The sequence below is a fragment of the Trachurus japonicus genome, chromosome 17 (genome assembly GCF_045865225.1).
Source record: "Trachurus japonicus isolate A0001 chromosome 17, Traja_1.0".
Classification (NCBI taxonomy): domain Eukaryota; kingdom Metazoa; phylum Chordata; class Actinopteri; order Carangiformes; family Carangidae; genus Trachurus; species Trachurus japonicus.
This window is the reverse complement of record NC_140923.1, coordinates 19,108,472-19,243,791: the sequence shown is the minus strand read 5'-3', so window position 1 is coordinate 19,243,791 and position 135,320 is coordinate 19,108,472. Positions and strand designations below refer to the sequence as shown.

General features: G+C 41.7%; 2 protein-coding genes across 2 annotated transcripts; both read left to right on the top strand.

Annotated features, from left to right (window-relative positions):
- Positions 1–55,680: 55,680 nt before the first annotated feature.
- On the top strand, positions 55,681–92,521 carry eif2b3 (eukaryotic translation initiation factor 2B, subunit 3 gamma). The gene is made up of 12 exons (XM_085803686.1): positions 55,681–56,010; positions 58,527–58,692; positions 61,610–61,770; positions 69,638–69,797; positions 69,978–70,089; positions 75,754–75,843; positions 79,069–79,205; positions 79,411–79,601; positions 84,729–84,791; positions 84,992–85,140; positions 89,068–89,171; positions 92,311–92,521. Exons 2-12 carry the CDS (start codon positions 58,545–58,547, stop codon positions 92,361–92,363), a joined length of 1,368 nt encoding a protein of 455 aa, XP_085659812.1. The 5' UTR covers positions 55,681–56,010; positions 58,527–58,544; the 3' UTR covers positions 92,364–92,521.
- A 10,012-nt stretch (positions 92,522–102,533) lies between these two features.
- Positions 102,534–132,873, top strand: ptch2 (patched 2). The gene is made up of 23 exons (XM_085803782.1): positions 102,534–103,230; positions 104,914–105,106; positions 114,445–114,634; positions 114,733–114,802; positions 114,903–114,994; positions 117,374–117,482; positions 117,599–117,685; positions 117,834–117,955; positions 118,913–119,060; positions 120,182–120,313; positions 120,403–120,558; positions 120,673–120,765; positions 120,919–121,044; positions 121,925–122,312; positions 122,421–122,945; positions 123,542–123,684; positions 123,854–124,034; positions 124,121–124,401; positions 125,937–126,074; positions 126,600–126,742; positions 129,958–130,354; positions 130,470–131,034; positions 131,191–132,873. The coding sequence occupies exons 1-23, from the start codon at positions 103,084–103,086 to the stop codon at positions 131,223–131,225; spliced, it is 4,461 nt and encodes a 1,486-aa protein (XP_085659908.1). The 5' UTR covers positions 102,534–103,083; the 3' UTR covers positions 131,226–132,873.
- The last annotated feature ends 2,447 nt before the right edge of the window (positions 132,874–135,320 follow it).

The following is a 135,320-nucleotide window of genomic DNA, read 5'->3' as shown; positions in this document are numbered from 1 at the left end:
CATGGGGGGAAAACGAGTGTTGGCTTTGTGAGTGAGCGCTAGAGTTTGTGTGTTTGCTGTGGGGAAGTGTGCGTAAGAGTGTGTGGCTCACATTTCCACACTACTTTGTCCTGTAATAGAGTTACAGTGAGCAGTTGTTTAAAGAATGCTCGAAGTGATTATGTTCCCTCTAAGGATGGCTTACTTTGTGGCCTTGTTTTTCCCCCTCATATTTACGGGAAAGAAAACATCATTACTGTGGTGATACTTTAAAATCTTTGAAGGAGGAAATGTGAGGCAAGGCAAAGTGGGTGGCATGGAAATGGAAAAGGGGACTCGGAGGAGGGGATGTCCATCCCTTCCCTTCCTCCAGTTACTGTTTCGCTGACCCCTGGCCACATCTTTTTCTGGCTCTCATGTGTGTTTGTGTTGGCTGTGGCCAGTCATTTATAAGGGATCCTGCCGCTGATGTCACATTCCTGCCTGCTAAGACTACAAGGAGTGCATCACACACACACTTATGTACGTCACAGAGCAGCCTTACAGGAAATGTGTGTTTCCTTTTACGATTCTCCCTCTGTTTCCCATTAAAAGCACAAAGGAAAATGTCATCCACCCCGGTGCTGCCAGACTGAGATTTTCTCTCCGCGTTTCAGAGGCAAAGGGACATTCAATTACAGATCGACATAACCGTGTTTTACTTTGAGAGACAAATTATGCAATACAGTATGTATATATATACATATATATATATATATATATATATATATATATATATATATATATATATATATACATACATACATATAGTAATATCCCAAAACATAAATACAACCAAACAGAAACCCCTGCTACATGTGACAAATGTGACAAACTGTACAATAATCAAGTATTGTCTTGAAGCTACACAGACACAGACAACAACAGCCACACACACAGACACACTCACCATATGTCTCAGAGAATAGGTACGGTAAACTCTGAATTGGCTTTTGAATATGGAAATGATTGTTCCAGAGATCAGGAGCACAGTAACGGGAAGTAGCCTACTCTCACCAGACCAGGCCCGATGATGTCAGGCCTGATCGCATTATGATCATTGTGTAAGTCAGAGATATAATTAGGAACCAAACTAGTGAGTGTTTTAAGGATTATTACAGGAATTTTGAAGGTGATGTTTTACCGTTGATTGAGATCAAATTATACTGATAAACTTGAAAGCTTAATATTCACATGATAGCTCATATATCATGAGATTTTCTCACTTGCTTATTCCTGGGCTTTGGTCTCTTGTTGATTACAACATTAATAGGCAATGTTGATGTGGGACTCAGTGTGTCACAAGGTGAGGGATTAGCAGGATCGTTGTGCGAATGAATCACACAACACATCAGGGATTCGGAAAAGAAAGTGAAGTTGGTTCTCACCTTATTTTGGGGTCATTTAAACTGATGATTTGATCTAAAGGAAGCGAGTGTACCCAATATTACTGAGATTTGAATACAGCCAGTCACACGTTAAAATGAAAATAGTGTTAAAGAAAAAGAATGACCTGACAGGTTTGGTCAGGCTACATGTCTCACTGTGAACCATGCTTCGGTGGTGAGATTGTTTTGTGAGCTGCCTGCCATCAGTCCTGTTTAATATCATCTTTTCCCTGAAGAATATTCAGTCAGGAGAGTTTTTAAAGGAGAAAAGCCTGGCCGGCCCTTTAGTTACAGCTGCAACGCCTGTCAAGCTTTCCATTATATCGTGGCACATGATGCAGTTTGCATTTGTAACAGTGGAAGAATTACCAATTCTAATTTGCAGTAGTTTCTGAAGTAACTTGCCGATTTCATCAGCCACAGGGAGATAACATAAGGTAACACTAAAACTAAAACTAAAACTAAAACTAGAAAAACCCTTGAGTTGGCCAAAAGCTGTGTCTCTGGTGGACAATTTTCCATGATTATCCTGTTGGTTGTAAAATGAGAACCAGTAAAAAGATCTCAAATATGCACCGTAGATGATAGAAAGTAAAGACTGATACTTCCCAGGACAAAGACAGCGTTGTCACCACAGTCATTCATAGAAAAGTAAAACAAAGTAAGTTCAGATGGATTTGGATATGTTGTGTAGAAAAATACTCAGGCAACCAACAGTTTGAAAACTTGACTTTGATACTATATGCAGTAACAGTAGAATGATTTGAGAGTGAGGAATAATTGATGAGTCCTGCAAATACAATATAATGTCAACAAATGGAAATTGTCTTGGGGCTGGGGAAGTACAAACTTCCTTATAGTCAACAAATAGTGGGTCAGATCCCTCACAGCTGATACTGAACAGGCACAAATGCTACCTGTAACTACACAGTAATGAAGCTACAGTAGCTCAACTAACCAACTTAGATTTAGGCTCACATTTAAATCAGTTTGTCTGGGACTGGGGTGTTTATTCCTCTCAAGACAGTTTTGTTGAAAAGAGCATACAGTGAAATTAAATATCCAATTGGGGTCTCCTATAGACAGTTATTTCCGATTGCTGGTCTATAGGCAGCCTTTATCTCTCTTTTTGTAGCGTCTTTCTTCTCTGTCTTTGGTGTTTCAGCTGGGCTCATTATTCATCCTCACTAATGATCAGGCACGATATCTCCTGCTGTGAGAACAGAGCATGAAACAGCACTAAAACCAAAGTCAATGCATCAGGAAGTTAAACATCTGGAGGGAGACAGATGAGAGAAGAGAGGAAGGGAGAGGAAGAATTTAGCCAGACATCTACTGCTGTGGGACAATTTTACCTAATTAGTAACTTCTGTTTTCTCAAGAGCTTTCTCTCTCCCCAGCCCCCCTTCAGTGTGTGGTGTGTGTGTGTGTGAGAGAGAGTTTGTGAGGGGGACCATTGTAATGCTCTTTCCTTGCATGAATTTCAGCCTAGGCCGCAAGCCAAGGTCTGTGTTGAGTGTGTGTGGGTAGGTTTTTGCTTTTGAAGGGTTTCTTAGCTAACACACGTTTCCTCTCAGGAACAAGCATCCCTGAGTCATTTGCATCAGTTTGATCAGGCCCTTTCCCTTCCCACGACTCAGTGTTCGGACCTGGTGCATCCTAATGCATTGTTCAAATGCGCACATTCATTTCCCAGTCCGGTTTCTGATGTTTATGGCTTTCCCATCCACCACCTTAGCAAATTATGTCTCCCTCAGGAGGCAACATCTGTTCACACAAAAATAATTCCAGTTCATTCACAGCATCTCAGGTGTCATCCACAACCTGTTTCCTAGTTTCCTTCTGTTTTACCCATTTTCTTTTCCAGAAACTTTTCGTGAACTCACTTTTCTTATTAAAAATACTTTCTTAAATTAACTATGCCATATACAGTATATAATAGGTGATGCAAGTCCTAATGTGGGTATAGCAGCTGATAGTTGGTGGCGTAGGCGTTAAAAACCATTACGTCAAAGCCTAGTATACAGCCGGACTTACATGTCAAAGTGTGAAATGAAGGGCGAAAGTGTTGTTAAACCACTGTAAACAACAGAAAGCCTAATGTTGTGTTTGTATGCTGCTATCTGCTGGTTTCAGCTTGTTATCTTATTATCTCCTACTCTCTGCTCACATATTAAATATTTTATTGCAGCCTTGTTTCCAATAAAGCTGTTGCTATTTTGTTTTGTTTTGTGTTTAGTCTAGCCAGATAGTGGAACACATTTAAAATAGTGATGTGGCCCATTAATCTAGTGACAAACTGACTAATTTGGCAATAGGCTACTTACATGACCCCTTAATAGTAACTATCCGCACCAATTCATATTGAAAGTTGAGTTACATGGACTTCATTTGACCAATGGTGGAGGTCTGACCACTTCACTCATTTGCCTACCCAAAAAGGACGACACTTACACATTAAGACTTTATGATATCCACAAAAATCATCTAGCAAATACAATTAACTAGATTTTGATTACTCTACTTTTTTCCATCAATAAAAGAGTTTAATCTGTGGTGTTTTGAGTCAAAGTTGCGTTTACAAAACAGGAGGTAGTGAGCAGCACTATTTCTTCAGAACAGCCTCGAAGTTACAGTTACGTTCCTTTCCATCAGAGACAACTCTTGGTGAGTAAACAATGCTAAATTCATAAAGTGAAACAACTGTTTAATTACAGCCAACGTTTGAAGAACAATCGAATGTAACTTTGTATTTATGATGCAAGTGCAGCATTTTAAACTTTCATATATCTTGTGTCCTTCTTACTGCAGTCATAAGTCCACTGTATCAGTAGCCATGTTTAAAAACACTGCTTGCTGTCTAGCAGTAGCAAAATTGTAAACAGTGAGCCTTCACCAGGAAGCTCTTCAGTCCTTTGATATCTGATACAAGTGTGCTACTAATGACAACATAACTGTGCAGATGGCTTTCAGCCCTTTGAGCACAGAGCCAAGTCAAAACTGTGACCGTCCTTCAGTTGTCTCAGCTTACGTGTGTGCATGCGTGCACTTGCTGGAGATAGACACACAAAAACCTCATGTGAAATACAAAGAGGAACTATTAATAGATTTGAAAGTCAGGCGACATTTGGTACTTAATGGAAAGATTAACTATGAGTAACATGTAACATCCTGCTGTACACAAATATATGCATACACACATCTGTATATAAATAGTCACACCTCTCTGTTTGTCAGGTGCAGAGGAAGTCTGATACAGTGCCCACACAACAACAAACTGGTGACACAGAAAAACAAAACAACAATTACGTGGTGTGGTGTGATTCTTTCCATCAGTTATAAACATGAAAGATGCAGATGGAGTATTTCAGTTGAGTTTGTTTGAAACATCGCTATCACACAGGTGTGACTGTATAACCACCATATGGCTTATATTGTTAAGTTAACAAATCTACTTGTTTTAGACTGTGACTCTAGCGAGCCACACATTTAATCCACACGTATGTAAACCTAAGTGGATTTAATCTCAAAGTGTCTTAACATCTCCACCGTGCTTTCAGTGAGTTGAGTCAGAGCTGCATCTTACATTATGGTGACACATTGTTTTTTTCAAACCTTGCAGCTGCACCACATGAAGAGAGATGTGCAAGATGTAAATGCTGAATGTCAGTCTTCTATGTAAATGTCTTCTGGGAATAAGGCTGCTTGGGTTTGAGCCTGCTTCTTTTTTTTTTGCCTTTATTTCTACTTTTTTTCTTCTTCTTTTTCTTTTTATCCAGCAGCTTGCAAACAGCGTTCTTGTCACAGGACTATTGTTATTATTTCTTTAAGAGATTATTTTCTTTATCTGCTTCCCATGAGATCCTTTTGGAAAACTCCATGTCCACACCCTTGAATTATGTGGGGACACCTTGTGTGAGAGACTGTTAATCCACTAATGTCTTTGGTAGGAAGAGACTCTGCTGACAAGACAGAAACACACACAGCCTGAAAACAGATGGCCTGGAGACAGTGATACAGAGGACGCACAGAGGCTCCAGATTAAGCTTTCTAAGGGGATTTTAGGGGTATTACTGCAAACTAATGATTAATTAGTTAATATCAGTATAGGGAGTTAAAATTGATTATATAGAGTATAGAGTATAGAAAGAGCTATTATCTCAGAGAGACAGCCTGTGGATCCTGTATGTGGTTCATCCAAATAACAGCCTTGTTATTTCCAGTCCATTTGCTGGGTCATCAATCATCAGCAATGACCTCATCAGTGAATTCATGTACTGAAAGTGAGATTTAGCAATGAAGAAGCACCAAGACCATACTGTGGTAAACAACACTCGTGACAGGGGCCATAATGGGATGGACAAGTCATCCCTCAATGAATGAGATCATTGAGAAATGGACAGATCAGCAGCTCCTCCACTCATATGATATCAGATCAAGGTCACTCAGCATCCAGGTCAGCTGCATGCTCATATGACTGACATCAAAACAGAACAGTGAATAAGCACCAGAAGCTGAGATTAACTTCAATCATCATCAGCGTAATTATGTTTCAGATCAAAACCTAATGTGTCAATTAATTAATGACACATTTGACCTAAGACAGGGATGTGTGCTGTGAAAACAAACCACAGAGACCTAACCAAAAGAAGCTGTATAGAGTCCATAGTGTCTACATGGCAGTAAAGCCTACAGCAAACCTTATTTACAGCTCTCTATAGATGATTCAATCTGATGTTTGCCAACAAGCAAATATAAAATATACACATAAGCTGTAATGATATTAGTTTGGCTTTTATGTCAACTGATCTAACTCTTTGTGGAGCTTTCAGGCACATCACACAGTTTTCTTTAGCTGATAGCTTTCATGAGTTGTCATAGATGTAGATCTGTTGATATATGAGTTCAGTAGCTGTTCTGATCTTTATCCACAGAACTTTTAGAACTTCTGTACTGAGTTTAATTTATTTTTAGCTTTGTATGGAAAATCCCATGTGACCGCTCCCGGGTGAAAAGCTCTCCATGATCATCACGATCATGTGGTATGTAGCCTACAAGCACATGTGTAATGTATGTTTGAAACCTGTACAGTATACGCTTTACAACATTTTCACGTGATAACAAGAGAAACTGTGGTAAAAGTGTGATACACATAAAATCCCATGATAATTTTGTGCCTGGAATTACCTAAAAAGTCTCACTGTACTGACATACAGTAAGTACTCTTTTGATCCAGCCACTCACAAGATCACAAAGTAAGATTTAGGCCCAGCCTCTTTAAACTACATGGTTCCCTTTTTCACTGGGAAGTGTTGTTGTAAGCCTCAAGACAAGCTTTTTTTTCTTTTTTAAATTCCCTTTCACCAAATCATTTCTGAAGGCTACTTTCTTTGCTTCACAATCAAGACACTGACAAACCTCCTACTACAAGTATGTTAAGCCTCAGTTCGTCTGTTGTAGAATAAGGGCTTGTTGTTGGACAAGGCACCCTGGGCCCTCACACATCTCAATGGGACACTTTGTGCTGTGTCCATTTCAGTGTGGGGGCTGTTTGAAAAGCCCCAAGAGGCTTTATTAGCCACTAATTCAAAGTCAGGACTCAATAGAAAAATACAACTCGCAAGAGAGGAGCAGATCTCAAAGTTGTGAAATAACTCTGTTAATTGAAATGATTTGGATGAAGAGATTAGGGAGACAGATCACAGATGAAAGATGAAGGCATGCATGTGATATTTTAATTTCACATGCTTTCTTTTTTAGTCTCTGTTTCTCTTCCCCTTCTTCTTTTCCTCCATTTCCCTTTCTGATCTCCCGAAACCCAAACAAACATTAGTGCTAAAGAGAGATTCCAGACCAGACCGACTGATAAGAGGGGAATTCCCACACTGTGGATCATTTGACACACATATGCTCTCTCTCACACACACACAGAGCCACAGAAAGAGCTGCAATTCATCATGACACAAAGTTCAGCGAAGATGAAAAGCTCATGTTAAAACAGCCCATCAGACTTTAAGATGAAGTTCAAGTTAAGTCAGGATTTATATTCTACTTAAGCTTTTATTTTTGGGGGAAGGTGAGGTTAGACCGTTTGATTTACAACACGGGAAGACCCTGCAGTGTGATTCCCCTTCATTCATACGTTCTTAGAGAAAAGAGAGACCAGTTGTTTATGAGACGGAATTCTGCCAATGAAATCCCCATTTTTCTGTCAATTTACATAGAAAGATGAACAAGTCTTCTTTTAGTTAGAAGTCAACCAACATGACTCAGGTTTATTTATAAGGCTCAGCAACCTGTGCCACTGTGCACCATTCTTAGGAAGCACATTTCAAAACCTTTCGACATAATTATATAAAGGCGAAATTGGCCTTCAGCCTACCACACTATCATTTACTGTCTATGAATAAAACCCTGGGGCAAGCTGACAATACATATACAGAGATAAGAAGAATTTAATCTAATCCTGGAGGAATGAGGGGAATACCCACAACCTGACTGACTGGAAGCAAACTCAACTCAACATAATGGGATTATTGTGCTATATTTCAAGCTGTCCTCCTGTGCCAACAGGTAGAATAGTTGTATGACTTTGTTTACTACAGTCGAGGTCTTGGAACCTTTGAGCCCCCAGAGCTGAAACCAAGATGAATGATTTTTCTTTGCACCCTCCCATTTTGGATCCCATCCTGAGCTTAGTCTGGGAAATAGGATACTGAGATGATCACAGTGAACCACATGGTTCCCACCCATATATTATATAGAGATTAATTTGTTTATCTTTTAGTCAGGGTGCAAGCAATTTCTCATTTGCAATGAAACAGTTAGCCTTTAGTTTACATTAAAGTGTCAAAGATCTGTATCTTGTACCTTGAAATGATCCCATTCCATGAATGAGAGATGACTGAGGAGGCTCAGACTGTAGAAGCAGTTTCGCCCTGGCCAATGTCACTGTTTGTAGAGGCGGGAGTCTTACATGATGGTGATGGTGAAGGAAGATTTGGTTATTCTGTGTCCTGGAACAAAATGGCTGCTGTTCTGTAGCTAAGACCCATTTAAGAGGAAAGAGTAAAACCAATCCTGAGAGGTATCCTGATAGGGATCAATGTTTAATTCAATTCCATTTCAACAAGCAGCATTAGTCTACATTACTGTGAGTGGCCTGTGAATATGGTTATTTTTTCATTAGGCTGCAGCAGAGTGAATCAAAATATTCCCATGAGAAGTTTGATTGGATACTTACAGTAATATTGATTTGGTCTCTGTCTTGCCAGAAAGAACTTCAAGTAGCCTAACCCCAGAGTTGTCTAAATTGTGAGTTGATGGCTGGATTTCTAATGTTACCTACTGAAAGCCTCCAAACAGGAATCAGTGGCTTTTGCTGCATGGCCCCTTTGAAATTCCTGAAAGTCAACTTCATGGAACTGGGCTTGACAACAAAATGGTTTTAACTCAGCAAAGTGACTTTATAAATGTATTAATTCAGATTATTTTTCAATAAGAAAAGGATTAGGTTTTGCTCAGTAGGCTATAGCCTATAGAAGCACCATGAAGTCAGCAAGCTGTAGCAGTATCAATAACATCATTCATCGTTATCATTATCATTATCATTATCATTATCAATTGTTTTATTACAACTTACATTAGCCCCTATAAGCTATTGGTCATAGAAAGCTAAACTGACTTGTTTTGGTGGCACAAGAACCTTTAAATCCCATAAACAGTTGCGTCTTTCTCAAAAGCATTAGTTTTAAGAAATGATCAGAACATTGATCTAGCTACCGTATATGATCCAATGTGATTGTTTACTCAATATCTTTTCCCCCCCTTTATATGGCATGTCCGTGAATTGGTCAGGAGAATGCTATAGCGACATTACAAGCTAGCTAGCTAACAAGCAATATGTTGAAAACCAACATTAGAGAAAAGGCTTTCAGTTTTTTTGTCTTAGAATATGGAGACTGTTTATTCTTTTTTTATTCAAAAAGAGAGATAAAAGAGATGCTAAACGAGAGATTACACTGAGATAGGCTACTGAAGCTAGAGGAACTAAGGCTAACATGAACACGACCACATGACTTCAGCTCCCTGCAGTCCAATTGCAGTAGGCTACTAATGATCAAACTTCTGGACACTGTTTTCAACAGCTCCTTTGGAGGCAAACAAAACAAAAATCGGAGTTACTTGTATGTTATTAGATACTCATTTGTTGAAATGCATATTTAGTTTAGGTAATTTATTTTTCTATATTTCAAACAGCACTTACGCCATTGATTCAGGGAAATTCCACAAGGAAGAACAAGATAAGTCATTAAATAACATGGTAAAGTGTTGTCAATTAAAAAGGTGAGTGTGGGCGACGGACAACAATAGTTCTTTTAGTCAGCAAAACACCCATCTTTGGATCTCCCCACCACATCATCTACTGCTTTTCATAATGTCTTTTAATGTGTTTCAATAAACTGTGGGGCTGTCCCACGGCTGCCGCCTTCATTAGAACAACCCACTGTGTGTACAAGTACTCTTTCAATAAGGGGATCCCAGAAAATGATGCCTCACATCTGTGTGTGTGTGTGTTTGTGTGTGTGTGTGTGTGTGTGTGTGTGTGTGTCGGTGTAGGCGAAACCAGAGTGAGAAGCTATCTCGAAAGAGCCAAAGGTTTCTTTACATGATGTTTTATGGGTTTCACCTCAGTTCCTGTAATCTTTTCAAGGTTTACCGGTTTGCATTTTCATCTTGAAGCCAAACAGCATGCCAGAAAAATAAATACAGCAAGATCATGGTAGGAATTCATGTGAAAGACAATAGGCTATCTAATCACTAAAGCTGAAAAACAAGTCAAAAGGCAATCGAAACACCTCATATCAAATTGCTTATCTGAAAGTCTAACTATATTCAGCTGACTGTAAATGGCTGAAGTTGGTCTTGCTGTATTTTATGGCGGTGACAGATAAGTCTGGTATTTTTATTGCTATAAATGTCTGCTGAGGTTGTTTTCTCATGAAATGTTATGAGTCTGTTTTCATCTATGCCGGCTTCTTATGTTTTTTTTTTGTTTTTTTTTTTGTTAAAGCTCAGATTCCTGTAGAAGGATGAAAACTAATGTTTTGTGTGAGTTTTAAAAGTTTGGTAGAGCTTTTATCAGATTATCTGTTCTTTACACTTTAGTTTATGTGCACACACTTGTATGAGACTACTGAGATTCTAGGGAATGCAAAGAAGGAAGTGAAAGGGCAGTAACTGTGTAAGGGAAAGCCGAGGTGTGAAGTAAAACTATGAAAATTTCAAGGGAAGTCTGAATGTCATCAGATCAAACTCAGCAACCTAGAACAAAAAGCTGTCAGTGGTTTGTTAAATGAGCTAATCTGAACAATGAAATCACATTAATGTTAACAGATTTTGCCACCACAAACACATTTAGTCTGTGCACTTTCTTTTACTTTTAGTCAGTCAGAGGAACCTTATTTGAACTCTGTGAGACTGTTGACATAAGGAGAGAAAGATCATGTGGACTGCTGTCAGACTATCAGACAATCTGACAATGACTATATTTTGCTTCATGTATTCATTAAGATAGAGTTATGTTTTCCCCAGAAAAGTACCCCATACCCTTGTATCGTGGCTTCACAGGGTTTTCTCAAAAATAATCACTTCACATGAATTGAGGGAAGAAGTGTTATTAGCTGTGTGAAATAACGGTGCTCAAAGGCTGCATGAAAGGACAGTTATCGTAGAGGGGGACAAGAAATGATGGTCATTAAATTAACTGGACAGTCTATCCTGGGAGACACTGGTGCATTTCTACATACTAACAGTGGCAGGAAAACAGTACCAGCCCTGTCCAGTGTAAATTAGGTATGTCATACCTAATTTACACTGGACAAGGTTGGCTAGTAGGTTGAATCAAAGTCAAAGTCAAATAGTCAGTCTCAGACGACAGCATCACCATATTTTCATTTTAAAACCGTGATTTGAAACAAAAACAATGTCTTGATCAATCACATAGCCTCTAGTCTCCACCAACCGTCCATGTGCGGACTGGTTTGAACAGGAAACAGATAGGAAACACAATGTCCATGCCACAGTTGGTTAGTTGCAAAACTACTAAAGACTGTCCTCCAATAAGAAGCAACATTATTTTTTCAGTAGATTATTACGACCTGGCCCATACGATTTTTTAAAGGTGAGATCTAGTAGCTGTAGTAATCACAGAAGCAGGGGAGTGATGCAGTGATGTGGTACAAAAGGTCAGACTGGTTGGATGGGTCAATCAAACTGACTTAAGGGCCTTTCACACCGAACGCGGTATGCGCTGCGCCCACCGCGAGGTACAGCGCAGACAGGCGCAGAGCAGGGCGGCAGCGCGTACACATATGGCGCGAGTTGCTGAGCAACCGAACAAACAAGACAGGATTTGGGGGGGTATATGCAAAGATATGTTCGCCAGGAGCTACAAAACGACCGCTTCCAGGTGAACTTTAGCGTCAGGCTGAGCAGGGAGCAGTTTAACAGCCTGGTAGAGAGAGTTGGTCTGATCCTCAGGAGGATGACAACTCACTTCCTGCATCCCGTCACTTTAACTGAACGTCTGGTCGTTTGTTTTCTCTCTGCAAGCGGCTGATTTTTTTTCAGACTCCACTACATCCTCTCCTATTGGACGCGCCGAGATGTCGTCACAGCGCGCTGCGCCCGGATTAAACATTTTTTAATTCGGGCGCAGCGCGCCGCCGCGGCATGCGCCCACCTCGCGTGCCGCTCAGCTCGGCGCAGAGCCGTTCGCCGGTGCGCCGCGGTAGCACATACACAATGAATGGGTTTGCTGCCGCCTTCCGCCGCCTGCCGCGTTCGGTGTGAAAGGCCCTTTAGATGCAGCAGAGTCTGGTTTAAGTCAGTGTAACCAAAATTATAATCTTTTCAAACCCTAACCAAGTCTACTTTTAGTACCCTAAAAGGTTTTTGTGAAGCCTTGACATTTAAAATAAATTAATAAACTTGTGGTGACAATGAGTATTCCATCCAAGGGGGCAGTTGTCGGTCTGAGAAGTGAAGCTCACTTCCGCGTTCAAAAAACTGCAATCCCCTCGAATTCCTCTGGGGGCTGGTGTCAGAAGGGAGCATTCCCCATAGAACCCCATGTTGAAATCGCCGACTTTACATCCTCAGTAAACATGTTAAAAGCCTGGTGTCAGAACGTTTTTTCGTCTCAATCGATAGTTTCTACCCCCGCACACACTCTGAGGGGGGTGAATTTTTTTTTAACTCTACCGTTTTACTGTTATTAGGTTAAAACTCTGGCCAATTAGGGCGCGGAAACGTTGAGTGACAGGTCCGAGCAGCTCCGTGGACAGCTGCTTCGAGGCCAGTGGGCGGGTTCTCGGCCGGCCAATCCAACATGGCGCTGTTCAGGCCGCCATATTTGAGTCACAAAAACGACTCCCCAAAACCAATGGGTGACGTCACGGATGCTACGTCCATTCTTTTTACAGTCTATGATTCCATCACAACAATTTGGTGTAGGTATTTATTATGGTAACCATGACAACTGAGGCCCATTACACACAGTGCTTTAGCCTGTAGGTGTAGGACACGCTTATGGGTTGTATGCAGGAGAGAAACCACAACGTATATAGCCTATGAATGTTGAAAAAGAAAAAGAAAAAAAAAGACACCTCTTCGATTGTTAATTTTGGAGGACTTGTTGGAATGAAGAAGAGCAAAGACAGCTGCAAGTGTTAAAATAAAGAATTTATCTCCTCAACAGCTGTTAGACAACAAGGTCTCGTAATTCCTTATTCATGGCGCTTTCACTACAGGTACTTGAGACGGATAGGACCAAATCAGGGAAGAGACCGTTGATGTCTTCGTTGTAGTAGTTTTCACCCATCCTAACTACAACACAACTCTAGAGTTTTCAAACTATAGGCTCATATACAAAAGTCTCCATTTAGTGTAAATTGGAGGTCAACACACGGCAAAAGATCCATCCAACAAATAATTTTGCACAGGGCTCCCTCAAGCAAATATCTACTTAATCCTGGAAAGAAACTTCAAAAATAGAAAATAAACTCATTTGTTTACAGCCTATTATGTGTGGGGGTTTTTAATAGATGATTAAGTGAGTTCTGACTCCAATGTGCTGTTACCCCTCTATTGTGTTCATGTTGATTTTCCCTCCTCCAACCCCCGTGTTATGTGGATGTGTACACAGCTATTATAACCTGATCATCAATGACAGCACACACACACAGCCACACATGGGAGATTACATAATTATTATCACATTGTTGTCCACACACCACTGATAGACAGCGTCACGGTAACCCTTTTGTGGGAAAAAAGAAAGCATTAACAGCTCTATAATGATCAGCACTCCCACTCTGAGGGGCTGCAGAAACTCCAGGCACATCTCCGCTGGGACTCAAGTAAGTCCTACACAAAATACCGTGTTCAACTCTGCTGTGAATATTTTGTTATGTCATGAATATTCTTATCTGCGTTGAATATTCATCCACGGCTGTTAAGTGTGTGTGAGTCTGTGTGTGTCTGCTCTCAGTAGAGGTTGTCATTAATTAATCTGTTCCCACCAGTGCGGCAGTTAAAAGTGACTGCTGTGGAATTTATTGCTCCATATAGTGTCAGTGCAGCCTGATCTTAATCACACCTCACATGTGTATAAATCACACATGCCTTCAATCATACAGTGTGATGACACACACACACACACTCACACAAACACACACAGAGACACACTGTATCTGTATTTACAACATCCGCGTTGCTCTGAGTGTGAGACCGAGAACGAGACAGAGATAGCAGACTGATACAGACGATGACACACACTTAAAAACACGCTTATGCAAAAATAAACACAAAACGCCTGAGATTGCTCATATCAGTGCATAGGCTCTGTATGCACACACCTACACATGTAAATACTGACATATTATCATATAACACAAAGAAGTGCATAGTATCACACAAGCCATTTTCACACTCACTCTCACACTGACACAGACATTCACCCAGGCTGTATTTATAAGTATCGTCAGCCTGGGTTCCATGATGCTGAGCCACTGGCCTTTAAAGACAGCCACATGATAGAAGTCTTGAAGCAAGCTCTAAAATCTAGCGTAAAATCCCTATACTTTGTACGCCCACCATCAACCACGACCACCACCCTGTGGCTACAGCAGGGTGCATAAATGTGGCACTTCAGTCAGTCACACTGAATAATCCAGCCAGCGATTTAAGTTTGACAGCACAGCGTAATTGTTGAAAACATGTATTAACTGTTATGAATAGGAAACAGGATTGGATATATATTATTATTTCAATGTTTTCTTATGGTTAGGTGAAGTTAGTAGGCTGCTTTAAAATGGGGGTCAGGCCATCTTTCCATATAGATATCTAACATCCAAGGAAAACAGCAATAGCGAAATGGTGACGCACACCACAGCTTCTGTGGTTTCTGTGTCAAACGTGGAAGACACAGAAGCTGTATGTTACTGACTGATGACGGAAAAACGAAAACACAATGTCAAGCAGAATGGATAAGGAAAAACAAGTTAGCAGTGTGTTATTTATGCAAGTGTGTGAGAGCGGGAGAATTCTTTGAAAGTGAGAATTAACTAGAAATGTAGCACCTCGCCAAAAAATACGTCCAGTCATTTTCATAGCAGCTATTTCTTCAGAATGAATCTCTCACTGTGCAGCCCCCATGTCACCCTGAAAATATCTGTGCTCTGTGACTCGGTGCAATTAAGGGCAAGTGTGACATTATTGCCACCTTCCACCCACTAACACACAAACAAACGCACGCACACACACGCACACACACACACACACACACACACGCACACACACACACACACACACACACACAGAAACGAGGCATTAGCACAACACAGGATGTGTTTCCATGGTAACGCGACAACCCATAATCACACTGCAAGCGCGTGTGTCTTGGTGAGTCACCCAGTGGTAATCCATATTCATTGCTTATTTCTCCTACATATGCTTTCTTGTGTGTGTGTGTCTGTGTGTGTGTGTGTGTGTGTGTGTGTTAACCTGAGGGAGATGAGTTAGTTACTTTGTTGAGAACTGTCCCTAATGTTTTCTCCAGCCACCACCTGCCTCATTGTTGTTGTGCCCCCCCCCCTCTCTCTACTCTCTTCTCTCTCTGATGTATTCTCCAGAAACTAGTCCCCTGCTATGTCACCCACTCTGTAGATCCAGGTGCAAAACTAAAAACAGTGGGAAAATCCTGTTTGTGGTGACGCAGGCCAAGCAAAAAAAAGAAAAAAGAAATACTCCCTCAGACATGCACCTCATACATAAATACACTTTCAACCCTCCGTCATTATGTATAAATAACCTGGTGTACACAAGCTCAGTCCTCCTTGTTTATTTTCGATACAGCTAAAATCTGAATTCAACAACATCTAGTTCATTAAACGTTATAGCAGCATGAGGTTAATAATCGACAAATATATTAAATCTGCAGTTTATTCTAGTGTATGATAGTTGTGTAAAATTGTGTTTTCATTCACGTTTTCCCCTGGTGTGAAGCTAGCATTCCCTTTCCCACATTAGGTGATGAATATGGCAACAGTATTGCAGTCCTGTCTGGTCATGTTTGAATGACCAGTTATGTCTCCAGACACAGTTTGTACTGTATGAATGCCAAAAAAACAAATCACTTTTGCAGATAAATTAAGTTACCAACATCCGAAAATGTTTTCCACATCTCTACACTTGCATGCTAATTGGTTAATCTGATCTTCTTCACTTCTGTCTGCTTTATATGGATTGTTTAATTATTCAAAATAATGATTATTGGTGTTTTTCCTTGAGACCGGACCTCCTGCAGCCTCCACAGTGGACCTCACCCCACACTGTGTTATTACTGCAGGAGGGGGGGCCGTGTGGGTGTGTGTTGCAGGGGTTTGTGTGAGCTGTGTGTTTGTATTTAACACTTCCTGGGTGAATCATGGCTCTGGCCTCACGCAGGGCTGCTGATCTATAGTGTACTGGTGTGAACTTCTCACAGTCTGAGACATGTGATGCTGCTGGTCTGAGGCAGAAATCACATTTTATGGTTTTAAAAGGGCATAACTGGCTCAGCCCCACTTTTCAGATGCAGTCACAGGCAACGCAGCAGCACAGCGAGGAAAACAGAGACAGACACCAGCAAATGGCTACACAGGATTCTTCAGACAGGTTTGGGAATGGGAATTTCAAGCTCCAGCTGTGATAGCTGCTCCAGTTGTCTTGTGAATGAATGGCTGTGGAATTAGGGGCCTGTTTTTTTTCTACAGCGTTTCAGTGTGGGGAACAAAGCAGTAGAAGCCTGATATGCACAATTTTTTTTTTTAAACTTTCCTTATAATATACAAAAAAATCCCCATTTAGATTGTTTTCCAGAGAAAACAGCATACAGTTCTTCTTGCTACTAAACTATAAACAATATTTCAAAGCATCATACTGATGCACAAAATACAAACGCCTTTAATTTATGCAGCTTTAGGAAACAATGCACTTAGGTTTGCACTTTAATGTGAAAGAAATTATTCTAATTTAGAAAGACTTTTTTCAGAGAGTGGCAGATGCTCAATATCCCCAAATCTCATTACACACTGAATTTTGCCACGTAATTGAAAGCACGTCTGCATTGCACAATCAAAGAATAAAGCTCAACCTAAGCATGCAAATTGGTGATTGCTACTATTTCAGAGTGTCTAACAGGCTTTGGAAACACCATCAAAGTAAAGTAAATCTATTTATCATTTTGAATCTCTTATCTGAGCAAACATCTTCACGGGCATAGTGTTCTCTCCCAGCATGCAATTGGAGCGAGGCGGCATAGTGTCTGTCACAAGGCAAATAAAAACAAAGCATTCAAGAATATGGCATAATGTACCATTTCTCGTATGTGTAGCTACATTTCTGCCCATAAACATAATAAGATATGAACTTCAATTACTGTAGATGTGGGTGCTTCAGGGGAACATAGGAGGATATTAAATCTATGTTAGTGTTGAAAAGAGACTGTTTTCAATTCATGTTTGCACAATCTGTGTTTTCCTTTTAGGATAATGACGTGTAAATTGTTCAAGGCCGGGGTAAATCTCAAGTAAATCTCTCTTATGATCTCATATTCTAACCAGCAGTAACATAGGACTGTGATAGAGGTGAGTCACATAAAAATACCCGGTAGAGAATGAGACTTGGAAGGATGGAAGGATGAACACCCACGATGTGCAGAAGTAATCGAGGTCTGATGCATTTTGCCAAACATGCACAGTTGCACACAGAAGGTACAGGCCAATATGAAATAGCGCATTTGTCACTTATTTGTGCAGACAGTGACTTCATCATTTGCAGAAAAATATACCGGTGCTTCCGCTCCTGTTCTTATACTGCAGCTGCTCGTATGACGAAGTTACTTCAACATTAAACTTGGAGCCAACTTGTGCTCATCATGTGACTCGCCAAGAAAAATAAATTAACTGTCTGAGTTGAGGGAATTTCTTTAACAAATAGAATTATCCAGACCACAAAATCTAACTGGACCTAATGTGGTGAATTTCTGTGTAAATGAGTTTTACATTTATTGAGAGATTGGTTCTTAGAAAACATAAACAGGGATGGGGAAACTAGCCCAGGAACTGAGAAAATTGAATCAGATCAACAGAGAACAGTACAAAAACACAGCAAAGAAAACACTGCACTGCAGAAACTCAATGGAATTAAAATTAGGAAAATGTATCTGAACATCTGCTCTTTCTGTTCTCCACACCCACGGCTTATGCACAGAAAAAGACAAAAGGAAAACAGGATTATGATCTAGTTGCCATAGCAGCTGTAACTTGGTCAGTGAGATGCGGGTGAGTGTGCAGCATGACTCTACATAATGCATAGAGAACTGACGTAGGCACTGAAGGTAAACGTTGCCATGCACTGATGCAGGATGATGAGTTTAACATCACTGCTGACGACTGTTTTTATGAAACAGAATGATAATGTACTTGTCACATTGATCTATCTATACTTTTGTTATTTAAGCATCCAATGATGTCAAAATGCTTGATGCACATTCAGTAGTGGCTACGTTGTGCAACAGGAGTATCAGATGCAATCATTAATATGCTGGCTGTAACATTATTTGCAAAGGTCACATGTTGGCATGTTCATTCCTCTCTACAGAAGCCCAAGGTGAGGTTTGACTCCAACAAACAGTATGACCGACCCTCTGGCCTCTGCAGTAATGACTCACGTATGAGACAACTATCCCCGTGCTGTCCAAACAAAAAGCTGAGAGAAAATACAAGAACAGAGCACGTATGTTTAAAAAGTCAAAGAGCAAATATTTTTTAGATTTAGAGAACACAGACTGCAGCCACAGCAAGGTGCAGCATTTCAAGAATGTTTAATTAATCTCAAACGCGGCATTGGCACGAGTAAACTTTAATTCGTTATGAATCACCTCTTGTTTTATGTTCTTTAACTTTGTTAGCTGTGCTTGACTGATCAAACCATTCCTCACATCATGACTCTTATGTAGAACAAAGCTTAACTTTTTAATCCTTAAATTTCACTTTCTGTGACTGCAAGAAATTCATTTTAAAGCTTAAAGTCAGAAGGAACAGAGGAACTGAAGTCCTCTGTCTTTGCTTGTGTCCCACATTCAACTATAGACTTGCTGCATGTCATCCATAGTGTTTCACTGTATGAGCTGGTGGCAACAGGTTTTGGACACAAAGCCCACTTATTACATTACATTATATTACGTCTTGTGAAGAAGCAATGGAGATTAGTGTTCATTCTGAGTCATGTTTCCATGTTCATTTGAGCTCTGTTTTTGGTCTCCACCATCTTCTGAATAAACACAAGGTTATAAATTCAACTGTCTGCTGTCAGTCTGCCATCTGGTGCTGCCCAGACAACATGTGGTGAGTTGAAAACAGTTTTGAGAACTGCTTTAAGTATATTGCATTCCATATTAAATGAGATAAATGGGAATTAATTCCTAAAATTCATTAATTTAGCAAAGCCACGAGGCTCTCCACCAGAATCAATTGTCTGGGAGAGCATCAGACACGTAATCAATGCAAGCTCCGGATGAAGTGAGTCATGCATCTGTTGTCAGAGCAGATCTACGCAGGTCAAAAATGAGGTTACAATGAATCATGGCTGCCAATATGCATTCCCTTACATGAGGGGGACAGTACATCAGTGTGTCTCTTAAATTAATAGCTGTAAGAGTGTTGTTACATTTCTATGTGAGCAGATTGAGACAGAGTGGCTTCTCATTACTGAATGAATAGTTATTTGCAACAGACCATCGTTGTATTTGTGAGTGTGCACATTTTACATCCCTGAGGGTGCAGTAAAGAATTATTCAATGCACAGGCACTGAGATCAGCACAACTTCCCACTGAGGTCACTGAAATATAATTTGTGTATTTGTGGAGGTCATACAGTATTTGAGCTACGGCGATGAAAACTGTAAGCACACTTGTTTGGAGGGGGGGGGGGCAGCAAGAAAGAATGCATGAATGATGGAGTAAGACAAGATGACAGTGTGCATCATGCCTCTTTCAGCACAGAGGATGCGCTGTGCCAATGAGAGAGGGATACAGAGAGAGAGGGAGACAGAGGGACATATAATAGCTTCCTTTACAAGCAGCCAGCAGACCATCCATGCATTCAGACACAGACAGGCGGTTCCCAGAGGTACTCCTTTGGTGAATAAAAATCGGAGGCCACTGTGCACAATTTTCTCTCTCTCCTCTGCTGCCTGTCTCTTCTCTCCTTTGCCCGTCTCTGTCTGCCTGTCATCTTCATCCCCAACCCCTTTTTCCTGTCTCGCTTTGTCCTCTTCCCCACCCCTAAATTTCACTTTCATTCATCCACTTCCACTCTCTCAGTCACTCACTCACTCACTCACTCCCTCCTCCCCCTTACTTCAAACCCAGTCTGGGAATAGAGCAGAGTGTCTCTTCGAGTAGAAGCCACAGCTGAATACCAAATAGAGAGCAAGACATAGAGACAGAAAAAGGAGGAGAGGGAGAGAGGAAGAGCAGTGCAGTGATGTCACAGCTCAGACGTGATCCCCCTACATAACGGGGTTACCACACACCTGTCTAGCTCGCTGTCGTCATCCTCTGGTTAATGGTTTAGTGATTTCTTAATGCGCTTATTTCATTCATGCTTGCATCATTCATAAGATAAGATAAGTAACGCCCCTTTTAAAAATAAGCATAGAAAAATAAGATGATGAGACATGATATCATAAGAAGCACAAACAAATTACAATGTACTGTATGTCATCCTGCAGTCTGTCGATTTACACTCTGAGCCTTAAGGCCGTAATGTAGTTATGTTATAGTTTTACATGTCAGGTGATGTTTGATATAGAATAAACTTGACTTCTGACACAGTCATTCTCAAAAGCTTCTGCACTTTCTGCTTATAATCTTTTATGTCCTGTGCATTATGGAGAATGACTGACTCCAGAGAATGACTACAGTACTTGACTCCAGTCAAGGAGTTTTCTTTGTTCTCCATATACTAACCAGAATGCACTGCTTTTCTGCAGTGCACCTCTCTCCTGAGCTCTGACACAATCACATTTACAGGGAGTCTAAATATTTCATATTGTTAATAAAGCAAACTCTGCTACATTTCCAGCTGGTTTGTTTCTTTGCTTTTAGTCACTCCTTTCAAGAACAGTGACTCATCTAAACCCGTCAGAGATGCTGTGAAATTATATTTAAAAATGTGTTTTTTAGGGAGTTGGCTTGGCACATAATGGTTGATGAGATGGCCTTATGTATGTGTGAAAGTGGCTGTGATAGATTACATAATTGCAAGTATCTCACATTCCCCCGTGTCTCACATTCACAGTAGGTTTTCTTTCCCTCATGATTCATCTTTCTATTGTTGCAATGACATTTCATGAAATACCTAAAACTAAATACATGGGGCATTTCAACATGAAAAAAGAAACTTCTTATCATCGGCTTCCAGTAGAAATTTTGTGGCATAAAATCAGGGTCAGATAATGAAAACTCACATTTGTACAAAGCTGATAGACACAACAACCAAGTCACAATATATGGAGAAACAGATTCTATATACAAAAGATCTATCTTGGAGTTGGCACTGTAGAGATGGTTGGCAACTTCAGCTCATTTACCATTCTTTCAGAAAGCACTGGCCACCACTGGGGCGGGAGTGATTTCAATACATTGACCTTTTCACTAGATAGATGGCTTTTCTTCAAGCTGCGAAGGACGTGGAAAAGCCACACTAAGCTTTGTAAGTGGGGATGCATCGGAGCGACTCAAGCAGCAGCAGTTGCGTGTGCCGTGCATTAATATGCATATGACCCCTAGCAGACTGGGTTTTAGAGATCCTTTTAGAGGAGTGTTTATTATGGTCACAGCAGATAGGCTGAAAAAAGAAGAAGAAGAAAAAAAAAAACGAGCCTTGAAAGGAGCAGACTGCAAGGCAGCAGCAGGAGCAGCAGCTTTGGGGCATTGTATAGCAAGTTGACACTGCAAAGCTTTGTTATGGTACTCAGCAGGTGGAGCCACCCCACTCCACCCACCCAGCCTGCACACAGACACAAATGCAGACACACACATATACATTTATATTTGCGTGGATGCAAGCACAGGCTCATGTACATAAGGGGATCCTTGGCAGAAAGACACAATAATAAGTTTAGAAAATTTAGAGGCAGTCAAAAACTCAGTCAAAGCAGTGAGCTCTGACTTGCCACATGACCTTAAGCCTCGACGGCTGCCACCATTTCAGCCTCAGAGGCCGTAACCGCCACTGCCCCTCCTCCCCCTCCTCCTCCTCCTCCTCCTCCTCCTCCTCCTGTCTTCACTAAGTGACTACAGGCTCCGGTGACTGCCACTGCTAAAACCCCCAGAAACCCACCAACCGTCTCCTCCTCCTCTGTGCTGAGTGATCCAGGGCCCCTCGGTCGAGCACAAAGACACGGCTGCTCGTCTGTCAACCAGAGGCGCAGGACAGAGCGGGGCCCCTACTGACTCCTATTCAGCTACCCTGAATGACATTATTGAAATCTCAGTCCTGGCTGTGTGCATGTGTGGAGGCAATAGGCCCACACCTGTCCTCTTTAGCATGCCTGCCTGAGAAGACAAGATAGAGGGGAGGGGGGGGGCAGAGGAATGTGTCGATGCACGACCAAACCAGCTGTTTTCACTGAGCCGTGGTGCTTTTACTTCTACTGCATTGCTATTTTTAATTCTTGGTGAGAAACACTCACGCCAAATTACATATTGTCCTTCAACAAGCTGCAGAAAAAAAGAATTTAAATACCAGGTCAATCTAAAAGAACTCCAACAACATGGAGGAATACAACAAAAAATGTGGCGAGATACCAAAAAATTTGCTTGAAAGCTGAACCAGAGGAGCAATAAAAGCAGTTATCTTTGCCAGACCAGAAAATTGAAAATATAAAAGCCCTGTCTTTTACTCTGCCTTTAAGGTTTGGAGGTCAGAGATGAGTCAACATTTTAAGTGCAAGCTGGCTAAAACGCCACCTGTTCCTCGGCTGGAATGCTGCTCGCAAGGTGAAAAATGTGGAAAACTGTCTTGTGCTATTGGTCCAATAAATAGTTTAAAAGGTTTGTGTGTACACTGCGTCTACGTCTGTGTCTTAGTGCATGTAGTTGTGAAAAGAAATTTTTGTATTCTGCAGGAGCAGCAGAGTAGTTGTTGAGTGAACGCGTGCCTGTGTGTGGAGGACATATCAATTGTCACTTTCATCTGTGCCCCGAGAGAGATGTCTGTAGCTTCCCGTCTGTTGCTCTGCTCCTCCATGCCCAGAGATTTGTGCGTGATCATCGTCTCTCTCCGCTGTGAGTTTGTGAGAATCCCTGTTGTACCAGACAGCCTTTAAAAAGTTGGTTTGCTCAACGCTACAGATAAGAAACCACCTGTTTAAATAATAAAAAAAACATTCCAGGGGGAAACTTTTTTTTTTCTCCTTTGTGTTTTTAATATTAACAGATTCTTCAAAGGACACGCTAATCACGAAACTTGTACCCTTTATCTCTGTGTGCCAACTGTTGGTACACATGGGGCTAACGTGGAGTTCCGGGATGAGATGAGCCTTGAGGTGTTCACACACACACACACACACACACACACACACAGGATCAAGGCCAATCAATAAACTGTGCCTGTTTGATAGACATCAGTAAAACACATCAGACAAAAGGAATGACAACAACATGTCAGCTTCCCACGCTCATGTGATTGAGCAACAAGAAGAATAATGGCTGACATGTTCCACTCATGGTTTGTCTTTAATCAAAGACTGGCAACAGTTTACAGGTTTATAGTCAGTATTAAAAAGTTACATGTTATTCGTTAGTAATTATGTCCAAACCAAATTTCTCCCACGGGAAAAAAAGTTGACTTTGACTTTGACTATTAAAAAGCAGAAGCTTAACAAACCAGAATCGGAGGTTCTATACAGACGGAGATATTGCAACAGTTTCTTTAAATTTTCTCCAGCCTGTCAGTCGGAGCTGCACCTTAGTCTGGCTGTGAATTATCTTCAGCGTAGCCTACTTTCTTAAGATACTTGGTACACACAAGGACTCACAGATACAGCCAATGTCAACAGTGAGAAATACAAACCGATACTAACTGAATGGAAAGTGTTTTGTTGTTCTGTGTGTTCCTGTTGGCCTTTGTTAAAGTTTTATCTGAAGTCATTTCGGATGTGGACACTGTTGCTTTTCACAGAGGGAACACTGATACACTGCTGCTGTCCCCATCTCTCTCTCTTTTTTATCTTAAAGCTTTTATAAACCTCACCTTGTCCTTGTTCCTGTATGAACCCCGTGTTAAAAGAATTTCAGTTCAGTTCTTTCTCAATACTTATCATTCATTCAATAGTGCATAACATTAATGTTTTTTTTTAATCTTCTAGAGAATTAAAATGCAGCCCTGTGGCCAAACAGACTCATTCTCACACACCCACAAAACACATACACACCTACCACGGACAAGCACATACTGTACACATATTAATACAACAAATACAACTGAAACCACCTCAGGTGATCTCGAGTAAAAGTCCCAGAGTGTTGATCATATAAGTGAAGGTACTCTAATTAAAGTAGGGCACCCTATGCAATGGACCCTAGCTTACCTTTTATTTTATTTTAAGACCGATTGAAGGGCAACCTGGCCAGCATCAACACATGCCAAGATAAATTATTACAGTACAAAAGACAAATTATAAACAATAAATTAGAATAAACAATGGGTTACAAAAGAATCAGTCATTATAAGTGCGGTGGTTAAACACAGGCACTTAAATTGTTGCTAATGGAAAAATTGTTGCACTGTGATAATAACTAAATGTGCTACACTGGTGTGAGCGTGTTACAACAGGTACCAATGACGAGATAAAGTATGAGTCCAGGAAATTTGGTTAATACATCCAAAAGTTTTTTAGGCTCTTCAGATGCCCGAGCACTTCCCTGTGGTTAAAGCAACTACAGCATGAATCATCGTTCAACAACTGCAAAGTTATGAGAATGACAGCCCCTTTGTCTTTTACCTTGTGTGCGCATGTGTTTGATTGGCCAATGCAGAGTGATGATGACCAATGATGACGTACGGTATTTCAGAACAAGTTGAACTAAGTTTACCTTAGTTCACGTGGCTTTTTTTTCCGAAGACCTCTCGAGACTCATCATCATGCATCATTGTGATGACAATGAAATGGAGCAATAATATAGATAACATCAGCTGCTGTGGATACACTGACTTCACTGCTACCATTGTGTGTCTGCTCTTCGGAGCTGGAAGGTCAGTGCACAGTCTGTCTGCTGCTGCCAAAACCAAGGCAGAGGAGAACAACGTTTTAGGCATAAAACCAAGAAAATTGCTAAAGGTGGCAAAAAAAAGAAAGAAGACACAGCACTGTAGAGCTTCAAGAATGAGTAACAATTAACCAGGCTACAACACTACTAGCAAAACATTTCTTATCATCGGTGTAAAAACACTGGTTAAGTGTTATGGCAATATAAAAAATTGAAAAATAAGACATGCACCTAGCACATATTTGTAAGCCTTTTCCTGTCTGAGAGTTGTTTGCACAGCAACACCAGATGGAAACTTCAACACTGACCCACTTTGCTTTGCTTTGGTGTATTTGAATTAGATAGAATGCAAAAACAGAAACAGGAAGTGGTGTGGTCTGATCAGTAGTTCGGAAAGTGAAAACAAAAAGCAGGGCGCAGAATATACATTAAAAAAAAGAACATGTTTGAATTAAGGGTGTTTTAGTTTCATTCTTGAGAAGCAGCGTTGAAAACAAACTGTACTTTTAAGCCTGCGGGTTTACCAGAAGCACCAAGTGTGTAGCTGCAGTTCAGCAAATTTCATTTGTGTGGCTTTCCATTAGCTACTGGCAGAAGCTTTTTTCTCCACAAAGAACTTCCTGGAAATAACTACAAGTAGAAAAAGGGCTGAAGGAACTAAATAAAGTGGAACTTGGAGTTAAGCTTGACTGACATTCAGCTACAGATTTTATACATTTGTTTTACTAATTGTCATAGCAACACCTGGAACCTATACAGTAAACCAGTACCAATATTTAAAAAAATGTAATTTCCTAACTTGGATCTACAGTATATCACGCCTCTCACCTTACTTTCCCAGTCAACACATAAATATAAATACTTTTTGTTGAAACTTATGTTGCCACTATAAAGAACTACAATATAAACAGCTGCCTTCTTTAAAAACTAAACAGCAACTCAATGTGATCATTAAAGCAGAAGTAAGCGATCCGGTCGTTTTGGCTAACTTCCTGCCAGCCGATGGAGTTAGCAGTCCCCGCCCTCGTCCCTACATCACCACATTCACGCGCATCCCTTGGCTGCACACACAGAGGACCGCCCCTTTATGCCGTTCTCTCTCCTCATTGGATAAAGGTTGTAGGATACAAGGAAAGTTTTCTCCTCGGCTTACAGCAGAGCAGAGTGACTGACAGACCTGTGTTTCAGACCAAACACTCTATATAAGAGATTGCCGTCGGAAGATATAACTATTTAAGACTTATATTAACACAAATATTCCGCTTACTTCTGCTTTAAGTTTTAATAGATTTAACCTCAAAGCTCAGCTCCATTTGTCAACAGAGCAAAGTGGGATCAGTTGTTTAAGTTTTTTAAAGTTACTACAGCAACAAGGTAGAAGTCGTGCGGTAGATGAAATACAACACTATACTCTTGAACTAGAAGAAATGTAAATAAATAAATAAATAAATTATATCCCCCTGCTGTGAGATTTTTAGTGTCGTTTTTGCTTTGCCTGTCGCAACTCTGTGTATATTTGTGTGTCAAATATCCCAAAAAATCCAAGACTGAACAGACTTTTCCTACAAAGCTAAACTTTATTCATAAAAATTACAAATCCCCAGTGGAAAGTGTGAAAACTGGTTCCGACAGCAGAAGGGCTAGAAACAAGTTCACTATAATATCTGCAGTTTGGATGCGGTTTGATGCCAAAAAGGGTTACATTCTTCCATCGTTGAGCTCCCTCTTCCTCCTCCTCCTCCTCCTCCTCCTCTCTCTCTCTTTCTCTCTCTGTCTCTCATACATGCACAGACATGTCCAGAAGGGAAGGGAAACCCCTGCACATGTTGGGGAAGCAGCTAGCATCCTGAATTACAAGACCGGCTGGTATTCCGGGGTTTAAAATAAACAGCGGTGCTTCATTATCTGAAATCATAATATATCCTGGTCTGGCTAAGCAGCAAGAGTTTTTTTTTTTTCATGTGATGAAGAAGAAGGAGGTCGGGTGGGCATTGGGACAAAACAATGGCTTGATTAGAGATAGAGAGAGATGATGATAGGTCAAGGAGGCAGGCAGATGGACAGACCAACAGAGAGCAGCAGACAGAAACATTTATGAATATGTATGCGTCTACATGAATGTGAGATGAGAGGCGAACCCGCGCCTGCCTGCACGTGTGTGCTTTGTACGTGTCCATATAAATTTGCGTGTGCTTCAATTCTTCCTTCCAGGGAAGGTTTGACCCTTGACCGTCTCCCTGCACCCCCATCTCTAACAGATACACCACAACACAGAAACACACACACACACACCCCACCTCTCCTCCCTATATCCTGGACAGCTGTCAGCAGGGACCTGGCCAAAGAAAAAGACCCATCTGTCGCCTTCCTTCAAAGGTCAGGGCTCAGGGCTGTGTGTGTGTGTGTGTGTGTGTGTGTGGAGAGAGGGAGGGGGGAAGCTTCTTTTCACTCAGTTAATCTCTGCTGTTGTTCTCTCTCGCGCTCCCTGGCACACTTCTGAGGGTTACGGATGTTTTAAATGCAGACACCCCTCGCGTCCATGTCTGGCTGCATGTGTGTAGTGTGTGTGTCTGTGGCCTCACTTGTTTGAAGGTTGAGAGTTCGCCTTGTGCATGCGTTCATCATGTAACCGATACAGCGCTCCTTCATAAATTACATTAAGAACAATGCAGTGCTTGTGCATAATTTGCACTTTGCCTACTTGTCATTCTAGTGGCTTTGTGTATCTCTCACACAGAGGGCTGCATGACGGGAACTTATCCAGGTGCTTGAAGCTTTCTCTGATGAGCTGTAAATGTTTGTTGTGCAAACAGTGTCTTTGATCACACTGAGATGCATCACTTTGAAAACCACACCATTTTTTAATGTTTTTTTATTTTGCTGTAGTATATCAATCAGTTATTATGGTAAGACATCTAAACACATCATGGAAGAATGAATCTTCTGAGAACCTGGTTTCACTTGTGTAAGGTCATCTTTCAGTTTCATTGTAACGTGAGCAAATCAGTGGCTATGACAAATATTTTCATCATTTTTAGGTGGTAATTTATCAAAAGCTCCAAGCAGACATTTTCACAGAGAATCAAAGGCCCCAAATGTCCCATTTTACACTAAAAGTACCAGAGGCCTGACTGTGTTCAGTGTCCCTGCACTTAAGTTCTTGTCTTGACTCCCTCTGTTGGTTCACATTGAAAGTGAACATTTAATCTCAGTGTGTATTGTTTTCACTTCGGCTGAGTTTAACAAAATAGCAAATTTAACTTAGCCCAGCTGTATAAACCAAATGAGCTAACTCAGGTTCAGAAATCATTTGATATAATTAAGTTTCATTAATGTTTTGAGATGAAATCTTACTGTGAATTAGGAGCTAAAACCTCCTCTATGGATAATAAATATGCTAAAAATGTGTTCATTGAAGGCTTGCACTGTATACTTACTTTTCATCTAAAGTGGGATCCTGTATTTTTGCCTCTGGAAGCAAAGACTCCAATTTCTCTCTACTTTGTAACAAGAATAATCCTGGGACTTTGTCAAACACAAGATAAACACACACTCTGCAGAATAATCTCACTCAGACTTTATTTTGAGATTAAATCTGCATGAAACGTCACGTATCATTGTTCTCCAGCAAAAATAAACAAAATCTCAAAACTTCAGTTTTATATCTAACTTTTCTGCAAGTCACAGTTTCCGCAGTTTTACTTTTTTTTTGTACTGTATATCCGATTCCCTCATGAGAGTATATTGAGTTGGAAATCCCCTCATCCCCTTGTTCAGGCTGTTTTACTACATACATGTCCAAACATTCCTCTAGAATTACAATATGTGCGATGATATAAGGTTACTGCGGCTGATTTGTAGAGTTCAGATAGTATCAAGGCAGAAGATTACACTTTGAATTTGTTCCAAGCACAGCCAACAAGCCAATAAAACCTTTTGACAGGTAGAAACAAGTTTACAGAACGATAACAGGGAGAGAGAGAGAGAGAGAGAGAGAAAGAAAGATTTGGACCAATGCATTAATGTTATATAAAGGGATTTAGGGAGAAAACAAAGGCGTGCTCTGTGTGATTACCGAGGATATGCACATACATAATCTACTGTGTCTAGCCCTGTTACACTGCTGGAAATAAGACAATAGATTAAAGCCATGGGGTAACGGGTAACAAGTGAGCACTAGTACAGTAGGTCAGCAGGCAACTCATATTGTTTACTCTGAGTCTAATCTTCCCTAAAGGGAAGAAAGATGACTGCTCTGTCTAGTCACCATCTGTTTGACTGTAGGACTAAAGATGAAGACTATGAAGTGAATTAGAAATAAGACAGTTTACCCCAGTAAATATTACAGCCAAACAAAATATAAGACCAAACCTGGTAAATAACTTCATTTTTTGAATCATATTCTAGGAATCAATATGTTTTTTGGTTTTTTGGTTTTTTTTTGGGGGGGGGGTAATTTTTTTGTCTGTTTAATGAACATTACCGTACTCAGTTTAAGAGAACCTGATAGATAGATGCTCTTCCTGTACAGAAAACCAAAGCTACTATCAGATTGAATAAAAAGGTGATTTCCCTGCTTGATATTGCAGGGAAATATATTACCAACAAATTTCCTTTTTTTTTATACACCTGTAGTTTTGTTAAGACAAAAAAATCCCCATGTATAGTAATGTATATTTTGTATAATGTATATTCAAAATTATACCAAACCTTTACAAAAATTGAGACACTTTCATCTAGAGGCTCTATATTCACATATGCATATATTATATGTATTATTTGAAGGTAATGTCTTTTAGTGAACATTGGAAGTCAGCGTTCACAATGAGGAGCTTTCCATCACATGTCATTTCATCTACACAGCTGGGAGACAGTGAACGTTATGAGCTATAGCTGGAGGTTCAAAACCCATTCAACCACGACGTCCCCAAAACAGCAACAAGGCAAGCTGTGTGGTTACACAACATTACAGATGCACACTAATGAGAAGCCTCTATTGCATCTTTGCCATTAGAAAGCCACAGCGTGAGAAGAACCTCACTGTACAAGAAGAGAGGCTGCCTGTAGTCTGCCACCACCACTGTCACCTCAAAATGTTCCACCTATCGAGCACAGATGCTTATGTTTTTCCATATCTCTGTGTGACAAAGTAATCTTAACTGACATCCGCCGACTCACACAGCACAGATAAGTCTGCCTACACAAGCCAGCCCCAACCCTGTATGTCAACATCCATTTGTGGAAATACTTTACCTGGTAAGAATTAAAGTGTCATAGCTCTGGCTGTGAGTTAGTTTGTTTTCTTTTCCCCTTGTGTTTCTCTGTATTCTCCCTGTGTGTAATATGTTGTGGACATGGCGTACATCACCTGATTGAAGAGTCAGACACTTTCTCAGGCTCTCAAATATTCACAGCTATTTCTACTCCCACTCCTTGTACTTAAAAGAAACCAACCCTCTCCTGTGTCTTATGACTACAACGCTAGACTAACCTCCCCTTTCCTTTTTTTTTTCTTTTTACATCACAGTACCGCAGAAGCCAACACTGACATTTTTAAATGGCAGGTCAACATGGTGAGACGTCCTGGAAATACGTAGGCTGGAAATCACCAGAGAGCAGTGATCAACAGACAGTTCGGTGGTTCAGTGGGTTCACTGCCCATAGGTCAGATACTATGTGGTGTTCAAGAATCCAATCCAAAGCCATGTTAGCAAACCTGCCCTATTAAGAGTTAGAGGTGTTTGCTCATCTGCAAAAAAGACTTTATCTTTCAGTCTTTCAGTTCAGATCAAAAGGGACCTGGATAATAAGTACCACACACACACACACACACACACACACACACACACACACACACACACACACACACCATTTGCCGGAAGTGGTTTTACAGCAGGCTGAGCTGATAAAAAATAAATGAACACAGTGATGGAGGGAAAGAAAAGGAGGGAATAAAAGGAGCAATGGATTGAGAGAGAGAATGAAAGAAGGAAAGATAAAAAAAGGAAACAGAGGGAAAGAAAGGACCGAGGGAATGACAGATATAAAGCGAGTGAGACAGGAGAGAAAGAGAGAGAGGGGGCCCAGAGAGAAGGAGAAAGCAGAGGAGAGAGTGATGCAGTCGAGCAGCCGTGGGCGGTTTGCGAAATCATGGGTGATGGTTTGGGGCACTTGCTCTGCACTGTGCATGTTGTGTTTGTGTGTCTGAGTGGTTGCGTATATGCACATGTGTGTGGTATCATCTCCTGTGTCTGCGTCATTGCCTTGATTAGACTGCAGAAGAGAGAGGCAAGGAAACCCCAGCCCTTTCTTTCCCCTCCCTCTCTTCCTCTCCCTCCTCCACCTTATCTCTCTCTCCTTTTTCTCTCTCTCTCAACCCAAATCTCTGTGTTACACTCACGCAATTCACGTCAAAGTAACTCATTCTTGTAAATACGTGCGTCGTTCTGCCCCGAGTGCCACATTTTTTTGTTTTGCTCACTCTCTTTATCTGTCATTCTGTTATCTCTTATCATTCTCACTTTCTCTTTCATAAAATACACTCATGTCATACTGTAAGCGCTCAGTCAAATATGCAAAAAAAGAAAAAAAAAACACCCCCGAGAGTATGTGTAAAAACACGAGCACCTTTATTTACAGCAGCCTGTGTGCTAATTGCATTGCAGAGGAAGTCAGAAGTCAGACTTTGGCCCGAGTGACGCTCCTGTGGTCGGATTTGTTTCAACTATTGTGTGTGTTTGTCAGTGAGTGTGTTTGTTATCTCAAACCTGTCACTATAAAACACCACTCATTCAAATATTGCTGTGTAAAAACTCCCCTGAAGTCTGACCTTTGGAAGCATCTCTAGCAATTATCACCAGATGAAATACTCAGACTACTTGTCATTCAGGTGTCACCGATAAACTGATCTTTGTTACTGTCTGGAAATGGATAAAAAACTTTGGCAAGTAACTGAATGATGTCACTAAAAATGTGGGTGTGATATGAGCTATTTTTTTATTATTCCGGACTTTATATGTTTAATAGTTTTCTATAAAATAACATGTACATTTCAAAGTGATGTTCAAGCTCACAGCTGGTTGTAACTGCAAAGGGGTAAAGCCCTATTGTTTTTGCACAAGTTTATCATTAATTGTTGTCTGCTGTCCCAGTGAGCTGGAATGGGCCAGAAACATAAAATTTGGCCCAATCACTGGAAATGATGCATCAACTTTCCAAGAAATATGAGCCACATTGGCCAAATGGTGGCGCTGTAACTAAGGTGCAATTTTGGGAAGGCCATGAAATTTTGGAAAGGCCACGCCCCTCACACCATGAGTCCGATAGACTTGAAATTTTACACACAAGTCCAGCTCAGTGTGCTCTACAAAAAAAGCCTCTTGGAACATAAAAGTCCGCCATGATGGATATTTTTGTCTAAATTAGCATAATGTGAAAATCTGTAAAATGAATGTTGAGATTTTGACTCTTTCAACACTATATTTGGTATATATCTTCGCAATGGGCGGGGCTTTGTGAATATTGGCCATAAATCATCAAATGTTTGTCCAATAACCATAGATATCTTCAGAGCAGGACAAGGAATATGCGTATCAAAGCACTTTGAGCTCAACTCAAAGGCAGCGCCACAAATGCCATAAATGTGTGTCTGAAAACCCGGTTTGGAGAAATATTGAGTTTAGAATGGGTGTGTATTGCATGGACATTTCAGGGCAGGTGACATCATCAGATGGTCTTTTTTTTTTTTTTGGTTAACTGGCCAAGGGGATGTTATCATGTGTGGACGTGTTGTTATGGCAAACCTGTTAGCATACTGCTTTATTGATGCATTACAGCAACAGAGCAACATTAGCTTGCATAACACCTGACCACCTAATGAATCATATTACACATAAAACCAATATTGACTCAGGTTTTAGGTATGTATTGGTGGTCGATTGGTTTAAAACCCTGCTAGTTGCTTGTAGGAAAATGTTCTAACTTCTACCATATTCATTAGCCAGTTGGTGACATTGTAGATCTGCTGTTCGGGGCTGGACAGGTTGTAGACGGAGGATTTCTCAGAGCTTTTCAACTAAATCCAGCTGAGAGTAACGTTCAGGGCCAAAACAATGGGCTGCAAGACCCTAAAAGGCTTTAATAGGATGCAAACTGCAGAGTTAAGATTATTTTTGATCATTTTTGTGGGCTCCATCCCTAACACAAGCCCCTCTCACATTACATTAAGTCATTGACATTTGCCAATTCAGATATACTGATTGAAGTAAAGAATCATCAAATCTGTTCCTGTATCTTTAACTTCATTTTAGCATTTTCAAAAATGTACAAAGAACTGCAAAGCTGGATGATACATCTTGGGACGACTATGAATGATCCATTTCACATTACATACACTTAGTCATCTGATCATGTCTTAATATACTTTTGTTCCAGATCTCTGGATCTACCCCCACATTTCACAATTTTAGCATTCAAATGTAAATGACAGACTGAAAAGAAAATTGTTTTTGTTTTTCATGCTACTTAAGATCTAAAAGACTAAAACTCAATATTGTTTTCTCATTTAAGAAATAAGACCAACTCTACCCAAACAGTTGAGAAAGTGCTCCAACAGTTTTCACACATGGGGAAAAATTTTGATGATGTAAAAGAATGTGACAAAAACTTTAAAGCAGTTGGGGGAGAGATCGTTGAGATGATAGAACCACGGTGTGACCTTCTAACATCCTGTCTTTGCCACATCATTGCCTTTCACCTTTAACCAACCTGGGAGGAAAGCAACATAACCTTTCTCTATGGAAAATGTCTGACATCACGCTAGCATTTCATTGCTCATCACTCCTTTGTTGTAGTGTTCATTTGTGTAGTAGTGACCCATTAAAAGTGATATCCACCTATTTGTTGTCCCCTCCACCCACCGACTCTCACTTTCAGATTAATATCGTGCTTGAGAAAACTTTTTTTTCTCTTCATGCCCATGACACTATGTATCGCAATGGTTCAAACAAATTCTCTAGAGTGACATGTCATTGTGCTCACCACATGAGTGTTCATCACTTTCTGTGGTGATGCCACCGCACGTAACGGAATGTGTTGATTAAAGTTTCTCTTCAGGAGAACTATTACGCCGATGTTGAAAGGAGGATTAAATAAGAATCATTTCCCTTCTGACTGAGGAGACAGAGGCAGACAGGGGGAATAAAAGCTGGGGCCGCTCGCAGTCTGTTCAGTTTAGTGCTGCTGGGGTGCTGCCAGCTAAATGAGAGACCAGCAGATGGCTGGAATGTCGAAAATGCCAAAGATCAGAGGGCAGCACTGACACAATGAGATTAGAAGGGAAACAGAGCAACCCGCCCAAATCTGAGCTGTAAACATCCTTGTGGACTTTGAGGTGTGTTTGTATATGTTAGGAAAAAAAAAGATTTAAAGAGATGTTGCATGCCTACAGATTTTTTGTTTGCTTTTATGTTACTGATGCTGCCTTGGTTGACCCAATGTGGACATTTTGTTGAGGCACAAAGCTGTGATTTCAAGTCAAAGTTAAGTCTAATCTGGACATTTTGAATTACTGTTTTTTAAAACATAAAGTTATGAGTATACATTTGATTAAAGTTTTCTGCAGTGATGTGATAAGTCCTTAAAACGGCATATCAGTCAAGGCAAAAAGCTGTGTTATGAGTTTTTGCTGTTTAACCGTTTTTTTTATCAAAGGTGTGATGTCTGTAACCACCCACAGTGTCTAGTTTCATCTGAGGGTTGATGTTTTTACCTTTATTTTTTTCAAAGCAGAGATACAGTAGATAACCTCAAAGGTACCTGGTGATCAAAATGAAAAAAGAAGAGTGAAGAGAAGAGTTTTCTTTCTGGAAAACATACAATTTCAGTCTCAAAGGCCTCATTCAAAGCAAAAAGTCCTGCACAGCCTATAAATCCACTCCAGCTTTATTTCAGTGAATTGCTATGATTACTCTCACAGATGCACTGAAGAATTACAGAAACATAAGGCCTGAATCTGTAATCAGCAAACAGCAACAAGCTAGTTTGTGAAATAAAGTTGCAAAGATTTTATTTCTCGTCAGGAAACCCTGCATTTCCAGAAACTGTATACAGGACACATTCTACATTATATAAACAAACAAACCATAATTGTTGCATCTTAACAATATAGGAAAATGATATCCTGCAGTTAAGTGTGTTTTTGTGTGTGTGTGTGTGTGTGTGTGTGTGTGTGTGTGTGTGTGTGTGTGTGTGTGTGTGTGTGTGTATATACAAAGGCCAGTAATGAAGCTGCTCCTTTGAGTGTCTCTCTGTCTCTGCTCTCAGTGTGGTCCTTTGTTTTATTGTTGGGACAATGGTTGCAGCAAGAGGATCGAAAAATGAATGGAGTTGTGCATAAAATCAGGACAACAAATTATCCATTATATGGCCCGGCAGCCGGGGCTCAAACATCTCTGCAACTGAATGTGTCTCATCACTTATCTCGCTGACAGGAGGTTTTATGATAGGTTGCTGAGTATGTATGCATGTCTGTATGGGTGGACACATGATCTGCATCAGCAAACTGGAGTGAGCGTATAGTGTTGAAGCTGTGATGCAAGTACACAACACTCCACTTTCATTACAGGACTAATAGAGAGGCTTTCACAGTTCCCATTATTTCACCTTGTATAGCCTCGGATGAATTACCTGTCAACTGGGAACAACAGAGACATTCACTTCTTACATAACATGCGCAAGGAACATTGAGTCATCATCATTAAGTGTCTTTGTATAATGCAGTGCTTTCTAATCATAATGCTTCATGGCAAAATAAAGAAAAACACACACCTTGAATATTCAAGTGTGAAACAACAAATGAGCTTTCCGGATGTGCAATATTTGATCATTTATCAAGGAAAAGCACCAGTGATTTTTAGTTTAAAAACCAAGAGAAACAACACAGTCACTTAATTTCTACATAACAAAGTACAAAAAACTTGGGATTCATATTCCCCAGCCATCTTTTCAAACAGGAGCTTCTACTCTCACCAGTCTCCCAGAGGGAAAACTACTTTCTATAGTCCATATGGCCAGTTTTCCCCAAATTGAGTTCAGGAAGAGTTGTTGTGAGGATTAGTTTCCTCATACACCATCTCAGTGTTCACTGCAATGACATTTTCAAGCACAAAAGCATAGAGCCAGTTTTTTCCAAACTACGACATCCGCTTTGCCAACCATTGTGACCAAAGCTGAAGGGAAAAGCAAACACTGGTGGTACTGTATCTTCAGATTTGTTGGCCCAGAGTCAGTCCTACAGTAAGTATTAAACTGGGTGGGAGGCACCTGTAACATCTCAGAGTTGGCAACAGCCACTTCTGACCACCTACACCTGGATGTTTTTATTTCTGTAACCACGATACTAGATGTGCTACAGCAACTTCAACTGTTAACCGACATGTAAATGTCATGCAAAAGATGAACAGAATACATGTATCCAAACAGAAAATGAAAACAGATGGTGCATTGTGAAAGCAGGATTTTTTTTTCCTTTTGACCAACAATATTCAGTCACATTAGCAGACTTAACTATCTCCAGAGCATTGTTAAGACAGTTTCTGATACAATTGTATAAAGACGTCTGATGAATAAAAATAAATCACTGCTTGCTGTTGCTATTGCAGATTTAACTGTAGGAGAAATGAGTCAACATGAACTGGATGTGAGCTAAGATAAGCCTGAGTGGACACTGCCTCTTTCTACTTCCTCTACCATTGTCACAATTTTCCAGAAATCTAAACCCAGTACAGGATTTGGCAGTAATATATTCAAGCACCAGATTTTGAGGTGTTGTAACTGTATAAGAAGAAAATAACAAGCAACAGCTCTTACGTAGCCAGAACAAATCTGCAGCTTTTGTAAAGCACTAATTCACTGTGGAAGTGAAGGGGGTGGGGGGAGTAGTGGTGTTGCAACATTGCATTGTTCTATATAATAGCACATAAGCTCATAGTCATGCACACATATGGACAGTACACAGGAAGAAACATATAGACACTATGTTCCCATCACAGTGCTGCAGTCGCTGGATAATAATAAAGAGAGCATGCTGGAGCACAGCCGGTTGATAGAGAGATCAATCTAAGACAACTGTGGCTTGATTGTGTATGTGTTTGTGTGTGCATGTGGGTGTGTTTGTTACAGAGAGGGCAAGTGAGTGTTTTTGTGTGAAGACATTTAATATAGCAGGGCTGACCTTGACCACAGAAAAGCACTGTATATGAAATGCAGGGCAGGTTGGAAGATGTACTGCACGGTACAGCTCCAAGTAGATAAGCATCAATAAATGCAATGCAAGTCCAAAGCAGCAATAATAATCACAACATAACATATATATATATATATATATATATATATATATATATATATATATACACAGTATATATATAAAATACCATGTAAATACTAAGTAATTTGAACCAACTGATTATCACTGACTATCAGTGATAATCAGTGAAATTAAATTCCTGGTGAGGAAATGATGAGGAACATACATACATGCAAATTAGGGCTCATCTAAGTGACAGAAGACAAACATGGTGAAAACCATAAAGCTGTGAAATTCTCTGAAATTTCCAGACAACACAGCACTGACTTCCTGTTTGCTTCTGTACTCGTCACTGTACCAGCATCTCCTGCATCCTGTTGAGGCAGACTAAACAGTGACTGATACTGGGTCAGTGTTATGTAAATCAGAAATTGTCCATTTTTATTGATATTCGTTATTTAACTGTTCTTATTTCTTAGATCTAAGAGATGATTATGTTGTACAGAATTGAGACCACAGGGTGAAAAAAAAAAACAAGGTGGAGAATAATCCCTTAAAGAAGTGAGCTGCTTTATGAAAGAAGTTAGATAACCAAGCTTCAGATGTGGATGAAATCTAAAATTAGATCTACAAAGCGTTATTGTTGTTAAGCACAATGCTTTCTGGTAAGATCACAGAACTAAACATGCAAATGTTTGGATGCTGAATGATCTGCTCACACTGGAAGACACAACTCTACATGTTTGTCTCTTTATGTGCTTGGATTAATGTGCCCAACTAAATGTTCAGTGGTATCTTCAGGTCCTTCATTGATTAGAAATGAGAAATCCAAGCAACAATAAGAGTGAATAGTGGATAAAAGCAACCAGAATATATGAACCTGTGTTATAGACTTAACATAAATTATGCTCTTTTATAAATGTTCAACACTCAACCAAAATCACGTGAAAATATTCACATCATGGAAGTCCTGTCATTCATAATAGTCTCACTCTAATTTCTTATCTGAAATCATATGACTTTACTTCTTAATGCATTACATGCTTTTGCTGGAGGACTAATGAGCTTTAGATTACAGTGTTTTTCCTTTGTTTTTGAACTAGTTTCCTTGAAAACAGGCCTTGGGTCTAAACTGATGATTTGTGATGATTGTGTGACTGGTAACATATGATATAAAGCAAATTAGATAAATGTATAACCTATAACCTAAACATGTTCCTCTACTCTCCTCCACTGTCACTTATATTTCTCTCATCACGCTGTCCTTAGACTCCATCTCTGTCAGACTCTGTCCTGCACATGACATTGCAAACAGGTAAACAAGAAAAGAAAAAGGACAACAGCCATCTCACAGTTCTATCTTGGTCACCAGAAAACAAACTGTCCAGAGCTCGGCACAAGAACACCTGTGAAGAAAATACTTTTCAGGAATGAACAAAAACATGTTTGTCTCTCCCCGTTTTTCTATTTTTTGACACAGACATCTGCAGCACTTAGACTGTGCAAGTAGTGAGACAGATCTACGGGTGTGTTTTATAGCTTGCCTGCATGAGGATCCCTTGCCTGCTGTGTATGTTACCAGAATAGAACAATGCATAACTAAAAGTAGGACATTGACGCAGAATATGAATAGATTAAAGAGCAAAGAGGAAACGGCAAATTTGACATACAAAAGTCCATATTAAGAAGGATCAGAAAACAGAGTACTACATCACTCGATTACATCACAGCACGGCACAGTAAGTCTGCACATGAACCTGCAGGTGTAAACGCATCTGGACTTTACCAAACTGCCATTTACCATAAACAGAGCTGCTGCCGTTCCTAACTTCAGGCACGTTCAATCTTCCAACAAACAAAAATCCAGTTAGAGGTTCATGCTTTGTTTATGTTAAAAAAGAACAGGTTGACATGTTTTCAAAAGAACTAAGCACATGCTTATGTGGCACATTCACTCCTTTTGCATAAACTATATCAGCTGAGACAGAAAGACAAGTGTGTGCGTGCGTGTGTGTGTGTGTCAGTGTGCACACTTCTGCCGTGTCCTGCAGGGCAACAGCCAGATAATCTCCAGAGTGGGTGACTGACTGAATGCTGCTATTTTAGCTTTGCACTGTCTGCGTCTATGAATCACTCTGCAGGGTCAGAGCAGAGGAAGGAGACGGGTTATTACAGTAATGACACAAGTAAAACGGCTCTGCACTTGCTCTGCTCGGGTCCAAATGCACACTGGCGGTGTATGTGTGTGTGTGTGTGTGTGTGTGTGTGTAACTCTTCAAAGCAAAACGGGGAGAGAACATGCAGCTGACATAAGTGGATCTTATGTCATGATGAAAGCACAAGAGCAGACTTTGATATCACTGTGGTAATCTCCTTTTCTAACATCCATGAACATTACGTACATATGCATAAAACCTGCACTTAGTATCTGTTCGGTATATCCCTTTGCACCTGCTTTACATCATGCAGTGTTATTAGGATTTTTTATCATCAATATGAGAGATAAAGCTCCTTCATTGTGCCGATATTGATTTTCAATTACAAAAAGAATATCAATATCGGCACAATGAAGGAGCTTTATCTCTGTTTGGAAGCTTCATTGTTTGTCAGGTCTGTCAGCGAAAAAAACAAAACAAACTTTTGAATATTAGTTTCCTGCAAGTGATTAAGCAAGTGAGGCGAACTGTGTATGTAGGCCAGTTACACCAGCAACATTCATTAGAGTCTCATTAAAATACAAGGAGAGGAAACACAGGGAGCATGGTGAGATAATAACTATTGATGTGAGCATGTACATGTTCCAGTGCTGGTTGCTCAGCAGGCCAATGAACAACATCTTACAGTAGATTGTCTCAGCTGGTCACAGCTGTCACTGTCTGGTCCCTTTAGGTTCTGGATCACTGGAGCGAATAAAAACATATTTTTGGAGCAAGAGCTGCAGAGGAGCCCGGGATGTAAACCAGTCAAAAGAGTCAAGGTCTGCACATAAATGCATCACTATTATGTCCCTGGATGAAGACCCAGATCAGAATCTCCTCTCTGTGTTCTGCCACATCACTGTGCTCATTTGGAAAGCTAATAAACAGTTCAATAGAGGGAGAAGTGAGGCAGAGAGGAGGAGATGGATGATGGGGGTCAAGCTAGCACAGCTGCACTCACAAAGGATACTTGAACACACAGGGAGATGGCTTGCACAATGCCTCCCCCTAATGGATAAAAACACCATGTTGTTCTAAAGAGCCTGGGTAGTAAACATTTACATGATGAAGAGAAAAAGCCCGAAGCAGTTCCTTTGAAAATAGATCAGACACAAAATGTGTGTGTTGGTTTCCCCCTGCAATTTCCTGCTGTGCAGCATTTTACAGAGTGGGATTTACATGAGAGAACATAATAACCAACATCATCTCGGGGCTGGAATATATAGTACGCATATAGCTCCGACTTTAATGATGTCTCCCATCAGTCATCATTAGATGAATGTTTTGAAGGGAAAAGCAGCTTGACCTGAATTCTGCGTTGTCACAGTGGAAATGACTTCTTAATTTGATTAAAGGGAAATTTCCACACACTGTAAATGACATGTCACAACATGTTTTTGAATGTACTGAAGCCGCTAGAATATGGTTATAGGAAGTGTATGTGCTAAGACGGCACAATTTAAAATTTACATGTAGCCTACAGATTCATAACAACTTAGATGTTGGGTATTTTTGCTTTATACTTTCTGTCACTCAAAAGATAAAATCTTCATCAAGCTGAAGAAAGAATGAACGCAAAGCTTCCATGATGTACATGATGGTAGCATGGATGTATTGACTTAAATAATGACTTTTAGGGAAAAGCAATATGTTAGCATTGATTTCCATCTGCTGTGCGGCACAGGGCTACAGTAAGTCAGTGCAGGGAGAGATTTCTACTTTGTTACTTTACTGATATCTACCGGAAATAATTGAAATCTCAACTGATTCAAAGTTTAAAAGATTATTTAATGTTAGGCCATTTAAAAATCAGATGTAGCCTCTATATCACTGGCCATTTCCAGTCATGCTGAGTGTTTAGTTACTCTGGCGACGGTAACTATGACCTGTGGAGTGGAAGAGGCATGCCAGATCTAATAAAAGCATATGCTGTGATGATATCAGTGACAAGCCTCTCACAGATTATTAAGGGAAGTGACAGCTCAACTGATTTGTGACACATGACTGTTGCTTGCGCACCCTGTCAACAAACTGACCTCCTAGCAACAGGATGCAAAAGAGAGTTACAGAAATTATGGAAGTGATATTGCGATGACTACTAGCCTAGACGTTATCTTCACAGAACTTTTTCATATATTGTGCAAACATTCACCAGAGGACTCTAGGATGAACTGACATTTTTGGGGTCAAGGGTGTGGTGACGGCACAAAACATTGTTTTGGCCTTGTGGACCAAATATCTCTGTTTCTTTAGATTTTTCATTAATCTCCATTTGGACTCAAAGACAAATGCAGTAGACTTTCAGAGGTCAGAGGTCACAGGGACATCAGAAAATACTTTTTAGCCATAACTCAAATCTTCACAAAACAACTGTCACACAAATTGTTAATAATTTACACATTATCAAATAAGCACAGCACCTGAAACTAGTGGCGTACGCATATGACCCTGAGGCAGGAATTCTAGTAATGTGTATACTATACGCTCTAGTTTCAGAAATTTGTTTTAAAAACTATATGTTGGTAAAGTTATCATTACAGCAAAAGCTGAATTGTGTCAAAGGACAAGCCTGTGTCATCCCTGCTGGGGGAACTATTGGCTCATGTTTCACATGTCTTCTTCCCCTCGTGTCACAGTGAAGGTAACTAGATGCTAAACTTAGAGCGTGACACATTAGGATTTCCCTGACAGCTGAGAAACTTCCTGCAGGTCAGCTGATGTGTGTTTTCACAACCAAGATGTAAACCTGACAAATGTCACATCTGGACGTTGTCATAATTTGTCACTTAAAATATTTCATCATCTTCGAAATACATTCATTTTTGGGAAAGCTTCATACACAGTTGCCCATGAAGTTGGAATAATTCTTTTTTTTTTTACCTCTTCTTATGAAATGTGATTTATTCTTGATAGATAATGTGTATTCTTTATTTTCTTCTCAAAACTTTATTGATCAACCTGTTCCAAACATATCACTAAAATTAAACCCCAATTAACAGGAATAAAAAAAGAGGAACGTGTCTGAAAACAAAATTATTCCAACTTTATGGGCAACTGTGTATTGAAAAAGATCTGAATTAGGCCTCATGGACTCAATGACATTGAGAGGAAGTGATTGAATGAAGGTGGGGAAATTATTTGTCAATGGGGATTTGAGCCGCCTCATTGACAATATCAGTCTATGGCGACTCCCAGTGGTCATTTTAAAAAAGGCACATTGTGCAAACAGAAAACATGGACCCTGAGTGTAAATGAGGTAAAAGCAGTGCAGAGACTTTTTACTGGGATTAACTCACTTTTTTCTACAAACAAGAATATACAGCCTGAAAAAAAGCAGCTCTCTGAGGGTGAGACAATTAAGTAAACAGTGCCCATATACAGTATATGACTGTATTGTATTAAATACCACATATGACAATTATTAAATGCCATATGGCAACATTTACAGTACGAGTAAATAAATGACGAACAACCATGTGATCAAGATCTACGGTGTAAAGTTCACTAAGTATCAGTAGGTAAAAATGTCAGATGTCCACTTAGTTTCACTTATACAGATGTTCAGTAATCATTTTTGCATTATTTTATAATGGATTATCAAAATAGAAATACAATTTAGCAACTGGAAACTTAAGTCATCTTTCATATTGAAACCTTTTATATTAAATAACCGATTTCAAATCATCTTCATCTTCTATATATCACAAACACACATACACACACACTCCCACAAACGCATGCACGCACACACACACCAACACACACGTCGAAGTCGAATACAACAGCCGTTAGGGTCTTTTGCAGCTGAATGGCACGTCCTTTATAGAAGGTAAGTGCTTTACAAGTTACCTCAAAAAGTTTTGTGCCACCAACAAAACCAATTGTATGGTCTATTCAAACAAGAGCTCCCACACACACATGCACAAACACACAACTTTATGCGCAGACACACATGTACAGACACACACATACACCTCCCTCTAACTGAAAGAGCATGGCTTCTCTCCTTAGCAGGGCAATAAATACTTTGTAGCTGTGCCAACAGACAGCCCCTCTTTCAGAGTGTCAGCCAAGCTCTGAATGAGACCAGTAAACAATGACTTAGCTTATCAAGTAGAGATGGAAAAGCCTTCAGCAAAACAACATCTATATATCTTATTTAGTGATTATGCACTGCATGCCAAAATTCAGGCTACAGTATCATATCAAGTGGCAGTGCTGGAATATATCCATGTCTAGATGAAGATGTTGCACTCAACATGTTGCAACAATAACATGGACTCAAGGTTGTACAATAGGTTGTACCATAACATACATCTGTTCCACTGATGAATGGCTGTTTCTTCACACTGCACATGATTACACCCAGTAGGGGTGTGTGAGTTGGAACAATGCAAGGAAACACGGTCATTAACAAACAAAAGTAAACTTTAAGAAACATAATTCAGTCATGGGAAAAGTCTGTTTTAGGTCAAACACAAATATAGAAATTGGAAAAAATAATGCTCTGCTTATTTGTGACCAAGCATTACAATGCATATACACACACACAGAAGCACACACAGAAACACAGACAAAGCCCCAAACAAAGAGGGAAGTGAACCCTTGCTGAAAGATAAATTGAAACATCTTGCAGTCATGATGCCATGACCCGCTATTGTTTCCGGCCCCTAAGAGTTGTAGCAGGAGAAAAGGAGAAGGGAGAGGAGACGGAGGAATATGTGGAGAGAGAAGAACCTCACCACTCATTAGCAGGAGTGAGCGAGAGGAGAGTGATATTAGGCGGTCTGTTTTGAAAACTGGTGGACACCCCTTTGCATGTCCTCTCTCTCTCTCTTTCTGCCTTGTTCTCTCTTACTTGCCCCCCCCCCTCCTCCCTCCTCCTTCCTCCTGCATCCCCCCTCCCTGGGAAAACAGGGACAACAAATTAGCCTTCTTTTCTCGGCAGGGCCCGGGGAGGAGGACACTTGGACAGCCCTCAGAGTGTCCGCCTGGAGTTCCCATGGACCCCTCTTGCCCCTTCCCCTTTCAGCCAGTGAGGAAGCAGTCATTGTGCCAGCACCTGTCTCTGAGGAAATTGGTAAAAGTGATGGCTTTGTTAGCCATCTCCATGACAACCAGGAGAAAAGAGCGGGGCCAACTTGCAGGGACTGGGGTAGAGACTTGGGGGGAGAAGAAGGGAGGGAGGGAGTTAAGGGGCTCGACAATGGAGTAGCAGTTGCATCGCTTTGGCTTTGCCAGGGATCTACGTGAGGATGCTGTGACTTGGTGTATGTGTGCGTTTTCTTTTTTTTTTTTTTGGGGGGGGGGGTTATTGTGTGTGTGTATAAACGCAGAACTTGTAAGTAGCATCGAGTGGGGGATTGTCTACCGAGCATCTCTCTCTCTCTCCCTCATCCCTGTGGGTGACACTGTGACATCCACCAGTGAAGCAAGGCAGGAGTGTGAATAGGGTTGAAAGCAACAAGGTCAGTCACATCATGTCCAGAGAAGATCCCCCTCAGAGCAGACAGCATGCACTTTCAATAATTAAGCGACACGTTTCTTTCGCTGCAGCCCAGCTCAAACACCAATACTACAAGTAATAGAGAGATTTTGTGAATTCAAGTTTCAGCTACAGGAATTATGGTACAATAAAAACTGCTACACAACTGGAAAACTGTGTTTTTGTGTTCAAAAGAAAATCACTTGCATGCCATCAAAAAAAAGAAAAAAAAAATCTGCACTGTAAAACTTACAAAGCAGCTGAAATGTCCTAATAGAAACTGATTTTATGTAATAGTCTGACAGAAGCCTACAGCAGATATATCATGAAAGTCACTAAAATGTATTTTGACCATTCCAGTTATGTAACTATGTTGTTTCAATGTCACTTTGCCCTCATTCTACTCACATCCACTGCAAACAGAGTGCAAGTCATCTATCTTGTGTTTTTTTCTTGTAACGCATCATAGTTAACAGCAGTACCTCCAGCTGACCAGCAGATGGTGCTCTTTCACTGGCTCTAGTGGAAGGAGAAAGTCTTCAGAGGCCAACGGCAACAGCAGAGTTTCATGTCCACATTTCTAACAGAAAGACCAAATGACTTGTCTATTACCTAATTCCTTCAGTGGTCTAATATGATTAAAGGCCTCCGAAACAATTTGTGGGTTGGAAAGAGAAAGAGACAGCAGTCAACCTTCAGTCCAGACAATCCAATCTGGTCAAGTCACATGGAGGCAAAAACATTAAAGTAATTTTTGATTTGTTGAGTTTAGCAGCAGTGAGCTATAGAGATAAATCTTTAAAGCTTAAATCCGATTTACTACTTAAATCTTTTATGAATTATTATAGCAGATTCCTTTAAAACATTGGAAACAATAACATTTGTTTTCATCCTTAGATTCTATCCTACTTTGTAAACTAGACATAGAAGGTTTGTGCATCAATGTGCGTGTGTGTGTGAATTTGAAGGCATGATTGATGACGCCCATCTGCGCACAAAAAGGCTCCATATAAAGATGAGAGGAAGAACAACTATATTAGTGGTCAAGACCAGGAAACTGCTGTCATTCACAAAACCACAATGGTGATTTTGCATCCCCCACATGAATGAAGGTCTGACTATTCTCCTGTGGTGTCTCAAAGAGGCTACAACTCACGGAGGGGGTAATATTTTAGCTCTCCATGTATCACCTGTGATGTTGGATGGCCCAATGTGGATTAAGAAACACAGCCAGAAGACTCCACTTTGCCAAAGTGGTCTCAGACTTTTGGACCACACTGTGTGTCTGATAATGCCACGATCTTTTAGAAACAGCCCAAGCATCTTTTATTTTATGTAGTGCAACATTTCCGTTTTATACTCTCCTCCAGAGAAGAATATAAAATTTGATGAGTTGCTTTGAAATTAATTGGCCCTGTGTACTCATCCTGTCTTACTATCCTCTGTATATGAATGTCATCCCAAAGAGCATCTGTGAATATTGCCATGTGGGAACAAAGTGAATGCGGTGGGTTTATGAAGGCCTCTAAAAGTGTCTTCACTGCTGTCCAGGGGTTGTGATTTATTATCTCTCCGATCTGAGGCTGCACTACCTTCCCTGAAACAAAATACTCTCAACATCTGGAGCAGACACATTCATCTGTCTGTGAGTGGATGCGTATTTGTATCCATCTTCTTTTAGAAACAGAAACCCTTGAAATAACAGTAAGCGACTTTCGCAAAATGACACTACTTCTCACGAGAAACCAGAACTCCAGCTGTTGTTGTTCCTTCTCAATGTCTCTCAACCCCTTTAAAATAAACACACTGACCAATATACAGTACAGTGTGCATTCATACACATGGATGTGAACATCAGCATTGTGACATTCTCACAGTGACATGTATATTTACCATGTTTTACAAACTGCAAATGAGGCTGAAGATAATGTCCTCATAATGGATGAAGTGTCATTTAAACATGATGATGATAGAGAAAAAGTCAGAGGTCATCTTCTAACTAGCCGTTGAGATATCTCAGTCTAAACCAAAGTGGAGGAGAAACCAACCAACAGACCAATGGTTCATCCATAGGGCCATGTAAGGTTAAAAACAGGAGAGACTTGGAGACATGAGTCTTTTGGACTTGAGATGAATATTAGGTAGTGGTGGGCACTTAAGAATACATTTCTCTATGGGTATAGACAGTGGACAGTACTGAAGCACTGTAAATGAACAGTCTTATATTAGCCAAAGTAAATTAAATAAAAAATCCAAACACATATAGCATAAAACAACAAACGCTGGGTTGGATGCTACTTTCATTCAACCAACACACAAGACCAATCCTCTCTCATTGCCTCATTAGGGCAAAATGAACATCATTACAATAATCGTGGAAAGACAGTCTCTGCCTTCATAATGGCTACGTGGTCTAACCTGCACTTCGTGTATGTCTCGAAGGACATTTTCCAGCAATACAATTAGAAACATATCACACCAAGCACATAGAAGCCGCCTGAGTTGTAACCCATAATTATCGTCTGTTGCATTTTATTTAACGAGTAACTGAGTGACAGGGTGGGCAGAGGACAGTGAGGAAATCTGACAGGACAAGGACTGAAGGAAAAGGTAAAGGTTGGAAATGAATCTAGACTGCCTTACCTGAATTATATTCCTAATTCAATTACTTTATTTTGTTTTACTGGCGTATATATGTACAGTATATTCTTCTATGGCTCAATAATAAAAAATACTTGGAAAAAACAAACAAACTAGAAAATCAGGTGGTGAGAGGTACTAGTGATATCATTTGTATCATCATGTGTGTCTCCTGTGTGAATGTAAATACCAACGTGTCTGTGTGTGTGTGTGTGTGTTGTGCTATTTACTTGGATAATGGTCTCTGTAAACAACAGTTTCCACGCATTTTATAGAGCTTGGCATTACAGTCCTTTAGGGAAATAACGCAGAGATTTGTAAAACACTGAAAAGGGCACGGTGTGCTATTTGTTAATGAATGTCTTTACTGTTATTGAGGCTGGGTTATTATTGTTTTACAGCACGAGTCTGTGTTCTACGCGAAAAAAAAAAAGAAAAAAAAAAGACTCTCACTGCCCCATTCTTCAGGTTCAGGCATGTTATAAATGTGTTTAACATATTTATTGCTCCAATCTTAGTGTGTTGGATAATAATTTATGGAAATGGAATACACCATCATACAACATACACCCAGAGGGGCCCATGACATCATGGACGTGCTGTTAGTCTAAACACATTCACCTGCGCTTCACACTGTACGCCTGCCACACTTCTCAAAATGTGCTGCCAAAGCCCAGAGGACAGGAATGAGGAGCTGATAAATATTTTGATGTGTTCATTGGTTACTCTCATGTGATCAACTTTACGAGGAACAGAGATTGATTTACTGCCTTTTTTATCTCTTTGCCTCACAGGCTTTGTGTTTGGTGGAGAATGTATCCGACGCCTGAGAGGAAGATCTACTCTAATCTAAAATACTGCAAATACTGCTGCCCCATTTCCAAGTCAACAATATTATTTAAACCATTTTATTATTTATAGTCAGTCTTGTCCTAAATTACCAAACATCAGGCAAAGACAGACAAGATAACTAAAGGATAGATATAAATACAATATCTATCTCTCATAAGTTGTCAGGTAAGGACAATTTGAAGTGGTGTAAGTGTTTTAATAACAACACAAGTTTACACGCATTTCTGTTAGACTACTAAATTCATGCTAAGAATTAAATAATAGGCTTTATATCCACAGAACAGCCAGGTGTTGTAGTCTTCAGCAATATTATTCATTATTGGAGTTAACAGTGTATTTCTTGGAGATTGTTTTCAGTGACGTTTTAATGTGTATTTGCTGTGCTAGTGACTATTCATTGTACATGTGTTAACCTCAGAATGAACCACAATGTTCACACTGTGATGAAAAACATTAAAAAGGGTTGACTTACTTTGGTATTCCCAAAGCGTTTGGCTGTAGCCATGATCATCCTCAGCTGGTTCCAAGCGACTCTTTGATCCCGTCCTCATCTGGCAGGTCGGCCATTACTAAAAGACACATACAAATACAGTTGCTGAGGAACAGAATATTTTACAACATGGCACCTGAATACTTCAACATCACAATCGTTGCGATGTTAAAGCACCATGAATCATTAACGCAATACATTTCACAGATACTGTAACTCTCTTTGTGTTTCTTACAAACTCCAACAACTTTCCATCATCATATGATTTTCCCTTTTTTCTTTACATTTGATTTCACCAATTGTTTCATACCCGGCTGCTTGGCCACACCCTCAGCATTTGTACCTGTGCTAAGCACTGTGTCGTTCAAAAACAGTCTGAATCCAATAAGCGACCCCACGCGTGATATGTTTTTAAAATTCTTTATCTCGCTTTCTTTAAAAAGACACAAACATTTTATAAGCAAGCATGGGTGTCCTTCTCTTCTCTCTCTCTCACACACTCTCTCTCTCATGCACACCCGCCCTCACACACAGACATCACTGACATGCACACACACACACACACACACACACACACGGCTGTGCACACACACCAGCAGACAAACACCTTAACCTCAAACCTCAAGCTAGGTGCAGACAGGACCACACATACTGTCTCACACACAAAATGTTTGGAATGCTATAAACATTTATTTCGGTTGAAAAGAGGATTTTTGTGTGTGCGTGTACGTGCCTACATTCATGTGTGCGCGTGTGCACTCACGCTGTTTTTGCTGAAAGAGAAGGAAAGTTTAACTACACATGTAGGCCACCAGATAGAAAGAGATCAAACATGACCAAATATTTTGGGTGTGTTGTCCATAAAACGGGACAGGTTTATATATAAAAAGAGCTAAAACCATTGCTGAGTCATTACTTACCCATGAAACATTTGAAAAGATGAGGGGGGTGATTTAAAGTATCTTCAATTTGTGCTTTCAGGCCTTTTAGGACTTTGGTATTAGAGAGGAGGAGGTATTAATGTTTGAATTTATGATCATGTTCCTTTTTGTTGCATGTTTCAGCTATTACACATTTGGTCACAGTGTTTTAGATGACCAAATAAAATTTTATTTGTTTAAACTAACAAACTCCTTCCCCTGCAGGCATCAATCAAAAGTAGAAGCTCTTGGTGAAAATGAATTGGAAAATTAGCAATTCAGCAGGTAAAAATGTATTTATCAATATATACATATAAAGCCTGTGTGTGTGTGTGTGTGTGTGTGTGTGTGTGTGTGTATGTGTGTGTGCTATGTGGCTATGTGTGTCTGTGCATGTTTGCCCTGTGTGGTTGAGAGACCTCCCAGACACTGGACAGTCCATCAGACATAATGTGGCCACAGAAAGACACACACACACACATACACAGACAGGGAAGCTGCTGTTGAAGCTGTGTGGTCAAGCTAAGCTGGGATTCCTTACTCTCACTTTTATCTTCCTTTTCTTTCATCCTTGCCTTTTCCTGCTCTTCCTGATCCATCCTTCTGTTCTTTCTTGTGTTATTCCCTTATTTGTCCATCTTATATCTCATCAGATCTCCGAAGTAATGCCCATTGTCCAGTAACTCTAACGTATCATCAGTCGCCTCTTTATCCCACACTATTGAGAGGCAACCCTCTTTAAAAAACAAAACAAACAAAAAAATCACAACATCTTTGTTTAAATAAAACAACTGCAAATATGCCATGACAAACACCTAACCTACCTTTGCTGCTCACAAGAGCCAGTCCTCGTTCCATTCATAAAACCTGCAGTTGAAAACAGAAAAAGGAGATCCTAAAACATGAGCTGAACCCATTTATTTCCAATAATAAAATAGTCTTTCAGGCCCAAACGACACACAGTCACATCACGTGACATAAAATGCAATGCCAGGATTGGACAGACAGACAGGTGAATGGACAACACAAACAGTTAGAAGTGTTAAACAGACCCTCAGTCAGAGACACAAGCAGCTTACAGAGAAAAGTGCCAGCGCCTTGCGGCAGGGTGTTGCCCAGCTTTTCCCCCCAACTCTGGCTCTTCAGTTCAGAACCCAGCCCGGATATTACCTGGTTCTGACACCAACTTGGCTCCCACATCCGTCCTGCGTGTGGAGAGAAGCGAGAGAAGAAATACTTTAACTGTGTTCAAGTGAAAAGGGAATAAAATTTTCATGTCCTGTGATGCAGACTGCAAAACTTTAGAGAGCAAAGAAATGCATTTATTTGTGAAAGTTCCTGGAAAACATGCTTCACAGCAGTTGTCTGGGTCGATGACACTTAACGTTTTGCAGCTGTTTTCGAGAAGTGCTGGTGAACAAATACACTCTGTTTTGAGGTTTTGCTGCAATGAAGACAATGATCCGTATCTAATGTAAAATCTTACATAAGAAAGGCTTTAGTTTGAATCTCAGTGAACAACAAACCTGAGCATATTCAGTAAAGTTGAAAACATATCAATCAGCCAATCAGCTGATCATTTAATGAATGAATGGGGCGTCTGAAAAGGAATGTGTTTGTACAGTAAATGAATATCAGCAGCATTGTTGAGCAGCAGTGCAGTGAGACATCTTTATCTGTGGCTTGTGTGCGTATGCGTGTGTGTTCATCTCGGATGGGCTTGTTTTGGGTTTCCACAGCAGCGGTGAGGGCCCCACAATGCACTGGCCCTGGAAGTGGCGCAAACTCAAAACCACAGAATAAGTGTATACGTGTATGTGTGTATGAGTGTGTGAATGTGCTGCAGTGCCCACCTCGAAACTCAAAGGGAGGCTTCACGCATACATACACACCCATGCAGGCATGCACACACACACACACACAGACACAGACACACACACGCCTTGGCTCTGCTCTCTCCCTGGGTGGTCTGCGCTCCAAATGTTTATGATCTAAACCGAGCTAATCCAACTGGCTTGTTTCAGTGAATTGAGAATGATTTACAAGATGCAGCAATAAGGCCAAGGAGGGAGGAGGAAATCACAGGAAATCTTATGGCTCCGTTTCAAGTCATTCTGTGACTGGACCTGCACACTTGTCTCCGCGTCTGTTCGCATGTCTATCGCCATCTGGTTCTGTTAGTATTCTGTGTTTGTGTCTTTTTTTTTTTCCATGTGCCCCGGCCACCACCCCCACCCAAATATCCCTTTGACAAAATGTCTTTATTTGACAAATTAGCCAGGCTTTGACGATATGCAAAATACAAGGGATCAGTGGATTTTCAATTGCCTGTGAAGTCTCTCGCCCTCATTCTCGGCTCTTTTTTTTCCTGCTCTCCTAATTTCCCACAGAAGAGGAAGAGGGAAAATCTTGATAACAATCTGTCCCTGTCTGTCACGCACACACACACCACTTACTCTCTCCCACTTCTAATGACTGCGCCATATGAAGGACACGATGATGTAATATCATTGTCTATCAGCCTCTGACACCATGTGCTAATGCTCTTTCTTATGAAGAGGGGAGAAAAGACACAGTCATCCACAGTACACTGCCTTTTGTGGCACTCACAGACAGGTTTGCACCTTGTCATGTGAGCTTTCAGTGACACCAGAAAACTGCATGCCCAGTTCTCCCAGCTCAGTTATGTTGAATGTCTCAGACACATCCGTGCTCTGTCGTTAACCAGCTACGCAGTAATCTCTGTGAGTGTCAGTGGTTTAGGTTGACTTTTATTGCAGCTTCGCTTTTTTTTTTTTTTTTTTTGCCAGAACCCCCCTTTTTTTATGAAGAGAGAGGGATGCCACCGTCACACTGACAGCACCTTATAAACTGGGTGGAGGTGGAAGACAGAAAAACATAAAGGACCTTTTGTAGCATGACCATATTGGAAGTGCAAACCTGTTAAATGGAAATAATCTCATTAACTGTGAGCCCATTCATTTACAAATATATCATTTGTCAGTTACAGTGAATGATATCATCTAGTTTTTGTGACTGCACAATTTCCAGCGTCCAAAATGCCAAAAGTAGTAACTCTCCAAGTCGGCTGATGATGCACAAGTCAATGGAGACGGAGAAACTTCCTGCGGGACAACCAATTCTAAGTGTCATGTCTGGTTTCCTCCTCTTCCAAACTTCTTCCATTTAAGATTTATGGCGACCACTGTTTCTCTCGGGAACTTTCAATGCAGCAGTTTTTTAGTTTTTTTTTTGGTAGCCCTGTACCTCAAAACACAATCCTGTCTCTGAGCTCTGCAGGCACTTCCTTCCACCTCATGATTCAGTCTTTGCTCTGATGTACATTGTCAGTTATGAGACCTCATACATACAGACAGATGGGTGTCTTTCCAACTCATGTCCATTTTATTGAAATTACCTCAGTGACTTGTTGCTAAATTTCCAGTGTCATAATCATAATGATAATAAAGGGTCTGGTGGATACTAGAGGTCAATGTGATGTTTACTCACTTTGCAAAAGAATATAGAAAGAAGGAAAATGTAAAAAAAAATTAGGACGAGAGAGTTAATGAAGCTGTCATTCATGTCCCCTTAAGTAATCTGATGATTTACCCCAAAAAGAACAGAGGTAAGGTGTGTGTATATATATGACTGAGCCGTCCTTCAGAGAAACAGCATCAGCTTTCACACAAATTGGACTCAAAAGTGAAGGAGGCAAGCATGAAGCTTATCCACCGTTTCATTTAACAAGTCATCACTCTCGTTCTCTGTCTGTATGTAAGAGGATCCGTCTCTGTGCATGTCTCTTTCATACACGCATGTTTTTCCCTTCGTTCTTTTTCACTGCTCGATCACTCATCTACAGCCGTCTCACCCCCTCACTCTTCTTTCTCACCTCTGTTCCTTTCTCCCCATTTCTTAATGACTTTTTTTCTTCCAGGAACCTGTCCGTCTAACATATTTCCACTTCCTCCCTCTTCCTCCTTCAACATTTCAACCTGCCAGGGTCCCCTCCCCTCTTGCATTATCATTTTATTTCATTATTCTGGCAGTCAGAACAGGCAACAACAGACAGACAGGCTTGTTTGTCTCTTTCTCTCTTTTTTCCCTCTCCTCCTCCTCCTCCTTCACTCCCTTTTCTCGCTCTTTTAGTTTCGAGCAAGCAGCAACGAGCAGTCAAGCTCATCTCCTGGCCAGAGCAAACAAAACCAAAGCCACATTCCCCGAGCTCAATTTGCTGTTACGTCTCAGCTCTGTGAATTGGGAGTTTTCAAGCTTGAAGTCTGGAGGAGTAGCTGGGTGGCTTCTGGCCGCTAATCTGTTCACACCACTTTTTGTGTGTGTGAACCCTTGGAATTACTTCTACTATGGGCAAAAGGAAAATGTCTGTGTATGTAACGCTCCTATGTTTCTCATTTGGTTGCAGAATGAACTGACAAAAACAAAAAAAACAACCAAAAACTGGTCTGAGGTTGAGAAAAAAAACATTGACATGACAAAACATTGATCAACAATAAACACTTGTGAAATTCTAGGCTATATCTTTCCCATCTATTATAGTAATCATTATAATGCAGTTTAGTATTGTATTGTTGTATTATATCTAGTATTTGTGTGTCAGACAGCCACACAAATGGTTAAATACCTGATTTGTTGCATATTTTTCACTCTTAAAAGTCTATAGTGTCCTTTACAGTATATCCTCTAAGCAAAGAGTTTGAGCTTTGTCTAACAGGGGGAATTATTTTTAATCTCTAACATCATCAGCCTCTCAAATGCTCATGTTTCATCTGATGGTGAGTCTTCCATATAATAACTGGTGTATGGTAATGATGACAATGATAGCCATAATTATTATAATTATAGCCAGCACCAGCCCAGTTGTCACTGGGTTGGTGGATTTATGAGGTTTGTTTAATGCATTAGTGTCAGCAAGGTACTTGAATACAACATACTGTAACACATTTATTAAACTTTTTGTCAGCTGGAATGACGAGTAAAGTGGAGTTTTCTGTTTTGTTTCTTTTTCTTCCCTGGTCAACATGAAAATAAATACATTAAGGCTAGGCTATTACCTCATTTTAGGGACTCCTGAGTAAGTGCTTCAAGATGGCTCTGACAAAACAGAATTTTTACAAAACGTAGGCCTATTTCAAACACTCAAAAATAAAGCTGTATTTTTATTTTCTATTGGGTTTTTCTTTTTCCATATAGTCCCCATTTCAACTACATTTCACCATGGAGCACTTTGTGGACTTGCTAGCTAGGCCTACATAAACACTTGCAACAACTTTAAGTCGTCTTTGTTGTGTGTGTGTTTCTTCTCTTTTTTCTGTTGTGTACATTACTATTACGGTGGATTACTTCGTATTAAACTTCAAAAATGCAAGTAATCATGTTGATATTTCCATTCACTGACCTGTAGCTCTCCTCTCTCCTCCCTCCTCCCCTCGCTTCTCCGCCGTAGGAACCATGTTGCGGAGGAAGTAGTTGAGTTTCCCGCACGGACCTATTTCACTGAAAGCACACAGGTGTCATCATACGATGCTAGCTGTTAGCATCTTGCACACAAGCTTCTGTCAAACAGTTCGGAAAGTAATATAACTCCTGTCACGACCGCTTCTCTCAGTGGGTGTTTGCTTTCCAAAGGGACGTGTCCGGCTGCTGTCGAGCTGTTTCTGACGCCGCGGTTTCATTCACCGACTCCGCTTTTCTCGTTAGCAAAGTGCTAACAACAGTGACAGCAACTAAAGTTACATGCGTCGACCTGACTCGACCACCGCTGTCGTCTCCAGTGGCAGCACTTCAACAGGGACCAGGGAGACTCTGACAGGTACAATCACACTGCCTTTTACCACCATTCATTAATTCAACGTGATCTGTTCATGTCAGTATCGATGCCATGTTTTGGGGGCTGATCTGTTAGCAGTGAGTGAGTGACTGAGCCTCCTCGACCATATGCTGCTGCTGCTAGTCGTTACTGAGTGCATGACATGCCAAAACTTCAGCATAGAGAGAAATGCTCACAGACTCGTGCTTCGTGTGCAAAAATGAGCTCGTTTTCCCGTTTTCCCTTTGAGACTTGCTCAGTGTCAGAGAGCACAACATGCAGCAAGCAACACCGTGTTACTTTACAGCAGCTCTGTGTGTCCAAAGCACATGCTGTGTTGACACTGTAGACCGCATCAGTGAAACGCACATGAGGTTCATATACTTTTAAAGGTGTATCACTCGTACAAGTGTATTTAGTATAATTAACTCCCATTAGACGGTTAAGGGGAAACAACGGTGCTACATTTGAGATGTCAATAGCAACAGTCAGTGGGATATTTATTGATATAATATTGCATGTATAACCAAATCAATCAAAATACTTCAAATGTTTACACTTTTGAGATAGGTTCACTATTTAAAGTAAGTTTAGTCAGGAGCTAATATAAACATCACTGTCTTACAAATCTTCTGTTTAAATTGGCCATTGAATGATTCAGTCCCTGTGTGTGCTGTCAATAAAAATTAAAGGGGACAGAAGCTGCACTTAATTCAAAGTTTATCTGATGGTTAGCTAAGTGATGGTTAGGTTGTCACAAGCAAAGTGAGTGGTTGTCCTCTAGTGTCTGTTTATGGGACAAAAGAGACTTCAAGAAAGATGGAAGATTGGAAGGTTGGGCTAAAAAGGGACTGATAAAATATTCACAGTTAATTACAAACTACACAATAAATTCATATGATATTATATCTAGCAAATATGAATTAGAATCGAAACACTTCTTTAAGTACCTGCAGGTCAGAAGCTACGCGAGTAGATTTCTAGATGAGGGGACATCAGAGCATGAACTGATTAAATATATGACGCAAAATAGGAATACAAATAAAGGAAATTTGTCAAAAATTTATAAGATTTTGCAAAAGTATAACGAGGTAGAGAGTAACATAAAAGAGAAGTGGGAAAAGGATTTAAAAATTAACATAACAACAGAAGAGTGGAGAAGAATATTAGGTGAAAATTTCAGAATCTCACAATCCAAATACTGGAGGGAGTTTTCATGGAAAGTGAGTATGAGATTCTTTATCACACCTGCAAATCTCAAGAAATGTTTCCCCGGATTAGATAATGGATGTTGGCGAAGATGTGGAGAACAGGAGGTGAATTATATGCATATGTTTTTTACATGCCCAGTATTAACAACATACTGGGAAGGAGTTAAGGAAAGCCTGAAGTATATTTTTGAGCTTAAAGAGCCTTTGCAGGTACATCATTGGTTAGGTATTTATTTAAAAGGAAAGATAAGACCAAAGGACATTTATTTTTCAATATATTAAGAGTAACTGCCATGAAGCAGGTGACCAAAGCATGGAAACAATCAAATACACCAAAATTAAGAGCATGGGTAGCAACAACGGAACAATGTCTAGAGATGGAAAGATTAACTTTTATAAATAGGGAACAAATACATATTTGGAATAAGTTATACTGTAAAGAAAGGCTGATAAAAACAGTGGAAATATTCAATCAAATTAAGGAGATGAACTAAATGGTCCCCACCCCAACACTGATGCTCACATGCATGCACACACACAGACACATGAACACGCACACATGCACCACCGCTTATTTTCTCATTGGTTGATGTTAGTTTATTCTACTATATTATTATTAACTTACTGATTTATCTTTTTTTGTTTGTTTGTTTGTTTGTTTTCTATTTTTGTGATCCTCATTTGGGAAGCATCAGTTTGCATATATGTTTGTTTATCTTATTGTTTGTTTATTTTATTGTTTGTTATTTACTTTGGAATATATACTTGAAAAAAAAAATGCAAGGTACAATTAAGAAAATGAAATGATTATGGCTATGTTTGTGAAGGTGAGAAACCTTGCAATAAAGTATTAAAAAAAAAAAAAAAAGAAAGATGGAAGATGGCCACCTGATTAGTCTAAATTGTATAGCAGAGCCTTACAAAAGCAGACATTGTCAGCAGTCATTTACTGAAAGCAAATGACAAAAGGATCTTTAAATGGCCAGAATGAACAGAGAGAATGAGCAGGACATGTTTCATTGTTCATCTCAGCACCAGGCTAGAATTTTTTTAATTCTGTTTTCAGCACAGGATAGTAAAATGCACACACATTTTATAATTGAGCGTCACTAAAACTGAGGGTTTTCCAAGTTATTTATATCCAGTAATGTTTACCTCTGTTGTCCTTAGAGCTTCCACGCTACAGATCTTTCAGGTCCACTCAATGTCAGATAATTATGCACTACATATACAGTTAATGTAACCTCATGTTTCTTTACAGGTCCTGTCCTCACTCCTGAATATAACTAGTTTGTCCTGCTCTCTCAGCCGTTCCCAGCAGATATCATGGAGCTCCAGGCGGTGCTGATGGCGGCTGGTGGGGGTTCTCGTATGACTGATCTGACATACAACACCCCCAAACCTATGCTGCCTGTCGGTAACAAGCCCCTCATGTGGTATCCACTGAACCTGCTGGAGAGAGTTGGTTTTGAAGGTGAGAGCTGGATTTGATCTGGTTTCACGTGATGTCTAACAGTGACTTTATGAAACATTGCGCTCAGCAAAAGAGTGTAATTACTGTATATATGAAAAAGACAGCACACTGGAGTTACACATCTACATTGGACGTTTTGATTTGATTTATGCTGCCCAATTGAACTTCCTCTCTGAACAGTACACACATTTGCGCTGTTGTCTTGATTAGCATCAACCTCACTCTCCCATTATCCTTTTGTACTCTTCAGGATGAGACATTTTAAACAACCTCATGCAATTACTTTTACTAAATACTACCGGTAATTCCATCCACTGTCCATGAAAGGAGAGGTATAATTCCCTATAGGATCCGATGTAAAAATAATGGGGTGCTGTATAGCTCAGTGGGTTGAGCATGCGCCCCATATGAAGAGGCTACAGCTCTCATTGCAGGACTGTAGCCGGCCCCGGTTTGAATCCAGAGATCTGGTGGCCCTTTGCTGCATGTCATTCCCCCTCTCTCTGCGTCCCCATTTCCTGTCTCTCTCAACTATTTCCTATCAATTAAAGGCAAAAAGCCCCCAAAATATACTTCAAAAAAAGAGATGTCAAAATAAGACCCTGAAGTCACTGTCTTACAAATGACTAGTCGTGTCAAGAGACAATAAAATTAAGACTAAAATAATATCTTTGGAAATCAATTTCATCTATCTGCAATGATTACTCCCAATTTTCCATGAAAGACGTTTTAAAGGGACAACGAGGAGTTTTGGAAAGCAAAGTGTTTTCATACTATATTTACCATGAGCCTCCACGTGCACGGTGAAATTCTTGGACCGGCGCAAGACGGACGTCTTGCCAAGAATGTTTTCATTCATCAACAATGACAGTCAGAAGTTGGAAGACGATCAGATACCGTCGTAGTTCCGACCATAAACGGCGATTCGGCGGCGTTATTCTCATGACCCGCCGGGCAGCGTCCGCGAAACCGAAAGTAAGGAAACGCTGGTCGGCTCGCCAAGCATTTCCACCATTAATAATAATAACAAAATAACGATAGAGACAAAACGATATTTTTATCGAAAATGGAGCCATTAAGTGTTAATGATTCATCCACATTAATGTGAGGCTTTTTTATAACCAAATACAAACCCCTCGTTGTCCCTTTTAGGAAATTTTAAAAAAGACATTCACCAGTCCCCATTTACATGAACACGTGTTGCAAATTATCTGAAGGGTTTCTTGGATGTTCAATACAAATTTCAACCAAGTCCAGTGAAAAATCAGCAACAGGTGAGGCTTTGAATACACAAAAATGATGAAATTTAGTTGTGAGGGGGAAACTTCAAATATGCGCAAAAGGTATTTGGATACAACTGTACGATTTTGCAAGGTCTCCTGAATTTCATAGAAGTTTTTACAAGATTTTTTTCTTTTCCTTTTTTTTTTTCAAGAAAATCATGATGTGAAATGTGAACTGTTGTGAATTCTTGGTGAGTTTGCATGAAATGACCTGTGTTTAAGTGGCAGGGGTGGAAAGTGTGAGAGAAGTACACTGGCATTCTTGGTTAGTTTCCACATAAAATGTAAAGAAGTAAAAACACAGCCAGTACTTTGTGTGTGAGTTTATGTGGCCCACGTGGAAAACCTGGAACAAAGAGTGTGCAAACTTTGTTTTCTCATTGTTGTGGAAAGAGGAGAAGAAGAGATCATCTCCACTCAAACATACTTTTTTTTTTTTTTCGAATGTTAGTGATATAGACAACATGGACAACCATACTGCAGATAACATCTCTTCTCATGGATGCGTCACAGTTCAGTTCCTCAACTTGCCTGTGCACGTTTGAAACAAGCAGTTGCTGCTCAGCTCCTCCTGTTGTACTAAAAAGATACAACAAAATGCAGACTTAAAATTATGGGATTTAACATATGTTAAGTGCATCAATTGTTATGAATAGACGGATATAAAAAGGAAGCAGTTAGTGTAGTACACATATTACCAAAACTGTTAATTATGAATTAGACCAACTTTATCTTATTCTTATTTCAACATTTACTTATTTTAGTCTCAATTTAGCCTGTATCCTAGTGATTGCATAGTCAGCACGCTGGCAGATTGCCTCCAGCAACATTAAGTTGCTCCTTTTCACTGTGTTAAAACCTATTAAATTTACAACTGTGCTGCTTTTTCTAGCTGTACTTTCACCAGCTTGTCAGCAGATCATCAGCCATTGTCAGGTGTGCATTTCCTGTCTAGATTTACAGTCCAGATTTTTGCCTCTTGCACTGCAGACAGCAGTGGGTCCAGAAACTCCAGGCTTATAAAGGGATTTGTTGTAGTATGCTGTTCTTGCCAGTAAACAGGGCTGTTCATTATAAAAATCCTGTAGGTCCACACTAGCCTAAATAAAACTCGCTTTCTATACATAATCATCCTGTGTGGCCAGTCGTTTACTGTGTGCAGCCAGCTAGCCAGAGCCCTGCAATTTGGTTTTACTGGGCTGACACAGCTAGAGTGAATAAATGCCTGGTAGAAAACATTTTATGCAGACAAGGCTAATTAAACCAGACGGACTTTGCAATGTTTCAAATTCATAAAGTGGTCTAGTAATGTTATGGTCAACTTTATTAAAAAGCAGAACAGTGTTGTGAGCTAGATTAAGATCGTCAAATATCTAATGAGGACAAAGTCTCTCTTCTGTTGGGCACCTTTGTATACGGTGTTAACAGCCTTATGAAGGGAAGAGTCTAGATTTGGGTTCATCAAGCAGGTCCAGATTATCCTTTTCATTACTAAATGATACAGGGCAAAGTGTTTAGATGAAATATGAATTTCCCTAGATGATTTTTTACTATATCAAATTTGAAAACCATTGTAACAATGTGTGTTTGTTATCTGTTTCACATTGCTTTACACTATTGACCTTTGTTTACAGAGGTGATAGTGATCACCACCAAAGAAGTCCATAAAATGATGAGCACAGACCCTAAAATGAAGCTGGAACCTATTAAGATGAAATTGGACGTGGTTTGCATCCAGGAAGATGGAGACATGGGCACCGCAGACGCTCTCAGACACATCCAGCAGAAGATCAAGGTGTGTGGCGTTCTTGAATTTTACACATTATGTAGTTTCAGATGCTGTAAACCTGCTATGCATGCAATTTAAAAAGGCAGTTAAACAGTTAGGTGTTAGTGTTTTCTTAAAGGATAAATAGAGGATAGATATATGTTAATTACATAAAAGAAATTGTTTAATTCTCTGTGTCCCACTGCACAAACAAAAAGCTGGGGGTAAATAGGTCTTTTGGACAGTGAAATCCCACACTGGTTTTCCTTAAAATAACTCATATGAGTCCATATGAAGGAAATACTGTGTGACATAACTGATCTGTGACTGCAGCCCACTTGTGGGGGAGATGGAGGTGGGCGTCGTGTCCACTGATCCATGCCTCCCCCTCCCCTGGATGGCCAGGTCTGCTGAAGTGCTCCATTTCACCTTTTTAAAATACACACAAACAGGCACAGACGCACACATTTACACATGCTGCCTGACAAGGTATCCATGACCCCCACCCCCCATTCCTTCCTTCATCCGATTCTCTCTAAACAGATGAGGTCATGGTTAAGGCTCCAACTCCCTGTGCTGCCAGTTCACCCAGTGCACCATTTATTCTCATCCTGTAGTCATGCACATCTGTGCAACATTTGTATTTGGGTATGTTAGGGTATATGTCGTCCCTGTGTATATGCCATGGCTCCGACCGGCCTCCTGTGACCATGAAAACCTGTATTTATGAGGCTCCGTGTAATTTAGAGCTGATGATGTATTTCTAAAGCAATTGCTCTTGTTTATTGTTTGGCTATCAGTGATTGTCACATAGTTGGCTTGGTGCTAGTGAGCGCTGCATTTTATACCAGGCAATTATTATGTCCTACAAGGTCGGGTGGATGTTGATTTCAGAGTAACTCTATAATTGTGAATTAATTGGTGGTAGTGTGTCATAGTAGCGTATGTGAAATACACCGTACTGAGGAAACAAAAAAGAGAATTACACACAACTGTGACGCGATGGAGAGTAAAAAATCTGTTCAAAATTGCCAAATGTTAAATGAAGGTAAGCTTTTGGATGCACTTGCCATTTAATCAGCTCTTGGGAAAATTAGCTCGATATGAGTCACTCAGTTTGAAGGAGTACTGTATTTTCAGGTAGGGTAGTGTAGTGTTCCCACATACGATAAGGATTTACTATATTGCAACATGACACTTAGGTAAGCAGCAGGCAAGATAAATAATGAAAAAAATTTGTTGTTTTATTCTATCATACAAAACTAACTCATGCAGCTTAAACTATAATTGAGAATCTGTTTCTATTCAAATATCCACTCAAGTTACACCGTGAAGCCATGAATTGAAAAATTAGTGTATGTGTTGAGGCTACAATCCTCACTGCAGGCCGCCCCGGTCCGAATCCCACATTGAGCGGCCCTTTCCTGCATGTCATTCCCCCACTCTCTGCCTCCCCATTTTCTGTCTCTCTCTTCCATTGAAGGCAAAAAAGCCCCAAAAATATACTTAAAAAAAATAAAAAATTGTGCAAAAATTCCTATTCGTTCTTCCTCCCGTCAGTCTGCCCTCAAACATGACAGAAATGTGCTCCCAGATACCTCGTCTATCTAGAGCAAACCACATCAAACATGCATTTGAAGACAAAAGTGTCCTGCCACTGCAGCTCATTACGCAGCAGAAATCAGTCGGCTTTGCTTTTTTAATATTGGATTTATCAAAGCCTCAAAATACCAAATTTGTTGTGACAAGTGAGTTTAATGTTTTTTTTTTTTCTTCTAGCGTTTTGAATGGGTCTGTACAGATTCTGATTATTGTCTTCCTTCAAGAGCTCTTTGATAGACGCACAGTATCGCTGTAACCCAAACGCACTTAAACAGGACTAGCTCCAGCATGCTCCCGTTGAGAATAGTCGAGGTCCTAATCCTTTGAGCAGCCAGCTAGATTACACGCATTGAGTTACACACACTCACACACTGGAGGGTGATGAGTGAAGGACCGTAGCCATGGCCTGCCAAATCCCAGCACAGAGATCATCCAAACTGTCAGACTGCTGCATGAGTACAGTATAGATACACACACACACACACACACATACACAAATCACTCATCTCTTCACAAAAACACCCTCCCATGAGGGGATTTGGTGTATCCCATCAAACAAAATGCTTACAGGAATCAGCGCAGACTCCTGGGTGAGCAGACTAGGTCATTCCTCTTGATTATTGAAAAGAGAGATTACGGGCAGCATATTTTATTTTGTTCACTCTTCAAACAGTGATGTTACACAAAAGTGGACGGATATACCTGGTTATTGCTCATGTCTTTCACAATAAGCCAAACCAGTGAAAGGAGTACTTTACCGGCTCTTTTTTTTGCTTTGTGTGCCTAAAGCCCCTCTGACAGTTGTATTATCATTCAGGTTTAATCACCTGGCAGAATGAGTGTACTCAGACTGAAAGAACTACATATACATTGGAGTTGCAGATTCAAAGGTTCACCTTTGGTCTACATGTGTTAGTCAGCTTATAAGCCGCACAACAAAAGGTGAAGAGAGAGGAAAAAGTGAGAGATGCAGCCAAGGGTTTTCGTAAGAGGGACACAGCAAACATACTTAGATGAGACTTAATTTCTTTGTGATTCTTCTTTTCACCATCTATTTTTCCTTATACAAAAGTTCATATTTTAAAGAAGACTATGTTAAGCCAGGACAAGGTTTGGGCACCGTCCGTGTTGAAACTGGCCCTTAAGGCTTTTTTTAAGCCCCCAGTGACGTGACACAGTGTTTGATGACTTTTTCTGTCTGGTGAACAAACCAGTCAAGGCGTCTGTAATTCATCAGCCTTGCTGCAGACTGTCAGACAGCCAAGTCACTCATACATTTTTTTTTTTTTGGAACTATCAAACCTTGAAGGTGGGGCAATAGCTGATTGATATGTTGTTTAGAAAATGGATCTGCAACGGTTTTATTAATCACATTAGCATTAAGTCCATTCTGAAGAAGAAGGCTTTGAGCTTCCAGCTGCTTTTCTTTGTCTGATGTGATTATAAACTGATGATCTTTGGGTTTTTGAGCAGTTTGAAGACATCACCTTTGGCTTGAAAATGCTACCTTGAATCTTTTGCCATATTCTGACGTCTTGCTGATTAAACATTGAATCAGTTAATCAAGAAAATAATGTGTAACGACAGGTATATTCACTAGCAGCTGTACACAACAATACACAGAACATATTCTCTCTCATAATCAACAGCCACGAGTAATTTAGTATTTTCTATGGCAGTTCAGCTCACATATTAACATGCTGATTTTCAGTTCTCTGGCTGTTTTGCAGGCCATTGTTTCACAGTGAATTCAGAAAATATTCAGACCCTGTCATTATTTCTACATTTTGTTATGTTGCAAAAATGATTTAAATTTGTGATTTTCCTCATCAGTCCACACTTAACGATCCATGCTGACAAAGGACTGTTTTTTGTTATTTTCATATAAATAAATGTATGTTTTTATAAGGGACAACTGAAATATGACAGTGGCAGTGACAGATGTGTTCAGATCTCTGATAGTAGAAGCAGTTAAAGCTCTGAGTCATCATAGGTATGATGTAGTGAGCTTGTGAGACTGTGGACAGTTACTTCCAGGTCTCCAGAGTTTTTTTTTAATATGTTCAAGTCAGGGCTCTGGCTGGACCACACAGGGTCATTCACAGAGTTGTCCTGCAGCCTGAGGCCCTGAGTCCAGTCTCTCTGTCCTTACAACTGTGCCCTCAGTGTGATGCAGCCAGATGTGTGCATCAACACAATCCTCCCTCTGAGTTCTGCAGGCTGCTCCTTTGGTCTTTGCACTTATACGCATTGTTGGCTTTTAGGCGTATTTGCCTTTCCAGAACAGGAGCGATTGGATTTGCTACGATCTAGGTGTGGAACCTTCTCGAAGATGATCAAGAAATTACAAAATGTGAAAAAAGTGAAAAGGTCTGAATGCTTTCCAAAAGCATAGTGTATCACTGTAAAGAAGTCAGTGATATGTAATGGGACTGACCCAAAAGCCTGGCAGAAAAAAATTAAAGCTGGATAAAACTTTAGACTCTACATCTTTTTAGTAAATTTGTGGTATCAGCCATTATTTACAGTGCCTTGCAAAAATATTCATACCCCTTGAACTTTTCCACATTTTGTCACATTACAATAGACCGACACAAAGTAGTGCATCATAACGTGGAAGGAAAATGATACATGGTATTTTATTAGAGTCTTTCTGGAGTTTTTCACCTGGTATGATGTGCATCATAAAGGTTTTAACCACAGCAGACAGGGTTTGAGTCCAACCTATGCCCCTGTGTTGCATCCCAACTCTGTCTCTCTATCTATCTGAATTCCCTGTCTCTCTCTCTCATCTTTTGCTATTAAAATAAAGGCAGAAAACACCCACAAAAGTAACTTCTGAAAATAAAGTTCTTATGCACTCAAATATAATTACTATGATTTAAACAAACCACAACAACCATGTTCTGAAGTGTCCCACACACGGTCTAATCAGTGTGTGCACATTATTTCAAGATGGTAAAAGGCCTTCATCAGGAAAGCAGAAAAATACATACAAAGATAGTGTGACCGTATCCTTAAAGTTGGCCAAGATCGTATAAGCACTAGTTTTGGAGTGAAGTCAGTTACCACTGGGACAAGTTTGTGTGTGTGTGTGTGTATCAGTGTGTGTGGTCCTGACCTGTCCAGAGATCCTGGCTGTTGAAAGGCCAAAGTGTCTCTGTCTCTCCAGCTGACTCCACTCTGCTGTCGCCTGTGTGTGGGAATTGTGCAGGCGCATGGTTGTGTGTGTGTGTGTGTGTGTGTGTGTGTGTGTGTGTGTGTGTGCATGCGCGCATGCCTGGTTGTGTGCTCTGCTGCTGAAAATGTGTGCGAGCTTGTCTGTGTGTGTGTGTGTGTGTGTGTGTGTGTGTGTGTGTGTGTGTGTGTGTGTGTGTGTGTGTGTGTGTGATGAGGGAGAAGAGAGCTGAAAGGTCTCAGTGTGGGTAGATCTCCTGCAGACACCTCCAGCTCGGCCGTGGCAGCTTCCTGTCGCCAGGTCCAGATCAGGTTATACTCAAGAGTTACCTCGAGGTCAACTGCATGACCCTTGACCCCAAAGATATCACCCCCCTTGTCACACAGAGAGAGAGAGAGAGAACTCACAATCACATTATACTACAAAATACAAATAATATATAACAATACTAAAACAGTGCTACAGCGGACTGAGTCTTGTCAGTTTCTAATTTTGATCATCATCTGTTCAGCTGTTAAAATGCCTGCTGTGTCTTCTGGACCATCCTAAGTTTCATGTGCCCACATGTACTATACCTACATTGCAAAAATTCAAAATCTTTCCAAGAATATTTGTCTTCTTTCTTGTCAAAATGTCTCAATTTTAGTCTAACTAATCTCTTTCCACTTAAAATAATCACCTAAAAATTAACTTGTTTTTAGACAGTTTTCACTTGTTTCAAACTAATTTTCAATTGAATTAAGTAGAAGATCTGCCAGCCAAAGCAAGATTTTTGTGCTTGTAATAAGAAAGAAAAACTTGATCCACTGTCAGATTTTTCTATTTATTTCAAGTGAAAAAGTAAAAAGTGTTTAAAAACAAGCTTTAAACACGATGAGTCTTATTTTAAGTGGAAAGAGATTAGTTTTGACTAGAAATGACATTTTGATTAGAAATAAGGCAAATATTCTTGGTAAGATTTTGAGTTTTTGCAGTGATAATCATATATTTTTGATGTGTTTTTGTAAATTAAGAATTAAGACAGGCTAAATTTGACTCCAACATGCACTTTTCTTCAATTTGTTCTGCAGTCTGCCATCTATCTTTTTTTATACACATTCAATTCTTCTTTTCTTTCCGTTCTTTTGACACTAGTTGTGGATCCTTCACTCTTCATTGCGTTGCTGCCCTTCTCCTCACGCACTTGTTCTCTTCCTTCTCTCTGCTGTCTCACAGACAGGGTAAATATGCCTCTGTCATTAAGGCGGCCTGGTGCTAATGGTGGGATTAGTCCTTACGCTGACAGCCTTCATCACTGGACAGCACGCAGACACACAAATGGGGGCGCACCCACATGTAAACACTCACATATAAACGTGTAACATCAGTGGAGGCCAAATGGCCGATGCAGGCCTGGTGCTCGAAACGTCGGTGAGAGAGCAAAGTGATACATCAAAGGAATTCACAAGCTGTCTTTTGATCCTCAGTTTAAAACCTACGTTGGTTTACATTTTACATAGCTGCAATACTGAAAATAGTTTACGATGATGGGTGCAATGCTCGGAGGGTGTTCTGTCCCTGTCCATCTTCAACAAATGATGGAGGGTTTGTTTTAAGCTCCAGTGTCTTTAGTCATTTGAGTCCTGTTTTCTTTGTGTCACTGTGGAGCAATGCTGTTTTTGGCAAAGTGCTCAAAACCAAGCAGCACAGTTTGTTGTTCTGGTTCTGGCTAAAATAAGAAGATGAAAGGTTATTTATGTGATATCATGTCAGTTTCTGTCAGGTTAAATGGTGGTAATGTGAGCCAGGCCTGAATGTGAGCATAATTTGGATGATAACAATTTCAGAGGGCGTTTTGATTTTGACTTTTCTCTTTTTTTTTTGTCCCGTAAATATAATCACACGCAGCCTGAAACGTGAACACATGAGATTTCAACTGTCAAAACACTGAAGTCATCCTTAAAACAATAAAAGGAAAATTACAAGTACGGAGCAAAACAGATAAACAGAACTTTGAAATAAACAAAACTTCAAATAAACTTTAAATGCCATTTACTTTTACAGGTTGTTCTAGTGTTTAGGGATCTTGATCACAAATTCTTGAAACAGATTGTGTTAATATAAGACTACACATCTCCACCAATCAGAGGTGGGCAATTCCATATATAGAAAATTATCATTTTTAGGTATTTTAGGATTTGTAATGTCACAACTTTTGATTACCATGTGTTAGTTTGTATTGATTGCTGCGTTGTCACCAGATGTATAGCAATTTTCTTTTTTTTTAATGTATATTTTTGAGGCTTTTTACGGCCTTTAATCGATAGGACAGAGAGGCAGAGAGTGGGGGAATGACATGCAGCGTCCTGCTGCAGCGAGGACGATAGGCTCTGTATATGGGGCCTCTGCTCTACCCAGTGAGCTACATGAAGCCCCATACAGCAACATTTATTTGGAAAAGAATGATATGCAAATAATCTTCAATCCTTGAATAATAAAACATGTTATAAACAACAGCATTGGATCAGCTGAGGAGACACAGACACATTCTTAATCAAAAGCTGTGAAAAAATGAGATTATTTTATTACTTACTATCTGAAGTCACTTTAACACAGGATCTACAAGTGTGTGTGTCCATGTGTGTGTGGGTTTGGCCTATATACAAGCAGTGCTAAACTTGGAGGAGCTCACAATTGACCAAGCGCAGTTATTCTTTCATTTTCATTCTCTCTGTCTCATCCAGCCAAATTCTGTTGTGAATATTGAAAATAACTCTCCAAGTCCAAGCTCTCATGTCCCGAGGTGTTTATGTGGAGCATTGTCGCCACATGTATTTATGTATAGTCTGTCCTGAGTGAGCAAACCTCTCTTTATAAACACAACTCGCCCTTCCAACTGTATTTTCATGCATTTCTGTGTCTTTGCGGGCTTTTGTGTGTATGTTCTGGTGGCATTGGAAATCACAACAGGTGGTGAGATTTTGATCGAAAATAGATGAGGCAGAAAGTTCCCTCTGAACGCCTCGGAGGAGCCGTCCTGGCCCGGTCAAACCACAGCAGATCCACTGTGCTATGGTCATTTCTGTCATGTCTTGCTTATTCTACCTTCTTTCTCTTGTCCTCCTCCCTCCGCAGACGGACATCCTGGTGGTGAGCTGTGACCTGATAACAGATGTGGCGCTTCACGAGGTGGTCGATCTGTTCAGAGCCCACAATGCAACACTGGCAATGTTAATGAGCAAAGCACATGAATTCACAGAGACAGTCCCGGGCCAGAAGGGCAAGAAAAAAACAGGTAACAGAAACGGAAAGGAGATGAAACCCCAAAGTTGACTATGACTAGTACCCAGATGTTGGAAAAATGTCAGCACACACCTATAAGCAAAGCAAAATTGCTGTGAAAAAATTGTTACACTTGTCAGTAATTTCACATTTTGTTATAACACCGTGTGCATGTTTTGTTTTTTTTTTCCAGCTGAGCAAAGAGACTTTGTCGGTGTGGATCAGTCCGGTAAAAGGCTTCTGTTCATGGCCAACGAGGCCGACCTGGAGGACGGCCTATCGATCAGGAAGTCCATCATGAGGAAGTAAGTCTGCGTCACAAAGGGATAGTAAATTCCGATTTTCCCAGTCCCTGGCATGTTTTATTAGCCGTAGCTAATTAACGTTACCTCCATGAGTCGCTGAACCTGTGCAGCGCGTTGTCTGTTTCACGTTCTCATCGCACTGTGTTTGACTGATGATAAATATGCTCTGTACATCTGTAGATTCTCAGCCTTATAGCCGAGCAGATGTTTAGGTTTCCAATCAGAGTCGGTGTGTTTGAAGGCTGTGTGTTCTGTGGTGGGTGTGTGGGATTTTTGTTACAGGAAGAGTACTCTAGGTAGGTTTTCGTTTCTGAGTCCTAAAATGCATGTATGTGTGAGAGCGGGTGTTTTGGGAGCTCGTAAATACTTCATGGAGCCAAAGCCACTGTAAATTCTGGCCAATAAGAGGGGGGGGCAGAGCAGCTGCTTGCATGCTTCCCTGCACAGGGAACTCTGGAGGCACACACACACACACACACACACACACACACACACACACATACATACATACAGTATATACTGTCTTATTCATACACACAGAAATGCTTATATGAACACACACAGACACGTAACACAACCTTGAGGTGGACATTGATGGAGAGAAAACACTCGCACATTGTCACAGTGTTATGGAAACACACAGAGCCCTCAGCTAAACATTTATAGCTCGCATTGAAAGAGTTACAACCTTTAAATCACCTCCGATCATTTTATACACACACATGTCACACAACTACACAAAGCAGATTTTTAATAAAGATCTCTCAACGCACAGCATTTATCACCTCAGGTTAAACCAGAATAAATCCCAGAGTTCTGGCTTTTTATAAGCCACCAGTAGGCAGGTTTTACAAGATTTGACTGTTTTGCACATCAGTACCATCCAGTCAAAGTTCACTACACACACACACACACACACACACAAGTTCCTACTAGTACACATTGATTTGATAATAACGTATTTTGTACAAATGATGAATAACAACAATGTGTTGACAGCACCTGACTTTTCTCTTCTCTTCTCTTCTCTTCTCTTCTCTTCTCTTCTCTTCTCTTCTCTTCTCTTCTCTTCTCTTCTCTTCTCTTCTCTTCTCTTCTCTTCTCTTCACTCCACTCTTGACTGTTCAATTTAATTACATCTGAGTTAAAAGTACTTCTGTTTCCCCTGGAAAGTTAGTAAATACATGAAACTGTGTAGTAATGTTTTCTCCCCTCTCCTTCTTTTTGGTTTCCACATGGTTGAGGTGTGATAGCGCAAAACATTTTGCACATGTGAGATTGTCTGACCTGGAAATCGCTTTAACAGTGTGAAAGGACTCCAGCAGAGCTTCCTCCATACATTACAGCTCCACCTGTCAGAGGGCCTGGAGAAGTGATTGACTGTTGTTAAAAACCTGAATGAAAATCATAATCATTCAGATCATGAGAGAGAATTGCATAAAGACCATTCAGGTCCTTTTTGAGGTGGGTTCATTAGCTAGAGCCACCTAATGACATGTGCACAGACCAACTTCTGGATCAAGAGATTTTACTACATTGATAAACAGTAGGATTTTCTAAATTAAGATACATAATTGAATTCAGAGTTTACTTATTGGCTATAACTGGAACCAGCTCCCATTGGATATCAGATCTGTCCAAACTATAACTTGCGTACTGTTTCATATTAAGCTTTTACTTCTGTTTTTATGTGTCTTTCATTTCTGTTGTGCACATTGAATGACCTCTGTGTATGATAATGAGCTATACAAATAAATCTGCCGTGCCTAAAGCCAGCCAGGCAGGGCAGATGAGGACGCTTGGATCACATATTTCAGAAGCATATCTTAACTGCAGTGACCTTTAAGCTATTAGAAGAGGAGGCTGTTTGCAATGATGGCACAAGACAGTGGAGCTCAAACCCAATCAGTACAAATGCTACTTGCTGTAACTTCCAGACATTAAATAACTTCAGTTGAAGTGCAACAGAAGGACTGGATTAGATTAATTACATAACACGTTTAAAAAAAAAATGTTTTGTAAAATTGCCATCATGTAGAAATCAATACACTAAACAAATTGAATCAATATAAACTGGAACCTCAAGGCAGACTTTCAGGATCATTAATTTATCTGCTCATTCTTCTGTGCGTCCAGTTTGTGTGGTTTATGTACTGTATTATGCTGGATTTTTGGAGCCAGTAAGACTTTTACTTACTGGTTTATTCTTTTTTTTAAATGTCCGAACATCTTGAATAATTTGGCTTGAAAGCTAAAATCTAAGTGTTGGCATACATGGCAGTCTGGTTTTCATTTCTGTTTTTCTTCAGTCTGTCTTCAGCATTTAAAATGATAAGTCAACTACAGTATTTTGGCCACTGATGAATAGTCATTTATCACATTTCACACACATTGGTTACAGTTTTTCAAAGTAGAGGATTTTTCTTTTCTCACTTTTATGTTTTTATATTTATTGAAATACATGGATATGCAGCAATTTGAAAGCATGACCTTGATGTCTGGAAACGTTGGCGTGGTATTGTTCTTTTGACATTTTCTAGACTACACAGTAAACATAATGTTGGTATGTGTCTGTCCGAATATGCCGTCTAGTCAGTTTCAAGTCGGTACCCCTGTCTCCACCAGCCAGACCATGTGCACTAAAGCCTTATAGCACAGGTTCAAATATGTGAGTCAGCTCAATTAAGAAAGCATCTGTTAGCCTAGCACGGTATTAAGGGAATCACACACATTTTATTTTGGAGGCAACAGTTGAATGCCCCAAATAAGTCGTAAGCCATTCAGCCCCGTTGGCTCTGTAGTGGAAACCTGACTAATGAGGGTATTAACAGTCATTCTGCTGTGTCTGAGTCATCGTCCGCTGTGGGGTTTTAGTTGTAACTAAATAAGACATTATGCTGTGTGTTTGTGTGTGTTTCAGAGTGAGAGAGATGTGACTCCTCTCTCCCACTGAGGACTTTAGTGGTACTTTAGTAGTCAGTCATTAATCCAAGGGTTGAGTCATCCTTGCCTGCAGAGGCAGTAAATTCCTGCTCCCCTCGACATTGGGCTCTGCAGCACTAGCAGCAACCAGAAATCACATGATGCTGCTGTTAGGAAAAGCAAGATGTTTACCCTTGTTTGGGAAATGCAAGATGTTTGTTGGAGTCGGATTCCACGGAAAGTGTAAACTTATAAAGTAGCATGAGGCCAGAGCTTGGTGTTTTTGAATCAGAAGGGCTAGCAGCAGACCTACCCTGAGAGAGCTGAGAGGTTTCAGGTGGAATACGTTCCTGCTTTAAAAGAACAGTTTGATCAAGAGTTGTAATTTGTTTTTTAATTATTTTGCAAATGTACAACTGTGTGTCATTATTTCTGTTCTTTCTTTGTTTTCTGGCAAAATTGCCAAGCTTACCTTTGTTCCAGTGCTGCATATCTGACAATTGGCTCCTACCTTGTCTTATTTCAAAATAAACAAAATGTGTTTGAGTTCATTCATTATTTAAAAAATTATTTTTAAGGTTAATCGATGGAAAAAAAAATTTTTAGTTTCAACCCATACTTTGAAGAAATTTGGATTACTAGGTATAGGTCATGATCATTGATCAACACACACACCTATACAAACAAAAAACCTGGATTGTCCCACACGTTACCAAGTGATTACGCATGTGTTTTTGTTATGAAAGAAAATCCTCGAGTCCCTCACATCCTCTTTTCCTTTTTTTCCATAAATTTTAAGGACACCTGTTCCTTGTTGTCACTTTCATTCACACACGCATGTGCACACACACACACAAAAGTTGTCACAACCCAGTTATCCCTGACTCTCTCTCCTGCCCATCTGCAGGTGCCAAACAGTGATGTCACATGCTGGGTGTTCCCATAAATTCCACTTTAACCCAACGAACACACACACACTCACACACACACATGCACACACCTGGGAAATGTTGTATGAATAAATACATTTTACAAACACCCACAGAGCGTGTCTGTGTGTGCACGCACATGTGTTTTTATGCTTTTGAGTAAAATACCTTAACACAGATGAACACACATGCAGTTTGATTTATGGCTTTCAGCATCTGGTTGTAAAATATGTGTGACCAAGCAGCCGGGTGAGGAGAGGGAGAGTTTGACGGAGAAAGCTGGACAATTGTAAAAAGAGGTTTTTTAATGAATGAAAGAGGAAGGAATTGAGTGAAGGATAGAGGAAGTAAAAGAAACATTTTATTACAGTTTTTCATCACATATAAAATTATGGTTCACGTTCATTCAGTCTAATTACTGCTAAGTACAGTATACATCCTGGATCACGGCAGATGTTTTATTAAATTAGTGAGTATTGCCATTTTCCATGGGAACACAATTTTGATGCCTTTCTTTGTAAACAATGTATTTAGTGTCTTTATGACTTTTATCGTCGAAGTTTTCCTTCTTGAAAAAAAAATTCTGTACAGGAGCATTAGTAGAAAAAGACAATTATAATAAATTTTCTATATGTTTTTATATTTTAACTGCTGCTAAATAAGGTTTAATTACTACGCCGAAACCAAACCAGTATAAAACAGAAGAGAAACGACTTGTTTTCTCATTTTTCTGTAACTTAACAACTTGAACATGCTAATGGGTGAAAAATGAACATAATTTTATCTATTTTTAAGTGAGGAAACACAACAACAATTGTACATGGTAGGTCTGATGATCTGAATCACATGTCATGTGGAATAATAAATCAGCTTGCTCAGATCTGAGCGTCACTTTGAACCGTGGACCTCGTGTCTGCTTTTAATCTTTGCGTTACGTTATTGTTGTGCGGTAATGAGACACAGGCTTTTCAAATCTATTAGGTTTTACAGCTTTAAAAATCTAAATCACTACAGCATTCTTTGAGAAATGGTTGGCGGTAATAGACGATATATGTGATTTGTAGTAAATGGGCTAAAACATGTAAAAGCACAAGTACGGTCCTTTTAGGAACAATGCACCCCGCAGTTTTTATTATGTAATGATTGAAAGGGCAGAGGAAGAGGAGGATAGGTAGTCAGGGAGACGACGAAGGGGTGAGGGTAGATTTGTTTATTGAACCCTGAAGGATGAAATGGTTTTCTTTGGCTCTCGCTTCGTAAATGTCACATGTTCAAACTCAGACCTGTGTCCATGTGCGAGTAAATGAGTGAACGAGTGAACGCACGGGTGGGTGAGTGTGTGTCTGCTTGCATGCGGACCTACAATCAACATAAACCTGTCCCGTGGCACCAGCTCTGTGGGGTGACATCTACGGTAGCTGACGGAGGACAATAGACAGATGTCACCGTTCTCTGACTTTTATGTAAGCCTTATGGCCCCGTCTGGCTTTCATCAAATGTTCCTTGTCCTATGTGCAGAGGGGAGGTAAATTAGAAGGAGTCTCAGCAAACAAGAAGCAAACATAAAACATAAAAACAGCAGGTGATGAAAAGAATCAAAGCAAGTAGCAGCCGGGGTCAAGCTGTTTGTCATGGCATGCAGTGCGGTGGGACTCCACAATTGCATATTCTGATCAAATCATATTTTTTCATTGCATCAAGCAACCATTTTTATGTGAAGTGTCAGATGAAATTCATTGCCACAAATCTTATTTTAATGCTGTGTTGTAAAAGGATTGTTTTCACTCTGTCTCTTTCTCTGTTTTTCCTGCAGACATCCCAGGATGCACATCAAAACAGGCTTAGTGGATGCTCACCTCTACTGTCTGAAAAAAGCAGTGGTGGATTTCCTCACAGAAAACAAGTGAGTTCTCCATTTATCATTAACTGCTAAATAGATCATAACCTAGATTATTGTATTTCTTGTTAATACATTTTTGTCATAATGTCATTTTTCAAATGAACTATTAACCAACAGCCTTTCAAGTGCACGCACACAGCCGCACAGTCAGGTTGGCTTGAACTCACATTCACTGCTTAATCTGTAGTAAGTGTTAAACATGGTAACATGTTGTGTAAGGCTTTGAAAGGTCCTGTTAGCAGGGTATTCTAGCGAGGTGTTAATTTGTTTTACTATGTGCCACTGAGGCAGGCTGTTAGCCCTCTAGCCTGTGAAGCGAGGCAGTGTCACGAGGAGACCTCTGTGGCCGCCCGGACTCCCTGATGCCGGATAAAGTCAGACAAAATGAGAGGCTCTATGTGTTATCAGCATGTATTTAATATTTTGCACTAAGAACTGCCCTTGTGATAACATAATGATATTGGTCTAATCACGAAGTCGATTCATTATTTGGTCTAAATTTACAGTACAGAGCTCACAATATGGCTGTCAGTTTCACTGGTGTCACTTTCATATAGATATGTCTCTACTTCTTGTTTAACAAGCCGATCTTTTCCTTCATAAAACTAAACTATGGAGTATATGCATGTTACAATGCCCTTATAAATACTATATACAGATCTTGTGACAAAAAGCTCAACACTTTTGATCATTTTCATGATCATTTGGTTATTATTGATCAGTGCTGCTGTTCGGTCACATTATATTGTACAACACAAACTAGTGTTTTGATAATTGCCAGAAGAAATAAGAGAAAGAACATTGTTGGTATGGCAAGGCGAGGGGAGTTTATTTGTATAGCCCATTTTTACAAACAGTTTGTCTCAAAGGGCTTTACATGGCATCATAACAATGTCTTCTGCCCTTAGACCCTCACATCCACTGAAGAAAAACTCCCAAGAAAACCCTTAGCAGGGAAAAAACAGGAGATACCTCAGGGTGAGCAACAGAGGAGGGATCCCTCACCCAGGACGGGCAGATGTGCAATAGATGTTGTATATAGACAAAAAAAAATGTTTACAACATGGAAAATGGGAAAACATAGAAATTGAATTGTTTAGTAAACAAGAGCTGATGAAGGCAGCTTCTGGTGGGCAGGCTGGACCATGTACAGGAAAAGCAGGGAGAGCAGGCCAGCTTAATGGGAAAACTGGTTGGCAGACAATACTTAATGTGTACATAAAACAGGGATGTGACGTGAATGTAGTCTGAGTGGTGGAGGCTTAGGACTGTGAAGCGGTAATTCTAGTGTCTGTAAAATTGTGACACTGCCATGTTAAGTACAGAGTTGCCTGAAAATATTTTAAAAATGTAAACTTTCACAACCAGAAGTGTCACCTTTACAAAAGTAAGCGGAATGTTTGTGTTAATATAAGTCTTAAATAGTTATATCTTCTGACGGCAATCACTTACATATACCCCTTTCCCACTGGCCAAAAAAAAAAAAAAGAAAAGAAACGACAGTGTGATAGAGTGTTTGGTCTGAAACATGGGTCTGTCAGTCACTCTGCTCTGCTGTAAGCCGAGGAGAAAACTTTCCTTGTATCCTACAACCTTTATCCAATGAGGAGAGAGAACAGCATAAAGGGGCGGTCCTCTCTGTGTGTGCAGCCAAGGGATGCGCGTGCATGTGGTGACGTAGGGACGAGGGCGGGGACCGCTAACTCCATCGGCTGACAGGAAGTTAGCCAAAACAACCGGATCGCTTACTTCTGCTTTAACATTACATTAATGCACATTTTAAAATAACCCGCTGATAAAAAATGTCCCATCATGTTTGATAACAGCAAGCGTGGATCCAGCTGCACTCAAAACAGGGAGGCGATGAGATGCTGAACTGTTTTGGAAAGGCTCCCTTTGAGAAGTGGGTTTAATAACAGCCGTTTCAAATGTGTCCTTACTGTACTAGTTTTAGCTCACATATAAATAAATCAGAGACAAGCAAGCAAACGCAGATCCCACAACTATACTCCATCACTCCACCTCTTCTGTTCGGTTAAGACGAAGCGCACACTTGAATCGCTATAGAGATGTAGATATAAATCTTCCATCATTACATCACTAGCACACCCTTCGCCGCTAGCATATATCATCTCCCTTGTTAGATGATTTCTTTCTTCAGCTCTTTCTCTTGGATTTTCTTTCACAGCTCCTCTCTGTCTCTCTTCCTTTCTCCTCCGCACTCTCTCTGTCTTTTGCCGGAGGAGAGAAATGGACAGAGTAACTGTTGTTTTTTTCCTGTCATTCACATGGAAATTCTAATCTCCCTTTTAAAGGAAAGTAAGAGAGGACAAGTGGAGGGGGTGGATGGTGGTGGTGGTGGTGGGGGTGGAGGGGGGGTGGAGAGGAGCAGTGAGCTCAGCATAGTGCGAAGAAGAGGAAAAAGAAATGAAGATGGGGAAATTACCTCCAGGTTTACACAGACACAGCTTCTGCTTTCGTTTTAATGGTCATCACGCAGCACTGATGTGTGACTGTTTCCCCTTGGACAATGGCAGAAACTCTATTCTTTTATCCACCACATTTATCAACCATCTACTGGATAATAATGGTGAATTCTTTAACTTCCTGTTTGCTATTACTGCACGATATCCAGGGTGTATTGATGATGTTGATGCTCTGTTAAATATGCTGATGTCTGGATGAACTCTCAGTGCCAATTAATCATTAATCATACCGCTTTGTAAATGAACTGCAGTACCGACACAGTGGCGCAACTGTGTAATGCGACATGAAGTGGTGGGTGATCTTGAACTGCAGGGCAATATGAAATGAATAAATCTATTTATTCAGTTTCCATTTTTTGGCACGACCTCATCCATTTCCTCGCTGAAAAAAAAAAAAGTACGATACAGTAGCCAAGCACTCGTCAAGGACATTACAAGTTGAGGAGGAGCTGCATACACTAACTGTTTGACTCACATTTTGATTCAAGTCGATTCGAGGTCACAGTAAATGCATGAATCATCTATGTTTCAGATGCACAACGCCCAATGATTTATTTATGACCTATTTTCTCTCGTAATATTTCATTCATACTTGGCCTTCCTCCATCTGCTGATGATAAGGAAGTCATTATCTAAAGTAAACACATTCAGTTCTCTGTGATATTTATGACTTTATGGGATGCTTCACACTTTGGGAGCGTGTTTAGCACCCGTTACATCTTTCCTTTTTCCTTTATTGCAGGTCCATCTCGTCGATCCGTGGCGAGTTGGTACCGTATTTGGTGCGGAAGCAGTTTTCCAAAACAACCAACAGCCAGAAAGTCAAAGACGACGTGGAGGATCAGAACCAGAAGAACAATGACGGCTCCACAAATCATGGTCAGTGTTTGCAGTGACACATCACAGCTACATACAACAACACTGCAACCTTAGACTTCACTTTAAATAAGTACTGACAATAACTAGTTGACAATAAAGGACAACTTTGCCCACACCACCGCCTGCAAATTTCTCCCCAAAACAGCATTTTAACTACTTACCTCTGCCTTCTCCACTTCTCGTCCCGTCTCTCTTTAATGTCCAGAGCTCCTCATCTCATCACGGGACGAGCCTCTCCTCCAGCTGGCTCAGGAGCGCTCCTGTTGGAACGACCATCACGGTGACATGAGCGAGGCTTACCACGGAGGAAAGCTGCGCTGCTACGTTCACATTATGGACCAGGGCCTGTGCTACCGCGTCAACACTCTAGCTGCTTTCATAGAGGCAAACCGACTGGTGAGTCAGACATTATCCAGCTCCGTCGAGGTGTGTGTTTAATACAAATGTGAGCAATGCCACCAACATATCTGAAAGGACATCTGAGTGCCATCTTTATATTCAAATACGTACGCTATAGATTTTGGATTTGCTAAAAGCTCATCTACTATATGCTGTAATTTTTATTGCAGTATCTCCTGAAATGCTGTATCCATCTCCTTTTCTGTAGTTTTCACCATTTTCATAATGCACAATAAACAAAACTATAAATAAATCAAACGAAACTGCTACAACTGCTCCTGTTTTTCTCCTTTAATATTAAAGTTATATATACCTGGCCTGATGGCCGATCTGCATCAGAGGCATTAGTTAAATAATAACTCATTTTCTCAGTATTCGTTTCCAAAACTAAAATGAAAAACAGATAACGACTCGTTTTTTCAGTTTTCGATTTAATGCTCAAATGAATAATGGAAAAAAACAGATAACGAGCCTTTCTCGTTTCATGTTCCATGCAATTTTGATCCGGAAATGACCGTGATCCGGAAGTGACCGTCTCTGCCTTTACTGCTAGAGCCCGCAAGGTAAAGGATAATGTATAGTTCGGAACCTGAAGGGGTTTATTTCTCCATAACAACCGACCAACTATACATTATCCTGCTTATTACACGGTTTACGACTGAAATTAATTTGAAACATATGTTGATCAAAATACATGTCAGCCTGACTCAAAACGTAACCTGTACTGACGTAATTGACTATATGCATGGAGACCACTGACACTTGTGTGATTGAGTGGCTCACAGAGGTAGACAGGTAGTTTCTGATGTATGGACTTTTGCTGAAGCGGGATCGAGTCCGGCTCCACGCAAATATGTGAAGATTATTTTTTTCACTTTATTTTTTTTTCCCATGTGGCTGGTACGTTGCTCACTCACAGCAGCATATTCGCGATAAATAAACCCCGACAGGTTGTATGGAATTTTGATAATCAATCAGTGGATCGATTGATTACCATACAGTGTTACAATGTGTGTAGTGGTATCTGTCATAAACAAGAGATTTACTCGCGGTGCCACCGGGACGAGAGGAGAGCTGACACCGGGTCAGAGCTTTTTATTAGGGCTGTCAAACGATTAATTTTTTTAATCGCGATTAATCGCATTTTTTCCATAGTTAACTCGCGATTAATCTCTATTAAAAATATTATATATGGCGCTTTGGACTTTCAACCCTCCAAAGTGTTATAATCTCTAGACAAACAACTTTTAGACCAGACCTAGCAGGCCTAGTACCTAATCATAACACATGATGCATGAAACTCACACAGAATTGAAACAAATTGCATCCAGTGGAAATTGCCCTTTACTTTGCTACGCCTCTGCCTGGCCATGTGCATTTGTTGACAACAGAAGCCGTCAAAAAATCAATGGATGGAGCTGTGGATATATGTTAGACTGTGTATATTTGTGTAGCAACCAACTTGAAGGTGCCTTACCGCCATCTACTGGACTGGAGGTCCCACACTCCAGTCCTCCAGTCCAGCAGACAGAGGACAAAATGGGCCGCGATTAACCGCGATTAAAAAATTTAATCGCGTTAATTTTTTTAATTAATCTAATCGCGATTAACGCGTTAACTCTGACAGCCCTACTTTTTATACAGTCTATGGATCACAGGCTCTGATGCAGGTTTGGTTTCCAGCAGCGACGTGGAAGGAGCCTCCACTCTCCTTGTAACAAGTTACAAGTCATTTGTATCTAAAATCACAATTAGTCCGAAGCTGTTTAATGACGGTAAAAATGAAACATAAGGTAAATATCCTGCATAGTTTCTCTTTTCCTAGCTGCGCTGATCAGAGCAGCGCCCCTAGCAACGGTCTGTTATACTTGACGACGGTCGCAGCGATGGACCAATCAGAGAGCAGCATCTGACCGGTGTTATGGCCCAACTGGTTTCTGATTTAACTGGTTACCGTACGCGATATTTTGAGTCCGGGAAAGTCCCACCTTTCCCGCCGTTCCCGCCTCTGATTGGCTAGATGGGCTCCATTTTCGACTCTGATTGGCTAGAAGGGCTCTCGCCTGATTGGTTGTTTGTTTTGGTTGTGAAACGGCTGTGAAACGGCTGTGAAACGCAGGCTGTCGGCAAAGCGTGATAAGTGCCTTTCAGTGGTTCTCAACCTTTTTTGTACCAACGCCCCCCTGACCATACCATGATCCTCTGACCCCCCCCCCCCCAAAAAAAAAAAAACAATGTTACAAAATTTTGCTTTAAACTTGTTTTCTACACTTATCTGTTACTTTATTCATATTTCACTGCTTTCGTGAAGCTAAGACTCTGGTAAACATATTTCAAGCACCAAAACAGTTTGTCCTCATGACGAAGGTGTGTTTTCACAAGGGATTTGAACATTTTCAAAAAGCGGACTTCAAATTTCCAGCATTTTACCTAAATTATTTATTTTTTACAGGTTTCTAGAACAAAAACGGCCCATAATGATGGTAATGATGACGGAGCTGTCATGGTTACTTAACCAAAAGTCTCTTGACATATCAAACAAAGAAAACTATGGACTATGGAAGTTTTAATGCTCAAAATACAAACAATATCATGATGTGAACCCTACATTGCGGTTAAAAAAATAAAATTAAAAAAAGATTGTTGATTTGGTGCTAGAATGTCCTATTGTGCACGCAAATTTTTTTTGAGGATGCCCTCAAATCACTTATTTTGGGCACTAACTGGGGACTGAAAAGTTGGTAAACTGAATTTCAGAAACATTATCTTGGCTAACAATGTGGAACAATAAGGTGGATGTATTTCAAAAAACTTATTTCACCGCTCCATATATTGATTTTTCGGCTTCATTGTAAACAAATGCACATGGCCATGTATTGATTTTTCTGCTTCATTGTAAACAAATGCACATGGCCAGGCAAAACAGCGGAAAAGCAGTAGACTTCCATAGTTCCTCTTTGATTAAACATTTGAAATAGTTAGTTTAATGTTACACTGCTCTCACATTTCCATTGAGGGTAGCTCCCCTCCCCAAGCACAGACTTTTTTCTTTTTTTTTTTACCCCAAGCAGGGACTGATGCAGGCAAGGTGCACGTGTGTGCTTCAGGGCGGAAGAGACCACATCCATCAGAAAGGAGGGGGGTTGTAATTTTTGGAAAAAGGCGATGTATTTTTGAGATGGACTATGACATTAATTGTAATACATTTCACTCAGTATGACCACTGATCATAGCTAGATGGTAAAATAATAAGTAAGGTAAAGTAAGTTTAAAAAAAAAAAAAAAAAATCATCCCTCAAATCTGATGGGGCACCTGCCCCCTCGGTTTCTGTTGACATGACGCCACTGGTAATTTACGGGCTTCCCTCTTCAAACGGGGTGTTTGTGCAAGACGCTATAAAGACCCAACATGCACCCTGTAACTATTAAGGTGGCGGCCAAAAATCACCTTAGATCGGCAGGAAAACCCTGTCGGGTAAAGTCGGGCGGACATGTGCGTGTGCTTCACCTGTAAACGACGGCGCCGCTAAAAAAAAAAAAAAAAAGACGGCTCGGGTCACCTGCTCCTGCAGGGACGAGCAGTCATAGGAGCTCTGCTATTCCTCTTTTTTCAGCCTGTAGCCTACACTAATGTTTGGCTGTACTTGGTATAAAAAATCCATCTAACTTCATTCAGTAGCCTATGGCTAAACTATACAAAGACGTAGTGTGTGTCATTTAAGTCAGACCGTCTGACGCAGCGCTCCTGTAGTGCGCACTATGGTTGGTTTGAAACGTGTGCGGGAATTTCCCGCATTATGAGTGTTATATTTGCGGGTTAAACTAACTTTGTAGGAGCCAAGTTGTGGCGCCCCCCATTTTTGCCTGAGCGCCCCCCTCTCAGCCCTCACGCTCCCAGCGCCCCCCACAAGGTTCAGAACGCGCCCCCCCCCCCCGGGGCCGGTACCGCCCCCGTTGAGAAACCCTAGATCTTTACCTGGACTCTCTCTACTTATCTGGCCTGTCTACCTGGTCTTTTTACTAAACTTAACCAACTCCTTTCTTCATTGCCTAAACCTAACCAATGGCACAATTACACTGCTCTCAAACCCAAAATGTAAACTTGGAATATAAATTTAAAAACTAAATTTTTCGGAATGTGAAACCAGCGGGGCTCGAACTCGGATTCACCACACCGCAGGCGAAAACGTAAACCGCTACGCCATGGCGTCTGATTACCTTTAATATATCAGTTGTGTGTATTTTAGTTTACTACAGTACTGTTGTGAGCTGACGTCAATCGGAGGAGAATTCATCCAGCCAATCAAAGGCGGGGGAGGCGGGACTTTCCCAGACTCATCCTACGAAAAAACATATTGCAAAAAAAAATATCGCTTACCGTACGCAACAGCTGCAGCTGTTTTGCGCTTCCGTCATAACACAACATATTAACAGCGAGTTTCAAGCCACAGTTCACATCTACTGCAGCGAATATGCTGCTGTGAGTGAGCACTACGTACCAGCCACACGAAAAAAAATATAAAGTGAAGAAAAAAATAATCTTTACATATTCGCGTGGAGCCGGACTCGATCCCGCTTCAGCAAAAGTCCATACCTGAGAAACTACCTGTCTACCTCTGTGAGCCACTCAATCACACAGGTGTTAGTGGTCTGCATGCATATAGTCAATTACGTCAGTACAGGTTACATTTAGACTCGGGCTGACTCGTAAACCGTGTAATAAGCAGGATAATGTATAGTTGGTCGGTTGTTATGGAGAAATAAACCCCTTCAGGTTCCGAACTATACATTATCCTTTACTTTGCGGGCTCTAGCAGTAAAGGCAGAGACGGTCACTTCCGGATCACGGTCATTTCCGGATCAAAATTGCATGAAACATGAAACGAGAAACGCTCGTTATCCGTTTTTTTCCATTATTCATTTGAGCATTAAATCGAAAACTGAAAAAACGAGTCGTTATCCGTTTTTCATTTTAGTTTTGGAAACGAATACTGAGAAAAAGAGTTGTTTTTTCGTTTTCTTATTTTTGGTTTTATTTTGAAAAACGAATGAACGAATTATTATTATTTATTCCATTTGCTTTGATCTCATGTCTCTCTCCATTTTTGTCTTCTCCTCTACCAGGCGCCAAAGCTGTTCGAGGAGCCAGCAGTCCATCCATCTGCTGTCATTTCTGAGAGATGCCAGGTACAAATATTCAAAATGTCATTGATGGGCGCAATAGCCAAATTTGAAATTTGTTCAGATTTTGCTCAGTCCTTTTAGCTCCTCCACATTTATAACACTTAGCATTTAACTTACATGTAATAATCACTGTAGATGCCTGTGTATCTATATCTGTGTCTGAGTGATGGTTGTGTGTATGTGTGTGTTTGCTCTGCCCTCAGATGGGCTCAGACAGCATCATCGGAGCTCAGTGTCAGGTGGCAGATAAGACCTCCATAAAGAGGTCCACCATCGGAAACTCCACCACTGTAAAGGAGAAGGTCAAAGTCACCAACTCCATCATCATGCACGGGGTTACCATCGAGGAAGGGTGAGAACACACACACTCCTCTCAATAAACAGGCACATGCACTCACTCGTTGATACCATGTACTTAAAAGTGATTTGGGGCTGAAAAAGAATTCCCCCCCTGGAGGCATGTTTATGGATTAAAGTTTGATTGTCCTCATCTTTTTTTCTCTCTCTTTGAAGGTGTTCAGTCAGTACACGCTTACTGTGTGTGACAAAGCAGCGATTCGGAAGCAAAGATTTCACAATAAAATGACTCACATTCGTCTTGCCAAGAAATATTTATTATAGTGTTTGGCATCTGAATGAATATTTTCATATTTTTATACCCCATCCCAAAAACAACTAAACTTTTTCTTTTTTCTTTTTTTTCAACGTTCTCTGCTCTGTCTGTCTGGGTTTTTACAAATGAGAGCAGTGGTGAGCGTAGCTCTTCACTCACTGCACTGCTTTTCATTGAATTTTCTAGGTGTGGCTTTGTGCAAATAGAGCGTGTGTGTGTGTGTGTGTGTGTGTGTGTGTGTGTGCGTGTGCGCACGTGCAAGTGCCAGGCAGATGCTTGTGCATGTGTGTGTGTCTGTTGATAGGAGGTGCAACAGGTTTTGTCTTCTGAGCTCAGTGGGGTCAAACGGTGATCACTGCGTTAACAATGCATCTATTGGTGTGCAACCAGCCAGAGACCAGTTTCAAACAAACACGGAGCTGGTGAAGTGAAACACACAACATCCCTATATTTCATTTAGCCGCTAATTTGCTCGCGTTTACCCAGAATCCCACTGGTTATGGAATTTGGGGGGAAACACGTGGGTTTAAAAGGTTTTGTTTTTGTTCCTGTCCTTAATGAGAATCATATTATTCCACTCCAGCTTACAATATCTCATATATTCTTTGTCTGATTATTCCAATACTTCATTGAAGTTATATTACAAAGGAATATTCAAAACTGAAGACTTTTCTGTTTTTTTAGACCGCTGTACCATCAAATGGAAATAATCCAGAGGTTTTTGTACATCATTCTGTACACGCTTACCCTAAATTCAGTCTGACATGTTTGGTGCGTTTGGAAACTTTGATCTCTACTAGAAAAATAAAGTTCTGTGCAGCATGAGTTCGTAATGACAGGCTCACCAGCGGGTCAGTGAGGTTTAGGGGCATGCCAAGCATTATGTGGTTGCGTGTTAACAAATGTAACGATTCGCTTGCCTTTTTCCATCTAATACTGCTGCTTGACACCGTTCAGAACAGAAAACAGAAACTGCCAAAGGATGTGCTCTAAGTCGTACAAATGGGCTGCTTTTCTTCTTCTCTGACCTCCGAGGTAGAGGATTTACGTCATTGCAACATTTTTTTATTTTTTTTTTTGCAGCTAAAACACCAGCGATCACCTCAGTGAACCAGGTTTGCTGAGGAAACTGAGAAGGTCATTGCAGGACATGGCAAACGTTGTAATTGCCACATTATGATCTCACCTGTGGAGGGCAAAACGAGCCGGTCTGAATAGCAGTGCATCATGATTAGTGGCTTTACTGCACATCAGGATTGGGCTCAACTGTAGCCAGTAGTTTAAGTGGTCAAAATTGACTGCTTTGTCACAACAAAAGAGGACTTGTACAGAGAGCACCAGTAGCTACTGTAGAATTAGCATGTAGATTGATCTGCTCAGTTTCTCCGCCAGAGACTCTGGTGGAAAGAGACTTTAATGCACTCATTCATAGGCTTCTTTTCTTTTATCTCAATTTCTTACTCCTCCCTCCCTTTTCTTTCCATCAAGGCCTCAACGCTGTGTCTCTCCTCTCTCGCACCCTCTCTCTTTCTGTCTCTTTCCATCTCTTCTTAAGCCTTTCAGGGACCCCAGCCAGCCAGCATGGGGACCCTCATCATGCCCATGTAGGTGCACGCACAAAGGCATGAAAGAACGAGAGAGACGGGAGAAGGGAAGAAAGAAGCGAGGAGGGGAAAGCAAGCTAGCACGCAATAAAGAAATTGCAATTCTTTCTTTTCTTTCTTTGAGGACATAAGAAGGAAGGAGAAAGAAGGGAAAGAAAGAGCCAGTATGAGGGGATTAGCAGACCCCGGCCATGTCGCAGAAACCCCTCGCATTTCTAGTTTCTTTGTTTGGAGCTGACCAGAGCTTGTTGACAAAGCGCTGCGTGTTTGGGAAGGGGGATAGTAGGGGTCAACTTTACAGGGAAGAGAGGGGGGGGGGGGGGCACAGAAGGTGGGGGTTGACGTGTGTGTGTCTGTGTGAGAGAGGGAGGATGGAGGATGGTGGATGGGGGGGGGGGGGGTCATGGCAAGGAGGAGCCCTGGTGTTAGTAATTAGTGGTGTTTCAGCTCCGAAGCTTCTTTGGTGGTCTCTCTCTCTCCCTCTCTCTCTAATGTTACAAAACTCTGAATCTTGTAATCTCCCATCACCATCTACCACCACCACCACCACCACCTCCTGGGTAGTCACTGACACACACACACACACACACACACACACTGCTCTCTCCCTCTCCCCTCCAGGCTCTAACCACCTGAATAGAATGGGCCAATACAAACCTGTCTTGTGTGTGAGGTGCGCAGGGGCCAAGTGTGTGTGCGTCACTGCCTGGGCAAGATCAACATGTGTTCTCCACCGGGCTCCCCAAGCTACTGAGGCACACATACACACACACACGTTCTCTCAACCCACACACACACACCTACACATAACACGCCCTCCGCGATTAGTCGACACAGGACACACAAGACTGTCTGTGTCTCCTCTCCAAGAATTTTATGGTGATGGTTTGGCTGAATGTGAGCGTGCATGGTGGGTTGGCAATGGCAGCTCAGGTGGGACTGTAGCACCGGGCCAACAATGTCTTAACATGCACGCACACACACACAGAGAGAGTCATACACACACTTATGCACACACAGTAAGGCCTGGCTGTTGTTCTTTGATAGATGTGTATATGCTAATAGAATATCATTAGGTTCAGTCAATCGGAGAGGTTTTGAGTCCAGAGCAGGTGGGGACGAGGACGCCCCGATGGCGAAACAGGGCTGAATGTCTCTACTGTGAGTTTCACGTCCTGCATGGCACTCAACCTAGCAACTGTGCTAAGTGAACAAGGTTATAGCAGCCAACAGTGGAAGGCTGTGGTTGTACTGGGCAGCTCCCAGTATGAATGTTCTCAGTTGTGTGAATGTGCCCCGGCCGGGTGCGAGGAAGAAAACAGTGCGCACCATGTTTCGAATTTCCAGTGTAGCCCGGAGAGCAAACGGAAAATGTTTCAACACCAACCAAACCCATCCCGGCAAAAAATCTTTTAATTACTCGACAGCTTGGTTATTAAAACACGGGCACCGGCTCACATCTTGTAGGTTACGAACCCCCCGATCTCTCAAAGGAATGTTGTTGAGCAGTTGTGAATGATTTTAGTCGTTAGAGCTGCAACGAACAAATGTTTTCACAATCTGTGAATCTGTTGATTAGTCTTAATCAGCACTCTTCTGCGGCAGTTTAAATGGAACCTAGACATTTCTTGCAGGTATTGCTGCATTAGTTCTGGTTAGTTGTACATAATTACCTGGCAGGGATGTTACCTCCACAGCAAAAGTTTCCAAACATTTTTAGCTTGTGACTCATTAAAATGATGCAATATTTTCTTCTTGTGACTTGTCATCACTGGTTATGCAGACGTGGATTATGGGTACTTCAACCGCTGACTGATTTTTTTCCTACTGTTTCAGTCATAAAAAGTTGAAAATATTCACTCAAGTTTGAGTCAATAGCAATTAACATAATAAACATATAACACAAATCATTTTTAATGTATTTGACCTTGTATTGTTCTGTGGTTCCTGCCTGTTCATCTTGGGATCCCGCAGGGGTCCTTATACTTAGACCAGAACTACATCTACAGGCAGTGTAAAAAAAAACAACCCCAAAAACGCTTTAATTTGTGTTCATTTTCAGGTGTAATATCCAGGGCAGCGTGATCTGCAGTAATGCCGTCATCGGCCGAGGAGCAGACCTCAAGTACTGCCTGGTGGGAAACGGACAGCGGATCGAACCAGAAGGTGAGTCTAACGCATAAAGACACTTAGGGAAATAACCAAGAAATATGGTAATTCAGCTCTTACTTTAAGCTGCTGATCTTGTTTGGGTTTTCATTTCTCCCCACTGTAATTGTGGGTACAGTTTAGGGTTTTATGCATTCAAGAGAAACTGGTTATTTTGTGTCCCCAACTTAAATCAAGTGAAAACCCTCTCCCAAGGATACACAGATAGGATACTGAAAGAAAGAGCAGTATAAACAGGAACATCTTACAGTGCCACACCACCTAGTGTAGCAATGCTGCTAATAAAGGCTATCTATGGACTATCTATGTCCAGTAATGTTGTTGCTATTATTTAGTCCAGCCTTAGGCCTGCTCTCTGGCCGACTCAGATAAGGTGTTAATGTATGTGTGTGGTATCCACAAGTGCCAAGCGTTGGAGCCAGCGAGGAAAGTTTCTTAATTCTGAAGTCTGTGTGATAGAGAGATTTGTCAGAGATTTTTTTTTTTATTATTTCCTTAATCCTCTTGTCCCCAAAGCTAGCTGTTTGCATGTGTGTGTGTGTGTCTGTGTCTGTGTGTCACATTGATGGAGAGGTTAGAGAGCAGGGCCAGAAACAGGACCACCCGGAATTCAACAGCAGCAGCCTCCAGCCACGTCCAACACGCACGCACGCACACACACACATGCACACACACACACGCACACACATATAGAGAAAGAGAGAGTAAGCTCAGCTACTAGACTGAGCAGCCTAATTGAGTGAACAACAGGGCGCTCTCAGTAACAACAGTGTGAATCTGAGCTAAACTCGCCTAAAAATATTTGAAACAGTTGAGACTTTAGGGAGCATCCCGTGAGTGATCGCTGCAACAAAACTGATCTGTCTTCAGCTTTATTTTTGGCAGAATCTCTCCTCTACTAGACAGCACAAAGTTGCCAACATTATGCTATTGAACAATGGAAACTTGGACCCCTAGTTGCGCTATTGTTCTGCGTACACTTTATGGCCAAAGTGCAATCACACAACAGTAATGTTTCAACCTCTGTTTTTGCCTGGAGTGTAAATCTCTGTCTCTTGATGAGTCTCTTGTTGTTTGTCTGACCCAGACTTGTCACAAACAGATACACAGTTGTTTCAAGTTATTCTTTCTCTTAAAAAATCTTACCATCTTATTATCTTCAATGCTTATATTTAAAGGGTCCTACTATATGTAATTTCTTCAAATAGTTTAGTATCGCAAGTGCAGGACATACAATATGTTCAGATAATAGCACTTAATAATTCTATTCTTGATTTAGACTCAAGAGGGGATTTTGCCCGATTTATTTTTCCCATTAATATGAAGCCCTAGATTCACTTGTAGGCTATGTCATGTCAATACAGAATATAATGGTATATAATTCAGACCTGTGTTTCGGACCAAACACTCTATATAAGTGATTGCTGTCAGAAGATATAACTATTTAAGACTTATATTAACACAAACATTCCGCTTACTTCTGCTTTAAGTTAAGTAATAAGGTAAGAGTAAGTCAATTTTGAACAATTTCACTGTTTCTAATTAGACTAATAGATTTACCACAACAGTAAAACAGCAAAATCAGTTTTTCTAGATGAAATCGGATCACATTATAATTGACTGTATTAATCATACACCCACTCTACCTTTTCCTTTATAATGTACTGTAAGAAAAGGCACAGCATTGTCTGTCACCACCCATCTCGCTGGCTGACCATAGACTGCTAAAGACATTACACACCCACTCTACTGCTGAAGCTGTTAGCAGCTAAGGACCACCCTGACAGTTAGCCTCACACACACACACAGAGGTCTGTCAGGTGTTGATATTTAAAAGACACATACCTACAGCGTGCTGTGGCTTCACGCACACCAATGCAGTCATATTGTAGACATACACAGACAGATACATGCAACAGCCCCTTTTTAAAGATGACACTAATTGTGCACCCTGGTTACATGGTCCAGTGTTAACCTGACATTTATTTAATCATATTTAACTAAGAAATGAAAAGTCAGAATCTAATTTATGACATTGTGTCTACTTTTCTTTCCTCGATTTGTACATGTAACTGCATTAGGTCTTAGGACTGTATTAGTTACTGTCAAATTAAAGGGCTCAAATTGAGTAACTATTCCTCCCTTTCTCTCCAGTCACTCCCTTTCCTTCCCTCTCCTGCTGTCCCATGCTCCATTTGTCGTCCCCTTCACACACACACACACACGAGCAGAGGATAAACTTGTTCCCAGCAACAGATTCCTTCACACTAAAACCTGTCTGTGTGGATGGAACATTACTCTCCTCCACCGTTTGCTTTGGATCAGCACTGATGCTCGGGGATGGAGGGAGGGATGGAGGGATGGAGGGATGTGGGGAGGAGTCGCGGCTGCTCTCCTCATGCTGAACCGGGTTGGGGTTGAGGAAGATAGCGAGCAAGCTGCTGGCAGACTCGGTTTCAAGCGTCATCTATTTCTTATAGTGAGGTTCAGGTAGCGGTCAGCGTGACCTAAGTCTTACCACACTGAAGATTCAGAGAGTGATCTCAACTAAATGACAGAAGCATGCAGAGAATATGCATGTTGTAGTCCATTAATTATGAACTGCATATACATTTATTACAGCTCCATGGCAGCCTTTGTTTCCATTATTTTCAGTGTGGTATTAAAATGAATACACAGAAATGACGTAATGGGTATTTTACTACGGTAAACTTTACATTTTTTGTGCAAGAAATGTAAACTATGTGCAGTTAAACGACTGTTTCAAAAGTCTGCCTGTCAGAGTATCCAGGAGTTGACAGTCGCCAGCTTTTCATTGTCTTGAGAAGGACAATAAAGTGTTTATGATATGGACAGGGTCTGTAATTTGAAACCATTTACCATGAATAGAAACAGAAAATTAAGCAATAACTTGTTGAGCCAAGGTAAAGACAGAATAAACTTAAATGGTCATACATCAGGTTGTAACTGAGCGTGGAGTGCCATGAACTTTTTGAATTGCTCTGATGGATCTTCAAGCTTTTTTTCAAGGAACTATGAAATCTGTCTTTGCGTCATTTCAAAACACAATTTCCAGAGTTGACTTTTCATTCGGCCTTTGATCTCATCTTTTTGTAAATGTCTGTCTCTTCTACAGTTGAGAGGACTAACGAGGTGATCGTTGGAACGGACCAGCTGATGGAGATCTAGCTCCTAGAGGGCAGAGAAGGCAGCTAAACAGAAGACAACTCATTAATCTGCTGTCCGGCCAGTCAGAGGCCTGGACGCTGCTCTTCTGCACTCTACTCCACCCTCGGCTGTTTTGTACATTGTGTCCAAATAAAGACAGGTCTGCTTAAAACCATGAATCAGTTCGTTGGTGTGTTTCTTTTCCTTTTTTCTCTTTCAGATCTTTGTAATTGCTTTACCACACTAGTAACTATCAGATCGTTACTGTCTCCTAATAGCACGACCTGTTGCAGAGGGCGGAGCACGGGCTCGTACATGTTTGAATGTTCATGGGTGTTTACACGTGCACACTGTGCAGCTGTGAAGACCAAAGATGTAGAGAAAAAGCGGTGGGAGGGGCGACCACAATGGCGTGGGGGTTACGTTTATTTGTACACAGAAATGGTGTATGTGTAGGCCCGGGACCACCCAGCTTGATCCTGTATCAGTTAACACCGCCACCCCACCCTCACACACGAACACAGCAGAGGAGGAAACTGACTCGCGCCTGACTCTTTTCGTTCTTTTTCTCTTTTTTTTCACTCGTCTTTTCCTTTCTGCTCCCTTTGCTGTCACAAGATTTATTGCATTCTTTTGGCAGAGCGTTTCTTAAATTACAGTTCCTTAGTCACGAAGGAAGAAGATCAGGACAGGGATGTCTGTGGGGTTGCTTTTTGTGTACATGCGTGCGTGTGTGTGTGTGTGTGTGTGTGAGATCTACTGTCCTCTGTTTCATATTGTGTCTGTGGCCGCGCAGAAGTCATTTAGACCGTCTCTTGTGGCCTGATTATGTGTATTACTATGAGTGTGCGTGGAGAAGAGAAAAAGAGATTATGATGTGGTGTCTACTGTCTCTACTGCACTTGTGAACATGTTTTTATGGTTATTCCCCCAAAGGATGAATTACTAATGTGGCTTTCATCTCTACTTTCTACTTTTTTAATTAACCTCCCACTGAGTTTAAGATTATCAGGTACAATATAAAGTAAGGACTTTATATTTAAAGAGCATGGTCTTGTTGATGACTTAAGCAAAGTTTTGACCATTATGTTTTAACCATAAGCTCTTTTTATTTATTTATTTTTTTAAAAAGGGCTTTTACCAGCCAGATTGCATTATGGGAAATGTAGGATGCAAAGCTCTTTCTGGTAATAAAAGGAACTCAAATTTAGAATATCCTGGCCTCTACTGTGTAAAAGGTCATTTGGAGTTTTTAAAATCTCCCTGCAAAAAATGTCCAAAACTTTACCAATGACAATGAGCATCTTTAAATCTATTTTGAAAATCAACTATTTATAAGTTTTTGTTAAGTTTTGCTGCAGCATTAGCATGAGGCAGTAGTGTGCTTACCAGCCTAGAAGAAACATGGTGAGTATATCTTAAAAAAGTTATTAATTATTTTACCTTAGCAGTCTCATTTCTTAAACAACCTTCATTTGTGGCAAGTGACCCTCACCAGGACCCACTCCCAACATAAACTATTTTTTGTCAGTTTAAAATGTTAAAAGGATGTTAGTTTGTTTATTAGCCAGCAAAACAGATGCAACATGGCTAATGATTTGGCCTCTTTCTTTTTTGTATCTGAGGAATAATACATTTAGAGCTACAGCTACATGATGTAATGTAAAATAAGGAGTCACACTTAGATTTGACTGGTTCCTTTACAAGAACATATTCCACTAAAGTGGGTGGCAGGCTGGAAAGTTGAAGTGCTAAAGAAACACAGTATTGTTTATGTGCCCTTTTAGGTCCCACCACAGAATTGTCTTCGCTCTCTGTTTTCTCTAGATGTGGCTTTTGCCGCCAGACTGAATACTTCAATACTTTCTCATGCATTTTCCAACCTGTGTTTACTCTGGGCAGCTCTTGTCATATTGTTAAGTTTTTAGTTACAAATTTAGTTGAGATTTTTAACTTGAAACTTGAAAATTGATATTAACATTCCACATTTCTACCAACACGGGTTTTTTCTTTTCTTTTTTCTCAGTGACTACAACATGTAGAGATTTCATTTTTTTCCCCTATTTTTGCTGTCGTGGTCTTGTCCTCAAGGGTAAGGGTAACCAGACACCAATGTAAAAAAGCTAAAAAACAAAACAATATTTAATGGCAAGTCTGCGCTCTTTGTCTTGGCTGTGTTAACCTTTTTTAGTGGTCGCACACTCTGACCTCTCTCTTCAACCACATGATGAGATCTGGCAGCCGGGTGTGTTTGGGTAGAGGTTTGTATATTTACACAGAGACCCCAGAGTCCCCTCAATACAACGCCACCATGGCTGAGCCCGCCTTCCAGCACATATGTGTGTTTGCTCCTCTGTGTTCACGTATATGTGTGCAGGTTCACCTGTGTGTGACTCTAGTTAATCCTGTGTTGCACGAGCTAATCAATGTGGTCTAACGCCCCTATGAGTGGATGCATGCATGTACGCATCTGTGCGCACACATGCATATACAAATGCATGTTTGCTTTGCAGATGTGGGGATCAGATGTCAAGCCACAGATCATATATCAGGCTGTCTGTTGGTCTTTGGTTTTGTCGCCTTGTGGAATTTTTTAACCTCCCTACAGAAGATTGTCATCTAATTATGCATCCCAAACAAATCTATCTTGCATGGGAGCAAGGAGAATTGAGCTGTGAAATAAAACATTTTCATGCGCAAATTATCATCAGTTACCCATTTTGCTAACACCACATTTGCCCACATGACCATAGAAACCCTAGCACATTAAAAAGTAAAGAGGGTGAAACTTTATTTTATGCAAAATATGACCTTAAAGGCTTCATTATCACTTTCCATTGCTCTTTCCCGATGTCTAAATGCGTCTCTGTGCCTCTGTTTTGTGTGTGCGTCACGCATTTGTGTGTGAAACGTGTGGTTTTGTCGAGCCTGTGTGCAGAGGGAATCATGAAGACATTTTTCTTTAAGACATTAATGTCATGGAAGTTGACAGAAGTGTAGAGATTGAGAGGCTTGTTCACATCAGAGTTTTTCCCTCATAGTCTGGGAAGCGATCCAGAGCTGTTGGGGGAAAATTCAAATGGTTGTCAACATTTTATCCTTTCCATCAAGATAAATCAACAATACGACACTTCTGGACGTATTACCATGACATTGTCTCATCTCCCACTCGTACCTCCAAAACACAGTTTCAGAAATAGGATTTAAAGGGTCAGTTCACCCAAATCACAAAATACATTATATTTTCTCACTTTTCACACGTGGCACCTGGCCATGAAGAATCTGGATTTATGGGCTGCTCTTTTTAGATCTCCACCCCTTCCAGTATCTGAATACAGGGGACGTGAATGCAATTTAAAAGTACTGAAGAATTTTAAAAGAAATCTCAGCAGCAGTGTGTTATTCACGAAAACAAATGTTACTCTTAATAATCCTAAAATCCAAATGTCTGACTGGCATTAGTTCTTGTTGGAACGAATTTCTACCGAAGAAGAAGTTGCGGTGAAAAGTGTCCAAAGTAAAGTCTGAGGATTATCTCGAGAAGGTTGATAAAGTTGGGGAGAAAAGTGTTTGACCTTCCCGCATCTTTGATTTATGAAGTGAGATGTGGACTAAGAAGCAACCTATAACAGCAGAGATTCGGAGCAGAACATCTACAGCCCAAGAGTTTGGCTGAGGTTTCTGTTTCTTTTTCTCAAATAAAACAAGCAACATCATATGTGAACACATTAATAATGTCTGTGATGTCTCGGTGCTGTGGATGTTGAGCCCTAGTTGGGGGATGAAATAGAAAATAAAGGACCATATAGTATTAGATAGATGGCAGGGGTGGACGGTGGAGACAAATGCACGATACATATGAGCAGAGAGGTGAGGTGGAGCCTCAGCTCTGGGTTGGGGTTGGGGTTGGGGTTGGAGTTTGGAGGTGGGGGTGGGGGGGTTGGCTGAGAAGCTGGGTGGCTTCATGGCTTGAGGGCTGATCGTGGGTGAGCGAGAGAGAGAGAGGGAGAGAGAGACTGAGCAGGCCACCCAAGTGGCAGTCAGAAACCTGTGTGTGTTTGCTGCTGACCCCTACACATTAGCACAACACTTCCTCAATTTGTCTCCTGTGTTCTCCGGCCACAAATGAATTTCCTCCTCCACCACCTCCCCACCCACCCCAAACACACACACACACACACACACACACACACACACACACTCACCCACACACACACATACAGACACACACACACCAACACCACCCCATCACTAACCTAAACGTCTGAATACATAAGCACGCACACACAAACACCCCTTTTACAAGCTTTAGAGATAGAACAGTTGCTTATGTTGTTTAGCCAACAAAGAGTGTGTGTGGAGACACAGATCCCATGTATGGGATAACAACCTCGGTGACATGCCTCTCACATACACACACACTAAGCCCAGATATTCCTGTCTGTCACTGCGGAGGCCCCCGGCTAATTAACTAAACATTGACTGGGTGGTTGATTGGGATCTCGTCTTAAATCGCTTTTGTAATAAAATCACAGGAAGAAGCCAAAGCTTGACCTGCTTTACACCCTCATGTGACCTTTTCTTTCTAATCTCATTCATTATAGTGTTTATAACATCCAGAGCTCTAACTGCAAACAGGTTGGCTATTTCATATCATTAAAATAAACATTTTTTTTTTTGCCCTGTCCGAAACATTCAGCTCTGGTTTCTTGCCCTGTAATTCTGCTGCAGACATTCCCGCTTTTAAATCACTTTATTCGGTTCAATTTCACAGTAAGGCTACATGTAATTAGCTTAGCACCAGAGGAAATGTTTAAACTTGAGTGACGGCTGAATTGGAGATTTCAAGGTTTAAATGCGACTTAAGAAAATTCTTACATGATTGTTGAAAATCATTTCCAATTTCAATCAGTTTTCTATTTTCCCACTGCCGTTGTCAAAAATGTATCTAAATACACTTCCTGTGTGAGCGGTGACAGCTGCGTTTTGTCTTAAGATGGGAGTTTTTTTGATAAGCTTCTTCATCATTTGTGCTGATCACAATAGTGTAGGACTTTTTTTTTTTTTTTTGAAAAGCTATACGAGTTATATTTGCCTATACATATACATGCATGGGCAAACACACATACACACACACTGATTTCTTTTAAAGCTACAGGTCTGAGTTTGCATTACCACCTGCTAGCTGCGTCTGACAATACCTCTGTTACAACCGCACAAACAAAGACTTAAAGAAAAGTGTGTTTCTCTGTCTCTCTCTGTGTTTTGTGTGTTTTTCCCCTAGAAAGGCAACCATTCATTACGGTGACAAAGGGGTAAAGAAATGCATTATCATAATTAATCTTGTGTGAGACTGTGGGTGGCAGCTTCGACTCTCCACTGAGACTGACAGAGGTGCTCAATGCAGAAAAGTGTCTCCTCTCTGCTACCGGGCAACTTTTCGCCTTTTCACTGAGATCTGGTAAAGTGGTGTAATTACTTGGAAAGTATAAAATGTCTCATGGGTTTTTCCCAACAATATGTGAGAAGACTTGGTGAACAGCCAACGTGAAAATGTTTTACAACTGAAAAAGTACAAGCACTTTTTTCTTTTTCTTTTTTTTTTTTTTTAGTTTAAACTGTTGTGTATATTTTTATTCATCATCGCTATGTTTTTTGAGCAACTTTATTTTTCTAGTCAGTCAGAGCATGGCCAAATATTCACTTTGGTTATCATGAAAATAATTTGTTCATTTCGACAAGTGTTATCCCAGAAATGTGTTTGTGATTTGTTCTCGTGTTTTTCTCCAGGAATTCTTTGTTATGTCTCCATCTGTTTGTGAGAGCGAGATGTGATGCTCTGTTGTTTTGTGCTTCAAAACTGTTTGCATGATTGAATTATTGAAAATTGGCCTCACACATAGATAAGTATACTCAGGGTTTAATGAGAGGGTGAGAAATTATTATGATCATACCACTTCAATCCCCCTCACCTCAGTCCCCTTCAGGATATTTAGTAATTATATAAATTGAATAGGGTCTTTATCTTAATCCTAGACTTGCATCAAAACTCATTTATTTAAATAGTAGTAGTTAGTTTTTGATGTTGAAGTGAGATTAGTTTCACATATTTATGAAGAATGAGGTTTAGATGAATTCATTTTCTCATACTTCCTATCTGATTATCTTTACAGGTCTGCAGCTTCAAGTGTTTTTGTATAAGGTCTTGTAATCAATGAAATTTCTGACATTTTCACAGGAAACAGCAGAAAAGTTCATCAAAACCTGGCTGTCTTAGATGATTTGATCTTTCTTTTATATCTAAAACAAGTGAAAACATAGTTCTGTAATTCTATGCAAAAAAAGTATTTGATCCAGACCTGCTAGAGTTTATCAGAGAGCCGAGTGTGAGGGCTGGGGGCAGATTTAAAAGATAACCACTTCTGACGTAATGCTGATGTTTCACCTGGCTTTATTTTTATTTTCAGATCTGGAAGAAACTACAAGTGACTGACAACTAACATAACACTGAACCAACAGTTAGGTACGTTCTTGTTTTGAGTTATTCCAATATCATAATCAGTTCAATTTCAGTATGGCATCTTATCTATGTAATTGCTATACCTTTTTAACAAGGTCAGTCCAAAAAGACAAAAAAAAAGTCACTTTAGTTCTCACGAAATGGGTCCATTTTCCCACTGAGTCCCACTGAGTCTTGCACAATATCACTACTGTTCCCCTGGATGATCATCTCTGCATCTGTGATCATCGCTTCCTCTAGTTCTTCATCTGTCTTCTTTTATATAACTCCCTTGGCACTCCCCAGATACACAGCACAGTTTTTTTTTTGGAATGGCACATCCCTTTATGTCTTTTGCCTCATTCTACTGTGTGTCCCAAATGATTCGCAAAGAAATGCAGTCGTGAGCAGCCTCCCAGCCTCTCTCTTCGATAAATAAACACTTTATGTGCCTGAACCCCGGGCGTCTCGGCTGTTGTGAGACGGCTGAGTGCCAGAGCGGTTCCGTAGCTCTGCCTATAGCACATACAGAACCCTGGACGGACAGCCAGCCATGCATGCATGGATGAACGGATGAATGGATGGAGCCACTGGGGAGAGATGAAATGGAGGAATGGAGATGGGAGGGGGGGGAGGTAAGAGGAAGAGCAGGAGTAGAGTCGCAGCTGAAACAGAGAGAATAATCAAGGTGTTAAGAAGGAAATTGGAAATGAAAAAAGATGGAAAGATGGAACAAGAGAGAAGATAAAGAGAAGAAGAGATGGATGGAGGGAGAGGGACCATATGGGACACAGGACATGGAGAAGGGAAGGAGGGAGAGGAGGGCAATTTGTGTTTGGAGTCCAGGGCGGTGTGATGGCAGATATCTGCACAGCGCATGGTCATCTCAGATGGTTTATTTATCCAAGGCCTCCAGACCAGGCCTCGGACCTCCCTGAGTTTGTTAGGCTTGAAGGGGGCCCCCTACCACACAACCCAATTCCTCACATTCCACATTAGCTCCCATTTCCAGCTGCTTGTTTCCCTCTACCACTGAACCCGACCCAACCCAGTCCAAGCAAACCATAGCCAGTCCCGGCCAAATGGAAACACTGACCATCCAGTGCCACCCTAGAAACACAAGCGTATGGTTGCCTCCGTCTGGACAGATGGACCAGTAAGTATATACTGTATGTAGGTGTATCACTGAACCTCTACAGAGAGCAGTGAAGCGGTGCTAAATTAGAGACTAACAAGAGTATCCTGTGATCCTGCAGTCCCAAGTCAGAGGGTATAGGCTGATACACAGTGCACATGTCCTGTTTCAAGAGCTATTGAGATTGAGATTGTTCCATACCAGCAGAAGTGCTTCACTCCAGCTTTGTTGAATTCAGACGTTTAAAACAGAACAAAACTATAGTGAATCTTTAGCGTCGCCTCTCAGCAGAAAACGTTTAGATAACTGATCCACAAAGACTTCTTCAAGCAGGATCAAAATGTTATAAAACAATTATGACAGTAGATTTAATTGATGGACAATCTTTGAGAAAGTTTAATTATTTTACCTCTTCATTAATGAGTGGTGACTTGTAGTTTTTGTTCCTAACCCTGATTGATTTCAGTGAGGCTTGTCCAGAAAGCAGCAGAGATTATAATCATTACTATAAATATTATTTTGTTCTTATTTGATCATTCAGAGTATTTAATTCCATGCCTTTTTAGTCGTGTCATAGCTGGAAAGAAAAGGCCTGACTAATGAAGGCAGCTTGTGTTAGACACAGTTTAATTTGTATGAATGTCTGTCAAAACTATTTGATGTGCAACATCCTCTGTCATACAAATGATATTGTATAAACTAGTTTGACATTTAATAGTTTACACAAGTTTACACAACAGTATTACACAAGACAAAACAAAATGTACATGCTGTAGTTAAGTAAATCAAAAAACATTTAGCTACAGAATTTTGCATAAAAACCTGTAACACTTATAGTATGCATGTCAAGTTTAGCCTATATTTCATTTAATTAGCATACTTGATTTTCATGTTTCTAAAACCTCACATTGGTCTGTCTATATTGATTAGATCTGAAATTAATAGATTAATCAGTTGAGAGAGAGTTAATCACCAAGTATATGGATAATGCACTAACTGTTAAAGTAGGCTGCTTAAATCTGTGCATTAAGTGCAAAAAGACCAAATATTTGTCATTAACCTGTACTTATTACTTTCACTCAGATTGTTATGGGTTCGATTATCTTTAGTCATTTAACTTACTGTCATTTTATGGCACTAAAATATTAATAAAACCGCCTTGTCTATTCTTTTAATGCACATCACACTGATCCAGATCTCTCAAACAGTCACACTCTCCTGTTTGCAAGTAAACAGTGACAATTGATGGATGTAACAGCTCAGCAGTATGTGACACCGTCTGAACCTACACCTACTGTAGCTGAGTGAAGCTATAGGCGTTAACACCTATATTCAAATTGCTTTATTTCAGCTTCAAATTGTTTTACAGTCACTCAAATGCCCTCAAACTGACACCAGCCACCTGACAAATGTTCCCTGCAGCAGCAGAGGCTGCTGTTTAGGCAGGGAATGACTGTGTAATCTGGTGTGTTTGTTCTTCACCCCTATACTGTCATGAGTGGGGCCAGTGGGGGGGCTTACATTAGCAAACCACCAAGACACACCGAACCTCTTGTTTTTGACAGATTAGAAAATAATCTGGCCCGAGAACCCTCTTTCTTTCTTTCTTTCTTTCTTTCTTTCTTTCTTTCTTTCTTTCTTTCTTTCTTTCTTTCTTTCTTTCTCAGACGTACTTCTTAGGTGAGCTGCTCTCTGAACTCATGAAATCATGCATGGCGAGACGTGGAACGTTTCCAAAAAGTCTCCACAGAGATAAGGGTGTCACATTGAACCGAGCAGTCTGAAGGTGTCAATTGAAAAGGTGCATGTTGGAATTATTCCTGTGATCTTTTTAATGTTAACTTTATGTGGACGGTTCTCTATAAGGCGTAAGAATAACCTGTCAATCTGCTTCAAGGCTTTTGGCCACAAGCGCTGAGGTTACAGCTGTCAGTGCTAAAACACTTACCTCTCCTAAACTGCACTCACAGCAGAGCCCTGGGAGGGTAAAAATGTATTTTGGGTGTTCTGTAACAAATGTGAGGCTCCAAAACCTCATCAAACACGAGATGCCCTGAAGTGATATGAAAAGTGTTGAAAGATAAGTATTTCTGCCATCCAAAAGAAAAGAAGAAGAAAGGAAAAGAAGTGTGTTTACATTCTTGACTATAAAAGCTAAATTAACTTTTCTTTTTCTTGCTGATTGGACTATGTTGATGAAACAGAGGAGCTGGATATTGTGTGCGTGCCTGTCGCTGTTATATCAATAGATGGCATGTGCGTTTGCTTCTTACAAACTGGAGGGCCCGGCCACTGGGAATAATGCTCAGAGAGAGAGAGAGAGAGCAAGTGAGGCGGGCAGGCAGGCAGGCAGCAAGCTGTGTGTGCGTGAGTGTGCGCGCCCACGTGCGAGTGTGTGTATATGTGCGGGGGCGCGTGCGCGTGCGCTGGCTGTTCAGAGTTTATTGAAAGAGTTCCTCTACCCCCCCCCCCCCTCCTCTCCCTCCTCCTCCTCCACCACCACTCCCCCCCTCTCCTCTCCTCTCCTCCCCTCCCCTCTCCCTCCCACCCTCTCCCTCCCTCCAGCCCAGGCAGCAGCAGCCTGGGTGGTCCCCCTCTCTCTCCACTTTGGTGAGCTGTTGCTTAGCAGCTAATAATAGGCGATGTTTGCAAAGTAATTTGCCTCTTCCTTGGCCAATGGGAGCCGGAGCACTTTTCCATCAAACCTCCCTTTTCAGGATTTGCCGAGAGGCGAACTTCTCCAAATGTTACCGCTATGGGATCGGAGTTAGACTTGACACGGACGGCTCAGACATAGGCTACTACTACTACTACTACTACTACTCCTACAACTACTACTACTACTCCTCGCTGAGACGTCGTTTCATAAACTGTCGGGACGAATGAAGACTGAAGGATCTATACGGATTTCGGCGCATAATGTTGGGATGGAGTTTCGAGACTTATTTGGCTCCAAGGAAGACTAGAAAACGTTCTTCTAACTTGTCGCCGGCGGTGCTGGATGCGCTCCTCTTCTATGTTGGATTATTATTGTCGCTTCTTTTTCTGAACTCGCACCGATTCTCTGTCGCTTCGCTCTGCGCCCCCCAGCTCACCCTCTTTGGACTATGGCCTCGGATCGCGGGGTCCCAGGGGCCGGCGTCTTTGGAGATTTACCCCCGAGTTATACGCGCTCCCAGCCGCCTGCGAACCCAGACCTACTCCGGAGACCCAGCTACTGCCACGCTGCTTTCGCACTTAAACAGATCTCAAAGGTGATTGAACGCTCGCTCGTCTGGTGTTGTTGTGCTGGGGTTTTTTACTACGGAGGCGGCTTTCATTCAGTCGGTAAATGTGAATGAAAAGTCTCTGAAGGCAGCGTTTGATTTGGCCGTTATCTAATCGTGAGTTGAGGGCGCATGTGGTAATGTAGGGTATAGGCTGAGGCAGCAGCAGCAGCAGCAGCAGCAGCAGCAGCTCCTCAGCCTGGGGTCCGGGAGACCACCGGAGCTCTGAGAGGGAGACAGCAGCGAGATCAGCAGTAGTTCTTGTTAACTGTTTATTGTTTAGTGAAAGAAGAGAAGAAATTGTCATCACATGCTGATGTAGAGTTAAAAACTCAGTCTACATTGGACAAAACCCGATAGTCTAGAGGTCCGAGCTCGCATGAGATGTTGTGGAAACCTCCTGAAAAATAAAGTGATAACACCTTAACAAGAAATGTTCTCATCCACATTTGGCAGCGTGTAAACTTTGCTGTTCACTTTTGAGCGGAGCCGACTCTCATTAATTTATGTTTTGCCTGTTATTAAAGCCACCCGTGAGGGCTCGTTCCCATATTCCCCCGGTCGTGTTGTGCGTGTTTTTGGCTTTGTGCAGGCAGCGGAGAGTGCACTGGCCCGGGGTCTGTTTGGAAATGTGGTGGGTCCTGTAAAGGAATTCACTGATTGAGTTTGATCTGACAAAGCATCTTTGGACCGCCCGGATGCTTGGACGTGTTTCAGCACTGCTGAGAGAAACCACAACACCAGTGCAATGTCTCCTGTAGCAGTGACATTTGTTGTACAGGGACTGAATGGCTCGCACTAAAGCAGAGATTTCTAACTGTTATATTGAAAATTAGAGAGGGAAACGTAATGTAGATTACTAAATGGAAACAGATGTCAGCCTGAAACTACATTCATAAAGAACTGATTCTGTTAGTTTGTAATAGTTAATACTCAGGCAGAAGCAAATGAACAAAGTTACCTAAATTATAGGCTTTACCATCTTTTGACAGCACTATGCATACAAACTCACAAAAGATCAGATTCATACAAGGTGTTTGGTATCAAGTGAAAACGTTTACTGTATTGTTCCTGGACGTTTCCAACTCTCAGACTAGAATTTAAACTTGATATTTCACAACTTAATTTTCCTACAGTCATGGTTTTTGTCTTTTGGATGAAAATCATGCACTCATGTTTGCTTTCTTTTCATAGCTGTTTCTCTGGATTCCCCGAGCTGAAGCTACAAGGAACTGCTTTCCAAAATAAAATGAATTCATGTACAAATCACTGCCATAGCTGCAGGATGTAAATCATTTCAAATGTGAGGTGTTGTGGGAGATCCTGTCCCGAGTCTGGACTCTGTCCATTTGTTGGACATGAGCTATTAGCTGGAGTCTGACAGTACAAATATCAGGACATGTCTATGGTTAGCTAGTTAACACCTTAGCATATCAGCATTTTATATAAAGCTTTGATTTAAATAAAATAAATCCTCTGACAATACTTTTCATCCAGTGTTTGGGGGTGTTAGTTGTCACCGTGCTTTAAAATCTGCACACTTGAGACAGATACAAGCCATGAAAGCCCCCTTTGTGGACAGCTGTGCAATGATTCATTTTTTTTATGTATGGTAACAGCAATAATAATAATACTGTCCTTTTATCGCCCTCCCTCCTTCTTCAAATCCAGGGTAAGGCGGTAGGTCAGAAAGCTCCTCTGTGGATCCGGGCGAGGTTCCAGGCCCTCTTGTTCTCTCTGGGCTGCCACATCCAGAGGCACTGTGGGAAGGTCCTCTTTATTGGACTTTTAGTATTTGGGGCTCTGTCTGTGGGACTCCGAGTAGCAGCCATCGAAACGGACATCGAACAGCTATGGGTGGAAGGTGAGTTAAAGATGTCTTTCGTTTGATACGGCATGTGTTTCTCCTCCCGAGTGGTGTTTGCGTGAACTTTTAACTTTTAAGTGCTGTTAGATTTGCACCAGCGTTGTGCGTCTGGCCAATGCAACACCTCAGTGTGCATCCTTCAGGAGAACCGTCATTCTGTGAGGTCAGATTTTGTGAGTTTTATACGCAGCTCATTTTAATGCACACATTTAATGAACTTGTCCCCCACCCACCCAGCCACACACACACACACACACACACTGGTTTTAATAAGAGTTTGAATGACAGCAGTGGCTGGTGGGAAGGTGCAGGGTGGTAATGTTAGTGTCATCTCAGTGCCATGGGAGGGCACTAGGTGTTCAGTGACAGACAGACAGGCAGACTGCTTTGACTGCAGCAGCAACAATGTTGCTGATGTTGGGGTTGCTTTTTTATTTGGTATTTGACTGGTTAGAAATGACCATTTTGGTTTATTTTAGTAAATTTCTCTCAGGGAATATAATTCCCCAAAAGCTTGTAGACACAGTATTAACTCCTTTGTCAGCAGTTCATGTTTTTGTCTTGTGTGTCACCAAAGGATTGTTTGGTTCTTGAGGCTCCGCATTGCTTTGTTTTGCTGATGTTTGTTCATTTCTTAATAAGTCACAGTTAGCCCGAGAAACCCGAACACATCTCTGACACGACTGCATTCCACTGTCACACACGCACGCACACGGACACACACACACACACACACAAACATACACTTGTCTTTTGCTTGCTTTACAAGGATGACTGTGTGTATGTGTCATTCTGTGCCAGATCACAGACCTTCTCTACATTTGACACTGCTCTCTTTTACCCTCTTTCGGTGCATTTTAGATTTAGGTTATCTGTGCATTTTCAGGGGCAGAGGCAGCTTTATTTGGTTTTTCACACTGGCGAAATTCCTTTTAAACCCCCAGGCTTTCAGTGCCGGGGCTGATCCCCGCAGCAGATGGACTGTGTGAATGGTTAGCCATCTTTGAGGGCTCTGACCCCTCCCCCCTCAGCTCCCTGTGTGGTCCCTAACTATTCTTGGATTCCATTCAACAAGAGGCAAGCAGGCAGGCAGGCAAGCAGGCACCACCTCCATAAACCCCCTCCCTCTTCTTCCTCCTCCTCCTCCTCCTCCTCACAAGAAGAAAAAATATAAGTGAATGCAGCTGAAGTTTACCCACCTGTTTTGCACGCTCTAAAAGCACCACAGCAGTTGGTGAATATAAACAGACTCTATAGGGTTTTTAAGCCCACCATGTCACTAGAGGACGGGGACAGGCGGCTCCCACAGGAGCTGGGCGGAGGTGTTGGAGGAATCACACATTGCTGGTGTCAGGAGAAGTGTTTGGAGGACTTTAAATAAATTCCTTAATCAGGCAGATTAATAATTTTTTTTTAAATCTCTGTAATTGTTTTCTCTGAAATAATTATCTTGAGGCTGGAAGGTAAAGCCCGAATCTCCCACAAAAACAGGGAACAAGAGTTTGAATTTCCACAGTCTCCTTTTTCTTTGGTTTCTTTCTGGTTAGTGTAAAGCTTCAGGATTACCTCTTGAGCTAATTGGCAGAGCCGTCTCTTAAAGGAGATGTTTAGATGTTTGTGTGCCAGTTGTTTTGCTGTGGGATTGAGAGAGTTGAACCGGGGGGCTGAAAAGGAATGCTGTGCCTTTAAGAGGCCGTGGCCATGTTTCTAAAGTTTCTGCCTGCCTTGTTTCCACCAATAGCCCATTGACAAAGCTGCTAGGGCCTCAATGGAGAGTAAAGTGGTTCAGTAACAAGGAGAGGTTAGTTCTCCCTCTGCCGCTCTCTCTCTCTCACACACACACGCACACACACAAACACAGGAAAACACACACACATGCACCATTGCGCATAAGCCAGAACACAAGAGGGAGGAATGATATACTTAGTAATAAGACAGATGATTCCAGATCAAGAGACTCAACATACTTTTCAACATTGGTTATCAAGATTTAATGGATCATCTTTATTTATATACCTTGGTTTAAAAGAAATGTAATAATTAATGTTAACCTGTAGTCATTTGCATCATATCTGAACTGAATTGTAGCATAAGCAAAGGCTTTCTACTCGCATCCTAATTTGTTCACAATAAACTAGCTGTGAATTGACACCTTACGTGTTAACACTCTGCCAGCATGGTGTAAGCTGTGTGTGAATATGTGCAAATGTGCTAGGGGCATATGCTTCCCATCATATATTCATACTTGAAGCTGCCCCCACGGTATAAACGCAAACACATATACGCTTGTCATCTTTGCCACCCTCAGCGTGTACAGTGCGCTTGGCCGTATGTCTGCCCGTCTGAATTTCCTGACTGCATGCCCATGTGTCTGCCTGTGCTTTGTGTGCGTCTGTTTATATTTCTACCTGTCTGTCTGCCTGCTCTGTGAAGTCAGGCCACCAGGGCTTTTTTAATTGCTTCCTCCCTCCTCCAGCACCAAAACACTGTGAAACAGAGCACAGCAGTGCAGTCTGTGTCTAGAAAAAGTCGACAGACAGAAACAGAACGGGAGGAGAAGTTAGCTCTTTTATCTGCATTCCCAAGCGCACTCTCACAGTGTACCATCCTACACTGACACAGTCCTTTTTTTTTTATATCAGTGTGGTTTGCCCCAAGGATACTTGTCTGGAAACGTGTGCATCTGCAAGGAGGACAAGCAGCAAAAAAAAAAAAAAAAAAGTAGAAGGGTTAAATCGTGCCTTCAGTCCTCACACCTGTGTAGGTGAGAATAAAAGACACAGTATCAGGGTGTTTAGTCTGACAAGGGGATTAAGGACTATTTTTGGCTTACTGATCAGTCACTGAGGAGAATCTGAGACAGACATCAGCCATAAAAATACCTTCAAAATACCTTCAATTACTTAAAACAGATCTTGTTTCGTGGGCTGTTTTCATTCAATGTTGTGTTACAGTATTTTGTATATCTTATTTTTGGAAAGTGAAACAAATGCTTGCAGCCAATAGACACCACTTCTAAATCTCTCTTTTTTTATCATATCATTTTAAAGTGCCTGTATTATATTACACGTTTCAATTCCCACAATCTCCTTAACTTGGTATAAATGAATGTGTCTTTTCCGTGGTGTTTTTGTTTCTATGTCCTGTGTGTGAGAGTTGGTGTGAGTTGGGCAACGTGCGAGCCATCTTGTATTGTCCAGGAGAGAGGTCGTAAAAAGAGGTGCAGGAAGAAGAGAAGGATGAGAGGAGACATTGGGGGGTTGGGGCAGGAACAGGGTGGAAGGTTTATGGCTGGCTGACACTTTTTTTTTGTTTTGCTTGTGTTTTTGCACGTCTCACATGAACAAACATCAGATGCGAGACAGTCTCATGCCTGTCTGTCTTTTACCATCAAGAGGTGTGGGAGGGAGGAGTTTTATGAGAGAGAAGTCGCCTGCTCAGGCTTGAAATTTGAACTAAAATCTGTGTAACTAGAATTATTTTTTTCATTTATTGATTGAATGTGTTTTGATGATTGTTTGAAGTCAGGTGTTGAATGGTGGAAGCTTTTCCCGCACACAAAGGCCCACTTGAAAAGCTTGTTTGAGAAAAAGAGGAAAGAAATGGCCTCCATGTAAAAGTGGTGGTGTTTACATTTACTAAACTCATCCTTCTTGGCAGAGTTTGGGTAAGGCATGACAGACATGTACACAGACTCAAGCTGTCCAAATATGAGTGCAGGGAGACAGGTCCTGTCCAGATAGCAGGCGCACCACATGTCCCATAAAGAGGCCATGTAGTAGGAGCATAGGAAAGGGGGAGGTAAAGATCTTCACATACACAGTCCTCATAGACCACATGTAAGTGCTAGCTTAGCCTGCTAGCAGTGAAATCAGACAAGATCTTTTATGGATATGAGAGGAGCCAGAAAACATATTGATTAAAAGCCATTGACAGAGTGTGGATGAGAGAACACACCCCTGAGTTTGCGCAAATGAGCGAATGCACACGTGGGCATTTCGATGTTTGGAGCAGTTTCCCTAAACAAACCTCAGAGCAGCACAGCAGGTAAATGCTATAATTCATCGGAGCGCACACAGCGCCCCAGTTCAGACACAGAAAGGGAGCTCTATGAGGCATTATTGGAGGTGAATAGTGCGCGGTGGTGCCCCAGCTAGATAAATAAACTCCCAGCGCTCAGGGCCCAGGACCTCACTGGTAGAGAGAACAAACAAGACTAGAGTCAACCTGGGTCACTTCTAAATGTTTATTTCACCCCCCTTACCTCCATCCTTCAATCCAAGTCTCCCTCATTCCATCCTCTTTCTCAGCATCCCCCCTCAACACGCACACATGCACGCTCTTCAACAGTCAGACCAAGACCACCCCCCAACAAATAAACACACATTGAACAGCTATAGATACATGTGCATATGACAGACACATGGCTTTGCTTCCAATATACAAGAAACACACAGACTGTTCTCTGCCTGTCTTTTTGAAGTATCACTTTTACAGTTAGAAAACAAAAATATTCATCACGTGGACCTGATTTCAAACACAGCCTCTTATACAGAGATAACATACATTTACTCTCTGATTTTGGTGCCAACGCTTTTTGGAAATAGGACACTGGACTGTCAGAGTCTTTGCAACACTGAATGCAATATCCTGAAAAGCCGCAATGCAGCCGAAAACGGGATAATGAAAACTCAATCAATATAGTGTGGCACCCTTTCTTTTCACTGGTGAAGAGCAACCTTTGTCTTTGGTCCACACGAAATAAAGCGACACCAGTCACCTTAGAGTTTGCACCATTTGCCTCTGTCTTCACACCATGAAAGTATAAAAAGTAAAGGGAGATGGAGAGAGACTGAACATTTTCTTGGTACTTGGGAGGGAAAAAAGAAATGGTTCTTGGGCTCAATAAATTCATTTCTTGTCTGAATGAGACCAGCAACGTGGAAAAATTTTGCCTTTCAGGCAGGGATGAATGTATGTTTCAACCACACATTAAGCAGTATTAGCAGTCAGTGGAGTGTCTAATGTGACTATTTTTCACAGTGGCCAACACTGCCCATGATTAGCATAATTAGCAGAGGCAAGCCTATACATATGGAAATAGAAAGTGCCTAAATGCCAACCCTGGTGGAAATTTATGTGTGGTGGCTAACACCACTGGCACATCTGAATAGAATGTAAGTGAAACTGATTTTTCATGTTGTTTTCGCCATTTTATACTGTTTTTAAGGTGTGATCTCGGGGTGGGTGTGTTTTTTTCACCGTACACACTGCTGGATTTTAATCATTTTATTTTCCTGCATTCTCACACATTGATAGGTTTTTTTCCCCCTCCTCCTATGATAATAATACAGCTGTCTTTGAAGATTGATGAACAGATACAGTGTTTGTGTAAAGACAAACACACACACCCACACACCCGCACAGAGACACATACACACACACGCACGCACGCACGCACGCACACACATACACACATTGTATTTCTATAGGTAAGATAGCAAAGTGCCAGCTCCTCTTTCTTGCCCCCAGCCTCACCCTCCCACAGCCAGCTCTGGCATTGTTTTACAGGCTGGGAAAGTTTTGGTCCATTTGCTTTTGTTGTGAAAAAAACGTTCCCTCTTTATTTTATTCTGCTGTTTGTTGGGAAACATCTGAAAGAAATTGAAGGGTTGAATGACAAAAGGGTCTGCATTCAGTCTGGAGCTGCTGTACTGAAGGATTGTATGGAGGAACGGCCCATCTGCTGGGGGTGCCCTGGCTAGGGAATGCTACAGGGCAGGGCCGGGCTGAGGACCCAAAGTGGGACACATGCAGTCCTGATTCTGGTGGGTCCATATGTGACAAAAGGAGTAAGAAGGGTTTTTTTTGTGACGTTGGGTGCCAGGCCAAGAGAATGAATTTCTCATTTGGCTCTTTAGCTGAAAATCTAAAGAAATAAAGGACCTCTATTGGAGGACATAGTATAAAAAGGGTTCAAAGAAGAAGTGAATGATGTATGGAGGGCGGCAGCCAAGGGATAGCTTTCTGCATTTTTTTTATATAGTTGATACTTTGTGATGGTGAGAACTCTTTTTTTCCCCCCACAAACTCTTATGCTTTATCAATGGAGGATCTGTGTTGAAATCAGCTGTACATTTCCGCTCATATTCCCATGCTATGTAAATCGGGAAAAGGTCATTTCCAAAGCTGTATGTAGCAGGTAACAGCATACATGTCACTTACAGCCCTCTTCGTCTTGGGTCTTCCTCCATAGCAGCGTGGGGCCTTTTCAGAGGCCCCCTAATCCAGCTAATCTACCACACTGAACTTTGAAGGTGGCCTGGTCTGACCTAGCATGGCCTGGAACTGGGACTAGGCCTGTAAGACACGAAGGCAGAATAGAATAGAATAGAATAGAATAGAATAGAATAGAATAGAATGGAATGGAATGGAATGGAATAGAATAGAATAGAATCTCTGCTGTTTAAAGGTGGCCTTGGCTCTGTCCTAGAAGCCAGATGTGAGAAGCCGCACATATTTCACCGAGTTAAGGGATTCTGGGTGTTCGGCTTTTGGGAACGGAGGGGTCAGGTGTGCAGGAAATGACTGAGGTCGATGGAGACAGGGTCCAGTTTTTACACCAGTGCACACACACACACAAACCCACAGGCACATATATGCACATCCACACACACACACACACACACATGCAAATTTGTACACCCACAGTCATGAAACCATGTCAGGGCTTGTTACAGTATTTTTCGCTCGCTTCTCACTTTCCCAGTGTCGTAACTGTTGTGAAAGTGCTTTTAGCGGTGAAGCTAGTAAATGAATTCATATGTTTCGCCCAACAGTGAAGTTGTTTGCAAAAAATTTGTACGACAGTGGTTGAGTTTCTCAACAACATCCAGTGAAAGAACTGTATATGATATGATTCAGACAGTTGTGATCATTTATTTTTTCATTTTTGATCACGTTGCCAGACATAGGCTAATATTTCATGTTACAAAATTGCTCGTGTAATAAAATTACCAGCCACTGTGGTGTTAAAACCCCACACTCAAAGGCGCCTTCTTCCCAGGGTGGGAAAATTTCCGGCAACTGTCTCTTTAAGGCTGTGTGGAGCGCAGGCTGAGTGTAGGGAGAGGGTAGGGGGGATTGAAAAAGAGTGACAAAGAGAAAGAAGTAGAAAATGAGAAAGAGGGAGGAAAGGGAGAAGAGAGAGCAGGAGATAGAGAGAGGGAGGGATAAGAAAAGAAGGGACATGGTTCCTACTGATGCGAGCTGTGAACCGAGCTAAACTGAGCAGAGCAGTTGCGAATCTCAAAGTTGGGTGGTTGGGGCCAGACCAGGGGTTGAGGAGAGGAGGCGAGAAAGAGAGGGAGAGAGAGAGAGAAGAGAGGACTGGCTGCCTGGGTGGTCCAGATGGGAGGAACGAGACACAAATAGCTATAATTTACTTCAGGAGGCCTGTAATTACAGAGCCAGAGTCTCTCCGAGCCACCCAGTTCCTGTTGGGATCAAAACCCCACGCTGCAGAGGTTAACATACGAAATGTCAAAAAAGGTTTAACAGATGTCAAAGAAGTCCACGAACGGAAAGGGTTCCATTTTGTAGTAGCCTTTTTTTTATTTTTTGATTGGAAATCTGTGCAGCGAAGGAAACGGAGCTGAGAGTTGTGGGGAACTATATGTCCAACAGCCACTCTCACATCGAGCCTCATCACTTTCTACATGCACTTGGCAGTGTGAAAAACGGTTTAATAAAAGTCAAATAAACCCAAAAGAACCAGTACTCTTTTTGAGAAAACGTTTACTTCATTTTCTCGACCACAAGACTCTCCAAAAGTCTTGAGGAAATTACTTGTTCTACATCTTTTTTGTTTGGCTCCCTTGGAATAAAAGCTTTATAAATACTTAAAGACTTTAAAAGATTTGTGTGACCAGATGTGCAAAGAATACCCAACAAGAACATGTCCCATTTGGAGGTATTTTCTTTTTGGATGCACTGAGCCAGACAGTACAAAAAAAAAAAAAAAAAAGACACCCGTGACTCCAAATAAACGAGGTGACCTGATATTCTTGAGCCCCAGCGAAGGTAATTAAAGCCTTGAAAGTGAAGCCTAGAAATATTGGAGTGTGTCTCCGAGGCCCAGAGTTCTAACCTGATCTCACACTTTTCACGGCGTAGGCTGAATAGTTTGTTTTTTCTTTTCTCCCCATCAATTACAGGAGCCTGCTCCGGGCTGGGGGGAGGTGCAGAGCGAGAGAGAGAGAGAGAGAGTGTAAGGGGAAAGAGTGAAAGAGAGAAAGACAGAGAGAAAGACAGAAGCAGCACATATAGCCGGTGTTAAGTAGAGCGGTAGATGGGAAGAGAGGTGAAGCCAGGATCGAGTGCAGCCCAGTGAAAGTGAGTAAAAGAGTGACGAGAGTTAGAATTAAGAAGGAGGTAGCCCCCTGTTTCCATACTCCCCCCTACCTCTCTCCACCCTCTCCCCTTCCCTCCCTCCCTCTCTCTCTCTCTCTCTCTGGGGTTGTCATGTAGTGGGACAGCAAGAGGGGCAGACGGGCCCTCTGTGATCCAGCGCGGCATGTTTCATGTCCACTTGGCACAGGCACAGATCCCCCCGGCTGGCAAACTCTTTTCAGGGCAACCTTCTGTAATTAGGGGGCTGGAGTCTACCACACAGCACAACATAGCTCCCTCTCTCTCTCTCTCTCTCTCTCTCTCTCTCTGTTTTCTATCATCCTCTCTCTATCTCTTTTCTGTTCATCACCACCTCTCCCTTGCTTCACGTCTTCATATCTTTGATGTCGCTGCTCACAACTTCTCTTCGTTTTCATAGTCGTTAATGCCTACTTAAGTTTTTCATCACGGCCTCTTCAAAGATGAACACATGCAAAGAGTTTTCGTTGTTTCTTCATCACAATCTCTTTTTCATGTTATTCAAAAATGTCTTTGTCCATATCTGGTGCCCTGAGCAGAACAGTAGAGGGGTTTTCGGGGCATCAGAAGGCTGGTTTTCCTAACTAACAGGGCACATCTGTTTCACAGAAGGAGCCAATGAGAAGCTGTATTACTCATTTCTCTTGGCCAGACGCTGGCTTGTGTGAAGTGCCTTCAAAACCAACACTGGCGAGGGCCAAGGGCGTTGGTCGATATATGTGTGTGTTCTTGTCTAAGCGTGTGCGCATATGTACGCACGCAAGACACTTTGTTATATGATCCCAATGTGTGTATATGTGTGAGTCTTTGTATGTGCGTTAAGGAAATTCAGCGCTAATGTATCTCCGTCTGTCAATAAATCAAAAATTAAGCATCAAGTAAATTCTTGACTCGTTGTCTTCCAGCGGGCAGCCGGGTGAGCACGGAGCTTCGCTACACCAGGGAGAAGCAGGGAGAGGAGTCAGTGTTTACCTCACAGATGCTTATCCAGACCCCCAAAGAAGAGGGCACCAATATTCTTACCCAGGAGGCTTTGCTGGTTCACATGGAAGCTGCTCTGTCCGCCAGCAAAGTTCAGGTGTGGCTGTTTGGAAAGTAAGTAAAGCATGGGTATGCAATATGAATTTTTCTTTTCTTTTACGCTTGTGTTGTGATTTAAGATTGTAAGTAACAATGTTTTTGTTTTTTTGCAGATCTTGGGATCTTAACAAAATATGCTATAAATCAGGACTCCCTATTATAGAAAATATCATGATTGAAAGGGTGAGTTGACAAGGGAACAAACAGATTTTTGAATACCGGTATACATTTCCCCCTAATTTGTGTTGTTTAATCACGTTTCCTGTCTATTTTCTGATCACAGATGATTGACAAGCTATTCCCCTGTATGATAATCACCCCATTGGACTGTTTTTGGGAAGGGGCCAAACTACAGGGAGGCTCCGCCTATTTACCGTAAGTCTTGGAATATTCAACCCATTTTTTTATTATTATTATTTTGCATATTAAAACATTTCATTGAACATTTTGGCTCTCCCATTGCTGTCATTGCTTCCATCTGACTTGCGTTGCAGACTAGAGCTTTTGGAGAGGTCCGTAACTTTTAACACATGCTAGATGGAGACATACAGTTGGGCTTTCAGTAGTCTGTCAGTGGGTGCTGTGACTGACAGCGGCGGTCAGTAATAGAGTTCTTTTAGGGCCCAGAGAGGGACCAGAGGGGAGGGGATGGAGAGGGGGGGGGGGGGTTGTCCTGACAGAGAAATTCAAAGAGAGAAAGTGAGAGAGAGAGATGCAGGGAGCGAGGGAGGGATGGAGAGAGAGAGAGGAGAGATGGCTGCAGCAGCAACTGGATGGTGGGTTGGTAGAACGGAGGGCGGGCAGGCGGCGGCGGTGGTGGTGGTGGTGGTGGCAGGGGAGCCCTTTGGGTCAGACAATGGTAAGCATTCTTTCAGTTTACGAGTGAGTGTCCATCAGTGCAGGGGCCCCGGAGGAGGGAGGGGGGCCGGCTTTGTCAGCTCACGGCTAACACTCGGCATTCTCATGGTAATGCCCCAGGCTCTCAGCTCCCAAGTTGTCCAACAAATAAAATGGGCAGTATTCAAGCCTCAAGTCCCCCGAGAAAGACAGAGAGAGGCTACAAGACAGTTAACAGTGGAGTCTGGGCGTATTTGGGCATTTGTGGATTCAGGTTTTTTTTTTTTCCTTCTCCTTTTTTTGGGGACGAAGTTCTCTTGAGAAATTGAGTCACTGAAAGAGTTTTTTTTTTGTTGTTGTCAGCGGTGATATTTCAATTGAGTCCTTAGTTTATAGAAGATAGTTTAGATCATGGCAGATGTTTCTTTGCAAATAGATTATTTGTTTATATTTCTGTCTTGGGCCGAGAGCAGAATGTTGCATGACAAGCCAGCACGTACAGAAACAAACAAAAGTTTCCCATCCTTTGCATCTCCCAGTTGGCTAGTGTGAAAGCACAGCGACAGAGAGGGAAAAGGCTTCTTTGATGATTCACAAGTCCTCCAAGTATTCCTGTAAATCACACTAAGTGCTCAACATCTGTTGTTATTTATTCATTGTTTTTTACTCGTTTCTTTCACGTGGAGCTGAGTGGGGGGAAACTTGTGGACACCGTGACCAGTGGACACCGCGGTCAGCTTCCACTTCACTTCAGCCTTGGTTTTGAATGCTAATAAAAAAAAGAAAAGAAAGTAAAAAAAAATGGGTGAGATGGCCAGAGAGAGAGAGAGAGAGAAGGGGTAAGAGGGAGAGAGGCAGATTGGGAAAGGGAGTGAGGAAGAGTGAGAGAGAAAACTTGGGAGAACAAAGAGCAGCAATCTATGAAAAAACAAAAGGGCCCAGGCGCGGTTCACTCAAGCAAAAACTAGTTGATAAAGGAGTGTGTCTTTGCAAGCAGCAGCAAAAGGGACCCTGGTATGTGGGAATAGGAGAGGAGCTCTCTTCATGAGCCATTGGAGGGAGATTGAACCCGGAGTCAAGACACTTTGAGATTCTTTTATTTCCCTCCATCTCTCAGTCTGTCCTCTGTGTTACTGGTCTCACTGCAGAAGAAAATCCATCTTAAACACCCATTTAACACCGGATCGCAAAATCTTCTCATTACTGAAGCATGTTATTTCTTTCTTGTTTAACACAAGATTTTAAGCTTTGAGGTGCAGCACATAAAGATCTAACTTAAAGTACTAGAAATCAATAATATTGAAGTGGTTGAGTTGTTTTCTGGAAGATAAAGACAGTATAAATGGTAAAACATGTAAAATATGTAGACTAGGGTATATTAATAAAGAGTAATAAGGAGCAAAATGATAGATTTATCCTATGGTGAGGAGGGAGGCGGTACTGTTGAGGTCTCAGGAATAGGTTCTTTGTCAGCGAACGTCACTTAGTGTTGCAGTCCTCGCTTCCCTTCTTCTCTCATCCCTCACCTATTTCCTCCCTGCCATCGACTCAGCGTCTCCCCTTCCCTCCCTCCTTATCAAGATGTTTGGGAGGCAGAGGTAATTTTTATGACTCGGTGCAGGACATTGAGGAATAGGAGTGAGCAGGCAGCCACCCTGCCTTTTCCCTGCGGGCATTGTGGCAGCGTGAAACAGGATAATAAACGCTATTTTATCCTGTATCTGCAGCTAACCTCTCGCGAAAGCCCCGGCAGCACAACCAGGGAGCGAGAATTAAACTGAAGTGAAAGATTTTTCTGCTCAAATTAAACCCCGAGCAGGAATGCAAAGCCGCGTAGCCTCGTAGGCACAAAGTGATAAAATGTGCTTTTGTAGTTTCTTCTAGCTGTCAACTCATAAGTGTGTCTTTTCTCTACAGGGGTATGCCAGATATCCAGTGGATGAATCTAGATCCAGTCAAGCTGATGGAGGAACTGAGTCAATTCACTTCACTAGAAGGATTTAAAGAGATGTTGGACAAAGCCCAGGTGGGTCACTGAATTACACACTGACAGATTTACTCAATGAAAGACTCATGAACAAATAATTGCTTATTTGTTTACTTACAGACCTGAGAATTTAATAATGTGCTGTTATTCTGTAGGTGGGCCATGCCTACATGAACAGGTCATGTCTAGACCCCTCGGACCCTGACTGCCCCCTTAGTGCTCCCAACAAAGAGAAAGGAGAGGTAAGCAACACAACTTCAGTCATGATTTCACACACACAAAGCAGCTGTGAGATGAAGATAGCTATGATGAGAAGATGAGAAGATGCAGATGCACCTAACATTTTCTTGTGTGTTTTTCCGTCTGTGCCTCTGCCCTCCTTCCATTCAGAGTCCCGACATTGCTCGGCATCTCCAGGGTGGTTGCCATGGTTTCAGCCGGAAGTTCATGCACTGGCAGGAGGAGCTGATCCTGGGAGGGCGGGTCAAAAACAGCCAGGATACTCTGCTGAGGTGTGTGTCTATTAAGTCGTGTAAAAGAGAGACTACAGTAGTGCAGTTGAAGGTGATTTCACACAGCATGTTAGAGCTTTGCCCTTGTCCTATTAGAAGATGTAGGTGGGCAAACCCGTCAGCTTGTGAGCCACGGTGACTGTGGAATCTGTGTAACCCCTAATAACCCACATGCGAGGAATGCCTCGTACCGGGTGGGATCGATTTCCTGCATGACCCAGGTCCAGGATAGGCCAATTAAAGATGATTGACAGCCACATAAAGCTAACCAACCCCCATCCCCATGCTACACATTTGTTGTTAAGCGAAGCAAAGAAGATGAAGAAATAGAAGTAGGGAAAGAACACATTTTTCTAAAGCTGACACATGTCTCTTCATTAGACGTACTCCAGAGTTTGTTTTTTTTCCTAGCGACTTCAACTGGATTTAAAAGCACGGCCAATACAAATGGAGTGACAGCATTGGGTCAGAGCCCAGATCATGACCCACACAGGCCCAACACAGCCTTGAGTGAAAGAGGATTCCAGTCCCATCTGCGAGAGCCACACTTACTCTGGGATGTGATTTATGATCATTTCTTTCATATTTTGAGCAGCACTGCAGCTCACTGTTGCGGGTGCCAAGAAAACCTGAGGACATCTGGGATCGCAGCCTGGAGATCAGCAGACAGACAGACTAGATAACACCTGCTTTTGGCTGTTTACATTGGCAGACAGGCAGGCAGGCGGACAAATCCTAGAAGAAACAGCACCTGCTTTTAGCCATTCACAGCGGGGCGCGCTCCAATAAGAATAAAGTTTAAGGATAGAACGAACATTTAAACAGTCAAACAGGATGATTTTTAGTGTGCTAGTTGTGAGATAATGATGCAGTTGAGGTATAACTCAGCTCAACACACAATAAACCATGTTTAAAGGACAAGTCTGATGTCTGTTATATATTTGTGTGTGTTTGCAGTGCGGAGGCTCTTCAGACCATGTTCCTGTTGATGAGTCCCAAGCAGCTGTACGAGCACTTTAAAGACGACTATGAGATCCATGACATCAACTGGAATGAGGATAAGGCTACCGCTATCCTCGAGTCCTGGCAGAGGAAGTTTGTGGAGGTGCGAACACACACACACACATTTCATATGCAGTTAACGCTCACTTCAACGATGAGCTGGACAGAAATAGTGGCCGCAAAGGAATAGAAAGAGGGTGAAAAGGAGAAATTAGCTGGTAATTCATTGTTCCTAAGCAGGCTTGTTTTGCTTTGGCACACGCATATGCGCACACACACATCTGCACACACACACAGCCGCACACGCATGGGACTCATTCTGCAGTGTCTGAATTCCATCAGTCTTCAGCTCCGTTGTACGGCGAATTTGCAGGGTAGACTAAGGCAGTAGGTATGTGTGTATATATGTGTGTGTGTGCGTGTGGGTGTATGACCATGTGTGTGCATGCGTGTGTGTTTGTGTGTGTGTGTGTGTGTGGTAGGTCAATAATCTCTCTCTGTCAGAGCCCTAGTTATAGGAACAAGCTGTTGCTGTGATAGCTGACACCCACCATGGTGAGGGGAAGGAGAGAGAGAGGGAGGGAGGGAAAGTGAGGGACATGTGGACGAGAGGAAAGGAAACAAAACGAAAGCGTAAACCGAGAGAGATGCTGCACTGACACATTAAAGGACAAGGACAAATCTATAAGAGACGGTGCATGATGATGATGATGATGAAGGGCAAACAGGTAAATAGCTTGGTGGGGATGGGGTGGGGGGTGGGGGGGGGTGTCCCTTCATGGAGGGGAGCAGCTCTCTGAGCCATGCGATCCCATCCCTTTCACCTTTGACCTCACAACCTCTGGCATCTGTGCTCATTACTCCTCAGTTGTCATACACACACTCACACACACACACATATGCTAGCACATGGGAAACGCAGACACACATTCATACTCACTTTTCACACACATTTCAAAGAGAACGGGGGTGTTTTTCTTGTTTTAAGGGCCCTAGAATTTGGGGTTGTGGTACAGTCTTGGGGGGAAACTGCTGTGTGCAGGACGATGTGTGTCTTCATGGGAAAAAGTCTTTGTGTTACCCAGCATCTCAGACCCACCAAGACATTTAGTATACTTAACATGTCAAATGATAAATTCCAGCGTATTTCTCTCCTTTTACGCTTTGAATTGAACATGCTGACTTTCTGCACAGCTTCGTAACCAACACATTTGTCTCCTTCAGGTGGTCCATCAGAGTATCCCAGCTAACTCCAGCCAGTCCATCCATGCTTTCTCCACCACCACCCTCAATGACATCATGAAGTCCTTCTCTGACGTCAGCGTCATCAGGGTGGCTGGAGGATACCTGCTCATGGTGAGCATGTTTACCAATTCAAATCAGGCTAGTAAGTTAATGAAAACACATACTCTGGTGTTTAATATGAGTGTCTTCTCTCTGTCTAGCTGGCGTATGCCTGTGTGACCATGCTAAGGTGGGACTGTGCTAAGTCCCAGGGGGCCGTGGGGCTGGCCGGGGTGCTGTTGGTGGCCCTGTCGGTGGCTGCAGGGCTGGGTCTCTGCTCCCTCCTCGGGCTCTCCTTCAATGCTGCCACAACACAGGTACAGCCCAAAGGAAACTTCACAGTTTCTACGGTTTTAAATCTTGATGTTGCACATTTAAAACTCAGCTCATTCTGACCCTTTGTTCCCCCATTGATGTGTTTCCCATCCCAGGTGCTTCCCTTCTTGGCACTAGGGATTGGTGTGGATGACATGTTTCTGTTGGCTCACTCCTTCACAGAAGCTGGAACCAACATCCCCTTCAAGGTACCTCCTCCTCCTCCACCTCTCCTCTCCTCTCCTCTCCTCTCCTCTCCTCTCCTCTCCTCTCCTCTCCTCTCCTCTCCTCTCCTCTCCTCTCCTCTCCTCTCCTCTCCTCTCCTCTCCTCCATCTCACTTATACCTGTGTTTGACTTAAAGGAACGGACTGGAGACTGTTTGCGTCGCACCGGCACCAGCGTGGCTCTGACTTCCATCAACAACATGATCGCATTCTTCATGGCTGCTCTCGTACCCATCCCTGCCTTGCGAGCTTTCTCCTTACAGGTATGTCTTACGCACTCACGTGCACTCTCACACGCATGCGCACAGACATAAACACATGTACACAATCGCACACCGAGAGGCCTGAGGCTCCTTTGAAAATGAAAGAGATAACTTAAGAGAGGTGACATTTATTCAGAGCAAGCAAAGCCTTTGTTCCCCACTTTTATTGCCGCTGCACCTACAGGGCCAACATTTTTGTTGTGTGTGCGTGTCTCTGCGTGTGTCTGTATATGTGCATAAATGTGTATTTGTGTGTGTGCGCGTGCACGTGTGTGTGTGTGTACATGTGTGTAATGTGGAATAATCAGAGCAAAGAGAGTGATGAACAGAGAGAAGCAGACAGAGAGAGAAGGAGAGGGGAAGAGGGAGGGAGAGGTGGATCAGTATATCACTGGCCCCTTCAAGGCGGTTTGCTCTGATCTGTGACTGACTGTGGGTGGTCCGAAACACACAAGCACACACAAAAACACACACACACACACACACATGCACGCTGGAAACCACAGCCAGTTAGAATGTCAGCTTCAGGGCTGGAGTGAGCGGGGCGGCGGCGGTGGTGAAGGGTGATAGTTTTGCTCAGACTCGCAGCATATATATTCCCCCCCTGCTTCTTTCTCTCATTCTTTCTAGTAGTTCATTCTTTCTGGCAGTCTTTCTTTCTTTCTCTCTCTCCCTCTCCCCTCCTGGCTTGCTTAGTATTCCTGGCTGGTGATTTAGAGTAAGGCTTTTTCTTTACTTTCTGGGCTGTGGTCTAAGACAGTAAAAAAAAAAAGAAGGCGCCCTGACTCTCCCAGCTGGGTGAGGGTGCCTGTAATTTCACATACTGTTCTCTCTTTCTCACTTTCTTCTCCTCCTCTGTCTGTTTTTTTTTTCTCCCTAGGCGGCCATCGTGGTGGTGTTTAACTTCGCCATGGTGCTGCTCATCTTCCCCGCCATCCTCAGCTTGGACCTCCACCGACGCGAGGACAAGCGTCTGGACGTGCTCTGCTGCCTGTACAGCCCCTGCTCCGACCGCGTCATCCACCTCTCTCCCCACGAGCTGTCGGATGCCGGGGAGCAGCCGCACACACCTACGACGGCGACGGCCCACACGCACCAGTACGCCGCTGGGTCCACCATCACCACCAGCACCCAGATCACCACCACGGTGCAGGCCTTCACCCAGTGCGACGCAGCAGGACAACATATAGTTACCATTCTACCACCTACCTCACAAATCTCCACCAGCCCACCTTCCATCATTCTTTGCCCCACCTCCCAGGCCCAAGGTAAATAATGTGACACAGCTGTTTTTTTTTCTCATCCTATGCAGTTTGTATTTTAAGTGAGTCATGATGCACTCTTATCATGTGCCGTTTGTATTTTTGCTCTTCTAGCCATCACACCCTCCCCAACCACCACCACAGTGCCAGACCCCTATGGCTCCCAGCTCTTCACCCCTACCTCCAGCTCCACGCGGGACCTCCTGGCCCAAGTGGAGGACTCAAAATCAGGAAAGAAGTGCGTCCCGCTTCCTTTCCTGCACTGGAACCTGTCCAGCTTCGCCAGGGAGAAATATGCCCCCCTGCTCCTCAAGCCTAAAAGCAAAGCCATCGTGGTGGTCCTCTTCCTGGGCCTCCTGGGCCTCAGCCTGTACGGGACCACCATGGTGCACGACGGCCTCTACCTGACCGATATCGTGCCACGCGACACCAAGGAATACGATTTCATCGACGCCCAGTTCAAGTACTTCTCCTTCTACAACATGTACCTGGTGACCATGGATGGATTTGATTACGCCCGGTCACAGAGGCTGCTGATCCAGCTGCACAACGCTTTCAACTCTGTCAAATATGTGGTCAGAGACAGCGACAACAAACTGCCTCGCATGTGGCTGCACTACTTCCACGACTGGCTCCGAGGTGAGAATCCAAGCCGAGTAATGTTATTTCTTTTTGATTGAGTCATGCTATAACTTACTCTCTTTCCTCCCTGAGGGTTTTTGATAACAATATCAGAACCCAGGCAAGGGGGTGCAACAGGTTTTTTCAGGTGTGCTTTTCACTAAGAACAGGAGTGAATGGGTGTGTGGGGGTGATAATGTGTAAAAGGGTGAGTGAAAGTTCAGAGTGCAGTCACGGTGTTTACCCCCATCCACCTGGGCTCAGGGGTGGTAGAATAGACGGGTTGGGGTCGTAGGTTATCTTTGCATGTGTGTGTGTGTGTGTGTGTGAGTGTGTGTGTGTGTGTGTGTGTGTGTGTGTGTGTCCTCGGGCTAGGACGTGTCAGAGGCCCAGTCAAGAGGAAGTAATAGCTAACAGGTCAATCAGAGCCAGCTGAAAAAGAAAGAAAAGAGAGAGACGGAAAAAAGAAATGTGATATTTCATCCTGTCAACATAGCTGCCCACATAGACAGACACGCAGGAAAACTGCTATAATTTCATGATAATAGAAATCATAATATTTATAAATGACAACCACAATAATCCTTTCTCTCCTGTGTGCGTTTTACACGCAGGTCTGCAGGCCGCGTTTGATGCCGACTGGCAGGCAGGCAGGATTACCGCTGACAGCTATCGTAACGGCACAGAGGACGGAGCTCTGGCGTACAAACTCCTCATCCAGACCGGCTCCAAAAAAGAGCCTTTTAACTACAGCCAGGTATGTCCGAGAGCCGCAAAGAAAAGAAAACAACTTTAAAACAGAACCCACATGTCCTGTCCATGACAAGGTGTGTGGTGGAGTAGACAGCTATGTTATTAGCTGTCTTTTTACTGTTCATTCGGACAAAAACTGAATCTTTTTTTTCCCCTCTCTCTTCCTCCTCTAGCTGACGTCTCGTCGGCTGGTAGATGCGGAGGGTCTGATCCCCCCGGAGGTGTTTTACATTTACCTGACAGTTTGGGTCAGTAACGATCCTCTAGGCTACGCTGCCTCCCAGGCCAACTTCTACCCCCACCCCAGAGAGTGGATTCATGACAAGTATGACACCACAGGAGAGAATCTGCGCAGTAAGTGTCTCATCTTATACATCTTGATTTTGAGAGTGGACGCAGTTTGTACAAGATCACACCTTAAATCTCATCTTCTCTTTCAGTCCCGGCTGCAGAACCTCTGGAGTTCGCCCAGTTCCCCTTCTACCTGAACGGCCTTCGCCAGGCCGGAGACTTCGTGGAGGCCATTGAGAGCGTGCGGGCCATCTGCGACGAGTTTAGCCGCAAGGGCGTGTTCAACTACCCTAATGGATACCCCTTCTTGTTCTGGGAGCAGTACATTGGCCTCAGACACTGGTTCCTGCTGGCGATCAGCGTGGTGCTGGCCTGCACCTTCCTGGTCTGCGCGATCCTCCTGCTCAACCCCTGGACCGCCGGCATCATTGTAAGCCGACTATCAGTTTCCTTAAAAGTATTCACATCGCCCAATGGCTCCTCGTCCTTCCTTTTCCATTTGCGTCTATTTCCGTCTCACCTTTTTCCTCCTCGTCCTACCTCAACAACATCATTACCCCCTTCCTCCCTCTCTCTTCTTCCTCTCACTTTCTTCTCACCCTTCTCAGCACAGCTCAATAACGCTGTCTAGGGGGCCCCTTTTTCTCTGTGGAGGGCCAGTGCGCACACACTCAAACACACACACACACACACACACACACACACACACACACACACACACACGGGGACCTTTGTCATTCTAATGTAGGCTGGGCCGGCCTTAGAAAAGGAAATGCAAAGGAGCAAGAAAGGCTTTGCCCTCCTGAAGCCTCTACCTCCAACTCCCTCACAGCTTTTGTCAGAGGGAGAGGGAAAGACTTGGGGACAGGACAGATCTGCCCAGTTGCGACCTTGGCCTGCTCAACCCATCCATCAGGGATGTATGTATGTATGTGTGTGTGTGTGTGTGTGTGTGTGTGTGTGTGTGTGAGAGAGAGAGAGAGAGAGAGAGGTAGAGAGAGAGACAGTCTGAGTGTGCAGTGTTTGGAAAACATTTCACACACAAGCTGGTGGGACCGGTGGTCCTTAAGGGCCCCCCAGACTCACTCACACATACACAAATCCACATATCCCTGACCGTTGGTGGGGGCTGAAGTGTAGCACAACAACAGTGCCGGTTTCAGTTGGAATGCATTTCATTTAAAGCAGCACTGATTGAGACAGCAACACGACCCAATCTCCTCAGACACACAGAGAGAGAGAGGCTACAGCTACATGCATGCACGGTTTCCAAGCATCAGCCAGCCTGTGAAGGTTTCACCCAGCCTGTATGTGGTCGAGCAGTAAAACGGCTTTTATCATTTCCAATTTAACCGTGCCCCGGCTCATAGCGCCTGCTGGGATCAAAAGCTCCTGTTGGCCGGGAACCATTTTCTCCTCCTTGTTTGCTAAGACGTGTTGTTCCTTATTGTATCGCGGTTTACAGTTGCATCACATATTTTCTACTGAGACATTAGTTAAACTTGAAACGTGGTGTTATGACAATGTTGCATTAAATGTCAAAATCTAGAAAAAAATACACATTGTAGGCTGCTGTTGGTCAAAAAGATCATTTGTATGCCACAAAGAAACCAGTGGACATAAATTTGATGTGATGGGTACTGACGCAACGCTCACACTCTGTTGTCCTGGGCGCTGTCAATCATGTCAACCAACTAAAAGAAGGAAAGAGGAGGAAGATAAGCAAGGGAGGGAAGGAGGGGTGGGTGTATAGCCCCAGGGTGGGTAATTTGATGCCATGTGGTTGAGAGCAGAGCCTGAGCACAGGGTCAAAGATTGTGTGGGGTGAAGCGGCAAAATGGGCTCAACTCAGTCACTAAAGAAAAACACGTTCACTATTGCTGTTTATTTATTTTATTTTTGTTTCCTCATCATTCGACTGTTTCTCATTTGACAACGTTTTTTTTTTCCATGTCTTCTGTTCAGGTCTTTATCTTGGCCATGATGACGGTGGAGTTGTTTGGCATCATGGGTCTGATTGGCATCAAGCTCAGCGCCATCCCCGTGGTCATCCTCATCGCCTCTGTGGGCATCGGAGTGGAGTTCACCGTTCACATTGCACTGGTGAGTTAGGACACACACGAGGTGACACCTGCAATACACTGATATACAACTACATAACAATTGATATGTATGGACATAAGAAGTGTACAGCTAGTTTTATGAGGAAACATTACATTTAGGCCATGATAATAGTTTTTATTTACTGATTGAATGTCCTGTTTCTCTGTGGACGGATTTGTAGCCTTTGATAAAAGCAATAGGCAGCAGCCTTTTGTAAAAAATCTTTAGTTGCAAAGACTCCTGCGGCTTCATGCCTGAAATGGAAAGTGATAAAGGTAAAATAAGTGTGATTAAAAATTTACTAGGGAACTTTTGGCTTCCTGGTTCATGCTGGCAGCTCTCTAGCACAGTGTACTGTCTTGTAGTGTAGTGTAGTGATCCCCAACAAAACCAAAGACAGGAATTCTGAAGCGTGCCAAGCTCCGCCGCAAGCACAACTTTCGTGTGTTCGGCAAAGATTTCCAACTCATTTCTCTTTCTCTCTCCCCCCTCCTCCTCCCACCTCCCCCCACCCGTCCGCCACAGGGCTTCCTGACAGCGATTGGCAACAGAAACAAGCGCTCGGCAGTGGCTCTGGAGCACATGTTTGCCCCGGTGGTCGACGGAGCGATCTCCACGCTGCTGGGCGTTCTCATGCTGGCAGGGTCAGAGTTTGACTTCATCATGAGGTGAGATGCTTGTGTGTATGTACGTCTGTTTGTGTGCCCAGCTCTGTATGTATGCATTTGTCAAGCTGTGCTGACTTGGTGCTCCTGTGTGAGAGTGTGTGACGGTGCTCGTTTCGACAGCACTGGTGTCCACGCCCTCCACAGTCCATATGTTACCTTAACAAGAAGCAGTGTTTTGGTTTTACACCACTGGTGTGTGTGTCTGGTTGTATGTGTGGAGCCAGTTGTCTAGCCTCACTCAGGGACGGGAGGAAGCCTTGTGGGGGGTCAGGGGAGCATGCAGGTGGAAATGTTATACCCCTATTTATGCACACACACACACACAGACACACCACACACACACAGAGTGACAAATATGCACCTGGTTCTGTCACTCTGGGCTCACACTCACACATCCGTCTCCCCAAACTCAGAGCACAACAAATGGGGAAAACATCAAGGGTGTGTAGCAGCTGCTCGTAAACATGGAAGTGCTCCACTACCTACTGGGTGGTGTCTCTCGCTCTCATTCGTTCTCACTGATTCTTTCACACAAACACACACAAGGGAATCTGTAAAAATTCCTATCATCCGTTTGGCATTCTCTCCCTCCATGTTAGGTACCGTAATAAAAAGTGGAGCTAAATTTGAACTGCTCAGCCAGTCAGATGGTGAGGAGCCCACCGACAGATATCACTCCCCCTGTGTGCGCATATTTATGTGTGTGTTTGTGTGTGTGTGCGTGCATGCAAGTGTAAACTGTGCATATATGTATATATGTGTGCGTGTGTTTTCTACCACTGTTTCATGGTCAGAGTGGAAAAAAAGGCGAATAGCTCAATGTTTTTCAGCCGAATGTGGTTTCGGCCCAAACCCGAAACCACAACCTTGAGCTCACAGACTGCAACAGGCCTCCATGACATAAAAAGCAGAGTTTTTCTGCAGAAACAGAGACAGAGGCAGAGAGAGGAGGAGAAGTACTCTGAGGGTGGCTTCCTCGCAGGGATATGAAGTCCTGGTGGGTGGGTAGATGATTATTAGATGAATGGGTCTCTCTGCAATGCTGGATTGGAAAGATGAAGAGGTGTAAATGTGTAGGAGTACAGAAGAACTGAGAAGTAAAAAGGAAGTTGGATTGGGATTAAGGGAGTCATTAGAGAGCTTTTTCAGCATCTTGTTTTCCTCTTTTCTCCCATGGCTGTGAGAGAGATCATTTTCAGAGAACGGGGTTAGAAAGAGACAGAGAGGGGTCTAGTGTCTCTGTTGGAGGTCTTGTTTAGCTGTAGCTGTAGCTGTGGTCGGGTGAATGGGGCAAGCCAGAGCTGGCTAGCTGGGGAGTAGCATAAATATACTGCTGTAAACATCTCCTGGCCTTGTAATGCACTGAATAAACAGCAGGCCTAATTCAGCTCTGCTCAGAGTCCGCTCTCACACACATACACTTACGTAGTATGCATCGCACACACGTGCACAGACCGACGCACGCGCGCTCACACACACAGGAAAAATACACATATGTACAGGCATGTAAACACTTACGCTCTCTTACTCACACACTCGTACACACACGACTCCCCAGGCCCTGACAACGAATGGAAAAGATTACAGTTTATATAAACAACAGAATTCCTAACAGTGAGACGCTGTTGGAGGTCCCACCAAAGTCTCACTCTCCTTCTTTCTGTCTCACTCTTCTCTCGTTTTTTTTTTTTTTCCCTCCGTGTAAAGATGAAGAAGTGTAGTTTTGAGTAAAATAAGCAATAGACCTAAAAAAGCGGAGTCCAACGCTGTGCAATGAAAACAAAGATGAACTGTTTTGGGATTTCAGCGCCTCGCCTGTGAACGTGCTTCAAATCGATGAAGCACGCCAATTCAATATCTCTCTGTGTGTGGTTTGAAGACTGTCATGGTTGGAGCAGACGGCAAGAAACTGAAAATATGTCCCCGAGGTGTTTTGTCAAAGCTGGTTAGGATGACATGCGCTATGCTTCTGATAAAGGAGTAAAACAAGGACAGTGATTATAGCAGGAAGGGGAATAAAACATTTAGAAAGAGCTGCGGGTCAAAAATGAAGGTTGTGGAATCACACCCAACATGCAAGCCATGAACTTTTTCCTGAAAAGTGACCTTTGTCAAGTGAAGTAGTGGTAATAACTGTAGTAGTAGTCCACTCAGAGGAGAGGGGGCATGTTTCCAGAGCACTCGTCAGCTATTATCCCTGTCCTTGTTTGCTTTTCTTTTTTTTTTCTTTCTTTCTTCATTCCAACAATCATTTTTTTCCCTCCCTCTTTCTTTTTACCTCTTTAAGTCTGGCTGGCGGTTAGCATCTCACTGTCTCTCTCTCTTTCTGCTTTCTGTTAGTGTTTGAGTGGAGTCCTCTCTAATTTTCTTGGGGAGCTCTTTCTTGTGGCCTGCCTCCACCCCTGGCCTCCTCGGAGCTCCACAGAGATGCACGCACACACACACACACAAAAAGCACACACACATACGCGCACAGTGTGAGTGAAAAACAGAGCGAGAGAAAGTCTTGTAGCAGCAGCAGTGGAGGCATCAAAGCATGTTTTAGTTGGACTGAGCGGGGAATCAGATTTGCACCCCTCGCCCCCCTCCTCCATCCCCCACTGCCTTTGATACACAAACACTGGGCTTTCCCTGACTTCTTCCCCTGAGCTACTTCCCTTCCCCATGTGTGTGTGTGTGTGTGGATTTGTGCACGCGCACATATGTATGTGCGCCCTAGTCCGTATAAAACATCAGGACACCGTGGTCTGCGGTCTTGCCCCATTTTTTCGGGGTCAGATTTTAAGAAAAATTAAACAACAAGATAATGTCAAAGATTAAATGTTTCCCACGATGTGTAAAAGTGTCACAAGTTTTGCTGACAGCCTAAATCCAAAACATAAGATGTGAAAGACATAAACATTGACAGTTTAAAGTTATTGTGGCTCTGTGTAACTGCATGTGCACATTATGCATTTACTAATGCATGTGCATGTGTAAGAGGAGGGTTGGCAGATTTGTTCCGTGTAAACACAGAGGTGCTTTGGTTTTGCCTGACCTCAACTTAACCAAGTTAACAATTAGCAGCTGCTACCTTCTATGTTATAGGGAGGTAAAGAAAAATTACACAATGTCTCCTGAGTTTTAATCTGAAACTGTCTCTTTCCCGCTTTAACTGTGACTTTTTAAAATTCAACGTCAAACTAACGTCCATAATCTCTCTCTCTCTCTTTCAGGTACTTCTTTGCTGTATTGGCCATCCTGACCGTGTTGGGAATGCTGAATGGCTTAGTTCTCTTGCCAGTCCTCCTTTCCATGATGGGGCCGCCAGCTGAGGTCACCCCGGTTGACAACGCCAGCCGCCTGCCCACGCCTTCCCCAGAGCCCCCACTTCCCCCACCCATGACCCACCATGGGTACTACACGGGCCACCACAACCCGAGGTCATCACGTCAACAGGCATTTTCAGAATCGTCAGACTCGGAGTATTATTCTGAGATGACCACCACGTCAGGGATCGGCGAGGAGGATTATAAGTACTGTGATCGGAGCGCGTACATCACCAACGTTCCACCTGCTACATCTCACATACTGCTGGAGGCGAGCAAGAACCCCAGCTTCCCCAAGCTCACGGTACGTAGGGTGACCGGCCGCACAGATAACATAACAGCTGCTCTTGAATGATGGAGTGATCTTCAAATTCCTGTGATTTCCCTCAAAGTAAATTGTGACCATTTGTTTGTTGTAGGTGGTAAAGCCATTCAAGGAGAACGCAGCAGGCACTGGTGGGAGGATAGAGCCGATAAATGAATCTTCACACAATGCACAGTCGCATCTCAGCTCCCAGGTTACATGCTGGGATGGAAACAAGCGGGAGCAGCAACCGGGCCTCCACAGGCCCCAGGCTCAGCCCAGCCAACACTTACCCAGTGACAGAGCTCACTTCCCTGGGAGGACTTGTCAAAGCGGCCCCAGGGTTCAGAACGGCAGAGGGCCTCAGCCAAACAGGACTAAAGGGCCAAGCTATAGCAATAGCACCTCGGCCCAGCAAGGCTCAACTGGAGGGCCTGTTACTATGGTTACAGCCACAGCATCCGTGACGGTGGCTGTGCATCCAACCTTGCCAGGGGCGGCGTACCAGGGCTACATGCATGAAGGTTTTGACACGGACAGTGAGTCGGACTGTTTTGAGGCTGCTAAGAGGACTTGTGGTGACAAAACAAACTTTTCTTCATGTAAGAGAGACTCTCTAGAGATCCAGGACTTGGAAGCAACACAGTGCCAGACAGAGCATCAGCTCGGCAAGACACAAGGTGAGTCAACAACTTGTCAATCTTAGGTTTTACCGACTTGTCATCTTCTAAACAGGCGTATTAAGAGCTTTTTAACTTTCGTAGCCGTAATTTGTCTCTATTTGGTGCCAGGTCAATGTCTAACTCTTCTCTCTCTTTTCTGTTTCTCTGCTGCAGGTGGGTTGAGGATCCAAGCAGCCAAAGATTGCTAGACTCTCTCACACACTGTGCCTTCTCTCTTCAAGCCTCTGGCTGCTTCCCAGGGCACCTTGGCGCCCTGCGAGGCGTCACATTACGTCTTGAACTCTCAACTGTACATAGACTTCACACAAAAAAAGGAGAGGATTTATTTCAAGGACATATTAATAAAAAAAAATGGCTTGTTTTAAGAATTATAAAATCTATGAGTATATATTTTAATACTAAAAAAGAGGGAAGCTATTTAAAAGAGTACTGTATAACTTGGGTATACTCTTGTGTAAAAGTTCAGATGTAAAAGATTATTTTTTTTGTGGGGCGGTTGAGTTTTTCCACCCACTGTGTATAGAATAAGAAATGTGCTATATGTAAAAAGTGTCCACAGAAAGTGAGATGTTATTAAGATATTAGGCTATTGAACATACATGGTCAGTGTTTTATTTCTATTTGTATTGTTATGTTTTGTTTTGATTTATTTCTTTTTTTTTTGCTGCTACACTTCAAAATAATTTTAAGTGATTTGCCTTAAAAAATGCAGTACCCCCCCTCTTCTCCTTCTTGCTTAAGTCAGTATACTCTCTACACACTGTTATACTGTGAGATATTCTGCGTCTGACACACTCTCCCTTGTGTTAAAAGATATTCTCTGTCGCAGTGTGCACTGTAAAAAAAAAAAAAAAAAAGAAAAGGAAAAAAGCAGAGAATCACACAGCAGATACTGTTTTTTTTAACAGTAGTAACCGCCGTGCCTTCAGTGTATCCCCTTGTCTTGTTATCACAGCAGTCAGAGCTCAGTATTATATTCATGCTTTAGTGTAAATACAGTATGTTTCGTCTCAGTCTCGTACAGACACAGAATGTTTTGTCAAGAAGCAGTATGTTTGTCACATCATCTATGAGTCCGTCTGCCAACATGCAGACGGGGTAACATCTAATTCATATTTCATGTTAAATCTTTATCTGGGTGACCCAATGACTTGAAGGAGGTGTGATAAGATGATTTTTTCTTCTGCAGTTTTTGTAAGCTCTACAGTGGGTGACACTTTTGTGATAAGTGTTCACCTCTTTGTGTTATATTAGAAAGGGAATTCTATATAAAAAAAAAAAATCCGATGCAAAGGGAGTGATTTTATTTTATTATTTGTTATTTTCTTCTTTTTTCTTTGCTGGCTGCTTTAGGGGTTGGAACACACTCATGTTGTTGTAACCCCTGTGCAATTATTGCGTTATGTAAACTGGCTCAGTCTTTTTTAATGCTTCAACCTGCTCTGACTCACTTTTCTCATGTCGTGCTCTTCTTGTTAACGCAGACTCCTATGCCACATTACTCTCTCATCCTTAGGATTATCATTTCATTTGCTTTACAGAGTTTCTGTTGTTGTTCAGTATTGGTCTCATCACTGCCAGGTTTAATTGCAGGGAAAAAAATAACTTGCCAATCTATTTGTTTCATGTCATTTTTTTAAAAAGAGAAAGTGGCAGCTTTGGTTTCTGTTGTAAATATGAAAGAAGAGTAAAGTAGCTACTGTGCAGTTGTGAATAATTAAAACGGGCAAAGCACCATTTACAGTTGGATCAGAGCGTAGAGAGCCAGGAGGTGTTGTCAGACAGTGGTGATGGGGGATGAGGGGGGAGCTCCTGCATTAGTTTGTAGTTTATTTCAAAAAAATTGTTAATTTCATGCCATATAAATTATTTATATTAAAAATTTATTTTTGTAGTTTGTACAGATGTTAGTATCTAGACTGAAGTTCTATTTTTAAAGAGTAAATATATATTATATATAAATATATCTATTTGTTGCCGAGTTTGTTTTTGTTTTGTTGTTTTGTTTGCATTTTTTGATTTGGGGGGTTTGGCCTTTTTTTTTTTTTTTGTGGAGCGAAGGGGGCAGTTGGAAGATCATGAAGTAGAAGGTGTGTAGGAATGTGTCACTGTTATACTTTTTTTTTTTTTTCCTCTTGGCCCTTCCTTCTTCATTGTCATTGTTTTTTTTATGTTCTTGTCCATGTCTGAAACACTGTGACTTCTGAAAACTATGCTCAAGAAAACCCTCGCGTGACTGTTATGTTCCCTCACCTGCTATAGAAATTTAACTAACAAAATAAATTGAATGAAAAAAGTGATTCTGTGGTCCTTGCCAGTCCTTTGTATTATGTTTTTGTGTGTTTGTCAGTGACCCTGTGAACAGATAAAGGGTCAATACTATTATCACAGACACAGATGAGCTAAATCTGACTGTTTGCTGGTAAATACACTCTTTAAATATAGGCCTTCTCGCTTATCAAGGTTCATTGTTGAGTTCTCAAACAAAAGGTTTGTGTGTTTGTATTTTAAACCCAGAAGTGTCTTTAGTGTAGTGAATAACATCACTAAAACAAAATCTCAATGAAATTGAAATCCATCAGATTGAAAAGTGAGTTCTTATTGAGTATAGCAGGGGATGTCCGGTTCTTATAATGTCAGTCAATTGCAACACTGATAGATCTTATTTGTCCTATTATGATTATAACTACACACATAAAAAGGAAACTAGATATCCAGCTCTTGACCAAAAGTATGACAGAAAAATGGGATCATGGACGCAACAGCTGCTGTCATCGTGTCTCTAGATGATGAATATTGCAATAAATGTGAGTTTAAAAAAATATGTAAACCCAAAGACCACAAAAATTTCCTAATGCATAAAAACAGTTTTAGAATATGGAGCTGAAACAGTCATATGCAACATATTACTTTTATGTTAGTGTGCAATGCGTGGTTCATTGTACATCGGCCATAACTGAAGCTGTATTTTATGAATAAGGCCTAATCTGACATTTCATTATGCAAACTGTTTCAACATGTCTATGAACCAAAGATGGCGGTGTCCGTTTCTCCATCCATCCTCAACTTTCCTCGAGATGAATAAATCTTGACAGATGTTGTAAGTCTTGCATCATCCCCAGAGGAGGAACCCCAAGGAACATTGTCTTATGCAATCAAGTGGCTCTTTCCCAGTACTTTGATATAGGGCAACTTATCTAAACATATAATGGTCAGCTGAATATTTGTTGAATATGAGTATTCATAGTCACCAAAAGATGAATCCTTTTTATTTTGGGCACTCAAACTCAGTATCGGTTAGAAACCAAGAAAAACTAGTTCCTTTGACTTGTGTTAGCTATGTAAAAAATCTGTTTCACAGCCCTGATGATTACGCAAGACATTCAGAATAAATAAGAAAGTCAGAACATAATGACATAATATAAATAATAAAGTAAGAACATAATTAGGATTGTTCTTTCACTGAGCCTGAGGTGAATGTTTTCGTATTATGCACGCATCACATTACACACAACATCCTCTGAGTCACCAGACCCACTGAAAGACCCACAAGACTGAGATAGAAAATAATCCCTCAAAATGTGTTGCCTTTACTGACAATCCTAACTGTCATATCCGTGGCTGTTTGTTGGCATGTGTCTTTACAGTGATACAAGTCTGGCTGTATGTGTTTTCCTACTGTAGCGGCTGTTTAAACCATCTCCACTTCATGAACAATGACTTCATGGTAAGAAGCACTGAACTGAAGCATTGAACCACCTGTAAAGTGTCTGGGATCACTGGCTTCCTGGATCGTTGTTGTGACTTGTCTGTCTAAATCTCCGCCATTGTGGAAGTACACACACCCACACATACACATACACATACACACACACACACACACACACACACACACACACACACACACACACACACACACACATAGTATCACACATATATGGAGTGCACATTCTTAAAAACCCAAACATAAAACAAATGTACTCACACAAATACACCCCCTTGGCTCTTTATAGGCAAATACAAACACGTACACATGCACCGACATACATGCGCGCACACACACACACACACACACACACACACACACACACACACAAACACACAGGCCCACCTGTGTAGATGAAAGGTAGATGCTGTAAATTCCTTCGCTTCCCACACAACAGCTCTTCGTTTGTCAGACCAAGCAAAGCAGCTCATGTCTGAATCTGATACTTCAGTCTTTTGATGTTACTGTCATGATAGTCCACCTCCAACCCAAGCCTCAAACACACACACACACACAC

Coding starts and splice junctions, on each gene's coding strand:
- eif2b3 (XM_085803686.1), top strand. CDS start 58,545: ATGGAGCTCCAGGCGGTGCTGATGGCGGCTGGTGGGGGTTCTCGTATG. Junction 58,693..61,609: donor GGAGAGAGTTGGTTTTGAAG/GTGAGAGCTGGA, acceptor CTTTGTTTACAG/AGGTGATAGTGATCACCACC. Junction 70,090..75,753: donor AGGAAGTCCATCATGAGGAA/GTAAGTCTGCGT, acceptor TTTTTCCTGCAG/ACATCCCAGGATGCACATCA.
- ptch2 (XM_085803782.1), top strand. CDS start 103,084: ATGGCCTCGGATCGCGGGGTCCCAGGGGCCGGCGTCTTTGGAGATTTA. Junction 121,045..121,924: donor TGCGAGCTTTCTCCTTACAG/GTATGTCTTACG, acceptor TTTTCTCCCTAG/GCGGCCATCGTGGTGGTGTT. Junction 124,402..125,936: donor CCTGGACCGCCGGCATCATT/GTAAGCCGACTA, acceptor TCTTCTGTTCAG/GTCTTTATCTTGGCCATGAT.